The sequence below is a fragment of the Oncorhynchus kisutch genome, linkage group LG25 (assembly GCF_002021735.2).
Source record: "Oncorhynchus kisutch isolate 150728-3 linkage group LG25, Okis_V2, whole genome shotgun sequence".
Classification (NCBI taxonomy): Eukaryota; Metazoa; Chordata; class Actinopteri; order Salmoniformes; family Salmonidae; genus Oncorhynchus; species Oncorhynchus kisutch.
Window position 1 is genome coordinate 1,852,579 of NC_034198.2, and position 144,179 is coordinate 1,996,757.

Here is a 144,179-nt window from a genome sequence, read left to right on the forward strand (position 1 = left end):
GATCTTTTAGGTCATGCCATTTATTTCGTTGGAAAGGGGAGAAAGTGTGCTTTACAATGGTATTGACATTACAGTTGATATACAGTTGAACAGTTGAAATATTACGTTTTTGGGGCGCTAAAATAAGGTCAATTGTACGGACCAAGGCGATGTACAAAAGTGAGTGAGTTTACGTTAGCTACTGTAGCCCGAGGTAAAGACAGCTTCAGGTTGGATATTCGCCTGTAGTTTTCCTTACGTCCACCAACAGCAGTTAGGGACCTTCAACATTGTGACAAATCTAATTTTCACATTTCAGCAGCTCTTTAACTATCACTCCTAAAACTTTCAAAACTGGTTCTTGCTAACCCGATGGCATAGACACACATTGCACACACTTTTTTTTGGCGATTTACATCTCGCACTATTTTAAATTACTATTTTAAATTATTATAATTTTTCCGTAGCTCTTTGGTCATATGACCTACTGACTTCAAACACGGTTCAGAATGTCCACTCACTGGGCCTACACATTGCACCACCTTTAGTTTGTCCGTTTCCATCTCACAAGATTTTACATACATTTTTCAAACATTAAAATGTCAATAGCTCCTTGGTCATGTGACCTACTGAATTCAAACAAGATTCAGAATGTCCACTGACTACCCTTATATAGTCAGTGAACTATAGTTATCCCATTGTACTGGATGTAATACATATTAGTATTTCACATACATTCATAAGTGCAATACTATTTTTTGACATACTGTGAAAACGTCTCTTGGCTCTGTCACTTTCAGACATGCGCAGAGCAGACAAAGGGGAAGGGTAGCTCATGACTTGAACTACAGGGGTTCTCTGTAAAGAGAGAGTAATCCTAAAGGCACAGACACACCCCTTGACTTTCAATTGGCACCCTGGAATTGGTATTCTCTCCTGATTGGTCTCCGTGGTGCTTAGTCAATGGGAACTGTGTTGCCAGCCCCATCATGAAGTTGTTACACAGTCTGTCAGTCAGACTAAAGTGCCAGAGGTATGAGGAGAGACATCCTCCTCTGTATTTATGGGAACAAATATTTCCTAACACTTTGGATCCTATTCTTGGACAGTTAGAAGACACAATGCATCAATGCAAAAAATAAATAAATAAAAATAATTACTGTCCATGAGAAACCTCAACCTTGTGGGTCTGTGGGTGTTTGGGCCAATAAAGTGCCAACTCAATTCTACCACTGACTAGTCTCTCATGCCCCTATGAATGGGGACACAGGGCAAGTTTGTAATCTAAACCAGCCCTTCTTTACTGGAGTACACTAACCCCTAATCAGAGCTCTTTTCTTGACACACAGTAGCAGTTTACCAGATAAGAAGTCAAGAAGATCAAAAAGTAGATTGTAAGGGTGTAATACATCCTGTGCTGGCCCCATTGTCATATCCATTCTGGACTCTGAGTGGTAAAATCATAGCTGAAAAATACCTCTGTGTGTTTACTGTACGTGGGAATGTCTTATGTCCGTCCTACATGTAGTGTTGGTATATGGAATATTCCTCAACTGTATATATCATAAATTGCTATTGCAAATAGAAGTATTATGTTCAACAACTGACATTTTCAGATATTATTTTGAGAAACACACTTTAACACACTTTGGTGTTTACAATGAATTCTCTATTGTCATAGACTATGTGATAGGACTTTCTTTAAGCACGTACTGATGAAACTGTCACTTAATATTTTTTCTTAAAGTCTAAACGCTCTACATTTATTCACTCTGTGATAGGGTTGGATACTATATGCTACTTTTATATTTTTTATACAAAACGTGTCTGGTAATGACATTTAATTCAAAGTAAATGTAAATTCTTTATGTTGATGTAGTTGTGTGGGACAGCCATATGTTCAGTTCATGCCTATGATTTCAGAGGTCAACAAAGCCAACAACTGCTTCATTTTTGTCACTGATAAAGAACCTGGATGTGGCCCAAAGACTGACTGGGTTAGTAACTTTATTTAACATGTTTATAATCTTTTGACAACAGTGACGGCATGGAAGACAATTTATGATATAACACAATGGATGGCTAATTCGTCATACTGCATTGATATTTCATATTATATATAATGTGTTATGCTTTGTTTTGCTAACAGGGGTTCCATGTGCTGTGCCTAGGAATGAAGACAAGAGTTCAACAGAGTAAAGAACACAAACTGGAAGTGCACTCTTTGTTGTTGAAAATGTATGCTATACCCCATCCACACTGAAGAGGCTCTGACATGTACATCAACCAGGGATAAAGAGAAAGTTAACACGGTGAAATGTTGTGTCTGTTGACATGTTGGAAAAGATGAAAGGTCTACAATTTCTGTTTAATTTGTCAATATTCCATTTTTATTCATTGATTTACTGGCCACCATTACTATGGTTACATGTTCAGTATATGTATTGACCAGCAAACCCACTGCAGCCCACCTTACTAGCTCACTCTCCATCCCTGCTTTGGACAATTAATAGCATGACTCTCGCACTCTGCCCTTTTCCTGTTTGGTTGATATTAACGACGAAAGGAGATATTCTGTCTCTCTCCTATTGTGTACCGCTGTTAAAGAACGTGGAAAAATAAAAAACATGATAAATAAGTACTTAGAACTACCAATTATTGTAGATAAATATGAAAGAAAAAGGTAAACTGGACAAACTAAAGGACAAACTTAAGGATGTGCAATGTGTAGGCCCACTGATTGGACATTCTGGACCTTGTTTGAAGTCAGTAGGTCACACGACTAGGGAGCTATTGAAATGTTTAAGTTTGAAAAATTAATCTAAAAACATGTGAGATGAAAATGGACAAATTAAAGGGTGTGCCCTGTGTAGGTACAGTGACTGTACCTTCGGAACCTTGTTTGAGTCCTCCTTTTCTGCAGCAACCAGTGATCCGGGTCAACAGGATCAATGTAACAGTTTTGCTTCTGTCCCTCTCCTTGCCCCTACCTGGGCTCGAACCAGGGACCCTCTGCACACGTCAACAACTGACACCCTCGAAGCATCGTTACCTATCGCTCAACAAAAGCCACAGCCCTTGCAGCGCAAGGGGAACAACTACAGTACTTCAAGGTCTCAGAGCGAGTGACATCACCGATTGAAACTCGAAATAGCTGGCACCCCGCTAACTCGCTGGCCATTTCACACTGGTTACACTAGCATGTCAGTCCAACAATGATAATTTGAATATATTTTTAAATTGTTGATTGTTACTTAGAAATATTTGTTCAAATTTAGCAGCATATTACCTTGGATTTTCAACACATGAATTAAGTACTATATAAAAGAATGTGAAATAAAACCAGAAACCTTTTATTTGAAGTAAAAATCATTGATTTTCTTTTGCAATATTTACTAAGCCCGTGGGTCATTTTTTACAGTGATGATGGTCTTGTTAAGCTGCTGGAAATGTGACGGAATAAACAATGTAAGAACAAAATATCCAAGCCAGCATCATGGTCTGGGTAGGCACAGTGGTGTAAAAAGTTTTAGTGTGTGAATTAATATGAGGAGTAAATTTGAAGAATTCTTATACATCCCTTCAATGTCTGGTCTCTCAACGAGGAGTACTTTTGAAAGAGTGTATACACACACCCATGTTTTGCCGGGTATTGGGATACCTAAAACATAAGAGAAACATACACTATAACACGTAGACCAACAATTACTTTTGTAATAACAATGGCATTGATTATGGGTGTTGATTATCATCAATTAAAGTTGAGTATGTGCTGTGCAATCAGCTGCAGTGATAATAACGAGACAGTATGGAGGACAAAGAGGGTAACAGAACACCCAATAATCCCACTGTAAATTCACTATTCAGTTAGTATTGAAAGACAAAGAAATGGCACAGAACGCTATAATCACACTGCAATTACATCCAGAGACTTTATAGAGGCTAACCTTTTTGTAGATCCATAGAGAGCCTTACACATGGTCTTGATTTCGTCTGAAATACAGAGTACAGAACAGGCTGCCCCAATATACCAGCCTTAAATACATAAATTAGACACAAACACAACATAAAAAACATGAGCATTCACGACATTTGGTCATCTCTCTCGCTGTTTGTGTGTGCCTTACCTGTTTGTGGAGGTTGCTACATTTCTCTATTACAGCACCTAAACTCTTCACTTAACTGTCCAGGATAAGACAGGGACTAAAGGGAGAAAGATGGAAAGAGATGTTGAAAGAGTGTATCATGGGTTGAAATATTTTTGTCAGGTTTACAGCTAAACATAACTTAGATTAAGTATTCTGTGTGTGTTTTAGTTGGTTGATTTTCTCTATCAAAGCAGTCCGCCCCAACACATCAGCCTGAAAGACATAAATTAGACACATTCAACATGGGTAGTTGATAGAGGTAACATCTGAATGTTTTCATTTTTGCACGTTTAACATAACCTAGATTGCGTCCTCTCTCTGTGTGTGTCTTACCTTGTTTGTGGAGGCTGAGTTTCTCACAGCACCCAAACTATCTACAACTTAACTGGACAGGGGCAGGATAAACATTCAACGTTACTATGCTAAACAAAATAGTGGCAGGTAGCTAGCTAGCAGAGATGCAATGATGATGAGAGACAAGAACTTCAATAAATAATGATTGAATAAATATCCAATAGGCCTACATAGGCATAAACTATTATGGTTGGCGAGTCCGAGCTAACCAAGGTAGTTGGTGATGCTTAGTTATATAAAAGATAAGTACTTTTTTTTTTTTAAATAGTGGAGTTTCCGTTGATGGCACACGAGTGTAAGAACTGTCCATGGTCCTGACTCTGGTTGGCGACAGCTAGTGCTCGCGTTTTTTTTGCTGGCATGAGAGAGATCACATTTGTAAAATGATACACGCACTAGCGCCATTTACTCAGGAGCGCACTGCTGGTTCCAAAACCCCTCTTTTGAACAAGGTTATTCAAGGCATCCCTTATGTCTACAACGTTTAAAAAACGAACTGATAGCAGATTATGGGTTCTTAAATTAAATGTAAGGTTCCCTTAACCTTAATTATCCTAATGGATCCTACAGGAATCGTAAAGGTTGATTACTTTAAATTACCCTGAAGGATTTTCCAGGAAACGTTTATTTTTTAGGGTATACAGTATACTAGGCTATAGACCTATTCCTAAAACGCCCATTAAGCGTTTGGTCAGTTTAATGAATTGTCTTTCGTTTCAATATTGGATTTGGAAACGAACCTAATGCAGAAAGTGGTTATTGTCACTTAGATAGTTATGTACTCAAATAATGTATTTGTGATTCCATGGTGAAGCTCTTGCCCTTCAGCATACAGTGAGATTGACTCAATTTCTCAAGTCAGAAATAATTTATTTGGTCAACCACCTCATGTCAGATAATTATAAAATATTGTTTTATAAGATGTTTCGTTCATGTAACACATTTTATTTTGAGTGCACTCGCATTATGCATACACGGCGACATTTGATTGGAAATATTGATTTCTGACATACCTTCAAATGTGCACAACGACAATTCAGGAACGACATCAATAAAACAGAGAACCAACATTGAGAATATTGGTATTTCTCTCTCAATTCCTGCCACCCCACCTTCCGTTTTCTAAAAACCTCATCCAGTGTCAAAATGGATAGGCTATAATAGCCTAACGTTACGATTTTTAGTTGGGTATTTAGGGGTCCGGTGGGTTGTTAGGGTTTTGGTGAATTCAGTTGTGGTAAAGGACGTTAAGTTCCTCGTACACGGGCGTCCTGTCATGGTGCAATAAGTGCATGTCATGAAATGGCGGCGGCACGTTTTCAGAGTGCGCGGAACCGCTGCGCGCTCCCGATGTGCCGAACGCTAGTCCGTGGACTGCAGTGGCGCGCGAAGCAGACAGTCCAGAGTAGTGCATAGCATAGTGATAGTTCATGTCTCTGTCCGGCGACCCACACTCCTGTTGACTCACAGAAAAGTTGCCGTTGACGCACACAGGCGAGCTGTGATGGCCCCCATAGTCTGGGCTGTCGTACTCTGGGGAGATTGCCCCTGGGTAGACCGCGTCGCCGTAGCCGTAGTTATGGGTCCTCATATGCCGACTGGAGCCGGGTTGGCACTGAGGGCTAGACAGACGGGGACACTGGTAGGAGTAAGGGTGCACGGAGAAAGAGGAGTTGGGGACATGAAACCGGGCCCCGTCAGGACACTGCTCTGTCAAGAAGTTCCGAGAGTTGAGCTGCAGACAACCAGCTACGAGATTTGTGGTGGGCTGGGACAGGCCCTTGCACAGTGTCTGCACGTAGGATACGACATCTGGCCTTTTCCCATTGCGCAAGATCTCCCCGAGCGCCCAAATGTAATTCTTGGCCAGTCTCAGCGTCTCTATCTTTGAGAGTTTTTGCGTTTTGGAATAACAGGGGACTACTTTGCGCAAATTGTCCAGCGCAGAGTTCAAATCGTGCATACGCGTTCTCTCTCGTGCGTTGGCTTTTTGACGCCGCACCTTGGAGCGCTCAATTCGTGCTGGCGTCATCTTGCGTTTCTTTGGCCCGGGCTTTTCGGTTGTGTCTTCCCCCTCGTTCTCATCACCACAGTCCTCATCGTTGACGTCATCCCCAGCCATCTCGGACTGATCCCGGCTGCTTCCCTCTCTGGCGTCGCCGTCATCCAAGTCGTCGTCTTGCAGGGGACCCATGTCTTCCTCCTTGGTTTTGGAGTCCTCGCCCACGCTGTTCTCCACCCAACCCGAGAGCTTCTGGACATCCGGCAGAACCTCGCTGAATAGCCTTGTCAACATGGTGGCACTGGAAAACATCACAAGACAGATGAGAACTAGAAGCAGTTTCAGACAGTGCATGGTATTGGTGATAGGCTAGGTCTTATCCGAAATTAGATGTATACCTATGTGTGCACTTGAGCCAAGTTCCATAGGCCTCTAATAGAATAGGCTAATGTTCCTATAAGAACTTTAGACATCGTGTTAATTCATGAGTCTAAAATGACTTTGATTAGGCTATTCGTCAAAATAACAGGCTATTATTAAATATATGTTTTATATTAGTAGGGGGTTGCTACAGAGGGGCGACAGACGGGACCAACTAAGCGCTTCCCTCAATTCTCCGTGCACGTGCCTTGGCGTGCAGTCTCACAACAGGTTTTTCGGTGCTGGCCCTATCATAAGGTCCCATGGGGCACATTGTGCGGCGAGTAGACTCCCCCCCCCCCACACACACACCATTTCTGGCCACATTCCATCACAGGCATAATAAATTGTGGACTAATTTTAGAATATACCCTACCCATAAATTAAAATGATAATATTCACAATTTACTTTGTTAATTGCATCGAATAATAACCGATTCTACGCATGTGTGAATGGCCTAAATGGTTATGCCAATTTTACATGACAGATTTGCTGTAAAATAGCCTTAGCTTTCTTTTCCTCCCTTTCCCCTTCAACCATTAGCAGGCTGCCACAGCAGAACTAAGTCTTCAGTCTATATTTTTGTAGGTTATCTGGATTTGGAAAAAGAGGATAAAATCATCTCTGGACAACTATGTTTGTAACATAGTAACATGCTGACCAGAACGCTCTCGCGCAGTGCGTCATCATGCGCATGTTGATTGTGTCCTTCTACACCAGACACGATCAGGACACACAGGTTTAAATATCAAAACGAACTCTGAACCAACTATATTCATTTGGGGACAGGTCAAGAAGCAAACATTTATGGAAATTTAGCTCGCTATCTTGCTGTTGCTAGCTAATTTGTCCTGGAATATAAACATTAGGTTGTTATTTTACATGAAATGCACAAGGTCCTCTACTCCGCTCCGACAATTAATCCACAGATAAAAGGGTAAACAGAGTTTGTTTCTAGTAATCTCTCCTCCTTCAGGCTTCTTCATTGGACTTTATATGGCGGTGTTGTTTTCCTGGGGCCCAGAGTTTTTCCTGATCTGGTATCTTACCTAACCAACTTTGGACCCTAGTTGAGACATTTGATTTACTTCCATATAAACAGCTACTCCCGGTGTTATAACCTACCGACGTTTTCAGTCGCAATTACCACATGTAATGATTTGCATGATATTGTTCAAAATTAACCCTGGTTTGTTGTAATGTTGGCCTACTGTAGCTTACTTTAATATTGTATGACAGGGTTAATCTTTCATTTCGGATAGGCTAACGTTACTTAATGACATGCTGTTATAGCAAGTCTGTATTTGGTCTTGAAGCTAAAATGTAATGCGTGTAGCCTACAGACAAGAATATAAAACCAATAATTGTCTGCTTGTGAATTGTTGCATTATTCAAGAGTGTAATATGGTTCGGTTGCAATATACAAGAGTTTAATATGTTTATAAGAAACGTTTGTCATTGAATAGTTTGTGCTTACTGGCTAGTGGTATTTACTGTCATATTCATGGTCAATTTGAGCTACTGACCAAGAATGTCGCGTTGCCAGCCACAACGAAGGTAAGGATGTAATGTGAATTGAAAAGTAGAATTCTCTTCCGCTACCACTCACTCTCCTTCATATCTTGTAGGGCCATAATGCTCTGACACACAGACACATTTACCGTATCCCATGTGCTGCTTAGTATGATTTCCTTTTGATTTGATTGTAGGTTCTGTCAAATGAAGTCTGTCCCTTAAATGGCTCCATTTCAAACGGAGATACGATTTCAGGGACTTTTAAAATAAAGTCCTAACCCTCTCTCAAAGGAAACGACTAAGCTCCATCGATAAGCCTCCGATATGAATAGAATAATGCATGTAGATTTTTAGTGGACCTATAATGCATGTCAAATTGATCGTTAAAGGCTTTCTTATTAAATGTAGTTGTCCGCGCTGTGCATGGAATCAATCCCTTCCCGTGTTTGCGTTACATGATAGCGCGGATAAAGAGCGTGGAGCAGGATTAAATTATGTCTTTGACTCTGTCACTCTTGATATGCGATAAAACAACGAGGGTTGAACAATATCATTTCATTCATGCGCAAGATACGCGGTAGCCTAGTTTCTCTAAAGAGCAATCTTATGAAATAACACATTTCAACCTTTGTATAAATTCTATCGTTGGTGTTAGTTCCATAATTCGTTGAGGGCCATCCAAAAAATGTAAACCTACCGCCGTCTTGGAGCTGGGTGAGAGGCGAAAGCGCGTTTGTTTAGACCATCTCCGGGTGGCCAGTCCAAGTCCACACCGCTCCTGCATGGACACTTCAATTGGTGCGGCTGAAGTCAAGCTCGCTGCTTTTTCGCTGTGCTATCCCTACTCCAAATACGCAGATACAGTAGTGCGGTATACTCTACCAGGGCTGGGTGGGTTACATACAAGCTATGATGCAAGGCCATATGGCTGACACATCATTGGCAAGAGTCATGACATGAGCGCGGGTGATTGACATGCGCCCGCATTCACAGAGACTGCCTTCTGGAGGGAAGAGGGACTCGCCATCTGTCACAGCCAGTAAGAGAGAGAAAGAGAGTAACAAAAACGGAGAGAATGAAATGTTCTCGTTTGATGTCGTTTTTATGACAAATTTCACTCCTATCAGAGCATAGGCCTAACAATGGACACCCATTTATGAATCTATTTAGGCCTAGCTAGGTCATTCCTACTGTCGGGTGCTTTTTGGACCTCTTAACTTTTGAAAAAGAAAGTATGTTTTTTGTTTTTGTATTCTATCAGAAAAAGGACACGTTTGGTTTTCCGAAAAACAGTCAAGCTCAGGTGCATTTTCCAACCTGTTAGTGTATACTTCTAACAGGGTGGACATTTGGAGCCTAAATTAGCCATAGCGCTTGTGAGTGAGCCAGATTGAGCTAGAATAATGGGGACCACTTGAACAGGATTTTTACTTCTCTATCAAACATATTTGACCATTTAGTAATTGGGGTCATTTTCTTCATAATTTAGCCTAACAGGGTGGAAATGTATGAGTGGAGCACACAGACTACCATGAAACATTGTAAAATAGATACAACTGAGTGTATATATTTATGTTGCTTTGTACCGTTGTTTTCCCACCAAAGAAATTGTGACACTTCCTGAATGTGGTGTCATTGCAGGACGGTGTTGTTTTCTTAAAGGAGAATTACAACAAAAGACATTGGTGGAAAGTTATTTCAGGGGCACACAGAACATCTAAAATAAAATAATAATAATAAATACAATAATCGTGAAAAACATGTCATCGATGAGAATTTTAACTAGGACTATAAAATAATGGAGACAGATTTTAAATATTGTATTATGTTATGGCTTATATTTCTCATGGAAGTTGATGAATAACATCTGGGGACATGGCAAAAACACCTACATCCAGTGAATTGTTTTTTTGAAAATGTATTGACTTCCCTTTCTATATCCATATTTTTGTGGTTTTTTAAGGACACCTGACCTTATAATTAAAGCCTAATTTGCTATATAAGTGATATTTCCCGGGGACAGAAAATTCACATCACTATAGGAATGACCTAGCTATGTATTTAGGCTATATTAACATATATATGGTTTGGTCCCCCCGTTGCTGCTATAACAGCCTCCACTCTTCTGGGAAGTCTATACACTAGATGTTGCAACATTGCTGCGGGGACTTGCTTCCATTTAGGCACAAGAGCATTAGTGAGGTCAGGCACTGATGCTGGGCGTTTAGGCCTGGCTCACAGTCGGCGTTCCAATTCATCCCAAAGTTGTTCGATGAGGTTGGGGTCAGGGCTCTGTGCAGGCCAGTCAAGTTTTTCCACATCGATCTCAACAAACCATTTCTGTGTGGACTTCGCTTTGTGCATGGGGCATTGTCATGCTGAAATAGGAAATGGCCTTCCCCAAATTGTTGCCACAAAGTTGGAAGCACAGAATCATCTAGAATGTCATTGTGTGCTGTAGCATTAAGATTTCCCGTCACTGGAACTAAGGGGCCTAGCAAGAACCCGATCCTCGACTTCGGCGATGTCATTTACAAAATAGCCTCCAATACCCTGCTCAACAAATTGGATGCAGTCTATCACAGTGCAATCCGTTTTGTCACCAAAGCCCCATATACTACCCACCATTGCGACCTGTACGCTCTCGTTGGCTGGCCCTCGCTTCATACTCGTCGCCAAACCCACTGGCTCCATGTCATCTACAAGACCCTGCTAGGTAAAGTCCCCCCTTATCTCAGCTCGCTGGTCACCATAGCATCACCCACCTGTAACACGCGCTCCAGCAGGTAAATCTCTCTGGTCACCCCCAAAACCGATTCTTTCTTTGGCCGCCTCTCCTTCCAGTTCTCTGCTACCAATGACTGGAACGAACTACAAAAATCTCTGAAACTGGAAACACTTATCTCCCTCACTAGCTTTAAGCACCAACTGTCAGAGCAGCTCACAGATTACTGCACCTGTACATAGCCCACCTAATAATTTAGCCCAAACATCTACCTCTTTCCCTACTGTATTTATTTATTTAGCTCCTTTGCACCCCATTATTTTTATTTCTACTTTGCACATTCTTCCACTGCAAATCTACCATTCCAGTGTTTTACTTGCTATATTGTATTTACTTTGGCACCATGGCCTTTTTTTTTACCTTTACCTCCCTTATCTCACCTCACTTGCTCACATTGTATATAGACTTGTTTCTACTGTATTATTGACTGTATGTTTGTTTTACTCCATGTGTAACTCTGTGTTGTTTTATGTGTCGAACTGCTTTGCTTTATCTTGGCGAGGTCGCAATTGTAAATGAGAACTTGTTCTCAACTTGCCTACCTGGTTAAATAAAGATTAAATAAATAAATAAAAAATAAAAATAATGCGTTTCCACTGCTCCAGAGTCCAATGGAGGCGAGCTTTACACCACGCCAGCCGAAACCATGGAAACCCATTTCACGAAGCTCCCGACGAACAGTTATTGTGCTGACATTGCTTCCAGAAGCAGTTTGGAACTCGGAAGTGAGTGTTGCATTCGAGGACAGATTATTTTTACTCACTACGAGCTTCAGCACACAGCAGTCCCGTTCTGTGAGATTGTGTGGCCTACCACTTCGTGGCTGAGCCGTTGTTGTTCCTAGACGTTTCCATTTCAAAATAACAGCACTTATAGTTGACCGAATTTGACGAACTGACTTGTTGGAAAGGTGGCATCCTATGATGGTGCCACGTTAAAAATCTTTGAGCTCTTCAGTAAGGCTATTCGGCTACTGCCAATGTTTATCTATGGAGATTACATGGCTGATTTTATACAGTTGTCAGCAACGGGTGTGGCTGAAATAGCCAAATCCACTCATTTGAAGGGGTGTCCACATACTTTTGTATATATAGTGTATATCACTTTCTTGCAATTAGAGAAAATATATAATCAATGTGAATTCCACACCAAACTACAAAGCTAACCACAAAGACCACCAAGGTAAATTTGGCTAAATGAGTCATTTGAACAGAGATAATCAGGGCTGTGCTCTGAGAGAGCCTCCTAGCTTAGAGATGCCCACATGCCTGGCAGTGCTAGTGGGCAGGATACTGATGGGTGGTGGGACAATGTGGAATCAGAGGGGCAAAAGAAGAGATAGAGAGGCACATGTTAAGGAATATGTATTGCGAATAAGCTTCAATAGCCACATTCTTAATACTCGTCTAAACCCTGAATTTCGGCAGGATATCCATCTGGAAATGGGGAGACCCAGGTGCCCAATATGTGCCAGCATGCATATGGGTCGTGAGTTTGTCATGTCATTGAATATAATTGTCACAAGCTGAATAAAAATATATTTAGAATGTTAATTGTATTTATTTAAACTTGATTTGATTAGGCAAGTCAATTAAGAACAAATTCTTATTTTCAATGACAACCTAGGAACAGTGGGTTAACTGCCTTGTTCAGGGGCAGAACAACAGATTTGTACCTTGTCAGCTCGGGGGGTTCAATCTAGCAACCTTACAGCCACTAGGCTACCTATCGCCCTATATTTAGTTTAGAAAATAAGTATTTGGAAATTGACAAGTGATTAAAATATGCATTTGTTTAAGATATTAAGACCCATATTGGCGCATTCGTCCGTTGTCATGGATTTGCATAATGCATTTTTGCATCCAACCAATCTGTGACCGTCTAGGCGTCAGATCTCGCCAACTAGCTAGCTAAAAAGAGATCTGGGGCCTTGTACCTGCTGGTACACATTTCTGTAGCCTAATACAAGCTTCTGTTCATCATGGTAGAAACAATTTGCTTAAATCATTAGTAAACTATAATGAAAAGCAATATACTTTGTACATGTTCGACTTGAGAAAGCAGTTAGCGATTGCCCTTACTGATTAAGATTTTACGCACAGGAGGGGGGACCCATACTATGCTTCGCACCCATGGGGGTGAATACTAAGCTCTGCCCCTGGACGGAATGCAACAATAGCCATATTCCTTTAAATTGTTTAATATTAGCTGGACCATATGGTAATAGCCATGGCCTATATACCTTTGATGATAGCATGATACAGAGCATGAAACAGAAGAAGCGTCAGTGCAGGACACTCAGCTTATATTGATTGACATTAAACCTTTTCAAAGAAAATAATAAGAATGACAAAACTATCTGGCCTAAAGCAATTGACAGTCTCAGATACAGGGTTTCAGGTCCACAACATTGCTGTTTTTCAATCTTCTCCTCTATTCTGGGACTAATACAGGGCTAAATGGGGAAACCTGGGCTGCGTTCAGTACATTTTTACGTTCTGGAACCTTTAATTGAATGGAAACGGTGCTTTACTGAACGACCAGTTGAAAAACAGGGGTTGGGTTGTGGGTTGCGGAACGCTGTCAGCATGGCCACTGCCCTTTAAATATGTCACTCTTTGCTTCAAGAAACACCTCGCACACCCACCAAACGGTGGCAAACGTACCTCAAGGTCTGTTCAATAACCTTTTGGGGAAACGTGTTGTTCAGTACAAACCGTTCTGCAACTTAGCAAACGTTCAAGCGAACGGAACGCACCTCAGGTGAGTGGGCTCTCCCAGCCAATCAATGACATTCAATCAATAAAGAAAACCAGCAGTATTGCAGACCACAAGGCTCGCACGCAAAAAAGGAAGAGAAAAACCTGTGCACAGCAGTGTGTCTAGATCCCGTTGCTGGTTTTGGCATCATTATGAAATTATATTTGCTATACATTACAGACAAGATGGAAGCATTTTAGGTAGCCTTTAATTTAAGGCACTAGCATTAACAAAGTTGTGGGTTCAATTCCCACCCAGGCTATTTCTGCTGGTTGTTGTTGCGGGGGAAAAGTGGCTGCCCAAAAGCGGATTACTCTGCGGCTGCCGGCTATAGGATACTCTTTCTTGGAATAGATACTTTATTGTGCATTTGAGGAACAGAAATGTGTCTTCTCCCTAACTCATACACACATGGAATGGCAAAGGGTCAGCCATGGAGCACAGTGCCACAGGATGGAGAGCAGTTTTATAGGGCTTAAGTGTCTTGCTCTAGGCCACGACAGCAGGTACCTGGGATTAGAGACCAGCAGCCATCAGGTTCCCACAGTTCCCACAGTTCAGTTTTTATGCCCTGCCCGGGCTTGAAACAGCAACATTCCATCTACTAATCTGCCTTCTGAACCTCTTACCAAGTGGTTCTCAACCTTTTCCTTTCCAAGGTCCTTCTAAAATGCTTTCAGAAAATCTGGGGACCTCCTACATCAGAGATAACATGTATATGCAAATTGTGATTGATATTCATTGTCAACACTCAAAATATGAAAATTAACATTCTTAAATATTTTAATTCCTGATAAACAGTACTCTCCTATTAAATGTAATATATTTTGACCTTACTACAGCTATTTTCTATTTGTATGTTTTCTCCCTGCCTTCAGGGAGCACCTAAAAACTCTGAGGCCCTCCTGGGTTCCTAGCCCCCCTGGTTGAGAACCTCACCTGCTACCCCATTATCAACAACCCTAAAATAAGATACGTTGGCCTATGTGCCCTTATAGAGTATGGCCCTGTTTCTGTTCCCTCATAAGGGGTTGAAGTTGGTTAAATACATTAAAGTGTGTTTTACAAAGTGGAATGTGCCAGTGAGTCTACCAATCAGCACCTTTGAGCATTACTCTGTATATGATGCATGGCTGACATCTAGTGGTCGTGAATAGGTACTGTAGTAGAATGCCAACACCGAAATCATTTCGAGTCTCTTTTTTTCAATGCAATAAGACTGTTTGATGCGACCACCATTGGCAATTTTAGCTAATAAATCTTGGTGGGGCAAACTCCTCCAAAGTCTTTTTAGATGCATGCATCTAAACAATACATTAAATGCAATTAAACCACGAAAAACGGTGTCTACAAACTGTTAGGCCTCCATGAAGCTGTCCCGACAGCAGAGCTTTCCTTCCAGCACCATGGCGGGAATACTTACCACCTGGCTATCTGCGGAGCCTCCTATGGCAGCAAAACAGATCAATCAGCTTAATTTACTGCCTTTTAAAAAACCATTACTGATATGTCTGGGTCACGCCCTGATCTGTTTCACCTGTCCTTGTGATTGTCTCCACCCCCTCCCCAGTGTATTTATCCCTGTGTTTCCTGTCTCTCTGTGCCAGTTCGTCTTGTACGTTTCCAAGTCATACAGTGGTTTTCCCGTTCTGATTTTTACATTCTCCTTTTTCTAGTCCTCCTGATTTTGACCCTTGCCTGTTTCTGGACTTTGTATCCACCTGCCTGACCATTCTGCCACTCTGTACCTCCTGGACTCTGATCTGGTTTTGACCTTTTTTCCTGTCCACGACCATTCTCTTACCTACCCCTTTGGATTAATAAACATTGTAAGACTCCAATTATCTGCCTCCCGTGTCTGCATCTGGGTCTCGCCTTGTGCTTTGATAATAAGACTGAAAAGAGATGGTGGGTCACATATTAGCAGAACAGTATTCGTCCCCTTTCGCGGTTTTCCTATTTTGTTGCATTACAACATGTCATTTAAATGGATTTTTATTTGGATTTTCATGTGATGGACAGTCCAAATTGGTGTCGAAAAAAAACAAAAACAAAACGGTGCATATGTATTCACCCCTTTATCTCCTTTGCTAAGTCCCTAAATAAGATCTGGTGCATCCAATTACCTTCAGAAGTCACACAATAAGTTAAATAAAGTCCACCTGTGTGCAATCTAAGTGTCACATGATCTCAGTATATATACACCTGTTCTGAAAGGCCCCTGAGTCTGCAACACCACTAAGGGGCACCACCAAGCAAGTGGCACCATGAAGACCAAGGAGCTCTCCAAACAGGTCAGGGACAAAGTTGTGGAGAAGCACAGATCAGGGTTGCGTTCTAAAAAAATATCCATAACTTTGAACATCCCACAAAGCACAATTAAATCCATTATTTTTAAAAATGGAAAGAATATGGCACCACAACAAACCTACCAACATAGGGCTGCCCACCAAAACTCACTGACCAGGCAAGGAGGGCATTAATCAGAGAGGCAACAAAGAGACCAAAGATAACCCCGAAGGAGCTGCAAAGCTCCACAGTGGAGATTGGAGTATCTCTGTCCATAGGACCACTTTAAGCCGCACACTCCACAGAGCTGGGCTTTATGGAAGAGTGGCCAGAAAAAAAGTAATTGCTTAAAGAAAGAAATAAACAAACGCATTTGGTTTTTGCCTAAAGACATGTGGGAGACTCCCCAATCATATGGAAGAAGGTACTCTGGTCAGATTAGACTAAAATGTAGCTTTTTGGCCATCAAGGAAAAGGCTATGTCTGGCGCAAACCCAACACCTATCATCACCCTGAGAACATCATCCCCACAGTGAAGCATGGTGGTGGTGGCAGCATGCTGTGGGGATGTTTTTCATCGGCAGGAACTGGGAAACTGATCAGAATTGAAGGAATGATGGATGGCGCAGGGAAATTCCTGAGGGAAACCTGTTTCAGTCATTCAGAGATTTGAGACTGGGACAGAGGTTCACCTTCCAGCAGGAAAATGACCCTAAGCATACTGCTAAAGCAACACTTGAGTGGTTTAAAGGGTAACATTAAACATCTTGGAATGGCCGAGTCAAAGCCCAGACCTCAATCCAATTGAGAATCTGTGGTATGACTTAAAGATTGCTGTACACCTGCGGAACCCATTAGACTTGAAGGAGCTGAAGCAGTTTTTCCTTGAAGAATCGGCAAAAATCCCAGTGGCTAGATGTGCCAAGCTTAGAGAGACATATCCCAAGAGACTTGTAGCTGTAATTGCTGCAAAAGGTGTCTCTAGAAAGTATTGACTTTGGGGGGGTGAATAGTTATGCACGCTCAAGTAAAAAAACAATGGTCTTATTTCTTGTTTGTTTCACCCCCAAATTATTTTACATCTTCAAAGTGGTAGGCATGTTGTGTAAATCAAATGATACAAACCCCCCAAAATAAATTTTAATTCCAGATTGCAGGCAACAAATTAGGAAAAATGCCAAGGAGGGTGAATACTTTCGCAAGCCACTGTATGTAAAAGGCTGTTTATTCTACATAGACCTGTTACTACATTTGAAAGTTATCAAAACCCTTGTTTAGATTATCTACATAAATTCAGCAACTGCATTCTTCTGACCTATTCAAAGCTTCATCCATCATCTCACTTTTTTTATTTATCCATTATTTTACCAGTTAAGTTGACTGAGAACACATTCTCATTTACAGCTACAACCTGGGGTATAGTTACAGGGGAGAGGATGGGGATGAATGAGCCAATTTTAAACTGGGGATTATTAGGTGACCATAATGGTTTGAGGGCCAGATTGGGAATTTAGCCAGGACACTGGGGTTAACACCCCTACTCTTACGATAAGTGCCATGGGATCTTTAATGACCTCAGAGAGTCAGGACTTCCGTTTAACATCCCACCCAAAAGATGGCATCCTACACAGGGCAGAACCCCAATCACTGCCCTAGGGTATTGGGATATTTTTTAGAACGGAGGAAAGAGTGCCTCCTACTGGCCCTCCAACACCACTTCCAGCAGGATCTGGTCTCCCATCCAGGGACTGACCAGGACCAATGCTGCTCAGCTTCAGAAGCAAGCCAGCAGTGGTATGCAGGGTGGTATGCTGCTGGCTACATCTGCCTGTAGTTATTGAACTCAACCTGCAAGTTTTTGGTTTGTTTTTATTGAGTGGTGGGAAACAGCTGAGGGCAAGGTTCTGACAAATGGGTGTGTCTTGGTGGTGGCAAGGTCACACCCCAAAAAACTCCCATGTAAAACCACACCCCCAAGCCAACTCATGTTTTGCTTCTGTCATGGCTTCCAGCATTTGTTGAGGAGTAAGCCAAAAAACAAGGTTAAATAAGCGGGTGCGGTTCCCCTTTAAACCTAACAACTCACATCAAATCAAATTTTATTTGTCACATACACGTGTTTAGCAGATGTTATTGCGGGTGTAGCGAAATGCTTGTAAACTTGGCCTAATCCTGCTAGGGTCAGATGTTGCCCACACCAATATGGACATTTCACAACACTTACATGTTCGATGGACGCACAACACTTACATGTTCGATGGACGCACAACACTTACATGTTCGATGGACGACCAACACTTACATGTTCGATGGACGACCAACACTTACATGTTCGATGGACGCACAACACTTACATGTTCGATGGACGCACAACACTTACATGTTCGATGGACGCACAACACGTACATGTTCGATGGACGCACAACACGTACATGTTCGATGGACGCACAACACTTACATGTTCGATGGACGCACAACACTTACATGTTCGATGGACGCACAACACTTACATGTTCGATGGACGCACAACACTTACATGTTCGATGGACGCACAACACTTACATGTTCGATGGACGCACAACACTTACATGTTCGATGGACGCACAACACTTACATGTTCGATGGACGCACAACACTTACATGTTCGATGGACGCACAACACTTACATGTTCGATGGACGCACAACACTTACATGTTCGATGGACGCACAACACTTACATGTTCGATGGACGCACAACACTTACATGTTCGATGGACGACCAACACTTACATGTTCGATGGACGACCAACACTTACATGTTTGATGGACGCACAACACTTACATGTTCGATGGACGCACAACACTTACATGTTCGATGGACGCACAACACTTACATGTTCGATGGACGCACAACACTTACATGTTCGATGGACGCACAACACTTACATGTTCGATGGACGACCAACACTTACATGTTTGATGGACGCACAACACTTACATGTTCGATGGACGCACAACACTTACATGTTCGATGGACGCACAACACTTACATGTTCGATGGACGCACAACACTTACATGTTCGATGGACGCACAACACTTACATGTTCGATGGACGCACAACACTTACATGTTCGATGGACGCACAACACTTACATGTTTGATGGACGCACAACACTTACATGTTTGATTCATTTTCTCAAAACGGCATTCTTCTTTTTTGATGGGGTTTAACAGAGGTTGGCATCCAGTGTTTATGGTGCATTACCGCCGCCAGCAAGACAAAAGAAAATAGAAAACATGATACAAAATAAGACACGTCAACTAACAAAACCCATCCCAATTCTTCAATCACAGTCCACTCCAAAATACATCCCTAAACAGGCTCAGGGGCCTGTGATGGCGGGACATTCACAGACAGGATTTCTTGCACGTCCTAAGCTGTGAAATCACAAAGACACCAAAAAAACATTCAGCTGCCTTCACAATGAATCACTGCATTCACTTCTTCTCTGCTTGTGCTGTACAGTTAATGATTATTGCATTAAATAATACAAAGTTTACCTTGTTAACATGTAGCATTTCACTATCCCTCAGATGATGATGGGAAACCTTCACTGGTTGTGGTGGCTCTACTACCATTGTTTCTTCCCCGACACTCGTTCCTTCCAATCTCCTCACAGCCAGATAGGAGACATGCTGGACATTCCGTACCCTTGCCTCCTCGGTCTCCTTCACCCTAACATGGCACTCCAGGAATTCAAGCGCATGTTCGCTTCCACAATTGGAGCATTTCACTTCATCTGGCATATGATACTCTTCTCTCCTGCACACACTTGACACAAGACCAAATATTTTATATTTATGACACTGAAGGGGCTTGTGCACAACAGCTCTTACAGGGTATCTCATGAATCCTAACTTTATATGAGACGGGAGAGACTCTTCATCAAAGAACAGTAGCATGGATGCAGTAAAATTATACAGGTCAGTCTAGATACCACTCCATCTATGTCTTTAGTTATGTCCTCTGCCTTTACAGTACTTCTTGTGCCAACCCAGAAATAACCCCCTTTATAGGCGCCCTGCTACAAAAATCCATACAGGAAACATTCCACTTCGATATCTTTTTTAGTCTTAATACACGCTTCTTCTCCTCTGCAGAAGCACAGAAAATCTATATAAGACCACTTCTTGTGACTCTCACCAACACATTCCAGATTTCCCTCGAGACGTTAAATGGATTTCCCAGGTAGCATTAATCCAAAACCAACTACAAAGCCAACTAAAAATGAATCTAGTGGTTTCCTATTTTACACCACAGCTTTACTTCTCTTGTTTCCCTTTTTCTTTGACACTGTCATTCTCACTCTCTGTGTTATTATCTTCAACCGACTCACTAGCAGTTTGAAACAAAACCTCAGTTTCCGCCATCTTCCCGTTCCTCTCAGGACACAAAAAATTCCCCTTTCAGGTCTCTGATGGCTCGGAGCGGAAAGATGACGGTAGGTGAACATGCTTTGACTTGAAGTTTGCGTGGGCAGAGCCTTGGAGTGCGTCCAAGCGCCCTGATTGGTTGGAATTGAGATAGGCGATTGACAGGTCTGAAGGTCAGGTTAAGAGGGTCTGCCTTGATTTTTTTTTTAGATAAATCATTATTTAAATATGTAATCCCACTTTCATTCATTTACATTTTCTTAATTTATTTATGTATTTCTTCCTCAAATATGATAATGAGGGTTGTCAAGCAAACGTATGTGGGTGGTATCTAACACACCATTGTTTGATCAATGTCAAGGCACGTTGCACAATTTAATTTGCCTGGGCTGCATTCAGTACAACAGAACTTGTTCAACGTTTAATTAAACAGAAATGGTAATGTACTGAACAAACAGTTGAAAAACTGTGCAACTATGGTGGCCCAGAGGGCAATTGTCTATGGTGTGCTGATCTAGGTCTCTGTTATCACCTGCACTCTGGTGAAGTCGTAGGGCAAATTTCTTGAAATTGTTAAGAACTAACCAGGTCCACTTCTGTGTTCGTTATAGCAGCTAGCTGACCCATGTTATTGATAAATGGATCCACATGGAAAAGCAGGTGATCTGGAGAGACATCATTTCCAGCAGCTTTAGTCAGCACTGCCAAGTCTCCGGCAACCGTTCACCTGATTACAAGCCATACTACTCGCCAGAATAACTGGGCTACTGTAGCTATTTACTGGTTAGAAATCTCTCAAGTGATTGTTTACTTTCCAGGCCATCAAAGCAAAAAGCAATCGAGCAACGCACAGTGACATTCAAATCAAATGTATTTGTCACATGATTCATAAACAACAGGTGTAGACTAACAGTTAAACGCTTTCATTGATCAACCAATGGTGTGTTAGATACCACATTGATTGACACCCCCTCATTATCATATTAAGGAAATACAGAAATAAATAAAATGCATAAATATACTGAACAAAAAAAACCAAAAGCACAAAGTGTTGGTCCCCTGTTTCATGTGTTGAAATAAATGTTCCAGACATGTTTTACATTTGAGCCATTTAGCAGATGCTGTTATCCAGAGAGACTTCCAGGAGCCATTAGGGATACGTGCCTTGCTCAAGGGCACATCGACAGATTCATTTGAGTCATTTAGCAGATGCTGTTATCCAGAGAGACTTCCAGGAGCCATTAGGGATACGTGCCTTGCTCAAGGGCACATCGACAGATTCATTTGAGTCATTTAGCAGATGCTGTTATCCAGAGAGACTTCCAGGAGCCATTAGGGATACGTGCCTTGCTCAAGGGCACATCGACAGATTCATTTGAGTCATTTAGCAGATGCTGTTATCCAGAGAGACTTCCAGGAGCCATTAGGGATACGTGCCTTGCTCAAGGGCACATCGACAGATTCATTTGAGCCATTTAGCAGATGCTGTTATCCAGAGAGACTTCCAGGAGCCATTAGGGATACGTGCCTTGCTCAAGGGCACATCGACAGATTCATTTGAGCCATTTAGCAGATCCTGTTATCCAGAGAGACTTCCAGGAGCCATTAGGGATACGTGCCTTGCTCAAGGGCACAGACAGATTTTTCACCTAGTCGGCTTGAGGATTCAAAACAGCGACCTTTTGGTAACTCTCCCAACGCTCTTAACAACTAGGCTGCCACAAGAAGCTGACTTCTCAAACATGTTGTGCACAAATTTGATTACATCCCTGTTAGTTAGTATTTCTCCTTTGCCAAGATAATCCATCCACCTGACAGGTGTGGCATATCAAGAAGCTGATTAGTTAAACAGCATGATCATTATACTGGGGACAATAAAGGGCCACTCTAAAATGTGCAGTTTTGTCACACAACACAATACCGCAGATGTCTCAAGTTGAGGGAGCGTGCAATTAGCATTCTGACTGCAGGAATGTCCACCAGAGCTGTTGTGAGAGAATTGAATGTTAATTTCTCTACCATAAGCCGCCTCCAACATCATTTTAGAGAATTTGGCGGTACGTTCTACCGGCCTCACAACCGCAGACCATGTGTAACCATGCCAGTCCAGGACCTCCACATCCGGCTTCTTCACCTGTGGGATCGTCTGAGACCAGCCACCTGGACAGCTGATGAAACTGTGGGTTTGCACAACCGAAGAAGTTCTGCACAAACTGTCAGAGACCGTCTCCGGGAAGCTCATCTGCGTGTTTGAAGCTTGTGATCCTAACCAGGGTCTTGACCTGCCTGCTGTTCGGCATCGTAACCGACTTCAGTTGGCAAATGCTCACCTTCTATGGCCTCTGGCTCTCTGGAGAAGTGTGATCTTCACAGATGAATCCCAGTTTTATCTGTACCGGGCAGATGGCAGATAGTGTGTACGGCGTTGTGTGAGCGAGCTGATACTGGTGTCAACACTGTTAATAACAGAGTGCCCTAGGGTAGCGTTAGGGTTATGGTATGGGCAGGCATAAGCTACGGACAACAAACACAAGGCATTTTATTGATGGCAATTTGAATGCACAAATATCGTGATGAGGTACTGAGGCCCATTGTCGTGCCATTCATCCACCACCATCACCTCAAGTTTCAGCATGATAATTCACAGCCCCATGTTGCAAGGATCTGTACACCATTTCTGGAAGCTGAAAATGGCCCAGTTCTTCCATGGCCTGCATACTCACCAGACATGTCACCCATTGAGCACGTTTACGACGTGTACGACACCGAGTTCCAGTTCCCGCCAATATCCAGCAAGTTCGCACAGCCATTGAAGAGGAGTGGGAAAACATTTCAGAGGGCACAATCATCAGCCAAATCAACTCTATGCGAAGGAGATGTGTCGCGCTGCATGAGGCAAATGGTGGTCACACCAGATACTGACTGGTTTTCTGATCCACGCCCCTAACTTATTTTGTGACCAACATACGCATATCTGTATTCCCAGTCATGTGAAATACATAGATTATGGCCTTTTGAATTTATTTCAATTGACTGATTTCCTTATATGAACTATAACTCAGTAAAATCTCTGAAATTGTTGCATGTTGCATTTATATTTTTGTTCAGTGTATATAAATGAATAAAATGGACGAAAGTGTGAATAATTACATAATTAATTGAATACATAGTCGTGGCCAAAATATTTGAGAATGACACAAATATACATTTTCACAAAGTCTGCTGCCTCAGTGTCTTTAGATATTGTTGTCAGATGTTACTATGGAATACTGTGTCAATACTGTGTCAAAGGCTTTTATTGACAATTACATGAAGTTGATGGAAAGAGTCAATATTTGCAGTGTTGACCCTTCTTTTTCAAGACCTCTGCAATCTGCCCTGGCATGCTGCCAATTAACTTCTGGGCCACATCCTGACTTATGGCATCTCATTCTTGGATAATCAATGCTTTGAGTTTGTCAGAATTTGTGTGTTTTTGTTTGTCCACCTGCCTCTTGAGGATTGACTACAAGTTCCCAATGAGATTAAGGTCTGGGGAGTTTCCTGGCCATGGACCCAAAATATCTATGTTTTGTTCCCCGAGGCACTTAGTTATGACTTTTGCCTTATGGCAAGGTGCTCCATCATGCTGGAAAAGTCATTGTTCGTCACCAAACTGTTCTTGGATGGTTGGGAGAAGTTGCTCTCAGAGGATGTGTTGGTACCATTCTTTATTCATGGCTGTGTTAGGCAAAATTGTGAGTGAACGCACTCCCTTGGCTGAGAAGCAATCCCACACATGAATGGTCTCAGGATGCTTTACTGTTGGCATGACATAGGACTGATGGTAGCGCTCATCTTGTCTTCTCCGGAAAAGTTTTTTCCGGATGCCCCAAACAATTGAAAAGGGGATTCATCAGAGAAAATTACTTTACCCCAGTCCTCAGCAGTCCAATCCCTGTACCTTTTGCAGAATATCAGTCTGTCCCTGATGTTTTTCCTGGAGAGAAGTGGCTTCTTTGCTGCCTTTCTTGACACCAGGCCATCCTCCAAAAGTCTTCGCCTCACTGTGCGTGCAGATGCACTCACACCTGCCTGCTGCCATTCCTGAGCAAGCTCTGTACTGGTGGTGCCTCGATCCCGCAGCTGAATCAACTTTAGGAGACGGTCCTGGCTGTTGCTGGTCTTTCTTGGAAGCCTTCTTCACAACAATTGAACTGCTCTCCTTGAAGTTCTTGATGATCTGATAAATGGTTGATTTAGGTGCAGTCTTACTGGCAGCAATATCCTTACCTGTGAAGCCCTTTTTGTGCAAAGCAATGATGACGGCATGTGTTTCCTGGGAGGTAACCACGGTTGACAGAGGAGGAACAATGATTCCAAGCACCACCCTCCTTTTGAAGCTTCCAGTCTGTTATTGAAACTCAATCAGCATGACAGAGTGATCTCCAGCCTTGTCCTCATCAACACTCACACCTGTGTTAACGAGAGAATCACTGACATGATGTCAGCTGGTCATTTTGTGGCAGGGCTGAAATGCAGTGGAAATGTTTTTGGGGGATTCAGTTCATTTTCATGGCAAATAGGGACTTTGCAATTAATTGCAATTCATCTGATCACTCTTCATAACATTCTGGAATATATGCAAATTGCCATCATACAAACTCATCATACAGGCAGCAGACTTTGTGAAAAATAATATTTGTGTCATTCTCAAAACTATTGGCCACGACTGTACAGATATGATAAAAATAAATACATTTTGATCACTATTTTTGTATTTATTTATTTGTGTGGATGTCAGAAAATTAAATACACCTCAGCCAAATACATTTAAACTTTTTCACCATTCCTGACATTTAATCCTAGTAAGAATTCCCTGTCTTAGGTCAGTTAGGATCACCACTTTATTTTAAGAATGTGAAATGTCAGAATAATAGTAGAGAGAATGAATCATTTCAGCTTTTATTTCTTTCATCACATTCCCAGTGTGTCAGAAGTTTACATACACTCAATTAGTATTTGGTAGTATTGCCTTTAAATTCTTTAACTTGGGTCAAAAGTTTCAGGTAGCCTTCCACAAGCTTCCCACAATAAGTTGGGTGAATTCTGGCCCATTCCTCCTGACAGAGCTGGTGTAACTGAATCAGGTTTGCAGGCCTCCTTGCTCGTACACGCTTTTTAGTTCTGCCCTTAAAGTTTCTATAGGATTGAGGTCAGGGCTTTGTGATGGCCACTCCAATACCTTGACTTTGTTGTCCTTTAGCCATTTTGCCACAACTTTGGAAGTATTCTTGGGGTCATTGACCATTTGGAAGACCCATTTGCAACCAAGCTTTAACTTCCTGACTGATATCTTGATATGTTGCTTCAATATCTCTACATAATTTTCCTCCCTAAATGATGCCATCTATTTTGTGAAGTCCCCCAGTGCACCAGTCCCTCCTGCAGCAAAGCACCCCCATAACATGATTCTGCCACCTCCGTGCTTCACGGTTGGGATGGTGTTCTTCGGCTTGCAAGCATCCCCCTTTTTCCTCCAAACATAACAATGGTCATTATGGCCAAACAGTTCTATTTTTGTTTCATCAGACCAAAGGACATTTCTCCAAAAAGTACGATCTTTGTCCCCATACTGCATCTTGCCTATGTCGCTCTGTACCATCACTCATTCATATATCTTTATGTACATATTCTTTATCCCCTTACACTTGTGTGTATAAGACAGCAGTTTTGGAATTGTTAGTTAGATTACTTGTTGGTTATTACTGCATTGTCGGAACTAGAAGCACAAGCATTTCGCTACACTCGCATTAACATCTGCTAACCATGTGTATGTGACAAATAAAATTTGATTTGATTTAGTTGCAAACCGTTGTCAGGCTTTTTTATGGCGGTTTTGGAGCAGTGACTTCTTCCTTGCTGAGCGGCCTTTCGGGTTATTATTGGGGCGGCAGGGTAGCCTAGTGGTTAGAGCGTTGGACTATTAACTGGAAGGTTGCGAGTTCAAACCCCTGAGCTGACAAGGTACAAATATGTCGTTCTGTCCCTGAACAGGCAGTTAACCCACTGTTCCTAGGCTGTCTGACTGACTTGCCTGGTTAAAAAAAATATGTCGATATAGGACTCATTTTACTGTGGATATAGATACTTTTGTACCCGTTTCCTCCAGCATCTTCACAAGGTCCTTTGCTGTTGTTCTGGGATTGATTTGCACTTTTCGCACCAAAGTACGTTCATCTCTAGGAGACAGAACGCATCTCCTTCCTGAGTGGTATGACGGCTACGTGGTCCCATGGTGTTTAAACTTGCGTACTATTGTTTGTACAGATGAACATGGTACTTTCTGCCGTTTGGAAATTGCTCCCAAGGATGAACCACTTGTGGAGGTCAACTATTTTTTGCCTGATTTCTTTTGATTTTCCCATGTCAAGCAAAGAGGCACTGAGTTTGAAGTACATTCACAGGTACACCTCCAATTGACTCAAATGTCAATTAGCCTATCAGAAGCTTCTAAAGCTATGACATAATTTTCGGGAATTTTCCAAGCTGTTTAAAGGCACAGTCAATTTAGTGTATGTAAACTTCTGACCCACTGGAATTGTGATGCAGTGAATTACAAGTGAAATAATCTGTAAACAATTGTTGGAAAAATGACTTGTCATACACAGTGTAGATGTCCTAACCGACTTGCCAAAACTATAGTTTGTTAACAAGAAATGTGTGGAGTGGTTGAAAAACTATTTTTAATGACTCCAACCTAAGTGTATGAAAACTTCCGACTTCAACTGTAGCTAGAAATGGCAAACAAGTTAAGGTTCTAAAACATGTTCTTGGGTTTAAAATAACCCTACTGAAAATTTCAGATGAAGTTTGTGAGTGAATTAAACATGAGCTTATTCTCTCACCGAGTTTAATACAAGAGTTGAGCCATCTTGGAATTAAGAACAAATCCAATAACTTAATTTTCAAGAATCTAATTCCTTCCCAACTTCATGCTTAATGGGAAACATAAGAAATTGCACAATAACCTTTTTGAGTTATAAAACCTTCTTCATAAGACCGTTAAGAAATGTCTTCTTAAGGTTTTGATGAATCTCGGCCCTTTCATTTAATCCATATGTTGGTCACATCACATTTGTATTGCCTCATTAACCTACAGTATAGGTAAACATAAATCACTGACTTCTATGTGCACAAACATACATTGCCTTGTCTGACCAACATATTTTTCTGCATAACATCCTATTTGTCCCAAGTATGACAAACATATACACTGAGTGTAATAAACATTAAGGACACGTGCTCTTTCCATTACGTAAACTGACCAGGTGAATCCAGGTGAAAGATATGATCCCTCATTGACGTCACTTGTTAAATACATTTAAATCAGTGTAGATGAAGGGGAGGAGACTGGTTAAAGGATTTCTAAGCCTTGAGACAATTGCGATGTGGATTGTGTGCCCTTCAGAAGGGTGAATGGGCAAGACAAATGATTTAAATGACTTCGGACGGGGTTATGGTAGTAAGTGCCAGGCGCACCGTTGTGTCAAGAACTGCAACGCTGCTGGGTTTTTCACACGTGTGTCAAGAATGGTCCACCACCCAAAGGACATCCAGCCAACTTGACACAACTGTGGGAAGCATAGGAGTCAACATGGGCCAGCATCCATGTGGAACGCTTCGACACATTGTAGAGTCCAATCAAATTGTATTTGTCACATGCGCCGAATACAACAGGTGTAAACTTGACCATGAAATACTTACAAGCCCTTTATACAACAATGCAGTTAAGAAAATACAGTTAAGAAAATGCATTTACTGAATAAAGTTTAAAAAAGTAACAATTAAATAACGATAACGAGGCTAAATACAGGGGGTACCGGTACAATGTGCGGGGGTACAGGTCCATTACCTGACGATTTGAGTCTGTTCTGAGGGCAAAAGGGGGGCTGGGGGGGTTCAACTCAATATTAGGAAGTTGTTCCTAATGTTAGAAATACTCAGTGTATAGTTTGCCCTATAAAACTCACACACACACACAGACATTCATTCCTCAACCAATTTCATCTTCTGATTCACTGTCCTCTTTTACATCTGTGCTGACCGAGCCATCATCAGCCAACATTTGAAAATGCTTGCTGGAGCTTAAATATGTTCTGCATTTGACATGTTCTGCATCTTTAAAAAGCCCCAGCTCTTGCTGGCAATACAAAAGGCCATTGTGTAGGTCTTCCTGTATTGTGTACCTCTCCTCTCCTCTGCTGCCCTAAGGCACATGTTATGCATCTTTAAAAAGCCCCAGCTCTTGCTGGCAATACAAAAGGCCATTGTGTAGGTCTTCCTGTATTGTGTACCTCTCCTCTGCTGCCCTAAGGCACATGTTATGCATCTTTAGGCGTTGATCTGCGGTTTTATTCTCTCCGATGTCCGCTTGATTTTTCTGGAGAGCCACACAGCAATGGTTTGTCCATCTGAAAAACAATTTTAAGAAATGGTCATGAAAATCGTGAAGTTTGATAGAAATCTTTCATATAGTTCAAAGCACCTGGGTGAATGAGACGTAGATAACAGCAGTGATATGCCAGCCTGTGATGCAGTGTTCAACAACACTGAACTGCCTGTAGTACCTGCATACTTTCTGACCAGGCCACAAGAGGAAGAGCGCTACAGGACCAGTCTATGGATTGTAGCCAGCAGACAGAGAATCATCTTAGTCTGCAGACTTTCTGACCAGGCCACAATAGTCTGCAGACTTTCCATAATTGCTGCACAGTGTTGAAGAGACCAGCGTACAATCCGGTTTCTCTTCTCCATGGCCTGCAACCTTTTCTCCAGGCTGAAACGTGAACATTTATGTTAAAAGGTTTAAAACCTATATCGAGTAGCCCCAATACAGTGGGACAAATATAGAGACAACAAGCTTTTCAACAAGCTTTTCAAGCTGAGTAGTCAACTGAGCGTTCCTTTTCATCAGTGATTGCCGGGGACATCATGTCAGACCTTGAAAATATTATAAAGATATACAAGTGAAAATATAAACAGTATGAAAGCATCTCAACATACAACTAACCAGTTAGGAAGGCAACATCCTTTTGAGTGTAGAGTGGATTATGCAGAGTGAAGTGTTGGTACTTCATGTACAATAGATTAAAGCAGGGGGGGTACTCATGTTTCTGGGTTATGTAGTGGAAAGGGTCAGCTGAAAGCAGGAAGGGATGATACGTGTATAAAGTAACAGGAAGTAGCTATGCAGAGCCAAGAGATGGTGAGACTAGGACACAGGCTAAGCCAGACAGAAAGGGGTGTTTAGAGATGGTGAGACTAGGACACAGGCTAAGCCAGACAGAAAGGGGTGTTTAGAGATGGTGAGACTAGGACACAGGCTAAGCCAGACAGAAAGGGGTGTTTAGAGATGGTGAGACTAGGACACAGACTAAGCCAGACAGAAAGGGGTGTTTAGAGATGGTGAGACTAGGACACAGGCTAAGCCAGACAGAAAGGGGTGTTTAGAGATGGTGAGACTAGGACACAGGCTAAGCCAGACAGAAAGGGGTGTTTAGAGATGGTGAGACTAGGACACAGGCTAAGCCAGACAGAAAGGGGTGTTTAGAGATGGTGAGACTAGGACACAGACTAAGCCAGACAGAAAGGGGTGTTTAGAGATGGTGAGACTAGGACACAGGCTAAGCCAGACAGAAAGGGGTGTTTAGAGATGGTGAGACTAGGACACAGGCTAAGCCAGACAGAAAGGGGTGTTTAGAGACGGGATAAAACCTTAGGTCAGAGATGTAGCAACTGCTTATGTGACTTACTGTTGTTCTGCGAGAGTTTCCACGCATCTCTCCTGCCAAGTAAGGAACAACGTCCTCTTTTCTGTGAGGGTCTCCTTCATCTGACGGGTCCAAACTTCCACGTCCGACTGGGTGCTGCCTACGACATAATCAAGGGTTGCAGAACATAATAAACCACACTGGCAGTTGTGCTGAGTTCTACATGTGCAATGCTCACAGGTTAGAGAGAAATATCTTATGAACAATGTTAAGAATTTTACTCAAATATCAAATGGTCAGTGAAACCACAACAAGGATTTCATCATCAAATCAATCAAATGTATTTTATAAAGCCCTTTTTACATCAGCAGTTGTAAAACAGCATCACATAGTGCTTTACAGATACCCTGTCTAAAAACACCAAAGAGCAAGCAATGCAGAGTCAGAAGCACAATACAAGCAATACATGCTTGTCAGACAGATGGATAATCAGAACCGCATAGGGTACACAAACACACGTTCATACTGTAGATGACCAGCAGGGTCAGGCAAAGACTGCAATGGCTATAGAGGGTGCAAAACACTCTAGGGTCAGATGGCTTTCATGTTTTAGGATGTCAAGGTTTATGGGTGGGGTGTGTTGTGGGGGCTAGTACTTTTCCGTTCACCTTCCCACCCATGGGCAAGACGATACTCAATCATAGGACTGACAGACGAGAGAAGTCTTCAGTCTAGACTTGAAGATCTGACTCTTTCACATCGGCAAACCATTCCATAAAGATGAGCTCTGTGGGAGAAAGCCTTGTCTCATGATACTGAAGCCCTGCTGCCAATTAATCTGATTGAATCTGATATAAATAAACGCTATGAGCAAAACACATGGAATCTAACCTCAATACTTAACTGATTTCCAGTTATACAGTTATACCTTGCTTCTCCCTGACCCTGGATGCGTAGTAGAGGGCATCTTTGAGGGCGTCAACACGATGAGTTGGTGTCATCTCTTTTGTGATCTTCACAAATGTTCTAACGTAGGACCACAACCTCTCCATCTGTTCTCCGTCAGCAAGCCCACTACCAGTCACACACCTGGTACCATTAGTGACCTGAAATGTAAAGTACAATCAGAAAAAATAATGAGCATTACAATGGGTGATGATGAATTAAAGCACAAATTACAGGACTGCTTTGCTAGCACAGACTGGAATATGTTCTGGGATTATTCCGATGGTATTGAGGAGTACACCACATCAATCACTGCCTTTATCAATAAGTGCATCGAGGACGTCGTCCCCACGGTGACTGTACGTACATATCCCAACCAGAAGCCATGGATTACAGGCAACATTCACACTGAGCTAAAGGGCAGAGCTGCCGCTTTCAAGGAGCGGGACTAACCCGGAAGCTTATAATAAATCCTGCTATGTCCTCCGACAAACCAGCAAACAGGCAAACCGTCAATACAGGACTAAGACGGAATCGTACTACACCGGCTCCGACGCTCGTCAGATGTGGCAGGGCTTGCAAACCATTACAGACTACAAAAGGGAAGCAAAGCCGAGAGATGCACAGTAACACGAGCCTACAAGATGAGCTAAATAAATATGCTCGCTTCGAGGCAAGTAACACTGAAACATGCATGAGAGCATCATCTGTTACAGACGGCTGTGTGATCACGCTCTCCACAGCAGATGGGAACAAGACCTTCAAACAGGTCAACACTGACCAACTGGCAAGTGTCTTCACTGACATTTTCAACCTCTCCCTGTCTGAGTCTGTAATACCAACATGTTTCAATTAGACCACCATGGTCCCTGTGCCCAAGAACACTAAGGTAACCTGACTAAATGACTACCGACACGGAGCACTCACGTCTGTAGCCATGAAGTGCTTTGAAAGGCTGGTCATGGCTCACATCAACACCATTTTCCCAGAAACCCTAGACCCACCATCATTTGCATACCCCCCCAACAGATCCACAGATGATGCCATCTCTATTGCACTCCACATGGCCCTTTCCCACCTGGTCAAAAGGAACAACTCTGAGAATGCTGTTCGTTGACTACAGCTCAGCGTTCAACACCATAGTGCCCTCAAAGCTAATCGCTAAGCTAAGGACACTGGAACTAAACACCTCCCTCTGCAACTGGATCCTGGACTTCCTGAAGGGCCGCTCCCAGGTGGTGAGGGTAGGTAACAACACATCCACCATGCTGATCCTCAACACAGGTGCCCCTCAGGGGTGCGTGGTCAGTCCCCTTCTGTACTCCCTGTTCACTCATGACTGCACGGCCAGGCATGACTCCAACACCATCATTAAGTCGTGTAGTGCAAAGCCAACAACCTCTCCCTCAACGTGATCAAGACCAAGGAGATGATTGTGGAATAAAGGAGAAGGAGGACCGAGCACGCCCCCATTCTCGTCGATGAGGCTGTAGTGGAGCAGGTTGAGAGCTTCAAGTTCCTTGGCGTCCAGATCACCAACAAACTAAAAAGGTCCAAGCACAGCAAGACAGCCATGAAGAGGGCACGACAAAAGCTATTCCCCCTCAGGAGACAAACAATTTGGCATGGGTCCTCAGATCCTTAAAAGGTTCTACAGCTGCACCATCGGGAGCATCCTGACTGGTTGCATCACTGCCTGGTATGGCAACTGCTCGGCCATCCGACCATAAGGCACTACAGAGGGTAGTGCATACGGCCCAGTACATCACCGGGTCCAAGCTTCCTCCCATCCAGGACCTCTATACCAGGCGGTGTCAGAGGAAGGCCATAAAATTTGTCAAAGACTCCAGCCACCCTAGTCATAGACTGTTCTCTCTGCAACCACACAGCAAGCGGTACCGGAGCGCCAAGTCTAGGTTCAAGAGGCTTCTAAACAGCTTCTACCCTCAAGCCATAAGACTCCTGAACATCTAGTCAAATGGCTACCCAGACTATTTGCATTTCCCTCCCCTCCGGAACACCGCTGCTACTCTTGATTATTATCTATGCATAGTCACAAAGAACTTATTACCTCAATTACCTTGACACCGGTACCCGGTGGAATAGCCTTAATTTCTCAGAACAAGAATAGACTGACGAGTTTCAGAAGAAAGTGCTTTGTTTCTGGCCATTTTGAGCCTGTAATCGAACCCACAAATGCTGATGCTCCAGATACTAAACTAGTCTAAAGAAGCCCAGTTGTATTACTTCTTTAACCAGCACAACAGTTTTCATAATTGCAAAATGGTTTTCTAATGATCAATTCGCCTTTTAAAAAGATAAACTTGGATTAGCTGACACAACGTGCCATTGGAACACGGGAGTGATGGTTGCTGATAATGGGCCTCTGTACGCCTATGTAGATATTCCATAAAAAATCTGCCGTTTCTAGCTACAATAGTCATTTACATCATTAACAATGTCTACACTGTATTTCTTATCAACTTGATGTTATTTTAATGGACAAAAAGTGTTCTTTAAAAAAACAAGTACATTTCTAAGTGACCCCAAACTTTTGAATGGTAGCGTATATAAGAAAGACAACCGAGGTTGGATATATTTCCACCAAGGTGGCATAGCAGTTCAGACGTCTTTTGTCCTCGTCTTGTCGTGTCCTGTATATATATATATATATTTACAACTTTTTTCACATACATTTTATTTTTATTTTCCATCATCTCATCTTCAAAACACTCTCCTGCAACCCGCCTCACCAATTTATATTTATAAAAAAGTATTATTTACCTCAAATCTGTAATCCTCCAAGAAGCTAGCCAGAAACTCCAAGAAGCTAGCCTGAAACTAGCCAGAAGCTAGCCAGAAGCTAGCCAGAAGCTAATCCAGAAGCTAGTTCAGAAGCTAGTTAGCTCCTTTACTGGCAAATCGTTAGTATTCAGCTAACCACGGTTTGTGGTCATCAGCTATCCTTTAGCTCAAAAATCTATCGCCAGTTCTGTACGGCGCAGCACAGCGCGGCTCGGAACGGAACATACCGGACCAATTTTTCTCTCCATGTCCCTGGACTGCTCTCTGGACATTCATACCCGGATCTCACAGCTAGCTAGCTGCTATCCATGTGACTATCGGCCTTCGTCGATTCCGGAGCAAACATCAATTATTCCGGAGCTAGCCAGCTCCGTCAATCACTCCTGAGTTCCATCAATCCCTCCTGGGCTGCAGTCACCTATCCGGACCCGTTTTACTGCCTACGCGGAGCCCCACCGGGCCTTCACAACTGGACTGCCGACGTTATCTACCCGAAGGAGATCCGGCTGGCTCCTCCGTCGCGACGTTACCTGAACGCCCATCTGCGGCCTGCTAACCGTTAGCTGTCTTACCGGCTGCTATCTGAATAGACAATCGGACAATTTATTTATTTTTATTATTATTATGTTTTCTTCTTGGGCCTCTATAACTATATCTATTGTTTTTATTTTTGTTGTTGTTGTGTGATTTGGATTAATCCCCTCTACCACACGGAACCCCACTAATCTACTGACGGAACGCAAGAGGTGGCTAACAACAGACCTCCATCCTATGCTAGCTTGCTACCGATGGCCTGGCTAGCTGTCTAAAATCACCGTGACCCCCAACCAACCTCTCCACTCACTGGACCCTTTTGATCACTCGACTAAGCATGCCTCTCCTTAATGTCAATATGTCTTGTCCATTGCTGTTCTGGTTAGTGTTTATTGGCTTATTTCACTGTAGAGCCTCTAGTCCTGCTCACTATACCTTATCCAACCTATTAGTTCCACCACCCACACATGCAATGACATCTCCTGGTTTCAATGATGTTTCTAGATACAATATCTCTCTCTTCATCACTCAATACCTAGGTTTACCTCCACTGTATTCACATCCTACCATACCTTTGTCTGTACATTATACCTTGATGCTATTTTATCGCCCCCAGAAACCTCCTTTTACTCTATGTTCCAGACGTTCTAGACGACCAATTCTCATAGCTTTTAGCCGTACCCTTATTCTACTCCTCCTATGTTCCTCTGGCGATGTAGAGGTGAATCCAGGCCCTGCAGTGCCTAGCTCCACTCCTATTCCCCAGGCGCTCTCTTTTGACGACTTCTGTAACCGTAATAGCCTTGGTTTCATGCATGTTAACATTAGAAGCCTCCTCCCTAAGTTTGTTCTATTCACTGCTTTAGCACACTCTGCCAACCCGGATGTTCTAGCTGTGTCTGAATCCTGGCTTAGGAAGACCACCAAAAATTCAGAAATTTTAATTCCAAACTACAACATTTTCAGACAAGATAGAACTGCCAAAGGGGGCGGTGTTGCAATCTACTGCAAAGATAGCCTGTAGAGTTCTGTCCTACTATCCAGGTCTGTACCCAAACAATTTGAACTTCTACTTTTAAAAATCCACCTCTCTAAAAACAAGTCTCTCACCGTTGCCGCCTGCTATAGACCACCCTCTGCCCCCAGCTGTGCTCTGGACACCATATGTGAACTGATTGCCCCCCATCTATCTTCAGAGTTCGTGCTGCTAGGCGACCTAAACTGGAACATGCTTAACACCCCAGCCATCCTACAATCTAAACTTGATGCCCTCAATCTCACACAAATTATCAATGAACCTACCAGGTACCTCCCCAAAGCCTTAAACACGGGCACCCTCATAGATATCATCCTAACCAACTTCCCCTCTAAATACACCTCTGCTGTCTTCAACCAAGATCTCAGCGATCACTTGCCTGCATCCGTAATGGGTCAGCGGTCAAACGACCTCCACTCATCACTGTAAAACGCTCCCTGAAACACTTCTGCGAGCAGGCCTTTCTAATCGACCTGGCCGGGGTATCCTGGAAGGATATTGATCTCATCCCGTCAGTAGAGGATGCCTGGATATTTTTTTTAAATGCCTTCCTAACCATCTTAAATAAACATGCCCCATTCAAGAAATTTAGAACCAGGAACAGATATAGCCCTTGGTTCTCCCCAGACCTGACTGCCCTTAACCAACACAAAAACATCCTATGGCGTTCTGCATTAGCATCGAACAGCCCCCGTGATATGCAGCTGTTCAGGGAAGCTAGAAACCATTATACACAGGCAGTTAGAAAAGCCAAGGCTAGCTTTTTCAAGCAGAAATTTGCTTCCTGCAACACTAACTCAAAAAAGTTCTGGGACACTGTAAAGTCCATGGAGAATAAGAACACCTCCTCCCAGCTGCCCACTGCACTGAAGATAGGAAACACTGTCACCACTGATAAATCAACCATAATTGAGAATTTCAATAAGCATTTTTCTACGGCTGGCCATGCTTTCCACAGCAGCTGCAGAAAGCAGCTGCGGTCATCCCCCTCTTCAAAGGGGGGGACACTCTTGACCCAAACTGCTACAGACCTATATCTATCCTACCGTGCCTTTCTAAGGTCTTCGAAAGCCAAGTCAACAAACAGATTACCGACCATTTCGAATCTCACCATACCTTCTCTGCTATGCAATCTGGTTTCAGAGCTGGTCATGGGTGCACCTCAGCCACGCTCAAGGTCCTAAACGATATCTTAACCGCCATCGATAAGAAACATTACTGTGCAGCCGTATTCATTGATCTGGCCAAGGCTTTCGACTCTGTCAATCACCACATCCTCATCGGCAGACTCAACGGCCTTGGTTTCTCAAATTATTGCCTCGCCTGGTTCACCAACTACTTCTCTGATAGAGTTCAGTGTGTCAAATCGGAGGGTCTGCTGTCCGGACCTCTGGCAGTCTCTATGGGGGTGCCACAGGGTTCAATTCTTGGACCGACTCTCTTCTCTGTATACATCAATGAGGTCGCTCTTGCTGCTGGTGAGTCCCTGATCCACCTCTACGCAGACGACACCATTCTGTATACTTCCGGCCCTTCTTTGGACATTGTGTTAACAACCCTCCAGGCAAGCTTCAATGCCATACAACTCTCCTTCCGTGGCCTCCAATTGCTCTTAAATACAAGTAAAACTAAATGCATGCTCTTCAACCGATCGCTACCTGCACCTACCCGCCTGTCCAACATCACTACTCTGGACGGCTCTGACTTAGAATACGTGGACAACTACAAATACTTAGGTGTCTGGTTAGACTGTAAACTCTCCTTCCAGACCCATATCAAACATCTCCAATCCAAAGTTAAATCTAGAATTGGCTTCCTATTTCGCAACAAAGCATCCTTCACTCATGCTGCCAAACATACCCTTGTAAAACTGACCATCCTACCAATCCTCGACTTTGGCGATGTCATTTACAAAATAGCCTCCAATACCCTAGTCAACAAATTGGATGCAGTCTATCACAGTGCAATCCGTTTTGTCACCAAAGCCCCATATACTACCCACCATTGCGACCTGTACGCTCTCGTTGGCTGGCCCTCGCTTCATACTCGTCGCCAAACCCACTGGCTCCATGTCATCTACAAGACCCTGCTAGGTAAAGTCCCCCCTTATCTCAGCTCGCTGGTCACCATAGCATCTCCCACCTGTAGCACACGCTCCAGCAGGTATCTCTCTAGTCACCCCCAAAACCAATTCTTTCTTTGGCCGCCTCTCCTTCCAGTTCTCTGCTGCCAATGACTGGAACGAACTACAAAAATCTCTGAAACTGGAAACACTTATCTCCCTCACTAGCTTTAAGCACCAACTGTCAGAGCAGCTCACAGATTACTGCACCTGTACATAGCCCACCTATAATTTAGCCCAAACAACTACCTCTTTCCCAACTGTATTTAATTTTAATTTATTTATTTATTTTGCTCCTTTGCACCCCATTATTTTTATTTCTACTTTTCACATTCTTCCATTGCAAAACTACCATTCCAGTGTTTTACTTGCTATATTGTATTTACTTTGCCACCATGGCCTTTTTTGCCTTTACCTCCCTTCTCACCTCATTTGCTCACATTGTATATAGACTTGTTTATACTGTATTATTGACTGTATGTTTGTTTTACTCCATGTGTAACTCTGTGTCGTTGTATCTGTCGAACTGCTTTGCTTTATCTTGGCCAGGTCGCAATTGTAAATGAGAACTTGTTCTCAACTTGCCTACCTGGTTAAATAAAGGTAAAATAAATCAAATTAAAAAATTAAAAATGAACAACACTGAATGAAAATAAGAATCCTAGCTTAATGAGACTCCATAGTTGTCCATTCATTGTTATCATTGACATACCTATGGACCGAGAAGGCACTTTGTTCCATCCGAGGTCAGTGGCGCCAAATCCCTGACAGTCTCTCGTTCAAACTGCCAGTGTTAGAACTCCTCAAATGACTCATTTGTGAGTTTCCGGTAGAGCTCAATTGTCTGGAGATAGAAAAATAATACTCCTCATATTAAAGAACACTTACATATATGGTTTGATTTCCAATCTAAAATACAATAACTACCTTCCAGTATGTATTGGAGTTATGGAAAGTTAATCCCCCTCAAAGAGACTCCTCACTCCAGCTGCGGGGCTGCAAACTGGCGCAGGAGGTCCACTGAAATTACTGTTTGCGGCATTTGGGGGGTGGCAGGCCAGTCTGTGGAGGATCAGAGTGACAGGTTCCAGCTCACAGTTGGGGGGTGGCAGGCCAGTCTGTGGAGGATCAGAGTGACAGGTTCCAGCTCACAGCTGGGGGGTGGCAGGCCAGTCTGTGGAGGATCAGAGTGACAGGTTCCAGCTCACAGCTGGGGGGTGGCAGGCCAGTCTGTGGAGGATCAGAGTGACAGGTTCCAGCTCACAGCTGGGGGGTGGCAGGCCAGTCTGTGGAGGATCAGAGTGACAGGTTCCAGCTCACAGTTGGGGGGGTGGCAGGCCAGTCTGTGGAGGATCAGAGTGACAGGTTCCAGCTCACAGTTGGGGGGGTGGCAGGCCAGTCTGTGGAGGATCAGAGTGACAGGTTCCAGCTCACAGCTGGGGGTGGCAGGCCAGTCTGTGGAGGATCAGAGTGACAGGTTCCAGCTCACAGCTAGGGGGTGGCAGGCCAGTCTGTGGAGGAACAGAGTGACAGGTTCCAGCTCACAGCTGGGGGGTGGCAGGCCAGTCTGTGGAGGATCAGAGTGACAGGTTCCAGCTCACAGCTGGGGGGTGGCAGGCCAGTCTGTGGAGGATCAGAGTGACAGGTTCCAGCTCACAGCTGGGGGGTGGCAGGCCAGTCTGTGGAGGATCAGAGTGACAGGTTCCAGCTCACAGTTGGGGGGTGGCAGGCCAGTCTGTGGAGGATCAGAGTGACAGGTTCCAGCTCACAGCTGGGGGGTGGCAGGCCAGTCTGTGGAGGATCAGAGTGACAGGTTCCAGCTCACAGCTGGGGGGTGGCAGGCCAGTCTGTGAAGGATCAGAGTGACAGGTTCCAGCTCACAGCTGGGGGTGGCAGGCCAGTCTGTGGAGGATCAGAGTGACAGGTTCCAGCTCACAGCTAGGGGGTGGCAGGCCAGTCTGTGGAGGAACAGAGTGACAGGTTCCAGCTCACAGCTGGGGGGTGGCAGGCCAGTCTGTGGAGGATCAGAGTGACAGGTTCCAGCTCACAGCTGGGGGGTGGCAGGCCAGTCTGTGGAGGATCAGAGTGACAGGTTCCAGCTCACAGCTGGGGGGTGGCAGGCCAGTCTGTGGAGGATCAGAGTGACAGGTTCCAGCTCACAGTTGGGGGGTGGCAGGCCAGTCTGTGGAGGATCAGAGTGACAGGTTCCAGCTCACAGCTGGGGGGTGGCAGGCCAGTCTGTGGAGGATCAGAGTGACAGGTTCCAGCTCACAGCTGGGGGGTGGCAGGCCAGTCTGTGAAGGATCAGAGTGACAGGTTCCAGCTCACAGTTGGGGGGTGGCAGGCCAGTCTGTGGAGGATCAGAGTGACAGGTTCCAGCTCACAGTTGGGGGGTGGCAGGCCAGTCTGTGGAGGATCAGAGTGACAGGTTCCAGCTCACAGTTGCAAAACTGCAGCCAGACATCATGAGCTCTTCCAGAAATGAGGACATTGCGTTACATTGCTAAAACATTACATCCGATGTTGGTGAGATGCATGTCTCCTAAGAACTTTCAAAATGACTCCATATTTTCATCAAAACTACAGAGTGAACAGGGTTATGGTAAACTAGATCAAATTAAATCAAAATTGTTATTTGCGCAGGAATACAGCATAGTGTGCACAATACAATGAAATAAGTAGATTACAGTATATTAAGTACAGTAGTTGCCATAGCAGCAAAGAGTTCGTTCAGTTTTCATCAACAGTCTTATGACTCGAGGGAGAAACTGTCTCTGAGCATGGTGCTGCTACACTTGACTTGAGGGAGAAACGGTCTCTGAACATGGTGCTGCTACACTTGACTTGAGGGAGAAACTGTCTCTGAACATGGTGCTGCTACACTTGACTTGAGGGAGAAACTGTCTCTGAGCATGGTGCTGCTACACTTGACTTGAGGGAGAAACTGTCTCTGAGCATGGTGCTGCTACACTTGACTTGAGGGAGAAACGGTCTCTGAACATGGTGCTGCTACACTTGACTTGAGGGAGAAACGGTCTCTGAACATGGTGCTGCTACACTTGACTTGAGGGAGAAACGGTCTCTGAACATGGTGCTGCTACACTTGACTTGAGGGAGAAACTGTCTCTGAGCATGGTGCTGCTACACTTGACTTGAGGGAGAAACGGTCTCTGAACATGGTGCTGCTACACTTGACTTGAGGGAGAAACGGTCTCTGAACATGGTGCTGCTACACTTGACTTGAGGGAGAAACGGTCTCTGAACATGGTGCTGCTACACTTGACTTGAGGGAGAAACTGTCTCTGAGCATGGTGCTGCTACACTTGACTTGAGGGAGAAACTGTCTCTGAGCATGGTGCTGCTACACTTGACTTGAGGGAGAAACTGTCTCTGAGCATGGTGCTGCTACACTTGACTTGAGGGAGAAACTGTCTCTGAGCATGGTGCTGCTACACTTGACTTGAGGGAGAAACTGTCTCTGAGCATGGTGCTGCTACACTTGATGCTCTGATACTCTTTGTCTTATGACTTGAGGGAGAAACTGTCTCTGAGCATGGTGCTGCTACACTTGATGCTCTGATACTCTTTGCAAAATGGTGAAGGACACAGACGTCTTAGTTTCCAAATGTAATATAAGTCCTACCTCTAATGTTAACAGTCAGAATACGGTTGTACTGGCTGTGACAGTCATGGTCATCTTGTCTCCTGCACTTCCATCGTAGGGCCACAGGAACACATGGGTTGAACTGCCCTGACTAAGACAGACAGGCAGACACAAAGTTGTTGTAGAACAGACGACAGTAGCTGCAGATTAGAAACTACACTATCAGGGGGATATTTCATTGCACAAGTTATTAGAAAACTCCAAATCAACTCTGTGCTTGGCACGAGAGATTTTGTCACATTTACCTTACCACTGCAGAGAACTGTAACTTTTATAGAAAGTGAACTGTATGTACATGATTAGGGGTGTTGCGGTGACCGTACTACCGCCACACCGGAGGTCACGAGTCATGAAGGCAGTCAAATTCCACGTGACCGTTTAGTCACGGTAATTAGGCTTCTCCAAGCTCTGATGCTGCTGATGGTCATTAGTATCCTACCAAACTTGCCTGGTACCCAGCACTCCATTGTCCCTCTAATCACTTTGACATCTATGCAAATGTATCAAAAATCAAATCAAACACTTAATGAGATCCCATGAGTTCATGTTGTGCAAAATTTCTATAGGCAACTGCTTGAGAAAACAGAGTGATGGCCTTTATTAAAAAGAGGAGGATCCCATCAGCTTTCTATAGGCCTACTATATTTATTTCTCAACTTTCCTAATGTTAAGCACATTGCTTATATTTACAACGAGAGTATAGCCTACATGGCTGGCATGACAACGAACCACGGGAAAAGCGTCCTCCATTCGCTATTTTAGCGCATAGATTACATCAATTTTTTCCCCCACTGTCCATTTCGATACATGTGCATGAAAACGGTCCATTCTAAAAACACATTTCACACACATATTATTTACTATATGTAAAGACAAGATTAAATCAAGAATAGTCTGATGGGTGACAATATTATCCTCTCACTATATATGATATATTATCACTTTTGAATGATGCCCAGCATAAGAAACAATGCCTTTCTCAAATCATAGACGCACACATCCGTGTAGCCTAGCCCATAGGCCTATATGTTCTGATCAAGGTTTGGATCACGACTAAAGTGTCCAAATACTTTATTAAAATTAAGCCTCATTAATCCGCATTACAAGGGGTGTAGAGCCTAACTGGTATACATAAGCAGCGTGTGAGTTTCAAGTTTGGGGAAGATCATTTTCACCATAAAAATGCACCTTTATAATAAACGCATTACCTGCATAATCACATTTGTGGTCACTTTTGATAATGGTGTTTTCCGCTAATGACACATTCATGCTTATTGCCTACTGCCGTGTGCGCATTGCTGCGCTTTTAATGTGAAGAAATAGCCTATTAGTTTACCAACATTTTAACCTAAATATTCTGATCTGTTGTGTCAGGCTCATTGCATATAAAAGTTTAGTTGATGCTGGTGGTTGTATTAATTTTGGATCTATCGCATCCCACAACTGTCCCAGACTATGTTTGGAATATTTATTTCCCACACAGGATAGGTCAACTTTTGTACTTTGTCAATCTACTGTCCCCCATAGGCTAGTGCTTTTGCTGTTCGTTAGGCCTACACATCTTGTTGGCTGATGAAGAGTAAATGTGGACAGTCTTGTGTCTGTCTTCATGTGTGGCCACGTGATGGAGAGCCATGTGAGTGAGAGGTGATTCGGAGCGCACGGCACTCAGGGAGAAGGCATGGTGTTTTTGGGGGGTGCATTACAGCGACACAAAGGGGATGCCGACTTGAAATTCAAGGCATTATCAAGTGGTTGTCAAATTGTGAATGAGACACTGATGTAGTGTCTACACGCCTTTCAAGCAACTTTTTTCAAATCATCATTAGAGTTGCATCATGCAGCCTAACAATGTATTAAACATGAAACATATCGCCCAACGTTTGTATCACAACTTCTAATGTTCTATTAATACCTCTACATTAAGCATATAGCAGTACCTATCCCTAACCGCTCAACACAGAATAGAGAAAATATGATTTACATTTGACTCAATTCTATTCTTCATACTATAAAATAATGCCACGGAATTCTAAGCAAATCTTGGCTGCTAAATGAACTAGTGTAGCCCACAGCCATTTGGCATAGCCACATCAGGACCTAACATGAGGACAACTCAGAGTATGCTATTCTGTTCAGGGCCTAACATCAGGACAACTCAGAGTATGCCACAGCCAGTTCAGGGCCTAACATCAGGACAACTCAGAGTATGCTATTCTGTTCAGGGCCTAACATCAGGACAACTCAGAGTATGCTATTCTGTTCAGGGCCTAACATCAGGACAACTCAGAGTATGCTATTCTGTTCAGGGCCTAACATCAGGACAACTCAGAGTATGCTATTCTGTTCAGGGCCTAACATCAGGACAACTCAGAGTATGTCACAGCCAGTTCAGGACCTAACATCAGGACAACTCAGAGTATGCCACAGCCAGTTCAGGGCCTAACATCAGGACAACTCAGAGTATGCCACAGCCAGTTCAGGACCTAACATGAGGACAACTCAGAGTATGCCACAGCCAGTTCAGGGCCTAACATCAGGACAACTCAGAGTATGCCACAGCCAGTTCAGGGCCTAACATGAGGACAACTCATAGTATGTCACAGCCAGTTCAGGACCTAACATCAGGACAACTCAGAGTATGCCACAGCCAGTTCAGGGCCTAACATCAGGACAACTCAGAGTATGCCACAGCCAGTTCAGGACCTAACATCAGGACAACTCAGAGTATGCCACAGCCAGTTCAGGGCCTAACATCAGGACAACTCAGAGTATGCTATTCTGTTCAGGGCCTAACATCAGGACAACTCAGAGTATGTCACAGCCAGTTCAGGGCCTAACATCAGGACAACTCAGAGTATGCTATTCTGTTCAGGGCCTAACATGAGGACAACTCAGAGTATGCCACAGCCAGTTCAGGGCCTAACATCAGGACAACTCATAGTATGTCACAGCCAGTTCAGGACCTAACATGAGGACAACTCAGAGTATGCCACAGCCAGTTCAGGACCTAACATCAGGACAACTCAGAGTATGCCACAGCCAGTTCAGGGCCTAACATCAGGACAACTCAGAGTATGCCACAGCCAGTTCAGGACCTAACATGAGGACAACTCAGAGTATGCCACAGCCAGTTCAGGGCCTAACATCAGGACAACTCAGAGTATGCCACAGCCAGTTCAGGGCCTAACATGAGGACAACTCATAGTATGTCACAGCCAGTTCAGGACCTAACATCAGGACAACTCAGAGTATGCCACAGCCAGTTCAGGGCCTAACATCAGGACAACTCAGAGTATGCCACAGCCAGTTCAGGACCTAACATCAGGACAACTCAGAGTATGCCACAGCCAGTTCAGGGCCTAACATCAGGACAACTCAGAGTATGCTATTCTGTTCAGGGCCTAACATCAGGACAACTCAGAGTATGTCACAGCCAGTTCAGGGCCTAACATCAGGACAACTCAGAGTATGCTATTCTGTTCAGGGCCTAACATGAGGACAACTCAGAGTATGCCACAGCCAGTTCAGGGCCTAACATCAGGACAACTCATAGTATGTCACAGCCAGTTCAGGACCTAACATGAGGACAACTCAGAGTATGCCACAGCCAGTTCAGGACCTAACATCAGGACAACTCAGAGTATGCTATTCTGTTCTTCTGAAATATACATTTTCCTTATGTCATGCTTCTTTAGACTGGAAGCTGGGAGATGCTAAATGTGTTTGTTAATTAGCGGGCAATTACCATGAGAGCGACAGCCATTTGCTTCATAAACACTGGCTGACAAAATATTGTGAGTGCCACAGCCCTATACATGATCAACATTTTTGACTGGGAAGCAATTGTTTAAAGCCAGAAGTTGACAGGTTTCTTTGACATAAGATAAAATTCATTACCTTCCATAACTCCAACTGGTGAACAACGTTCTCACAGCACAGGTGGCACAGAAATATTTATCTGAGCCACAATCACAATATCTGCTGCCTTTCTTTTTTCTTTTATGATAGAGGTGCATCACTGCAGCTGGGCACAACTTCTGCTGCAGAGGGAACCAGCTCTGTTCTCCCAGTACTCGCTAAAGAGTAGTAACACTTGTTACTGAGTTGACTATCCTGGTTAAATTATGTGAACAGAGCAACTTTCTCACCGATCCAAGTTGATGCAGGGGTGTCGGCACTATCACGCCTCTAGTCAGGTCTCTGTAAACCAGCCTGGCTCTTTTTCTTCTCAAAGATGGCATCTAAAGAAAAACTGTTTGATTTATTCTAAATTAAGATATAATATGAATGACATTTACATGATCTGATACATAGGACACAATAATCTACTGTATCAATGCATGACTAGTGGAGTTACTTTGCTTACACAATTATTTTCTTATAGGGAATCTAAAGACCGTTATGGGTTGGAAGTTGTGCTTCGCATGGACATTAGTAGTCTACAATGCCTTTAGAGACAGGTAATGATTCAACTTTTGGCTTCAACAAGCATGGGACAGGGATATTTTGGGCATCTTGGCTAATGGATGATCATTGTTGGGATTGTTAATGTACCATCTAATACTTGCCTAGTCCAGTGGTTCTCAACCTTTTTGGTCATTGTCGGCCCAATCACATCTTGCTCTGCCCATGGTGCCCCCTCATATGCAGTAATGGGTCTTTCTAAGTACCCACTTTGGATATTGGTTCCTGGATATATGAATGAAGAAAGCATTGGCTAGAGAGTTCAAATCCATGCGAGAAAGTGTACTACTACAACAACAAGTATGGAGATTTAAGACCGAGACAGGAGACGCAGTCAAAGAAATTAGACCCAGCCTAGCACCAAAAACAGGAGAGGACACCATGCTGCTGCTGCTGCTTCTTCAGTGGGGTTTCCTGTATCCCCTTCTCCCTCATACTAGATCTCAGCCTCTCTCTTTCCCCACACTGTGGCAATACTGTACATGTTCCACGGTCTCGGTTTCCTGGCAATACTCGCACTTTCCTGTTGGATGCTTTCCTATCACATTTAAGGACCTATTCAACTGGCTGTGTTCCATCCTTAATCTTGTAAAAATAGCCTCTTCTCTTCTGTCTCTTCCTGCCGTCCTCCCCTCCACAACTTCTCTCTGTACTTGAAATAAATGCCCACCTTCAGAATCTCTATTCCACTGCTCCTGCCATCTCAGCACCATCACTGTCCATATCAGGCTTTTTGCCTCTGCCTTGCTCATTGAAACCACAACCTCAACATCCCCACTACTAAGTGACTGTTTAGCCAGTACATCAACTGTCTCATTCCCCTCCACCCCCACATGGACTGGGACCCAAGTAAATCTTATCTGTATACCCATTTGTCTAATCCTGCAATGGGTTTGTAGCACCTCATAAAGCAGGTCTTATATGCTATGTGATATAAAGGACTGGAGACTCATTAACACGGCAGATGAATCAGAGCAAATAACTACTCTGTCTGGCTCGACTTCACCCACTGCAAGGTCAGCAGTATGGCCACCATCTCAGCCGTATATACAGCCATATGATCTGTAATACGTTTCCTGATTGCGAACCCACGTTCCTGCACTTCAAATACTGACCCAGTACGTCCTGTCCTTGCATCTTTAAAACCATCTGTGTAAAAGGCCATAAAATCCTGATGCACAGTATCCAGACGTATCTTAAACCAATCAGATGGATCAACACCCTCCCTATCTTTCTGTAGTCTCTCCAGATGGATCAACACCCTCCCTATCTTTCTGTAGTCTCTCAGGATGGATCAACGCCCTCCCTATCTTTCTGTAGTCTCTCCAGATGGATCAACGCCCTCCCTATCTTTCTGTAGTCTCTCCAGATGGATCAACACCCTTCCTATCTTTCTGGAGTCTCTCCAGATGGATCAACACCCTCCATATCAATTCAATTCAATTGACTTTATTGACATGGCAAGTTCATTATTACTTACATTGTCAAAGTATATATATTGGGGAAAAAAAGAAGGAAAAAAATGTATATATATGTATATATATATTGTATATAAATCAGTAATAATAACAGTTGTAGTGGACATGGGATTACCATTAACAACAACTACAACAACAATATTAATGAGAACAACAATACCTTAAAGCAATGGTAGTGGACCAGTGTCAACATGACTGAGAAGACACATGAAGTTGTATGAAAGACAAAACAAAACGGGAAATATTATCGACATTACTTTGCACTTTTCACTGGCTGTCCCTCAGGTTGTGGCAGGACACATATTTGGCTGCCAAAACTGCACATTTTGGCTTTTCACCCAATAAATATTGGATTTTTTCTTAATCTTTTATAGTTTCAAATTCTTTGTATTGAATTATAATTTTGGGAAATAAATATTCTCTTAATATTCTCTGAGTATTTGTCACAGTGTAATAGGAAATGCAGCTCTGTCTCTACCTCTCCCCTGGAGCAGAGTGAGCACAGCCTATCCTCTCTGGGCAGCCAGGTATGTCTGTCACAACCGGTCTCTATACCCAGACTGTGCTCACTGAGTCTGTACCTAGTCAATGTTTTCCTCAGTTTTCTATCATTCACTGTGGTCAGATAGTCTGCCACCCGTACTGTCTGTTTAGAGCCAAATAGCATTGAAGTTTACTTTGATTTTTTTGTGGTGTCTTTCCAATAGGTGACATATTTTTCTTTTTGTTTTGTGATGAATTGGTTGGATTGATTTTCTGAGTGCTGTCCTGAGGCTCTATGGGGTTGGTTTGGGTTGGTGAACTGAGCCTCAGAACCAGCTGGCTGAGGGGACTCTTCTCTTTTTTCATCTCTTGGCATTGTAGAGCTGTGTGATGGAATGTTTTGGGGTCACTTGTTTTTAGGTGGTTGTAAAATTTGATGGCTCTTTTTTCTATTCGAATGAGGGGGTATTGGCCCAATTCTGCTCTTTGTGCGTTATTTTGAGGTTTTTTTTGCACTTGCAATGCAGTCTTGCAAAACTCTGCATGCGGTATTTTGATTGGATGTTTGTCCCATTTGGTAAATTCATTATTAGAGATTGGACCCCATACTTCACTGCCGTATAGAGCAATTGGTTCTATAACTGATTTTAAAAGTTTGAGCCAGATTCTAATTGGAATTTCGATTTTGATGTTCCTTTTAAATGCATAGAATGCTCTTCTTGCTTTGTCTCTCAGCTCATTCACAGCCATGTGAAAGCTACCTGTGTTGCTGATATTTAGTTCTAGATATGTGTAGCTTCGCGTGTAGCTTCGCGTTTCTAGGAATCTATGCAGTTTTTTGTTTTTTTACGTGTTATTTCTTACACTAGTACCCCAGGTCATCTTAGGTTTCATTACATACAGCCGAGAAGAACTACTGAATATAAGATCAGCGTCAACTCACCATCAGTACGACCAAGAATATGTTTTTCGCGATGCGGATCCTGTGTTATGCCTTACAACCAGTGCAACGGAGTGGATTACATGCAGCGACCCAAAAAAACGAAGCGGTCCAAAAAAACGAAGCGGTCTTCTGGTCAGACTCCGGAGACGGGCACACCGTGCACCACTCCCTAGCATTCTTCTTGCCAATGTCCAGTCTCTTGACAACAAGGTTGATGAAATCCGAGCAAGGGTAGCATTCCAGAGGGACATCAGAGACTGTAACGTTCTCTGCTTCACGGAAACATGGCTAACTGGAGAGACGCTATCCGAAGCGGTGCAGCCAGCGGGTTTCTCCACGCATCGCGCCGACAGAAACAAACATCTTTCTGGTAAGAAGAGGGGCGGGGGCGTATGCCTTATGACCAACGTGACATGGTGTGATGAAAGAAACATACAGGAACTCAAATCCTTCTGTTCACCTGATTTAGAATTCCTCACAATCAAATTTAGACCGCATTATCTACCAAGAGAATTCTCTTCGATTATAATCACAGCCGTATATACCCCCCCCCAAGCAGACACATCGATGGCTCTGAACGAACTTTATTTAACTCTCTGCAAACTGGAAACGATTTATCCGGAGGCTGCATTCATTGTAGCTGGGGATTTTAACAAGGCTAATCTGAAAACAAGACTCCCTAAATTTTATCAGCATATCGATTGCGCAACCAGGGGTGGAAAGACCCTGGATCATTGTTACTCTAACTTCCGCGACGCATATAAGGCCCTGCCCCACCCCCCTTTCGGAAAAGCTGACCACGACTCCATTTTGTTGATCCCTGCCTACAGACAGAAACTAAAACAAGAAGCTCCCACGCTGAGGTCTGTCCAACGCTGGTCTGACCAAGCTGACTCCACACTCCAAGACTGCTTCCATCACGTGGACTGGGAGATGTTTCGTATTGCGTCAGACAACAACATTGACGAATACGCTGATTCGGTGTGCGAGTTCATTAGAACGTGCGTTGAAGATGTCGTTCCCATAGCAACGATTAAAACATTCCCTAACCAGAAACCGTGGATTGATGGCAGCATTCGTGTGAAACTGAAGGCGCGAACCACTGCTTTTAATCAGGGCAAGGTGTCTGGTAACATGACTGAATACAAACAGTGCAGCTATTCTCTCCGCAAGGCTATCAAACAAGCTAAGCGCCAGTACAGAGACAAAGTAGAATCTCAATTCAACGGCTCAGACACAAGAGGCATGTGGCAGGGTCTACAGTCAATCACGGACTACAGGAAGAAACCCAGCCCAGTCACGGACCAGGATGTCTTGCTCCCAGGCAGACTAAATAACTTTTTTGCCCGCTTTGAGGACAATACAGTGCCACTGACACGGCCTGCAACGAAAACATGCGGTCTCTCCTTCACTGCAGCCGAAGTGAGTAAGACATTTAAACGTGTTAACCCTCGCAAGGCTGCAGGCCCAGACGGCATCCCCAGCCGCGCCCTCAGAGCATGCGCAGACCAGCTGGCCGGTGTGTTTACGGACATATTCAATCAATCCCTATACCAGTCTGCTGTTCCCACATGCTTCAAGAGGGCCACCATTGTTCCTGTTCCCAAGAAAGCGAAGGTAACTGAGCTAAACGACTACCGCCCCGTAGCACTCACATCCGTCATCATGAAGTGCTTTGAGAGACTAGTCAAGGGCCATATCACCTCCACCCTACCTGACACCCTAGACCCACTCCAATTTGCTTACCGCCCAAATAGGTCCACAGACGATGCAATCTCAACCACACTGCACACTGCCCTAACCCATCTGGACAAGAGGAATACCTATGTGAGAATGCTGTTCATCGACTACAGCTCGGCATTCAACACCATAGTACCCTCCAAGCTCGTCATCAAGCTCGAGACCCTGGGTCTCGACCCCGCCCTGTGCAACTGGGTACTGGACTTCCTGACGGGCCGCCCCCAGGTGGTGAGGGTAGGCAACAACATCTCCTCCCCGCTGATCCTCAACACTGGGGCCCCACAAGGGTGCGTTCTGAGCCCTCTCCTGTACTCCCTGTTCACCCACGACTGCGTGGCCACGCACGCCTCCAACTCAATCATCAAGTTTGCGGACGACACAACAGTGGTAGGCTTGATTACCAACAACGACGAGACGGCCTACAGGGAGGAGGTGAGGGCCCTCGGAGTGTGGTGTCAGGAAAATAACCTCACACTCAACGTCAACAAAACTAAGGAGATGATTGTGGACTTCAGGAAACAGCAGAGGGAACACCCCCCCATCCACATCGACAGAACAGTAGTGGAGAGGGTAGCAAGTTTTAAGTTCCTCGGCATACACATCACAGACAAACTGAATTGGTCCACTCACACAGACAGCATCGTGAGGAAGGCGCAGCAGCGCCTCTTCAACCTCTACAGATGCACAATCGAGAGCATCATGGCGGGCTGTATCACCGCCTGGTATGGCAACTGCACCGCCCTCAACCGTAAGGCTCTCCAGAGGGTAGTGAGGTCTGCACAACGCATCACCGGGGGCAAACTACCTGCCCTCCAGGACACCTACACCACCCGATGCTACAGGAAGGCCATAAAGATCATCAAGGACATCAACCACCCGAGCCACTGCCTGTTCACCCCGCTGTCATCCAGAAGGCGAGGTCAGTACAGGTGCATCAAAGCTGGGACCGAGAGACTGAAAAACAGCTTCTATCTCAAGGCCATCAGACTGTTAAACAGCCACCACTAACATTGAGTGGCTACTGCCAACACACTGTCAATGACACTGACTCTACTCCAGCCACTTTAATAATGGGAATTGATGGGAAATGATGTAAATATATCACTAGCCACTTTAAACAATGCTACCTTATATGTTACTTACCCTACATTATTCATCTCATATGCATACGTAGATACTGTACTCTATATCATCGACTGCATCCTTATGTAATACATGTATCACTAGCCACTTTAACTATGCCACTTGGTTTACATACTCATCTCATATTATATACTGTACTCGATATCATCTACTGTATCTTGCCTATGCTGCTCAACCATGCTTCATGGTTGGGTTCTGCTCTTCTCAGATACATTGTGATTTTACTGTGGTCTGAGAGAGGTGTTAGTGGGCTGACTGTGAAGGCTCTGAGAGACTCTGGGTTTAGGTTGGTGAGGAAGTAGTCTGTTTGATTCCTTTTAATTTAGTGGATGGTATGATTATCTCCCTATAACCTAGTGGACAGCCAGTGGAAACATCACCTCTGCACCATGTTTCCTGTAGTACTACAATATCAACATCATCAATTTCTTTCAGGAAGTCTGGGTTTCTGCTCTTTAGTCCAAAAGCAGAGGACTTCAATCCTTGTAAATTCCAACATGCAACGTAAAAAGATTTCATAACTTATTTTTTTTTCCTTTACCTTCAAAATGAGACAAACACTCACAATCCAACAATAACTATTAAAATAAGATTTTTCAATTAAAGTAAACTCTTATTGTGCAAATGTGATTTGTTTATCATTGAATTTGTGTCATGCCACTTGGGTGGGTGTAGTGTGAGGATGGTGGAGTTCTTGTGCTCATCTTACCATGAGCATAGTAGACTCAGCATTTGTTTAATGTCACTCATTTGGTTGGTGGGGGCTGGGCCAGTTGCTCCTCTCACAGCCTGTGCCTGCTGGGCTGTGGCTCCTCCAAGTGTGGGTCTGCGGTGGGGGGTAGGGGGGTGGGAGGCCTCATCTGGGTGGCTGTGAAGCTGGGCTGGGGTGGTCTGTGCTGCGCTGGCTGTGGTAGGCATTGAGGTTGGTGGTTTTGTGGTCGTGGCTGGGAGTTCCAGGGTGCTGGTCCGGGGTATTGTCCCGGTGATCTTTTTCGGGGTGGAGATTGTTCTGCTGTTCCTGGGTGGAGAGGTCGGACTGTGGTTTAAAGCGACGTCCTTGAGAGTCTTGGCAAGGATGGGGACTGTCTCCCTGTACAGATGAACATGGTCATAGAGACAGTCCAGATCGATGGTGGGCCAGGTGTACATTGGGTCGCAGGGCACAGTCCCTATCTTTCTGTAGTCTCTCCAGGTGGATCAACACCCTCCCTATCTTTCTGTAGTCTCTCCAGATGGATCAACACCCTCTCTATCTTTCTGTAGTCTCCCACTCCCTTCTGACCCGACTCATCCTCTTGAACATCCCCCATACATCTCCCACAGGTGTCGCCCTTCCAATGGTGTTACAGAACCAACGCCAACATGACCAATTCGCCTGACGGATAGTTCTTCTCACCAGGGCCTGCTGATACTGAATCAGACTGAGGGATAGTTCTCCTCACCAGGGCCTGCTGATACTGATTAAGACTGAGGGATAGTTCTCCTCACCAGGGCCTGCTGATACTGAATCAGACTGAGGGAGAGTTCTCCTCACCAGGGCCTGCTGATACTGATTAAGACTGAGGGATAGTTCTCCTCACCAGGGCCTGCTGATACTGAATCAGACTGAGGGAGAGTTCTCCTCACCAGGGCCTGCTGATACTGAATCAGACTGAGGGATAGTTCTCCTCACCAGGGCCTGCTGATACTGAATCAGACTGAGGGATAGTTCTCCTCACCAGGGCCTGCTGATACTGAATCAGACTGAGGGAGAGTTCTCCTCACCAGGGCCTGCTGATACTGAATCAGACTGAGGGATAGTTCTCCTCATCAGGGCCTGCTGATACTGAATCAGACTGAGGGATAGTTCTCCTCACCAGGGCCTGCTAATACTGAATCAGATGTTGGAAGTTATAAGTCCTTTTCAGTACTCTAAATGTCTTGTTTCTATTCCTCACAACTGCCCCACACTCCTTCGTCCACCACGGGACTGCTTTCCTCCTCCTCCCTGAACTCTTAGGTATCGCCTCAGTAGCTGCCCCCACTAACGCTGTTCTCACCCAGTTATTCATACTGTCCACATCCCCTCTCATATCCACCCGAGCCATCACCTGCTCACTCAGCTCCTGAAACGGATCCCACTTTGCCCTTCTAAACACCCACCTGCCTACTCCATCCACTGGAACCTCCTCCCTCCGGCCTACTGTGCATAGTAGTGATCACTCCCTACTCCTCCCTTACCTCCCACTCAGATTCCTGCCATCACACTAGATACCAGAGTGACGTCCAAGGCAGACTCTCTCCCTGTGGCCCTCCACTCTCTCCAGCACTTCCAGGTCTAATATCTGACACGGATTATAGTGGTTTACTACCACCCCTCCTCTACTACATATTCCTGTTCAATACCTCTGCCTAGCATCCTATAAGAAAGTCCTTGCTTTATGAAAGTGGCACCCCCCACCCCTGTCCCTCGTCCCTACGAGCAATGTTTCCTGCACACAAATCACATCAGGCTAAGGAGACCTTATTGCTATTATAAACTGGTTACCAATGTAATCAGAGCAGTAAAACTAAATGTTTTGTCAGACCAGTGGTATACAGTCTGATATACTATGGCCTTCAGCCAATCAGAATTCAGGGCTCAAACCACCCAGTTTATAATAACTCATGTATCCTATGGTTACTTTATTTGGCAGTACCCGGTCCTTGAAGTGTAACAGAATAAACGGGCCATCTACCCTAACTCCACCACTTGTTTCTTGCTATATTTGATCATTTACTAGAATAACTAATCTCAAGTTGTCCCTTACCTCTTTAGTGCCAACACTCACAGGCACTCCTGTTTTCACCCCTTTAATCCACAGTTTTCCTGCATGATCAGTCCAGCTGCTCGACACCACCTTACACTTCCCTATTTGCTTCACTCAAGAGCTTTTTCCCCTCTGCGCATTGTCCTTACAGAACACAAACAAGCTCCCATCTAGTAACACTTTAGCGTTGTCAATTTCCCCAATCAACTACTTTATCACAGCCGTCAACCTTATCGGACTCGTCGCCCCAACTCCCCCTTCCTCCCTTAAAGTTCATAATCACTTTATGCTCCTCCTCACCTCGCGATGCATCTTGCCCTTCCTCTGCACTCTCGACCCCCGAACTGCCGCTGGAAACTGTTGCTCTCTTCAAACGTCCTTTGCTGCCTCCATACTTCTCTCTCCCCTTCAAACCCCTACTCACATTCTCTCCCCCTTTATTTGTACCACCATGCCCCAAACTTTGTTCTCCATCGCCTAACATCCCCGACCCAGTCACAGCGCAGCCGTGCCGAAGCGAGTCAAGTTGTTTATCAGCGACGGATCGCTAGCCACCGCTTTCAGCCTCTCCCTCACCTCTGTCACGACACCATGCCACGGGCTCCCCGGAAATGTACGCTGAAAAAACCCACATACATCTCATAAAGTTAATGCACATCTTTTTAAATTGACGATATATTCTAATCGAATTGTACTCAAGAAATGTTCTTCCCTACTTATATATTCAGATCGAATTGTTCTCAGGAAATGTCCTTCCCTACTATGGGTCATATTAGCGGGCTATCACGGGGTAAAATCACTTTTTAAAATCCATTGCATTAGCTTTGTAAATCACAGTAAAAAAAATACGCGAATACGTACCTTCGGCGAAGGGAAAGGACGCCAGATCTTCTAGTTTTAGTTACTGCACAATAAAAACGGTCTTTACCGCCGCCAACGTAAACGGGGTGTAATAACAGTTGTGGTTGACGCTGCTCGGAAATGATGACATAAAACGATGATTGGAACCTTCTGACCAACGAGTCACTGTCTGATTCACATCGCGTGATTTATGATGTCCATTATATCGACGGATTGGTTCTGTATGGAGTGTTATGTAAGAGCCCAAAGCATTATATATACATATATGTAATATATGTTACAACACTAGAATTATACTATTACTGCAGATATATGACATTATAATGCAACAACTCGACATAATGCTTCTTGAACACAGGCTTAGGAGATCTGATAATAGCAGTCAGTTTACATTAACTTTATGAGATTGATTTGGTTTTTATTATTACCAAAAAACTTCCAACGTGAACTAAAAGTGACGTTAGATAATGAAGATGATCTAATAGAACAAATAAGATATCCTATATCTGTGTTTCCCACAGACCTTATTTTCGGCGTTTATCCAAAACCCTACAAATACGCCATTCATTTTCCTCATAGGCTTTGTCCAACGAACATGGCGGAGTTAGGGCCTACAAAAAGACTCCATTAATATTTATCTCTATAGCAACGGCAGAGATCTATTTATGATGGTCTGAAAAATACTGTAGTGCAATATCTGTCGGCCGAAAACCCGAGGAGGAGGGGGCAGAAAGGAAATGCTCCAATGGGGGAGAGGGAACTTAGAGGGTGACCAACGAATATAAATGATATCCCTTTAAGAGCAACTGGGACATAGCGGTGCAAGAAAAGGAGAGGAGGGGGAGAAGAAAGAGGATTTAAAAAGAAAAGGAAGAAAGATACATGGAGGGAGGAGGGAGAGCGAGCAATAAAAAAAGAAAGATGACATCCTCGCAATTGAACAGCCGAGGTGGAGCGATAGGCTGCGTCCCGGCGCGAGTGCTCTTAGCTTAGGGTCAGGGCTTGAATCCAACAACGAGGCTTCGACAAAACAAGCGATTGGCCTGTTGGGGGAAATCGGAAGAATAGATTCATAAATTAAAATAATGAACTGCTACTCTTTCGAATGCGTTTATTGTAACACTGATAGTAGTTGTCATTGTGCGTAATGCATTACTTTTAATTTTAAGATCAACCTATTATATGACTACTGCTATATAAATAACATTGATTTTGTGCGCACAGATATTTGGTTTCAAAGTCATCAATGCCAAGAGATATGCATTCCTTATGCTTTGATAAAATTAAAGTTTGAAACCAAAGTCAAAGATAAATAGGCCACTATTGGAGCTGGCAATTCCACTCAGGCAGTCAGCCTAGACGAAACGCCTGCGTGAATTTGAATAGCTTGAATACGCCTGTTAGATAAATATTTTTACAATGTACATTTTTGATAGTTGCATGTCCCTTTCGGATGATCAATAGCATACTTTTCTTGTTGAATTTGAATACTGTCAACATAGATCTTCTCGCCACAATCATCAACAGTGCGATTAAATATTATGTCAACGGTTTACTGTCGAATCGCCATCAGGATTACTTAGCTGATTTTATACTCTTCATCGCTTTGGTGCAAAATGGATGCTGCTTGGAGCAATTTTCTCTTCCAGGTACGTTTTAATTGACCTTCTTTCTATTCGTGTGTGCGCTTTTCTGAAGAATGGCTGTTGAATATTTTTTTGTCTGCAGCCCCAGGGGCCTGGCCATTTAGGTAAACGAAGTAGCATTTACTCTAAACCAGTGGTTCCCAAACTTTTTATCGTCCCGTTACCCCTTCAAACATTCAACCTCCAGCTGCGTACCCCCTCTAGCACCAGGGTCAGCGCACTCTCAAATAATGTATTTTGCCATCATTGTAAGCCTGCCACACACACTACGTGTGAAGCGTCTTTCTTTTCCCACACCGCAGTTAAGCCAAAACCACGCCCCGTTAGTCAGAGAGGCGTTCCTCGACGCTTTGGACGCTCTCCAAGTCCGGAAGTGAATACCACGGAGCGCCAAATTTCAGTCACTGATTAATAACGTTTGCCCTTGTATTTCAAGATTGAAAAATATAACAACGTAATGTGGACAGAGCTATCCATTAACGTCCTTTAACGCGCAAAGACAGATTCAATGGCTGTAGCATAGCGCAATTCGACTGAATGATTAGCTAAAATATTAGAGAAATTATGAATAATAAACATATGCTTTAACCTGATGATATATTATCATTAGTAGTGTAACTTCAAATACCGACCTAGTAACGTTAAGTAGCCCATTTTAACTTAGCTGACCTTCAATTGAGGGAATTCTGCAAAGTTCTGAAACTAAAAAATAAATACATGGGCAAATGTTACCAGACATGATGATAATAGGCCTGCATTATGGTAGGCAGCTAATTGTTAAATGACACTTCCCATCCTTACCTTGGAAGGCCACTGTGTCTGCGCTCATTGCCTGTGAGCGAGACAACGTTAGCTAGCCAATGGGAGCGTAGTAGAACGCCCCTCTAAATAATGGGGGGAAGTTTTGGTTGAACTGCATTGGGAAAAAGACACATACCATACATTTATTAAACATAAGAATGAGTGTGAGTTTTTGTCACAACCAGGCTCGTGGGAAGTGACAAAGAGCTCTTCTAGGACAAGGGCACAAATAATAATATAATAATAATCAATATTTTTTCTCTTTATTTAACCATCTTACATGTACAACTTTTTGTTCATCTTAAATTGTGAATAACTCACCACAGGTTAATGAGAAGGGTGTGCTGGAAAGGATGCACATAACTGCAATGTTGGGTTGTATTGGAGAGAGTCTCAGTTTTAAATAATTTTCCACACACAGTCTGTGCCTGTATGTAGTTTTCATGCTAGTGCGGGCCGAGGTCTGTGGTTGGAAAGGGCGTCCGTGTCTTAACAGCGCGATTTGCCAAGACAGGATACTCTGAGCGCAGCCCAATCCAGAAATGTGGCAGTGGCTTCTGATTAAATTAAATTTTCACAGAACTGCTTGTTGCAATTTCAATGAGGCTCTCTTGTTCAGATATTGGCAAGTGGACTGGAGGCAGGGCATGAAAGGGACAACGAATCCAGTTGTTTGTGCCATCCGTTTTGGGAAAGTACCTGCCTAATTTGCACCAAACTCACTCAGGTTCTTCACTATATCTCATATGACATTGTCCGTTAGCTTGAGTTCATTTGCACACAAAAAAACATACAATGATGGAAAGACCTGTGTGTTGTCCTTGTTAGTGCAGAGAGAGAGAGAAGAGCTCCAACTGCTTAATCATAGCCTCAATTTTGTCCGGTGCATTGAATATAGTTGCGGAGAGTCCCCTGTAATCCTAGATTCAGATCATTCAGGTGAGAAAAACATCACCCAGGTAGGCCAGTCTTGTGAGGAACTCGTCATCATTAGAGTGGTCAGACAAGTGAAAATGATGGTCAGTGAAGAAAACTAAGCTTGTCTCTCAATTTTATATAAAAAAAAACGTGTCAATACTTTGCCCCTGGATAATCAGCGCACTCCTGTATGTTGTATAAGCGTAACATGGTCGCTGCCCATATCATCGCATATCGCAGAAAATACACGAGAGTTCAGGGACTTTGCTTTAACAAAGTTAATCATTTTCACTGTAGTGTCCAAAACGTCTTTCAAGCTGTCAGGCATTCCTTTGGCAGTAAGAGTCTCTCGATGGATGCTGCAGTGTACCCAAGTGGTATCAGGAGCAACTGCTTGCACGCGCGTTACCACTCCACTGTGTCCCCTTGTCATGGCTTTTGTGCAACCAGTACAGATACCAACACATCTTGACCAAGTCCATTTGATGTCACAAAGCTGTCCAGTACATTAAAAATATCCTCTCCTTTTGCCCTGGTTTTCAGTAGAGGATGTCTTCCTTAATTGACCCCCCATAAATGTGATGGACATATACCAGGAGCTGTGCCAGGCCCGCCACGTGTGTTGATTCATCAAGCTGTAGCGCATAGAATTCATTGGCTTGTATACAAAGCAGTAATTCTTTCAGAACATCTCCTGCCATGTCACTGATGCGTTGTGAAACTGTGTTATTTGTCTGTATAGTTATTTTGTGCCTTTTCCCCCAGCATTATCCCAGCTATATTTTAATTTTTTTATTTTACTAGGCAAGTCAGTTAAGAACAAATTCTTATTTTCAACGACGGCCTAGGAACAGTGGGTTAACTGCCTGTTCGGGGGCAGAACGACAGATTTGTACCTTGTCAGCTCGGGGATTCGAACTTGCAACCTTTCGGTTACTAGTCCAACGCTCTAACCACTAGGCTACCCTGCCGCCCCATATCCGCGACAGCAGGAAGAATGAAGTCCTCCACAATAGTATGGGGCTTGCCTATGCTAGCCACTTGGTAGCTCACCATATAAGACGCTTCTAGCTCCTTATTAATGGCATCTGTTGCTTTTATACATGTCTTACTACTCAAAAGTTGTTTTAATTCTCGCTCAAAAAACTCCCGACGCTTATTTTTCAAATTGGTCTGTTTTGTTTCTAAATGTCTGCGCAAGAGTGAAGGTTTCATCGAGTTGTGAGATAGTACTTTTGAACATATAACACACAGTGGCTGAGGAAAGGCACTACTCCCAATATAAGTGAACCCCAATCAATGTAGTTCTCATCATATTTGCGTCTTCGATGGTCCAATGTCCCTGTCTGTTGTTCGGTGCTTTCCTGGGTAAGGGGGCAGTAGCTCTTCGGCTGCATCAGATTCACAACTGTCAGTGTCCATGTTAGCTGGACTAACACCGAATGTAGAATTACTGATGCTAGCATTGGATGTGCTCGTGGAAGCAGAACAACTTGTGTCGTCGATAGGTGCAGGTGTAGTACTGCTGCTGTAGTAGCAGTATTACCAGTAGAGCTGTTATGCGTCTCTATGGCCGTACTTTTTTTTTAACCACTTATCAATTATTTAGCAAATGGAATGAGCAGCAGCTACGTACTGACCGTTAGTGGAATTCCCACAAGAGTAACGGTTAATGTGATTGGATGTGAATTATTTGACTAGGCTACCTGTATTTGACATTATGTTGTTGTTTCGCTGAACACTAGATGGTTGAATTGTATTTTTGCAGTGAAACGAGGCTACTCAGGCGAGAAAGACCTCACCTAAATGTATTGCCCCGTTGGAAAATATAAATGTTTAATGTTTTTTTATATATATGTATAGATTTTTTAAATGATAAAATAAAATAAAATGCGAATCACATTTTTATTTGGTGAACCCTGAAGGCATTGCGCTACTCCTGGGGGTACCCCAGTTTGGGAATACCTGCCCTAGACAATGCAGTGACTTTCTGCTGATGGCTGTGTTTATTTCTCCAGACTACTCCCACCCAAAACCAAGTGGAGGGGACCCTCCAATCAGAACTCTTACCAGTCCATATGGCCTCTCCTCAGACCCCTCCCACAGAGCACATAGTCCATCCTCCTTCCACGGTGGACACTGCTGCCCTCAATGAAGAACCCTTACCTGGTGAGAGAATCATGGGTTGTGAAATACCATTGCTTCTTCAGCCGTTATCAGCAATTAAGTTGAAAAGGAAGTCATGTAGATTGCCAAACAAATGGTCTGTTATCCTGTTATAAGCATAATGTGTTAGTCTTCATACTATTATATGTTGAATTGACAGGGATATTATTATTAATGTGCATTTCCTCTCCCTGTCTTCCTCTTTCATTCCCTCTCTTCTTCCTCTCTTCCTTCCTACAGTGAAGACGGTGTCCCGGCCTGCCCGTGTGCCCCACATCTGTGCCATATGCAGCAAGCAGTTCAAGAACAACTACAACCTGCGGCGGCACCAGTCGGTCCACACCGGGGTACGCATGAAGCGAGCAGGGGAGCAGGAGGAGGGGGCAAAGGAGGGTGGCAATGGTGCCGGCCCAGCGCAGGTGGTGTCGGGAGGTAGGACGGAGAGGTACACGGTCCCCCTCACCCTGCTCCACCTCTCCGTTCCTCCCCCTCTCCCCCCTCCCAGCCTGCTGGCGTCCCAGCAGCCAGCTGTGGGTAGTCAGGATGGCGAAGAGGTTGCCATGGCAAGCGTAGTGGCTAGCGTTAACCCCCATGCTCCTCCTGCAGCTGTTGACATGGGGGCGGGGGCGACAGCACAGGTGGGTCAGGGTGCTTCTGGAGGTTGTTGTTGTCGTCGTCCGTGAAAAGGAAAACTAGACCTTAGGTTTCTCTTGCATGGTCTTTATGGAGATTGTGGAAAAGCCTTATTTTCAATAGAGGGAATTCAGCACTTTATGCAAACGGTCCAAAGAAATGATCTAGGTGTAGCGAGCCATGTTTGTCTGCGTCATTCGGAAAGACACAGAGACTCGACAATATGATATGTAAATAATCAACAAGGCATGTGTAATAGACATGTCCGACAATGCATAAAAAACTTTTTGTATTCCTCACAAACAATGTTAGTTCTCCTCACCCCCTCCCTCCCAGCGGCCATCGAACCCAAACCCTGTGCGGAAGAATCACGCTTGTGAAACGTGCGGGAAGGCCTTCCGAGACGTGTACCACCTTAACCGACACCGTCTCTCCCACTCGGATGAGAAACCCTTCTCCTGCCCCATCTGCCAGCAGAGGTTCAAGAGGAAGGACCGCATGAGCCACCACGTGCGCTCTCACCAAGGTGGTGTGGAGAAACCCTACGTGTGCCCCCACTGTGCCAAGGCTTTCTCCAGGTGAGAATGGCACGCTATAGGCCAGAGAGCAGTGTTGTGTTAATTTGGGCAGGCAAAGAAAATGTTTTCATATATTGCCTCTCCCTCTCTCTGTATTTCAAGCCGCTTTCTTACGCTTTGTGTCTGTGATACACTCCAATGAGTTTGTCAGATGTTTTAGACCTCAAAAGTAGTCAAGAAGAGTCCACATCCCATGCCATGAGTTGTGTAGATGCAGCTGTAAGGCTCAACCCAAAATGAATGGAAAATTTAAGCACCACAAATTTTGTGTCTTTTTCATTCATATTGGGTTGTGGCATTTAGCTGTATCTACACAAAGCACGCCCTGGGACTTTAACTTATCTTAAGACATCTGACAAAGTTTGAATTTGGAAGTTCACATTTTCAGCTGGAGAAAGTGTATAACAAGGTATTGTGGTCTCAACTCTTCCTGTCTCACTTCTTTCAGGCCCGACCATCTCAACAGTCACGTCAGACAAGTCCACTCTTCTGAACGACCCTTCAAGTGTCCGGTACTTGATGTTTGTGCTATTTTATATCCTTTTACACCTCTCAAATCTCAATACAGTCATTGTTAACCATCAATTTGCTTCTCTGTACCTTAAATCCTTCGTACCATAACTATCCATTGTAATAGAATTGGGGTTGGGATCAATTCCATTTCAATTCAGTCAATTCAGGAAGTGAACTGAAATTCAAATTTTCTTTGGAATTGGAATTTTAGTTTACTTCCTTAATTGACTGAATTGAAATGGAATTGACTCCAACCCTGAATTCAATAAAATGAAAGATAATTTTGCTATTAACCCTGAGCCTACAATTTCCGCTTCCCCGCGGAAATGTAATTAACATCATACAAAAATCCCAATCAAAATCCATCTGTTTAAGCTAAAAAAAAAATGTTTTGCATGGGCTGTGCATCCGCTGATTTTGCCCTTCCGCATCTGTGGTGGTGGCAGAGCTAGAGCAGTGTTTGTCAGACCATGAGACATCCCGAAAATTGCTGTTCTCATAAAATGTCTGTAGCGTCCGACCGGTTTGGCCTACAAAGTATTAAGACCAATTTGTTGAAAGATGACTCTCACGAACGTGGTGGTGTTCTCTGTCATTATGGGGTATAGGTTGATGCTGGGGGAAAAAATATTGTATACATTTTAGAATAAGGCTGTAACATAACAAAATGTGGAAAAGGTAGAGGGGTCTGAATACTTTCTGAATGCACTGTTTATCTTGAGATAGTTTAGTGCCTAAAATAAGGGGTTAAATATATGTAAAAAAGTTTCCTGATCTTCCTTATCTCTCAGATATAGGAGAGGCACTTCAGAACAAACTTCTTTTAGATTTTTTTGTGGGGACTATCTGTTGATTCCAGTGAATCTGTTATTCAATGCTAATAGCAATGTTTTTTTATACATCTCTTGGATCGATTAAGCAGTCTTAAAATGAATCAAAACCTGCCCGTCTATAGGGTTAAACTACTGCTTCCTCTGCATCTTTATGGATAACCAGTCATTCCTCATATCTCTTGATGTGTTTAGACGTGCGAATCCAGCTTCGCCACGAGGGACCGGCTACGTGCCCATATGATCCGCCACGAGGAGAAGGTCCCGTGCCACATATGCGGCAAGCTCCTGTCTGCTGCCTACATCACCGATCACATGAGGGTCCACAACCAATCGCAGCACCACGCCTGCCATCTCTGTAACCGCAGTGAGTGTCTGTCAACACCCCAGATTGATTGATGGGTGAAGATGTTAAGAAACGTTTCGAGTTTATAAGTGGTTTATCTGATCTTAATAAACATTCAAAGTTTATAAATGGTTTATTTAGAGGTAATAAACATTTGTCTTGTCCTGGCATGGAAAAAGGTCCATACACAAAAAGCTTTTTTTCTCTCAATTTGTACACTAATTTGTTTATATCCCTGTTAGTAAGCATTTCTCCTTTGCCAAGATAATCCATCCACCTAACAGGTGTGGCATATCAAGAAGCTGATTAAACACCATGATCATTACACAGATGGACCATGTGCGGGGGACAATAAAAGGCCACTTTAAAGTGTGTGTGTGTGTGGAGGGGAGGGGGGGTGCTGAGGAGTAGTTATGTCTGTAATGAAGCCCTTTTGTGGGGGAAAAACTCATTCTGATTGGCTGGGCCTGACTCACCAGTGGATGGGTCTATGTCCTCCCAGGCCCACCCATGGCTGCACCCCTGCCCAGTCATGAAATCCATAGATTAGGGCCTAATTGATTTATTTCAATTGACTGATTTCCGTATATGAACTATAACTCAGTAAAATCTTTAAAGTTGTTGCATGTTTCATTTATATTTTATATATATTATATTTTTGGTTCAGTGCAAATTAATGACATATAAACTCAGCAAAAATAGAAACTTCTCTTTTTTTCAGGACCCAGTCTTTCAAAGATAATTCGTAAAAATCCAAGTAACTTCATAGATCTTCATTGTAAAGGGTTTAAACACTGTTTCCCATGCTTGTTCAAAGAACCATAAACAATTCATTAACATGCACCTGTGGAACGGTCGTTAACTTCTCTAGGGGGCAGCATTCGGAATTTTGGATGAAAAGCGTGCCCAAAATAAGCTGCCTGCTACTCAGGCCCAGAATATAGGATATGCATATAATTGGTAGATTTGGATAGAAAACACTCTACAGTTTTCAAAACTGTTAAAATAGTGTATGTGAGTATAACAGAACCGATGCGGCAGGCGAAAACCTGAGAAAAATCCATTCAGAAAGTAGGATTTGTTTTCGTTTTGTAGTTTTCTATTCAATGCCATTACAGTATCCATTGACTTAGGACTCAAATTGTAGTTCCTATGCCTTCCACTAGATGTCAAAAGTCTTTAGAAATGGCTTCAGACTTGTATTCTCAGTGACACAGAGCTTTTTCATGCACACGACCGAGAGAGTGCCTTTCTTGTTTACCTTTTATATTGACAACGTTATTGTCCGGTTGAAATTATTATCGATTATTTGGGCTAAAAACAACCTGTCGATTGAATATAAACATCGTTGGTCATGTTTCTATGAACTTTACGGATACAATTTGGATTTTTTTGTCTGCCTGTTGTGACTGCGTTTGAGCCTGTGGATTACTGGATAAAACGTGCGAACAAAACAGGTTTTTGGATATAAAGAGAGACTTTATCGAACAAAACAAACATTTATTGAGTAAATTAATGTCTTCTGAGTGCAACCATATGAAGATCATCAAAGGTAAGTGATTAATTTTATCTCTATTTCTGACTTGTGTAACTCTTCTACTTGGCTGGTTACTGTTTGTAATGATTTGTTGGGCGATGTTCTTAAATAATCGTAAGGTATGCTTTCACCGTAAAGCCTTTTTGAAATCTGACACTGGTTGGATTCACAATAAGTTTATCTTTAAACCTACTGTATGTAAAATACTTGTATGTTTTCAATTTTTATAATGAGTATTTCTGTATTTGAATTTGGCGCTCTGCAATTTCACTGGATGTTGGCCAGGTGGGACACTAGCGTCCCACATACCCTAGTGAGGTTAAGACACTAACAGCTTACAGACGGTAGGCAATTAAGGTCACAGTTATGAAAGCTTAGGACACAAAAGAGACCTTTCTACTGACTCTGAAAAACACCAAAAGAAAGATGCCCAGGGTCCTTGCTCATCTGAGTGAATGTGCCTTAGGCATGCTGCAAGGAGGCATGAGGACTGCAGATGTGGCCAGGGCAATAAATTGCAATGTCCGTAGTGTGAGACGCCTAAGACAGCGCTACAGGGAGACAGGACGGACAGCTGCCCGAGTTGCAGCAGGAATGCACAATCCCTCCATCAGTGCTCAGACTGTCCGCAATAAGCAGAGAGAGGCTATACTGAGGGCTTGTAGGCCTGTTGTAAGGCAGGTCCTCACCAGACATCACCGGCAACAACGTCGCCTATGGGCACAAACCCACTGTCGCTGGACCAGACAGGACTAGCAAAAAGTGCTCTCACTGACGAATCGCGGTTTTGTCTCACCATGGGTGATGGTCGGATTTGAGTTTATCGTCGAAGGAATGAGCATTACACTGAGGCCTGTACTCTGGATCGGGATCGCCCCACACCGCCCCAGACCATCGGACTGAGCTTGTTGTCATTGCAAGCAATCTCAACGCTGTGTGTTACAGAGAAGACATCCTCCTCCCTCATGTGGTACCCTTCCTGCAGGCTCATCCTGACATGACCCTCCAGCATGACAATGCCATCAGCCATACTGCTTGTTCTGTGCATGATTTCCTGCAAGACAGGAATGTCAGTGTTCTGCCATGGCCAGCGACGAGCCCGGATCTCAATCCCATTGACCACATCTGGGACCTTTTGGACCGGAGTGTGAAGGCTAGGGCCATTCCCCCCAGAAATGTCTGGGAACTTGCAGATGCCTTGGTGGGGTAACATCTCACAGCAAAAAAATGGAAAATCTGGTGCAGTCCATAAGGAGATGCACTGCAGTACTTTTAATGCAGCTGGATACTGACTGTTACTTTAGATTTTACCGCCCCCCCCCCCCTTTGCTCAGGAACACTTCTGTTAGTCACATGTCTGTGGAAGTTGTTCAGTTTATGTCTCAGTTATTGATTCTTGTTATGGTCATACAAATATTTACACGTTAAGTTTGAGGAAAATAAACGCAGTTGACAGTGAAAGGACGTTTATTTTTCGGCTGAATATATATATATATAAAATTCTTGAAGAACATAACGTAAAAATGCCTCATGAGCTTAATTCAGCTGTCACACCCTTTTGGAAGCCAAACTATAAACTTATTTTACTCCAATGTTCATAAACAAACACTGTATAGCCTCATAACATGGTTAAAACAATATGTTTGATATCATGGATAGTCAGTCCTTTTATCCATATTCATGTCTATGAATTAGAGAGTGGTTACATTCAGCTTTTTACCAAAACACAGAGGGGTTGGACAGTTTCTTTTTTTTGACTGCGGATTGGCCCTTTTATTAAAGGAACACATTTTCATTCTAGCCCACCTACCCTACTTTATAAAGCAGGGATCATCAACTAGATTCAGCCGCTGGCCGATTTATTTCTTGAGTGGATGGTCAGGTGGCCGAAACATAATTACAAATCATTTGAAGACTGCAAAATGACAGCAAGAAGCCCACACCGATATAATATTTGAATAAAACATCATTTCAAACCTTACTTGAGGTTACAACAAACGTAATACTCAAAGTACAAGTCTGTCAGAAGCTCTGAAAGGATGCACAAACTAGGCATCTCTGCTCTTCTAGGCGTTGGGCCAAAGTAACAATATTTCTGTTCTTCTGTTAGTCCTTTCCTTGAGAGTGAAGTCACAGAACATCCTAACACAATAACAAGAAACAATATGCAAAAATCCATTATATTTGATCCTTTTTTTGTACATTATAAGGTTGCTGTCATTTAACAACCTAACTTAAAACCTTCAGGTACTTAATCAAACATGGATACTAACTCATTCTTGCATATTATCATCCATTATAGGGGGAAAGAGAAGTTCCTGGTAAGACAGCAAGTTATTTGACCAGACAAAAGGTAGTCAAGTGCCTCCCTGTTTTGCAGGGTCACCTTGTGGCGTGCTTTCACTCCTCATTCAGAGTAACCAAGGCATCTCTAGTAGTTTTTCCCATTTTCTCAACTTTAATACCCAAATCTCTCATTTGATCTAAGGCACATGCAACTCCATATTGGGGCAGCAAAACACCAGCGAATCGGGAGAAGAATGTCTACACCTGAGTGACATCTGCAAGGGATCACTTATTAAAACGAGGGGTCGACTGATGATGGTCACTGAACAGAACCCTCCATTCTGTTTCAGTGTTTCCAAGGACTCTCATGGCCAGCACCACAAACGCAACAGCACACGTCCCTCCCCAATTAGGTGGTAAACTATAATAAGCAAATAGGCCACACAACCAATAGGTACAATTTGTGGCTCCTTCAGTGCGATGTACTTGTTGTAGACAGAAATTGTATAACTCATATTACCTGGTGCTCCTGTAACAGAATCATGTACTACAAGAGAGCAGTTATTGCTACCATTAACCAACGTACAGTTACAAACATTTTCAACAAAATGGTTACTCCCATTTCCTCTAATACACCAGGGGGCTACCAGCAATCCTACTAGAGAGATGGGTGGGTCACTGCAATTGTTATCTAGGATATTTTACCTTTATTTTATTAGGCAAGTCAGTTAAGAACAAATTCTTATTTTCAATGACGGCCTAGGAACAGTGGGTTAACTGCCTGTTCAGGGGCAGAATGACAGATTTGTACCTTGTCAGCTCAGGGATTTGAACTTGCAACGTTTCGGTTACTAGTCCAACGCTCTAACCACTAGGCTACCCTGCCAGCCCATATATATAAATGCTAGGCTAGGCTGACTGTAACATTGTACATTGCAAAATAAGTAATGGGGTCGGGATTTCTGGGGGGGGGAAATTGGCCAATGACAGTATTGAGGACAGTTGAATAGTAAAGTTCACCCCCAAGGGAATCCCTACATATGGGAGACCATTACCTACTCCCACAGGACCCAACCCACATACCCAACAAGATGTCTTATATGAGATGCCATTTGTCACCATTCCAGCTGGAGAGAGGAACAGACTCTCTCCCTCATCTTGACCTTTTACTTCTCTTTTCCTTTCTCCTTCTGGACCACTACTCCGGGTCTGCAGTGGTTCCTTTGGCTCAGGACTTTCATCTTCACCTGAACAGACACCCACTGGAGGGCAACCTACTGTTCCAATCAATACAATGGTGTAGATCCAGACAGACAGACCACACAGCCTAAGGGATGGGACTCCCGCCATCCTTCTCAGGGGCAGGAACTTGTCAGCAGCGCGACACTTGAATCCAGGTGTCCCTCTCAGCTACCTTTACTGCGGTCATCAAAACCTGATATGGTCCTCTCCAATGAGAATCATTCCAGTTCTTCCTTCTGTAGTCTTTTACCAACATGAAGTTGCCAGAGCACAGATAATGCTCAGTTCCTCCTGATAGGTTGGGCAGAGAAGCCTTCACCTGGGGGAACAGAGTCTTAAGAATATTGTTAAGTGAGATGCAGTATGCTACCTTGTCTTCCATTCCCTGCAACGTCAACCTGTTTTGAGGAAAGGGTGGGTTAGTCATTCTCATAGATAGCCCTGTCAACACCTCATGGGGGAGCTAGACCAGTCACTGTGTGGGATCTGCCTCTCATACTCATGAGTGCAAATGGAAGCACCTTCACCCATGGCACCTTCACCGATCAGTTTTAATACATTTAGTTTTTAGGGTTTGGCTGTTCTACCACACCCCCAGACTGAGGATGATGGGCACAATGGGTTCTCAAATCAATATGTAAAGCCTCTGACAGGGACTGAACAATCTCATTCACAAAATTACGACCATTGTCGGAGAAGACGTTTGACGGCAGACCCACCTTGGTATGATCTCTCACAGAAGAGCCTATGCCCCCAGCTGCTGCTGTAGCTCTCCTGCAGGGAAAAGTTTCAATACATTTTGAAAATATGTAAACAATCACCAAACAATACTTGTTCCTCTCATAAGGGGTCAACTCAATGAAGTACATCATTAAGTTCTCAGAGACCCTCTGGTCTAGAATGGGACACGGGGACACAGTAAATCCTACTGTGCTCCAATATTTATTTACAAGATCCACCATCCATCTTTTTGAAAAATGGCCTTGACAATTTAGCAAGGTATTGGGAAATACAACAAGGCATGGCAGGTCTATTAGAATCATCAAGCCATGTACCCGAGGTATCCTTGCGACAGTGTTCAGCCTACCGCCTTTTCTCAGTCGCATCAGCTGCTGCCTGCAAAACAACATCATTAGGAGAGAAGGGGTTAGTGGGAACAGGAACTGCTGCCATCTGTAGAAGGGAAACACTGTCCGTTGTGTGTGCTTGGCACTTTAACCACTCCAAAAGATGAGGAAAGCTGAATGGCCGTCAGCAAAGAGGAGACAAGATCGGTGTGAGCAATAGTTTTTCCAGACTAAGTAAAAAATGGTCTATTCCACAACATGCCAAAATCGCGCACAACACCAAATGCAAATCGACTATCGGTGTAGATATTAAGAGAGCAATCCTTTGCCAAAATTCATGCTCTGTTTAAACCAAATAACTCTGCTGCCTGAACAGACAAGTGAGAGGGAAGTCTAGCACTTTCCACAGTTTGAACAGAGGTGACAACAGCATAGCCTACTAAATGTTCACCCTTGTCGTCTCGCTGGGCTGAGCCATCCACAAAAAATAAAAGTCAGAATCTCAATGGTCAATTCAGCCATGCTCTTCACCAGCATCAACTGTAGGGAAGAGAGTGGAGGGGTTAAGTATAGTACATCCCTTCAGTGTAACATGAGACATTGTCAAAAGGATGTTCTAATAATCTAGCAATCTGGCAGGTGTAAAATGGGCAGTTTTTAGTCTGTAATAATGGCATGGGGAACATGCACCGTCAGCTCAGTCATTGCTACAATATCGGAACATGTCAAATCCGAGTTGCAACAGAGCGGAGGCAGGATACCATGCCTCGGATAAGTGTCTAAACGCTTAGAGTAGTACCCCTCTTCCTACAGCCAACTCTGTGGTACTGTGTCAACACAACATTAGAGCCTGCTTTAACTTCACCACTTCAGACATTTCCATCTTTCTTCCATAATTTCAGAGGCTGTACTGTCTCCGCACAGTCTTTCAAGCATCGGCGAAAGTAGCAAGCCACTCCCAACAGCGACATTGTGCTGCTTAGGAACAGGTTTAGGCAGAGACTTTATCGCCTCAAGCTTATCTTTAGAGAGGGCCCTGCCCTCAGAAGTAATGTCATGACCCAAATATTTAACATAACTTCTACACAACTGCATCTTAGAGAGGGAAGCTTTATGACCATTTTCAGCTAAGAACATCAACAATGTATCTTTGTGATAGATTTCCTCAGATGTGGAACAGACCAACAGGTCATCAACATATTGAACCACAGTACTACCTCCAGGGGGAATAAAACCTTCCAGGTTTTCGCCATTCTCTAGGCAAATATGGAAGGTTATTACCATCACCAGGACAGTCCCTTGCAAAATGTCCTGGCTTGAAACAGTTGTAGCAGCTCCAGTCTCTCTTTCCAGAGGTGCCTTGCTCTCCTCACCATCTGCCTCTTCCCCTTCCTCTACCGAGGCCATCTGCCACATCCTTGACCTCCACCTCCACAGTATCCTCTTCCTCCAGCAAATAACATCAACTGTGCAGCTTGTAGTTAAGCACCAGTCTTGGAGTTCTTAGACCTGATCTGTCTTTCTGCATGGGGATGTGAGGTTTGACATCAGCAAGGGTCTTTGTCTCCCACCCAATGCATGTAGTGGTCACAGCTGTCTTCTGGTCTTGTCGCAGGCCAGTAACCACTGCATGACACAGCAGACTGCCGTATGAGTCTTTGTCAGGGGTCAGACCAGAGTGCTGGAGGAAGATCTCCATTCGTTCCTGATAGTCGTTAAAAGCCCGGCCTTCATCATGTTGGAATGTATTTTCTGTTAGTCTGTGTGCTTTGGGTTTGTTGTCGTTACATTATTTAACACAGCAGTGAGTTGGTCAGCACAGTTGGCGTCACTGTTCCAACCTCCTTTACACTGGTTCCACTTGAACTTCAAACACAGACGGAGTATTTCCTCAATTTCACAATTTCAAAGTTAAATGAACAGATCTTTATTATCATGGCCGGAGAGTATTCTACTTTGGGTATACATGGCAAGGATTGCTCTCACCTCTTCTTCAAACTTCACAGCATATTTCGCAGGATCATGCTGTCCAATATTCTGCCTGGCAATATTGCCATCACTTTACTGGGTCCCTTTGGTACCAAATCTGGGTCTTCATATCTACTTTTACTGTTCCCTTTCCCCATTATTACTTTTAATGATACCTTATCAACTTACTTTACTCTAACATTTATCACACTCATACCTCAATCATTCTGGGAACTAATTTCCCTTTTCCAGTAAATGAGTCAATCATACAAAAATCATTCCACTGCATCACTTACTATTCTCTAAATCCTAAAATGGAGTTCACAGAACTTCCATGGTTCCCAGAACTACACATTCCCTGAATACCTACAGACAACATTGCCGACGGGGTCTCTCTACCCCCGCCTAGTTCCCTCTTAGGACTCTGGATCCTTTTTCTAAGCTTATGAAAACAGTTATTGTTCAAAATTCATTTAAATTGACTTACTGAAATTCAGTTGTCAGTCCTTCCAGGGTTCGTAGATTGTGTGTTCTCCTGGGCAGCCCACAGAGAGTCCTCTGTGGTCAGACGGGTATGAACCTTGCACGCCTTCACATGGAATGCACCACCGGTGCTTCCTCACTGCCGAGCTCCACAGGTAGACTCAATCATCCTGTTTCGTCATGCCAAATTTTAGTGGAAATTACCACTAAGGACTCAAAGTTAAATCAACAGATCTTTATTATCATGGCCGGAGAGGTTACAACAAACGTAATACTCAAAGTACAAGTCTGTCAGAATCTCTGAAGGGATGCTCTCTCTTCAGCACTCTTTTTACTCAAGCACAAACTAGGTGTCCCTACTCTTAGGGTTCAATAGGCTGATCATGACCTTGCACACATAATTTATAGGTGTTGGGCCAAAGTAACAATGTGTTCCCTTCTTTCCCTTCTTCTATCAAGCAAAGTCACAGAACATCCTAACACAATAACAAGAAACAATACGCTACATGTAGTCACGCATTTGCAGAGACACAGAGGACACAACGATGTTCACTACAATACGATCACATGCAGTACCGCATGCAGTACCAGTCAAAAATTTGGACACAACTACTCTCTCAAGGGTTTTTATTTATTTAGACTATTTTCAGACATTAAAACTAGGAAGTAACATGTAGTAACCAATTAAAATGATAAACAAATCAAAATATATTTTATATTTGAAATTCTTCAAAGTAGCCACAATTTGCCTTGATGACAGTTTTGCACACTCTTGGCATTCTCTCAACCAGCTTCATGAGGTAGTCACCTGGAATGCATTTAAATTAACAGGTGTGTCTTGTTAAGTTAATTTATAGAATTTCTTTCCTTCATAATGCCTTTGAGCCAATCAGTTGTGTTGTGACAAGGTAGGGGTGGTATACAGAAGATGGCTCCATTTGGTAAAAGACCAAGGCCATATTATGGCAATTACAGGTCAAACAAGCAACGAGAAATTTAAGACATGAAGGTCAGTCACAATTAACATCAAGCACTATGAAACTATGAAACTGGCTCTCATAAGGACCACAACAGGAAAGGAAGACCCAGAGTTACCTCTGCTGCAGAGGATACGTTCATTAGAATTACCAGCCTCAGAAATTGCAGTCCAAATATATGCTTCACAGAGTTCAAATAACAGACATCTCAACATCAACTGTTCAGAGGAGACTGCATGAATCAGGCCTTCATTTTCCAACCGTCGTGTTTTTGTGAGACACAGAATAGGTGATCTCTGCTTGTGTGTTTCCTACCGTGAAGCATGGAGGAAGAGGTGTGATGGTGTGGGGGTGCTTTGCTGGTGACACTGTCAGTGATTTATTTAGAATTCAAGGCACACTTAACCAGCATGGCTTCCACAGCATTCTGCAGCAAAACACCTTCCCATCTGGTTTTCACTTAGTGGGATGATCATTTGTTTTTCAACAGAACAATAACCCAACACACTTCCAGGCTGTGTAAGTGCTATTTGACCAAGAAGGAGAGTGATGCAGTGCTGCATCAGATGACCTGGCCTCCACAATCACCCGACCTCAACCCAATTGAGATGGTTTGGGATGAGTTGGACCGCAGAGTGCCAAAAGTGTGCAAAGCTGTCATTAAGGCAAAGGATGGCTATTTTGAAGAATCTAAAATATATTTGGATTTTTTTAACACTTTTTTGGTTACTACATGATTACATGTTATTTCATAGTTTTGATAGTTTTGATGTCTTCAATATTATTCTACAATGTAGAAAATAGTTTTAAAAAATAAAGAAAAACCCTTGAATGAAAAGGTGTGTCCAAACTTTTGACTGGTACCTTATATCTCTTTATCATGCGTGGGAATCATTTGGAACGGATTTCTAAAATCAAAATCACTTGCAGCAGATTTGCTGTTGTTTTTACAGTCTTAGTCCAACAATGGTTTTTTTTGCTCAGAAAGTTGGGGAGCCCAAAAAAATCACCTGCCTTTTGGGGAGCCACGCTATAAAGCATTACTTGTACAGCCTTGAAATGATACTAACCGCTAACTCTCTGCGTCTCCTCCAGGCTTCACCACTCTGACCTACCTGCGCGTCCACGCCCAGAAGCACCACGGCCAGGAGTGGAAGGAGAGCGCTGGCGTCTTCGGCGGCACAGGCTCCGGCGGTGTCCTTGTGTGCCAGCTGTGCGGGGTGCACTGCAAGACCCCCACCCAGCTGCAGGGCCACATGGGCACCCACAGCACAGGGGGCCAAGGGGGATCTCCCAGCCCTGTCACCTCTAGTGGGGCATCCAGCTCCTCCATGTCCCTTGGCAACATGGTGTCCGCCCCAAACTTCTACATCAGCGGCAACACGGTGGTGGACCTGCTAGTGTCGGATTGCTCCAGCATCCAGCCTCAGTCCCACAGTTAGCAGAGTGGAGCCTCATTTGAACCACAGCCCCTTGAGTCCCTAAGTCCTATAGTGAGAGGTTAGGAGGACAAAGGGGGCTTGCTTAGGGGAGAGCCACAGTAAAGAATGTGGCTACTCAAAGTCCCATAGCTAGTGGAAAAGGGGGAAAGGGACAGAGCGGGCTGGCTTAGGGAAGACAGAGAGAAAGTATGCGAGAACAGTTAGGAGAATGTGGCGAGAGGGGGGGACATATGTCGCGAGAAGGGGGGGGACATATGTCCCGTACGCTGCTGATTCGATGACCCGAGACAACGACAAATACGAAAGTGAGTTTCCCCAACGTGGCTGAACTTTCTTGCACTTTCAGGACTCTTATGACTCCTATATGTGGTCTTGTGTGTGTCTACTCTATCCCTCTCCCTCCCTGCTTCCACCCTTGGTCTCCCTCAGTCCCAGCAACTACTCCCCTCTGCTAGTAATGTGTATGTCAGAAACATTTTCCTTTTGTCTCCTTTTTGTCGCTTTCTTTTCCGAGCCTTCAAAAGAAAAGCTTGTAGTAAGAAGGTGGGGGATGATATAAAAGAGTAACAGGGAAATTATCTTACAAAAGGTTGCGTATATTAGTAGGACATTCTGAAAGAGAATGAAAAGTTGAGGGGGAGAATAGCACATAAGTCAGGGGCTGCTACCTTCCAGAAATGGACAGGAGTAGACACTGTGTATAAATTGTGTTATCACAGAGTATGTCTGTTTTAAATAGGGCCAACGATGTATCTGGAGGTTAGCCCATACTGTAATGGTGATTATGAACAGTGTACTTCATCTATTTGTTTCAGGTACAGTAGAGAGAGAGAAAAACATTGGCAAAGTTGAGTTAAGGAGTATCAAGCACCTTACAAATGTTGATGTTTAATTTCGCCGAAGGTTCAGACAGGTATTTGCTCTTCGTCTTCCTCTCTGGGCACGGCCACATTTTAATACACAATATGCCCATGACTGCTACTGTACAGCCAGGCTCATGACACAGTTCACTTGCACCTAAAACACAATTTGCATGAAAGTGAAACTAAGACAACTTTTTGCTTTTAGGAAAAGTAAAGTTATCATGCTACAAGAACGTTAGCAGCAGTCCCCCTTACACTACAGATCAAGTGGCCATTGATTCAGTCAAATTAATTGTACCCATGTCTGACATTTTCTTTGTTTGTAACTGTCATTGCCATAGTCTCCTATGTTTTGTTCCTTGTACGAGTTCACATGATTAAAACTCATTCATTCGAATTCTAGACATCACCATGTACAGTGGGGCAAAAAAGTAATTAGTCAGCCACCAATTGTGCAAGTTCTCCCACTTAAAAAGATGAGAGAGGCCTGTCATTTTCATCATAGGTACACTTCAACTATGACAGACAAAATGAGAAACAAACATCCAGAAAATCACATTGTAGGATTCTTAATGAATTTATTTGCATCTTTTTAAGTGGGAGAACTTGCACAATTGGTGGCTGACTAAATACTTTTTTGCCCCACTGTATATGCACACAGCATTCTGATCACAACTCATATTATGACTTACTGCTCCCCATGAATCTGAGAAAGATCACTTTTCCTCAGATAATTTTGGTTGTTAGACTTTTTCAGTGGTTAAGGTGTGATGTCATGGAAGGGCTTTAAAGGTCAAAGGTCAGGTTGAGATAAGTATATCCAGGTACTACTTGTGTTCTGTGCCCCACCCCTGGTATGCTTTCAACAAGTCCTGGTTTTGTACTGAAGTGCTTCATTTCATCTGTTTAGTGTTGGTATGTTAGCTTGAAAAAAAATTGAGACTTGTTCTTCCTGTTGAGAAAAGTAGTGATTTAATCAAAGTTATTTTAGGGTTCCCGCATTAAGCAAAACAAATTATATTTTTAAACTATATTCTATGAACCTGTACAGCTCTTGCGATACATCTTAATGCCTTATTGTACTCAACTGCGTTTGAATGATTTTATTCTGAACTATTTAAAATCTTAGTCATGGATTTATTAAGGACATTAATGGGCTATATTTATATTTCAACAGTATGCTTGTTTATGAACAGTTGTTGGAGCCAAACCATTTTTGACGCTTACCACGATCATGAATATTAAGTTATTATTTTGTAGATGGAGTAGAGATCATGTTATTTTGTAATGTTTACTATTAAAAGTAAAACGACTAAACAGATGAGGTGAGGGGTGTCCATTATTTATTTGGTGTTTGTGTGTGTCACATGCTTGAGATAGAAAGTGTAAGGATTTTTTGTCAATGTCAGATCAGGTGTAATGAGAATGGTGGGTGGTGGCATGCAACTGGTAACAACATTTGTGGTATCTCTGACAAGTGAAATATATTACGTGTGAGATGAGCATTTTTTTATTTGAGTAAACTGATGAAAGTACATAATGGGCTCACATTAATCTCGTAATTAGACAAGATATTGAGTTTCTTAAACAAAGGTTCAGATGGAGCCAGGTAATTAGAGGAGGCTAGTCTTGCAAATGACTTTTGTATAATGTGTAATTTGTGTAGGTAGGAGGCATACAGTATACACTGGCCCAGACAATATTACAGTGAATGAGATATGGGTCAATTCAGCTTTAGTATAGAGTTAGGAAGCAAGCTTGATAAACCAAACCACTAAACTGTCTTTTGATACGGCAGGGTAGCCTAGTGGTTAGAGTGTTGGACTAGTAACCGAAAGGTTGCAAGTTCGAATCCCTGAGCTGACTAGGTACAAATCTGTCGTTCTTCCCCTGAACAGGCAGTTAACCCACTGTTCCTAGGCCGTCATTGAAAATAAGAAATTGTTCTTAACTGACTTGCCTAGTAAAATAAAGGTTATTTTTTTATTTTTTTTATTTAAAAAAATACCAACAGATTTCATCACTATGCTGCAGGCAAATTAAGTATGCTGTTTCCAGGATAACTTTTCATTAATTAGAACTCAGAGGAATTTACTGGATGTTCCATTTCATTCCCACCAATTAAGATACATTTTTTTAACAATGCTTATTTTTATTAATGATTAATACAGTGAAGTTACATTTGTTAACATTTAAAGATAATTGTTTATCTGGAACCATTCAGATAATTTGGCCATGCCTGAGTTGGCTTCATTAATTAGTGAATACAAATTACCGTGTGATAAAATCAAATTGGTGTCATCAGCAAAGAGAATGGCAAGTATGGTAGAATACACAGCAGCAAGGTCAATGACATAGATTAGGAATAAAAAAGGTTCAATTATCGAACCCTGTGGCAGGATATCTTGGCCCTGGTAGGTGCACAGATGTTTGTATAAACAAATTGTTCTCTTATCATAAACATAAAGTTATAGCCAATTATATGTATAATCATGAAAACGTAATAATGCAATTCAATAAATAATATTTAATGATCAACCGTGTCAAACACTTTGGATACATCTAAAAAACGCCAAGTGCGTATTCGTTGTTGTACAGGGCTGTAAAGATTTTATCCACAAGTTGCAAAAGAGACATATCTGTGGAGTCGTTTTTACAAAAACCATATTGGTGCTCATATAGAATAAAGTGTTGATTTTGTATGTTTCAACATTCTCTTATGCACCATTTTTTCTAGGATTTCAGTAAAACGTGTTAGTACAGATATTATGTGATAATGTGTAAAAGATCTGGAATCCCCAGATTTGTAGAGGGGATAACTTTGGCAATTTTCAAACCTTTAGGAACAATACCAGTTTGCATTGATTTGGTGAAGATTAACAGGACCAGTCAAAAGTTTGGACACACCTACTCATTCAAGGGTTTTCCTTAATTTTTACTATTTTCTACATTGAATGATAATAGTGAAGACATCAGAAATAACACATATGGAATCATGTAGTAACCAAAAAAGTGTTTAAAAAATATATATTTTAAATTTGAGATTCTTCAAAGTAGCCACCCTTTGCCTTGATGACAGCTTTGCACACTCTTGGCAATCTCTTAACCAGCTTCATGAGGTAGTCACCTGGAATGCATTACAATTAACAGGTGTGCCTTGTTAAAAGTTCATTTGTGGAATTTCTTTCCTTAATGCATTTGAGTCAATCAGAAGATAGCCCTATTTGGTCAAATAACATGTGGCAAGAACAGCTCAAACAAGCAAAGAGAAACGACAGTCCATCATTAATTAAGAACATGATGGTCAGTCAATCAGAAAAATTTCAAGAACTTTGAAAGTTTCTTCAAAGTTACCTCTGCTGCAGAGGATAAGTTCATTAGAGTTACCAGCCTCAGAAACTGCAGCCCTAATAAATGCTTCACAGAGTTCAAGTAGCAGACACATCTCAACATCTACTGTTTAGAGGAGACTGCGTGAATTAGGCCTTCGTGGTTGAATTGATGTAAAAAAACACTACTAAAGGACACCAATAAGAATATGAAACTTGCTTGGACCAAGAAACACGAGCAATGGACATTAGACAGGTGGAAATCTGTCCTTTGGTCTGATGAGTCCAAATTTGAGATTTTTGCTTCCAACCTCCGTGTCTTTGTGAGACAGAGAGTAGGTGAACGGATGATCTCCAGATGTGTGGTTCCCACTGTGAAGCATGGAGGAGGAAGTGTGATGGTGTGGGTGTACTTTTCTGGTGACACACAGTGATTTATTTAGAATTCAAGGCACACTTAACAAGCATAGCTACCACAGCATTCTGCAGCAATACGCCATCCCATCTGGTTTGCGCTTAGTGGGGTTATCATTTATTTTTCAAAAGGACAATGACTCAAGGGCTATTTTACCAAGGAGAGTGATGGAGTGCTGCATCAGATGACCTGGCCTCCACAATCACACGGCCTCAACCCAATTGAGATGGTTTGGGATGAGTTGGACCGCAGGGTGCCAAAAGTGTGCAAAGCTGTCATTAAGGCAAAGGATGGCTACTTTGAAGAATCTAAAATATATTTGGATTTTTTAAACACTTTTTTGGTTACTACATGATTCCATATGAAAGGAAAAGCAGCCAACAAGTGCTCAGCAAATGTGGAAACTCCTTTAATGGTGTTGGAAAACATTCCTCATGAAGCTGGTTGAGGGAAGCCAAGAGTGTGCAATCTCTATTGCACTCCACACTGCCCTAACCCACCTGGACAAACTAAGGACCCTGGGACTAAACACCTCCCTCTGCAACTGGATCCTGGCCTTCCTGATGGGCAGGTAAGGGTAGGTAACAAAACATCCGCCACTCTGCTCCTCACACGGGAGCCCCTCAGAGGTGCCTGCTCAGTCCCCTCCTGTACTCCCTGCTAATGCAATTTGGTTGTGCTTATGAAGGTGTTAGGTAACATTAGAATAACAAATGTAAATATTTGAAAGAACATAATAACATTTTCATTAATTTATGTTACTGTAGGCGTGGAGTGCCTTTGTTCCAACCAAACTCAGCAAAAAAAGAAATATCCCATTTTCAGGACCCTGTCTTTCAAAGATAATTCTTAAAAATCCAAATAACTTCACAGATTCACATGCTTGTTCAATGAATCATAAACAATGAATGAACATGCGCCTGTGGAACGGTCGTTAAGACACTAACAGCTTACAGATGGTAAGCAATTAAGGTCACAGTTATGAAAACTTAGGACACTAAAGAGGCCTTTCTACTGACTCTGAAAAACACCAAAAGAAAGATGCCCAGGGTCCCTGCTCATCTGCGTGAACGTGCCTTAGGCATGCTGCAAGGAGGCATGAGGACTGCAGATGGGGCCAGGGCAATAAATTGCAATGTCCGTACTGTGAGACACCAAAGACAGCGCTACAGGGAGACAAGACAGACAGCTGATCGTCCTCGCAGTGACAGACCACGTGTAACAACACCTGCACAGGATCTGTACATCTGAACATCACACCTGCGGGACAGGTACAGGATGGCAACAACAACTGCCCGAGTTACACAGGGAAAACACAATCCCTCCATCAGTGCTCAGACTGTCCGCAATAGGCTGAGAGAGGCTGGACTGAGGGCTTGTAGGCCTGTTGTAAGGCAGGTCCTCACCAGACATCACCGGCAACAACGTCGCCTAAGGGCACGAGCGTGATTGATTTGGAGGTGGAGGGTCCGTCATGGTCTGGGGCAGTGTGTCACAGCATCATCGGACTGAGCACGTCTGGGACCTGTTCGATCAGCGGGTGAGGGCTAGGGCCATTCCCCCAGGAATGTCCGGGAACTTGTAGGTGCCTTGGTGGAAGAGTGGGGTAACATCTGACAGCAAGTACTGGAAAATCTGGTGCAGTCCATGAGGAGGAGATGCACTGCAGTACTTAATATAGCTAGTGGCCACACTAGATACTGACTGTTACTTTTGTAAGAGGTGCGAACCGGTGGCAGGGAAGTCAGTCGCAGGAGAGCAGAACTTGGTAATAGCCGGAGCAGTTTAATAGCAAAACCAACGGCATAAAAAAAACAAGATATTAAGTACAAAAACCCGTCACGCACCAATAAACACGTGCACTTACAATAAACAATCCCACACAAAGACATGGGGGGAACAGAGGGTTAAATACACAACAAATGATTGAGGGAATTGAAACCAGGTGTGAGGAAAAACAAGACAAAACACATGGAAAATGAAAAGTGGATCGATGATGGCTAGAAGACCGTTATCAGTTATCCCTTGTCCTAACATTCACCACAGATCTTCGGCAATTAAACTTGATTGCAACACCTCCCACAAACAAATCGCTTGCAGCAGAAACAGGTGTCCGGGTTCTGTTCTGAGTGCATCTGCCCACCTTGCAGCTTCCCCTCCCTGGGAGAAATTTGCCGTGCTCAATGGCTCGCATGGAATCTTTGCTGCTGCTTCGGCTCTCATATGTTTCTCTCATAGCCCATGTGCCAGACTCACGATGAAGTCTCTTCTGCTCATGCAGAAGGGTGTTGTTCATGCACTGTTTAAACAACACGTGTTGATAGCAGCCAAGTCAAGCATGTTGTAGAACACAGCAACAGGCCAACGAGTTCCTCCTTTCACCTAGTACAGCCGTGCCATCTGATTCAAACCATTATCCGACACTCGCTTACCTGCAGCCCGATATGGATCCTTTCTCAGATATGAAAAACCATTAAGCATGAATCAGAATAATAATCAGAGATGTCATGATCCACTTATTCCATCTGAGTTGTTTTCATTCACATCTTGTAGCAACACTAATGCACCATGTGCATCCATTCATCTTGGTCTTGCCATTGTAAAATGCACACTCTCACTGTGTAGCCTACTCCAAGTAGGCCTAGAGTAGGCTAATAAAACTGCTTGGATTCGGTGGACTGATATGGTGTACACCATTGTGAGATTATAATTAGAATAGATGAATACAATAGAATGGCCCTTCTTGTTCTTTATTCACAAATGGTGATTACCTAATTATCAAATCACATTTATTTATAAAGCCCTTTTTACATCAGCTCATGTCTCAAAGTGCTGTACAGAAACCCAGCCTAAAACCCCAAACAGCAAGCAATGCAGGTGTTGAAGCAGAGTAGCTTGGAGAAACTCCCTAGAAAGGCCAGAACCTAGGAAGAAACCTAGAGAGGATCCAGGCTCTGAGGGGTGGTCAGTCCTCTCCTGCAGAGAAATTAAACATTTACATTTATTTAGGAAGGTCATAAAAAAATATGATACAAGGCAATTTATTTCAAAACAACTTAATATCTGTGCTTAGTAATCAAGGCTATGAATGCGCCATGCCAATGAAATGAACTTGTTCGTTTAGCAGACATCACAGGCCCTACCACAGTCAACAGACATATTTTACAGTAAGAATATAATGGAATATCCCAAATGGCTATTGCTGATTGTCACCAGTAGCCCACTGACATGAGAAATTCTAGGAAAAAGTAATATTTTGAAACAGAGACCTTCCGCACAATTTGTACAGTTGTTTTGCAAAAATAGGTTCATTAGAAACGTTGGAATTTGCTATTTCTGATAGGGCATAGCAATCAAAAGAACTGGCCTATTGTGCTATTTGTCAATGCAAGCTGTCAATGTACTCTGCACAGGTCATTAGTCTCTTCATTCTCTATTCGACAATTGATAATTGTCACGAATCCCGTTTCCTGAGTCTGTTTTTTGCCAGTGTTCTGTCCTGGAGTGTTTTTTCCGGCGTCCTGGAACTGGTTGCCGGGCAATGTAGCCAGTTGGGAGTTCTGATTACCCGCACCTGTATCCCATCAGCTATCTGCACACCTGGTCCTGATCATCATCTCTCCTCTTCATAAGCCCGGACCTGACAACCATTCCCTGCCGGATCGTGTGCCATAGTATCAGCCTCAAGTTGGATAGAATTTGTTTTGTTGTTTTGTACGTCTTGCTTGCCTTCAACTTACCTCCGTTTGTTCTGTCTTCAGTTACTCACCCGGATCATTTACCCCATTCCCGCCTGGTCGTCGGAGGATTCCGCTTCCCCATTGGATCCACCTATTTACTCCCATCAACTCACCACCGCTGCCCGCTACGCCACCTGGATATATCTACCCACTCACATTCACTTGTAAATAAATACTCACCTTCTTCCTACTCTCCTTGTCCTGGTCTGCTTCTGGGTTCGATTTTGAAGAAACGTGACAATAATATCGTCAGACTATTCTCGATTTAATATCGTCTTTAGGCCACATATATTATTATGATTGTGATATTAGTTTCAATATATTGTATGGACGAATGGACATCTAGTCAAAGCTCAAACCAAGTTTATTCACCCACTGGGTCGTACAGCTGAAAAGACAAAGACATTGTTACACAAGCACATATATGTAAACCCTCCTTGGCGGAGGCTCCTCCTTGCACATCTGGACAGCCAATACATCTCTGTTGCTAGGCAGGAACTCAAGTGGTGACTGTTCCTTCTCACTTCATCTGACATGACCTCGGCCCCCATTCCTCACTGCTCCCTAACTCACGGCTGTTCTACCTTATCAGTGACAGAAACCAGACTGTTGCCCTTCTCCTCTCCATAGGATACATGAGATTTACTGACAGAATGTAAACTTTCTGTACCCCCATTCTCAATCAGTAGATTTCCATACACTCAGTTATAATATGGTAACACGAATAAGGATATTCTCATGGCTGTTCTACCTTAACAGTAACTCCATGCAATTTAAAATCATATTAACTTGGAAATGACTTAAATTAAACCTGATTAACATTCACAGTTGATTTGTATATTTACACCTCTGAGACTTATGGTCTCTGATCTATAACCACACTATGTACACTCTTATTCCCCTCTCTCGTCGTACAACGGATAATGACATTTCAGCTGGAGCTCTTGACTTCCTCCCTTTCAGCTGGAGCTCTTGACTTCTTCCATTTCAGCTGGAGCTCTTGACTTCCTCCATTTCAGCTGGAGCTCTTGACTTCCTCCATTTCAACTGGAGCTCTTGACTTCCTCCATTTCAGTTGGAGCTCTTGACTTCCTCCATTTCAACTGGAGCTCTTGACTATCTCCATTTCCTCCAGTAGATGTATTTCAAGGCCTACCTTCAAACTCAGTGCCTCTTTGCTTGACATCATATGAAAATCAAAAGAAATCAGCCAAGACCTCAGAAAAAAACATTGTAGACCTCCGCAAGATTCATCCTTGGGAGCAATTTCCAAACGCCTGAAGGTACCACGTTCATGTGTATAAACAATAGTATGCAAGTATAAACATGGGACCACGCAGCAGTCATACCGCTCAGGAAGGAGACGCGTTCTGTCTCCTAGAGATGAACGTACTTTGGTGCGAAAAGTGCAATCAATCCCAGAACAACAGCAAAGGACCTTGTGAAGATGCTGGAGGAAACGGGTACAAAAGTATCTATATCCACAGTAAAACGAGTCCTATATCGACATAACCTATATCGACATAAAGGCCGCTCAGCAAGGAAGAATCCACTGCTCCAAAACCGCCATAAAAAAGCCAGACTATGGTTTGCAACTGGACATGGGGACAAAGATTGTACTTTTTGGAGAAATGTCCTCTGGTCTGATGAATCAAAAATAGAACTGTTTGGCCATAATGACCATCATTATGTTTGGAGAAAAAAGGTGGAGGCTTGCAAGCCGAAAAACACCATCCCAACCCTGAAGCACGGGGGTAGCAGCATCATGTTGTGGGGGTGATTTGCTGCAGGAGGGACTGGTGCACTTCACAAAATAGATGGCATCATGAAAAATGAAAATTATGTGGATATATTGTAGCAACATCTTAATACATCAGTGTCACACCCTGACCTTGGAGATCCTTTTTATGTCTCTATTTTGGTTTGGTCAGGGTGTGAGTTGGGGTGGGCATTTCTATGTGTTGTGTTTCTATGATTTTCTATCTCTATGTTTTGGCCAGGTATGGTTCTCAATCAGGGACAGCTGTTTATCGTTGTCTCTGATTGGGAACCATACTTAGGTGCCTTTTTTCCCACCTGTCTTGGTGGGAAGTTGACTTTCTTTATGGCACTTTGCCTTTGAGCTTCACGGTTTGTTTTTGTATTGTTTTGTCGGCGTCATTTTGATCATTAAAAGATAATGTACGCTTACCACGCTGCACCTTGGTCCTCTCCTTCAAACAGCCGTGACAGTATCCTATAGAACATTTGTGGGCAGAACTGAAAAAGTGTGTGCGAGCAAGGAGGCCTACAAACCTGACTCATTTACACTAGCTCTGTCAGAAAGAGTAGGCCAAAATTCGCCCAACTTATTGTGGGAAGCTTGTGGAAGGCTACCTGAAACGTTTGACCGACGTTAAACAATTTAAAGGCAATGCTACCCAATACTAATTGAGTGTATGTAAACTTCTGACCCACTGGCAATGTGATGAAAGAAAAAAAGCTGAAATAAATCATTCTCTTTAATATTATTCTGACATTTCACATTCTTAAAATAAAGTGGTGATCCTAACAGACCTAAGACAGGGAATTGTTACTAGGATTAAATGTCAGGAATTGTGAAAAACTGAGTTGAAATATATTTGGCTAAGGTGTATGTAAACTTCTGACTTCAGCTGTAAATCATTCCTTTTAAAACCATAACACATTAGTGAGGTCAGGGCTTTGTGATGGCCACTCCAATACCTTGACTTTGTTGTCCTTAAGCCATTGTGCCACAACTTTGGAAGTATGCTTGGGGTCATTGTCCATTTGGAAGACCCATTTGCGACCAAGTTTTAACTTCCTGTAACGGGTGTCGTCTTCTGAAGAGGAATCGGACCAAAGCTCAGCGTGGTAAGTGTTCATGACTTTTTATTTACACTGAACACTAAACAAAAATAACAAGAGAATAACCGAAACAGTCCTATAAGGTGCAAAATACTAATCAGAAACTAACTACCCACAAAAACCATGTGGAAAAAGCTACCTAAGTATGGTTCTCAATCAGAGACAACGATAGACAGCTGTCCCTGATTGAGAACCATACCTGGCTAAAACAAAGAAATACAAAAACATAGAAAAAATAACATAGAATGCCCACCCAAATCACACCCTGACCAAACCAAAATAGAGACATATAAAGCTCTAAGGTCAGGGCGTGACAGTACCCCTCCCCTCAAGGTGCGGACTCCGGTCGCAAAACCTGAACCTATAGGGGAGGGTCTGGGTGGGCATTTCTCTGCGGTGGCGGCTCTGGTGAGGGACGTAGACCCCGCTCCACCTCTGGCTTGGCCCACTTAGGTGGCGTCTCTAGAGCGGGGACCCTCGCATTTCTAAGTGACCCCAAACTTTTGAACGCTAGTGTATATTTTAATAAGTTAGCTGGTGGCCAAACTTGTTATACCAGCTATGTGAATGGTCAAGATCTTTGTTTGTAGATATAGCTACATCTGCAAAATTTTCGATTTGAGGAAATTAATGAAAATCTTAAAGAATCAGAGTTGATTTCAACCATGTGCGTGTTGAGTTCACAAGGCCAATTAATTGGGGTGTGACCTAGTGTGATCAATTTGAGCCTTGTTTGGTGCAGCATGTAGCTAGCCAGGAAGTAACGGTAACAACATGGCTAATATCTACAAATTTGTTCTTCAAAACGCATATATTTGTCTGGCCTAAAATTGTTAGATAGATAGCTATATAGCTAGCTACAACACTGAACTCAACATCTTGTAATTTAGCTCTAACGTTAGCTAGCTAGGGCACGTGGCCAGACGTGATAGGGTTGTCCTCGGTCATCTTAGATTAACATGTCTGGTGTGTGCTTGTTGTTGATCACAGATCAGGCATTGTGTTCAAGCCTGTACGGCTTGAAATGTATTTCCCAATTTCTTTCCTATGGATTTGAGTGGTTGTGGTAACTGTTTGTAGCTAGTCAGATAGCTAGCTAGATAGGTTGGTTGATTTCACTGGAATATTGCGTTGCCAAGCTCCAGATCCGCAGGCAGGCGGACACCTTTTACATCATTAAAGTGGAATTTGAAACGAATGGTTGATCCACTGCAGGGAAGACAAAGGGGAGAGGGTATAAAGGGGAATCTTGTATGATGTACAGCTACACCATAACTTCAATATGACATTGTGTGTAATTGCATTTTGCAGGAGTGCAGTGTAACATGTTGGTGAAGGTCCAATACCAAAAATGCAAGAAGTTCATGAAGTTGCAACCTTCTCTTATGGAGATCAAGGTGAAAATATGAACTGTCTGATGTATTTTCTTTATTGAACCCTTGGGCTTGATTTGTGTCAGACCCATTCTGTTTCCCCCTGTGTAGCTTATGTGTTCTGATTAGTCTCTCTTTTTTTGTAGCACAAATACACATTTTTGATGATTCCCAATTGTGAATTGTGACCCTCTTTCCTTCGTTGAGAGATCCGTTTTCCCCCAAAGGCTATGTAAGTAGAGCTTGCTTGCTTGCTTTCATATTTTGCCACTTGTTCTGTGGACTGAGCGGGACACCAAACAGTCATAGAATCAAGTCTAAAAATACTAACCATTTGACTACCATGTTGGTAATCTTTTCCCACATCTAAGGAACCCTTCTATGATCCTGACACGGGCAAAGGATATCTGAATTATCACCTGAAGACGGCATCAAGGAAGACTCATCAAGAAGAGTATTTCACCCCAGTCGGGAGGCCCAACCCATAGGAGGAAGACTGACCTGGACCACCAGCTTGTTGGTGATGCATGCAAGGAGGCCCTTTCCTTCCTTGTCCACTCGGCCATTGAAAAACACATTTAGCAGATGATGAAGGAGGTGTTCCAGGATCGCCAGGAGCCAGTTTATAGTCCAGACAGAAGCACAGATGTCCTCACAGTCTTTCCCAGGTTTCTGGACATCAAATGATTGGTGAGTGATGTAGTATGTAGTATGTAGTATGCCTTGGAATTAGAACTACAGGCTATTTGTCTGATTGATAACATGATTTGTCATTTTGGTCATGAAGTTCAGTTGATCCACTTTGTTTTGGGTGAATCAGGACTTTTTGCCGACGATGAAACATCCTCTAAGCTCCTTGAAAAGTGGGACGCAATATTGAAGCCTAAAAGTCATCAAACTGGCAAAATCCCTGACTACAACCACCGATTTGCGTCGCCTCCTGAAGTCTGCAGAAAAACCACAAGAGAATGACTGCGAAACCAGTAAGTGGATTCTCTCGTGGATAGTGCAATATTATGATATTATTTTTTGTGATTTGGGGTGTTTTGCCTTTTCTTGCCCTCAGACTGGGACAATGATATGTCCTCCCTGCTGCTGCTGCATCTCCCACCACCAGCAGGAGGGAAGAGGACCAAGATCAGTGCCAGTGATGTTGTGGGTAGACTAGTGCACTTTCATAAGGTAAGATGATACAGTAATTGTTGTGTCATTTATTTTTTGGATTGTTTCTTCATTGTCTTAACATGTGGAAAGGGACTTAGAAAGACCCTTTGTGTGTTGCAGTCATGCTGCAGCATTGAAGAACATCATGATGAGAGCCATGGTCGACAGCCGTACCTCCTTGCCGTTGGTAGAAGACAGAGTCAGATTGACAACATCGTGGTGCCAGGCAACTAGTAGTCTGCGTGTGTTTGATTAACTACTGTTCAAAGCCCACTTTAACTTGACATATGATGATGCTCTTGTCAACTTCTACAGAAGAACCTCTGCAGACAACCATCTACAACATTGATATATGCAAAACAAGAGGCATCTAGCATGATAGAGTTCAGGACAAAACTTCTTAACCAGATAAATGTATCTTGCGGTGCTTTTGTTGTCAAGTGTTGCACAGAAACAGCCAGTCATTGATATCGAATTTGAGAATTAATCACAGCTTCTATTCCGCCACCAAGTTTAGATTGGTCTGTGCTCCAGATGTTTGAAGACCGCAGTTTTCAACATACTCAGGTTTCAGAAAACATTTCAATAGTATTCATAAGGATATTGGTCAAGTCGTTAATGCATTAAGCTTAGATGGGCCCTCTCATGTTGCTGATTCTCCAGTCCAGTCAGAAGCTCCACAAATGTCCCACATGATAACACTCAAAGTGATTGTTTTGGGTAGAATGGACAGAGTCTTGCTAAAGATATCTGTGCCTCCATTAGTGCCAAGTTACAGGCCAGTATTGTTGCAGATAGTGTTGTGTCAACAGTAGTGTGTGATTTAGAAGAGCTTACTAGTGGGCTACACTCCCAAATTAAACATGTTCGGTCAGTTATGCCTATGGATAACCCCTCGACATCTGCTGTAAAGGATAGTTTTTGAAAACCCATTTGCCAGTTTTAACACAGAAACCAAGAGAACAAAGTACTTCAACCAAAGATGGGGTTTTGTGGAGCCAGTAGAAGTAGTGTTGGGAGTTGGATATGATAGTAGGCGGGGAAAAAAGCAGGCATATATGATCAAGTCCTAGTGAAAGACACTTTTGTATATATTCCTATACTGGAAACATTAACATTCATGTGTCGCAATTCTGAAATCTGTAAGTTATTGGAAAATGCACCTAGGGATACATCTGTGGAAGACACTTATTAAGACTTTTGTGATGGAAGTTACTTTAAGACTCATCTCTTGTTCCCAAAACATATAAATGCTTTACAGATCCAATTGTACTATGATGACTTTGAAACTGCCAATCCACTTGGATCCAAGTGTGGTGTTCACAAGATAGGTGCCGTTTAGTTTGTACTCAGTACAAACATGCACCTCTCCTTTGTTTTTTATGAGTCAAAGTTATTTAACAGTATATTTAGTGAATTGCTAACCTAAGGATGTTGAAATAAGTCATGATATTAGGAAAAGTGTTTATTTCCAGTGAGTGTATTTAATGGGTTTTGTTTCTGTAGCTATCTTGGCTGGCCAGCCACTTCGGTAGCTACTGGCTGGCTAGTTTAGACCGAAGAGATGAGAGAACGATTTTCAGACTGAAGCACATACTGTGGGTTCTGACAGTGACACAATGCCCACCTGTAGACTGAAGGTGAACTTTACTACAACATTACATCTGACCCTATTTAAAATGGTCAATGTTGAGGTGGTAGAACTGACTAAATGACATAAATCATGGAGGTCTTATAAACTATTTCATTCTCCAGGTAAACATGCTTAGCTCATGTTTCTTATTTTCATATACAGTACCAGTCAAAAGTTTGGACACAGCTACTCATTCAAGGGTTTTTCTTTATTTTGTACTAATTTCTTAATTGTTAAACAAATCTAAATATATTTTATATTTTATATTCTTCAAAGTAGCCACCCTTTGCCTTGATAACAGCTTTGCACATCCTTGGCATTCTCTCAACCAGCTTCATGAGGAAAGCTTTTCCAACAGTCTTGAAAGAGTTCACACATATGCTAAGCACGGTCCTCATGAGAGCCAGTTTCATCATAGCACTTGATGGGGTTTTTACGACTGCACTTGAAGAAACTTTCAAAGTTCTTGAAATGTTGTCTTAAAGTAAGGATGGACTGTTGTTTCTCTTTTCTTATTTGAGCTGTTCTATCCATAATATGGACTGATTGGCTTAAATGCATTAAGAAGGAAATTCCACAAATTAACTTTTAACAAGGCATGCCTGTTACTTGAAATGCATTCCAGGTGACTACCTCATGAAGCTGGTTGAGAGCATGCCAAGAGTGTGCAAAGCGGTCATGGAGGTAAAGGGTAGCTACTTCGAAGAATCTAAAATATATTTTGATTTGTTTAACACTTTTTGGTTACTACATGATTCCATATGTGTTATTTCAAAGTTTTGATGTCTTCACTAGTATTCTACAATGTAGAAAATAGTCAAACTAAAGAAAAACCCTTGAATGAGTAGGCGTGTCCAAAAACAAGCACACATAAAACTTGAAAAAGCCATACATGCACATGAGTAAAATCATTGAGGACAAAACAGAGTAAAGTCTGGGACTTATTTCAATTGTTGTCTTCTTGAAACAAGATGGCTAGACAAGATCAAACACAGTTGAACAAAGTAATAAAACATACAAACAAAGAAGAAGAAAATGTATCTCATCATTTTTTTCATCATAGGGTACATTCATATGGGCACAGAAAGACATCAAACAGTTTTTTACTTCAGTTTTACTTTAGCTCTAGTATACAAGAAAGTACATTTCCCAGCATTACTCCTGAACCCTGTATAAGCACATATTAGCAACACCTGATCTGGTGCTGTAATTGGTGCATCCCTAATATGTTGCATATCTAATCTGGGACACCCTAGCCTCAACAGGCAGCCAATGGAGTTCCTGAAAGCAGTTCCTGCCTATGTGAGTATGTGGACTCACCTTCAATACTACCCTGATCAGCGTATTCTGGGCTATCAAGAGCTTCTCCTTCATAAGCTTAGATAAGGATGCATCCCGGGTAGCTAACAGAGGTTTTAGTAGTCAGCACCTCACACTCCACTCTGATTTCAGAGGACCTACACAATGTAGGTCTGGACCCCAAAATAATGGCCTCAGTTTTACCTAAATACAGAGATAGCTTATTATCTCCTCGCCATTTGCTACTATTAGTAAGCTCTGTCCTAAGTATCTCACTTTTGTGAGACACTAGAAGTGTAGTCATCCACAAAAAGGAAAAGACGGCAAGAACAATCATCTTTCATATCGTTTATATTCAATAAAACAGTAGAGGCCCAAGCACGCTCCCCTGCGGAACACCACAACTCATTGGTTTTGCCTGAGACAGTGAACCCTTAACCTCTACTGCTTGCTCCCTACCTGAGAAATAGGACTTTACCCAGCCTAGAGGGAGACTGCTTAACCTCTCCAGTTTGGAGATTAGGAGACAGTGGTTAACTGTATCAAAGGCCTTCTATAGGTCAAGCAGTACCATTCCATAGAAATGAACCTCATCAGTCTCTTTCCTGATGAAGTCAGTCAAGTAAAGTAGACATGAATCAATGGAGTATGTTTTTCTAAAACCCGACTGAAAATCATACATTAGACTTTGTTTGTTGACACATTCATAAATGTGCTCATGTAAAACTCTCTCCAGGAACTTTGATGCTATACTGAGGATAGATGCAGGCCTATAATTCCCAGGGTCAGACTTTATACCCTTCTTATACAGAGATATAACTTTAGCGTGTTTCATGTCCCTGGGAAAGGTGCATTGTTCAGGGGAGAGATTAACAACATGCATAATACAAGGGGCAATTTGCTCATTAGAATCTCTAAGAAACCTTGCAGGAATATTATCCAGGCCTGTGGCTTTGGAGCATTTAAGCTCCACTAGCATACTGGCTCTTTTGGCTGTTGCTACTTTTGCAAAAGAAAAAGAGTTTGCCTGAACCTCTAACTCGGCGTAATACTTCTTGACTTGGTCGTTTCCATACAAACCAGAACTGGTGAGCAGCTTGCTGGCAACAGAAGTAAAAAAAGAGTTGAATTCATTGGCAACCTTCGCTTTTTCATATGCCATCTCCCCCTGATGTTCAGTCCTATACTGTTGAGTTTGTTTATGGTAGTACTACTACAGCCTAGTTCCTTAAATGATTTCCAAAGCTCTTTAGGGTAGTCTTTTGTTCTCAATGATTTTATCAGCAAATTTGATCATCATCTATTTTGCTCTGTGTTTCATTTCTGTGACGTTTACCGTGCATTCTGAAAGTATTCAGACCTCTTGACTTTTCCACATTTTAGTTACGTTACAGCCTTATTCTAAAATTGATTAAATTGTTTTTTTCTCATCAAACTACACACAATATCCCATAATGATAAAGCAAAAAACAGATTTTTAGAAATTGTTGCAAATGTATGTTCAGACCCTTTACTCAGTACTTTGGTGAAGCCCCTTTGGCAGCTGTTACAGCCTCAAGTCTTCTTGGGTATGACGCTACAAGCTTGGCACACCTGTTTTGGGGAGTTTCTACCATTCTTCTCTGCAGATCCTCTCAAGCTCTGTCAGGTTGGATGGGGAGCGTCGCTGTACAGCTATTTTCAGGTCTCTCCAGAGATGTCAAATCTTATTCAAGTCTGGGATCTGGCTGGTCCACTCAAGGACATTCAGAGACGTGTCTCAAAGCCACTCATGCGTTGTCTTGGCTGTGTGCTTAGGGTCGTTGTCCAGTTGGCAGGTGAACCTTCACCCCAGTCTGAGGTCCTGAGCACTCTGGAGCAGGTTTTCATCAAGGATCTCTCTGTACTTTGCTCCGTTCATCATTCCCTAGATCCTGATTAGACTCCCAGTCCCTGCCGCTGAAAAACATCCCCACAGCATGATGCTGCCAACACCATGCTTCACCGTACGGATGGTGCCAGGTTCCCTCTAGACGTGAAGTTTGGCATTCAAGCGAAAGAGTTTAATTTAATTAATTAATCTAATTAATCTAATCTAATCTATTTAATGTACAGTTTAATCTTGGTTTCATCAGACCAGAGAATCTGTCTGATGGTCTAAGAGTCTTTAGGCGCCTTTTGTCAAACTCCAAGTGGGCCTTCAGTTGCCTTTTACTGAGGAGTGGCTTCCGTTTGGCAACTTTACCATAAAGGCCTGATTGATGGAGTGCTGCAGGGATGCTTGTCCTTCTGGAAGGTGTTCCCATCTCCACATAGGAGCTCTGTCAGAGTGACCATCGGGTTCTTGGTCACCCCTTGACCAAGGCCCTTCTCCCCCATTTGCTCAGTTTGCCCGGGTGGCCAGCTCTAGGAAAAGTCTTGGTTGTTCCAAACTTCTTACATTTAAGAATGATGGAGGCCACTGTGTTCTTGGGGACCTTCAATGCTGCAGAAATGTTTTGGTACCCATCCTAAGATCTGTACCTCAACACAATCCTGTCTTTGTCTCCTGACCCCTCCTGTCTCAGCCTCCAGTATTTATGCTGCAGTAGTTTATGTGTCGGGGGCTGGGGTCAGTTTGTTATATCTGGAGTACTTCTCCTGTCCTATTCGGTGTCCTGTGTGAATCTAAGTGTGCGTTCTCTAATTCTCTCCTTCTCTCTCTTTCTTTCTCTCTCTCGGAGGACCTGAGCCCTAGGACCATGCCCCAGGACTACCTGACATGATGACTCCTTGCTGTCCCCAGTCCACCTGGCCATGCTGCTGTTCCAGTTTCAACTGACCTGAGCCCTAGGACCATGCCCCAGGACTACCTGACATGATGACTCCTTGCTGTCCCCAGTCCACCTGGCCATGCTGCTGCTCCAGTTTCAACTTCCACCTGACTGTGCTGCTGCTCCAGTTTCAACTGTTCTGCCTTATTATTATTCGACCATGCTGGTCATTTATGAACATTTGAACATCTTGGCCATGTTCTGTTATAATCTCCACCCGGCACAGCCAGAAGAGGACTGGCCACCCCACATAGCCTGGTTCCTCTCTAGGTTTCTTCCTAGGTATTGGCCTTTCTAGGGAGTTTTTCCTAGCCACCGTGCTTCTACACCTGCATTGCTTGCTGTTTGGGGTTTTAGGCTGGGTTTCTGTACAGCACTTTGAGATATCAGCTGATGTACGAAGGGCTATATAAATAAATGTGATTTGATTTGATTTGATTTGAGCTCTATGGACAATTTCTTCGACCTCGTGGCTTGGTTTTTGCATTGACATGCACTGTCAACTGTGGGACCTTATATAGACAGGTGTGTGCCTTCCTCAATAGTGTCCAATCAATTGAATTTACCACAGGTCGTCTCCAATCAAGTTGTAAAAACATCTCAAGGATGATAAATGGAAACAGGATGCACCTGAGCTCAATTTCGAGTCTAATAGCAAAGGATCTGAATACTTACGTAAATATGATATTTCTGGGGGGTTTTCTTCAGAAATGCCTTAAAACCTGTTTCCTATCTGTCATTATGGGGTATTGTGTCTTGATTGATGAGGAAACCATTTTAGAATAAGGCTGTAACGTAACAAAATGTGGAAAAAGTAAAGGGGTCTGAATTCTTTCTGAAAGCACTGTCGGACAAAATCAGACTGCTCTTGAGAGTTCTTACATTTCTTAATTATGGCTGGGGGGCAGTATTGAGTAGCTTGGATGAATAAGGTGCCCAAAGTAAACGGCCTGCTCCTCAGTCTCAGTTGCTATTATATGCATAGTATTATTAGTATTGGATAGAAAACACTCTGAAGTTTCTAAAACTGTTTGAATGATGTCTGTGAGTATAACAGAACTCATATGACAGGCAAAAACCTGAGGAGAAATCAAAACTGGAAGTGAGAAATCTGAAGCTGGTATGTATGCAACACAGTTCCCATTGAAATCCCCTTGAGATATTAATGATTTTGCACTTCCTAGTGCTTCCACTAGATGTCAACCGTCTATAGAAATTTGAATGAGGCTTCTACTGTGTTGTGGGACTGAATGACAGCAGAATGAATCGGGTGTCTGGCAGTCAGCCATTTTCTGGTCATGCGCATTCCACATGATAGCGACCTGCGTTCCTTGAAGACACAGAGGAATACTCCAGTTGGAACTTTATTGAAGATTAAGGTTAAAAACATCCTAATGATTGATTCTGTACTTAGTTTGAAATGTTTCTTCGACCTGTAATATAACTTTTTGAAGTTTTTGTCCGACATAACGCTGACCAGAACGAGCATTTGGATATGTATACCAAACTCGCTAACAAAAGTAGCTAATTGGACATAAATAATGGACGTTATCGAACAAATCAAGCATTTATTGTGGACCTGGGATTCCTTGGAGTGCTTTCTGATGAAGATCATCAAAGGTAAGGGAATATTTAGCATGACATTTATGGTTTATGTTGACTACAACATGGCAGCTATTTTGACTTGATTGTTCTGAGCGCCGTCTCAGATTATTGCATGGTTTGCTTTTCCCGTAAAGTTTTTAAAAAATCTGACACAGCGGTTGCAGGTATATTTACAATTCCATGTGTATAACTTATATTATCATCTACATTTATGATGAGTATTTCTGTTGAATCGATGTGGCTATGCAAAATCACTGGATGTTATTGGAACTAGTGAATGTAACTCGCCAATGTAAAGTCAGATTTTTTATATAAATATGAACTTTATCAAACAAAACATACATGTATTGTGTAACATGAAGTCCTACGAGTGCCATCTGATGAAGATCATCAAAGGTTAGTGATTAATTTTATCTCTATTTGTGCTTTTTGTGACTCCTCTCTTTGGCTGGGAAAATGGCTGTGTTTTTCTGTGGCTTGGTGGTGACCTAACATAATCATTTGTGGTGCTTTCGCCGTAAATCCTATTTGAAATCTGACACTGTGGTGGGATTAACAACAAGATTACCTTTAAAACGGTATAAGATGTTTGAGGAATTTTAATTATGAGATTTCTGTTGTTTTGAATTCTGCACTTTCACTGGCTGTTGTCATATCATCCCGTCATCGGGATTGCAGCCCAAAGAGGATTTAATACAGGGAAAAGATTGAATCATACTACACCGGCTCTGACGCTCGTCTTATGTGGCAGGGTTTGCAAACTATTACAGACTACAAAGGAAAGCACAGCCACAAGCTGCCCAGTGACACGAGCCTACCAGATGAGCTAAATCACTTCTATGTTCGCTTCGAGGCAAGCAACACTGAGGCATGCATGAGAGCATCAGCTGTGTAATCAGACTGCTCTTGAGAGTTTTTACATTTCTTAAAGGCCTATGCCTTGCTTGGATATATTCTAGAATCTCTTGATTAAACCAAGGGCTAGATATCTGCTTTACTCTGACTTGTCTAATGGGAGCTATCACATTCACCACATCAAGGAATCTACATTTAAAGGCTTCCCAAGCACTGTCTATCCCTATACTATCCAGCACAAATGATCAGTCAATTTTACCCACTTCCTCCCTAAACATTTCAACACAGTATTTTTTGAGTCCTCTGATTCTAACAGTTTTGTGTCACTTAAATATATTTATTTATATAGCCCTTCGTACATCAGATCATATCTCAAATTGCTGTACAGAAACCCAGCCTAAAACCCCAAACAGCAAGCAATGCAGGTGTAGAAGCACGGTGGCTAGGAAAAACTCACTAGAAAGGCCAAAACCTGGGAATAAACCTAGAGAGGAACCAGGCTATGAGGGGTGGCCAGTCCTCTTCTGGCTGTGCCGGGTGGAGATTATAACAGAACATGGCCAAGATGTTCAAATGTTCATAAATGACCAGCATGGTCATGGCATGGCATTGTGCCAGCCCTACACTATTGTACTGATATCGGCCCTATTGTATTGTCGAGGGTGCAGTAAATCAGCACCACAGAAGTAAATGTCAGTTGGCTTTTCATAGCCGATCATTAAGAGTATCTCTACCACTCCAGCTGTCTCTAGAGAGTTGAAAACAGCAGATCTGGGACAGGTAGTACGTCCGGTGAACAGGTCAGGATTCCATAGCCACAGGCAGAACAGTTGAAACTGGAGCAGCAGCACTGCCAGGTGGACTGGGGACAGCAAGGAGTCATCATGCCAGGTGGTCCTGAGGCATGGTCCTAGGGCTCAGGTCCCCCGAGAGAAAGAAAGAAAAAGAGAATTAAAGAGAGCATACTTAAATTCATACAGGACACCAGATAAGACAGGAGAAGTACTCCAGATATTGCAAACTGACCCTAGCCCCCCGACATATGAACTACTGCAGCATAAATACTGGAGGCTGAGACAGGAGGGGTCAGGAGACACTGTGGCCCCATCCGATGATACCCAGCCCCTGTAATAGGGTTAGAGGCAGAGAATCCCAGTGGAGAGAGGGGAACCGGCCAGGCAGAGACAGCAAGGGCGGTTCGTTGCTCCAGAGCCTTTCCGTTCACCTTCACACTCCTGGGCCAGACTACACTCAATCATATGACCCACTGAAGAGATGAGTCTTCAGTAAAGATTTAAAGGTTGAAACCAAGTCTGCATCTCTCACATGCGTAGGCAGACCATTTCATAAAAATGGAGCTCTCTTGGAGAAAGTCCTGCCTCCAGCTGTTTGCTTAGAAATTCTAGGGATAATTAGGAGGCCTGCGTCTTGTGACCGTATCGTACGTGTAGGTATGTGCGGCAGGACCAAATCAGAAAGATAGGTAGGAGCAAGCCCATGTAATGCTTTGTAGGTTTGCAGTAAGACCTTGAAATCAGACCTTGCCTTAACAGGAAGCCAGTGTAGGGAGGCTAGCACTGGAGTAATATGATCACATTTTTGGTTCTAGTCAGGATTCTGGCAGCCGTATTTAGCACTAACTGAAGTTTATTTAGTGCTTTATCCGGGTAGCCGGAAAGTAGAGCATTGCAGTAGTCTAACCTAAAAGTAACAAAAGCATGGATTCATTTTCTGCATCATTTTTGGACAGATTTAAATTTAAAGAGATTTAAAGAGGAGTCCATAATTTGCTTTCTAATAATCATGATATTTTCCTCAAAGAAGTTCATTAATTTATTACTGCTGAAGTGAAAGCCACCCTCACTTGGGGAATGCTGCTTTTTAGTTAGCTTTGCAACAGTATCAAAAATACATTTCGGGTTGTTCTTATTTTCCTCAATTAAGTTGGAAAAATAGGTTGATCTTCGATACTGCACGGTACTGTCTTTCCAAGCTCGTCGGAAGACCCAGTTTGGTGTGGCACTATTTCCGTTCTAATTTTCTGGAAGCTTGCTTCAGAGCCTGGGTATTTTCTGTATACCAGGGAGCTAGTTTCTTATGGCATATGTTTTTAGCTTTTAGGGGTACAACTGCATCTAGGGTATTGCGCAAGGTGAAATTGAATTCCTCAGTTAGGTGCTTAACTGATTTTTGTCCTCTGACATCCTTGGGTAGGCAGAGGGAGTCTGGAAGGGCATCAAGGAATCTTTGTGTTGTCTGAGGATTTATAGCACGACATTTGATGCTCCTTGGTTGGGGTCTGAGCAGATTATGTGTTGCAATTGCAAACATAATAAAATGGTTATCCGATAGTCCAGGATTATGAGGAAAAACATTAAGATCCACAACATTTATTCCATGGGACAAAACTAGGTCCAGAGTATGACTGTGACAGTGAGTATGTCCAGAGACATGTTGGACAAAACCCACTGAGTCGATGATGGCTCCGAAAGCCTTTTGGAGTGGGTCTGTGGACTTTTCCATGTGAATATTAAAGTCACCAAAAATTAGAATATTATCTGCTATGACTACAAGGTCCGATAGGAATTCAGGGAACTCAATGAGGAACGCTGTATATGGCCCAGGAAGCCAGTAAACAGTAGCTATAAAAAGTGATTGAGTAGGCTGTATAGATTTCATGACTAGATGCTCAAAAGATGAAAACGTCATTTTTTTTTGTAAATTGAAATTTTCTATCGTAAATGTTAGCAACACCTCCGCCTTTGCGGAATGCACGGGAGATATGATCACTAGTGTGACCAGGAGGCGAGGCCTCATTTAACAAAGGTAAATTCATCAGGCTTAAGCCATGTTTCAGTCAGGCCAATCACATTATGATTATGATTATGATTAGTTTATTGACTATAACTGCCTTTGAAGTAAGGGATCTAACATTAAGTAGCCCTATTTTGAGATGTGAGGTATCACGATTTGGTTTTGGCCTTTCTAGGGAGTTTTTCCTAGCCACCGTGCTTCTACACCTGCATTGCTTGCTGTTTGGGGTTTTAGGCTGGGTTTCTTTACAGCACTTTGAGATATCAGCTGATGTACGAAGGGCTATATAAATAAATTTGATTTGATTTCAGTTTCTGCTTGTAAACAGGAAACAAGAGTACGGAGTCGTGATCTGATTTTCTGAATCACGGACGAGGGAGTGCCTTGTATGCTTGCTTGTGGGTAGAATAGCAGTGGTCTAGGACTTTATTGCCCCTAGTGGCATTGGAGACGTGTTGATGGAAGTTGGGCAATTGAAATGGTCGGGAATCAGAAAGGCAGCCTCTGGGTGTAGGGTTTCCTGCTTGTTCATGCCTTGTACAGTTCTTTAAGCCCCAGCTTATTATTTTTATTGTCCTGAGGTGGAATGTATACAGCAGTCACTATAGCAGCTGACAACTCCCTCGGGAGGTAGAAGGGCCGACATTTGACCATAAAGTATTCCAAGACGTGAACACTGGGTTGGCACTTCCACCTCGCTGGAATTAGCACACCAGTTGGAGTTGATGAGGAGGCAAACCCCTCTCCCCCTCGATTTCCACAACTCAATTGTCCTGTCTGCCCGGTGATTGGAGAATCCATTGAGTTGGATAGCCATGAGGGGTTCTTGTCTAAGAGTCATGTTTCTGAAAGCAAATAATATTGCAATTCCGAGAGTCCCGTTGGTAGCGAATCCCCGATCGGAGGTCATCCATCTAATTACCAAGTGACTGTCCATTTGCCAGTAGAATGGAGGGAAGAGGTGGGCGGTTTTCCCTTCGCCTTAATCTCACCAGGATGCCCCTTCTCTTGCCTCTGTAATACCAGCGTTTCCTCTTGGATAGCCCGACAATTGGCTTGGAATTACAGGAGAGCTCTGGGCAGATGAGTCAAAGTAGAAGCCGACCTGATGTTCAAGAGTTCTTGTGGGTTGCAAGAAATAATAGCGGTACATTATGTGAAAATAGACAAAAAAGAAACAACAAAATGGTCACAAAATAGCAAAGTTGGGTCGGAGCTTGCAAAACGGTGGCCATCCAGTACGGCGCCATCTTAAGTTTAATGGCTGTGATCAGAGGAAACTGTCGATCGATCAACAATATTGTAGTTACTCCACAATAGTAACCAAAATGACAGACTGAAAAGGAAGCCTGTACAGAATAAAAAATATTCCAAAACATGCATCCTGTTTGCAATGAAGCACTAAAGTAAAACTGCAAAAATTGTGGCAAAGAAATGTACTTTTTGTCCCGAATACAAAGTGTTATGTTTGGGGCAAATCCAACACAACACATCACTGTGTACCACACTTCATATTTTCATGCATGATGGTTGCTGCATCATGTTATGGGTGTGCTTGTCATCGGCAGGGACTAGGACGTTTTTTAGGATACAAATAAATGGAATAGAGCTAAGCACTGTATCACTTAAAGCTACTCTATGGATTCTAATTACTGCACAGTTTGTGTGTGATGTGTGTGTGTGTGAGAGAGAGGGCTGGTTGGGTACTGTGAGATTCTTTAAGCAGCTTGGCTCATTGGACAGGTCAGCTACATTACAGAATAATAGTGAAGACATCAAAACTATGGAATAACACATATGAAGTCATGTAGTAACCACAAACGTCTTAATTAAACAAATCAAAATATATTTCATATTTGAGATTCTTTAAAGTAGCCACCCTTCGCCTTGATGAAAGCTTTGCCAACTCTTGGCATTCTCTCAACCAGAGAGGGGCAGTGCGGAAGGTAGCCTAGTGGTGAGAGCATTGGGCCAGTGACTTGAAAGTTGCTGGATCGAATCCCCAAGCTGACAAGATAGAAATCTGTCTTTCTGCCCCTGAACAAGGCAGTTAACCCACTGTTGCCCGGTAGGTTGTCATTGTAAATAAGAATTAGTTCTTAACTGACTTGCCTAGTTAAATAAAGGTGAAAATAATTTTTTTAAAACAGCTTTACCTGGACATCTTTTTCCAACAGTCTTGAAGGAGTTCCCACATATGCTGAGCACTTATTGGCTGCTTTTCCTCCAACTCATCCCAAACCATCTCAATTGGGATGAGGTAGGATGATTGTGGGTTCCAAGTCATCTGATGCAGCACTCCATCACTCTCCTTCTTGGTCAAATAGCCCTTACACAGCCTGGAGGTGTGTTGGGTCATTGTCCTGTTGAAAAGGAAATGATAGTCCCACTAAGCACAAACCAGATGGGATGGGATAGCCATGCTGGTTAAGTGTGCCTTGAATTCTAAATAAATCACTGACAGTGTCACCAGCAAAGCACCCCCACACAATCACTCCTCCATGCTTCAAGGTGGGAACCACACATGCGGAGATCATCCGTTCACCTACTCTGCGTCTCACAAAGACACGGCGGTTGGAACTAAAAATCTAAAATTTGGACTCATCAGACCAAAGGACAGATTTCCACCGGTCTGTCTATTGCTTGTGTTTCTTGGCCCAAGCAAGTCTCTTCATCTTATTGGTATCCTTTAGTAGTGGTTCCTTTGCAGCAATTCAACCACGAAAGCCTGATTCACACAGACTGTTGATGTTGAGATGTGTCTGTTACTTGAACTCTGTGAAGCATTTATTTGGGCTGCAATCTGAGGTGAAGTTAAGTCTAATGAACGTGTCCTCTAGAGCAGAGGTAATTCTGGGTCTTCCTTTCCTGTGGCAGTCCTCATGAGAGCCAGTTTCATCATAATGCTTGATGGGTTTTGCAACTGCACTTGAAGAAACTTTCACATTTCTTGAAATGTTCCATATTGACTGACCTTCATGTCTGATCCCCCCCCCCTCCCCCCCACCCCCCCCCCACACACACACACGGGACGGTTGAGCTAACGTGTGCTAATGTGATTAGCATGAGGTTGTAAGTAACAAGAAGATTTCCCAGGACATAGACGTATCTGACATGGGCAGAAATCTTAAATTCTTGTAAATCTAACTGCACTGTCCAATTTACAGTAGCTATTGCAGTGCAAGAATACCATGCTATTGTTTGAGGATAGTGCACAGTTAATAAACCAATTAGGCACATTTGGGCAGACTTGATACAACAGTTTGAACAGAAATGCAATGGTTCATTGGATCAGTATAAATTGTGCACATACACTGCTGCCATCTAGTGATCAAAATGTAAATTGCGCTTAAACAGGAATAATACATTTTGGCCTTTCTCTTGAGTTTCAAAGATGATAAAAATAAAACAAAAATGTAAAAAACATTTTCTTTGTATTATCTTTCATCAGATCTAATGTGTTGTATTATTCTACTTTAATTTTACATTTCCACAAACTTCAGTGTTTCCTTTCAAATGGTATCAGGAATATGCATATCCTTGCTTCAGGTCCTAAGCTTCAGGCAGTTCGATTTGGGTATGTCATTTTAGGTGAAAATTGAAAAAAAGGCTCAGAAGTAATGATGGACTGTAATTTCTCTTTGCTTATTTGAGTTGTTCTTGCTATAATAAGGACTTGGTCTTTTACCAAATAGGGCTATCTTCTGTATACTACCCCTACCCTGTCACAACACAACCGATTGGCTCAAACACATTAAGAAGGAAAGAAATTCCACAAATTAACTTTTAACAAGGCACAGCTGTTAATTGAAATACATTCCAGGTGACTACCTCATGAAGCTGGTTGAGAGAATACCAAGAGTGTGCAAAGCTGTCAAGGGAAAGGTTGGCTACTTTGAAGAATCTCAAATTTAAAATATATGTTGCTTTGTTTAACATTTTTGGGGTTACTACATGATTCCACATGTGTTATTTCATAGTTCTGATGTCTTCACTATTATTCTGCAATGTAGAAAGTAGTAAAAATAAAGAAAACCCTGGAATGAGTAGTTGTGTCCAAACTTTTGACTGGTACTGTATGTGTTCCAGAGTAGAGAGTAGAGTGCAGGTTGTTGGTGGCACCTTAATTGTGGAGGACAGACTCATAGTAATGGCTAGAACGGAATAAATGGAATGGTATCAAACTCAGGGTAGCCTAGTGGTTAGCGCGTTGGACTAGTCACCGAAAGGTTGCAAATTCAAATCCACAAGGTACAAATCTGTCGTTTTGCCCCTGAACAGGCAGTTAACCCACAGTTCCTAGGCCGTCATTGAAAATAAGAATTTGTTCTTAACTGACTTGCCTAGTTAAATAAAGGTAAATCAAACACAGATAACATTCCAATAACTCCTTTCCAGACATTATTATGAGCTGTCCTCCCCTCAGCAGCCTCCTGTGGAGTAGTGTTCCAGAGTAGAGAGACCCACAGTAGGAACTGTAATTGAGTACTAGCAGTGTCTGCTGTGGCATGTGGGAAGGTGCAAGTTACATGAAAAAGATCTAATCTCTCAATGTTTGAATTGCTCAATGGTCATTTCAAAGTGCACCAAATTCATATATTTATCTGTTGAAATCATTTTCTTCATTTTTTTGCCTTGGGTGAATGTACACGAGAGTGGCTTTGGGCTAAGCCCACAGTGTCTTCAAATCTTATAAACGCCCCTGATTGTTTTAGGTGGATTTTAAGATATTTGCATGAAAATCTGTGCCAATTGCATGGAATCCTAGTTATTGAGAAAGAGGTCAAATTATGTAAAAAATTGCAATAAAAGGTTTTCTATTGATTAGAATTGGAGGCAGCTGACAGCAGCAAGAACTAAACTAAATCTTGAAGAAACTCGCCATATTAAACAAATATTGCTGGTTTACTACTCTCCTCAAATAACAGCCAAACTAAGTACACGTATGTCCTTGTGCACTGCTTGGACTTGGCTTGAACAAACTTTTGTTTCTCAGTCTGTAGCATGGTACAATATTCAACATATCTGTTTCTGGCATAGCTTCTCCAAATAGATAAGGTATTGCAAAAAGGACAGAAATGGAGCATACACTTACTTTTAACATTATTAGCAAAATTTCAGTTGCGTTTTACTGTGCTATACCTCCAGTACAGCCGGTGTCAGTAATTATCCCATGTTAATTGTAGAACATTTAATGAAGAAGAGGTTCGTCTGTCGGAAGTACCCCTTCATCCAACGGAAGTTTAGAATTTCAAGATGGCGCTGGAAGGAATGGACCATAATGTAAGTGATTTCGATGTCTTTATTATGACTATCACACTTTTGAGAAATTATTGTAGATACGGCATTGATTAGACACTGAACAGTGTGTTCTGTAAAGTTGGTGCTCTTCAGAAGACGGTTGAACTGTTTTGAATGGACCAAAACGGTCTGTCAAAAATAGAGAATCCTGCCAGTTTGCTGTCTCATTGTAAGCTACTTTTAGCTAGCTAGCTAACTGTTAGCTTTCTAGCTAGTTAATCGAATTAATTATGTTTGTTTCAGTGACATTCCTTATTTTTGTGACTATGCATAACTTGGCATAAGTTAAGTATAATGGACAACAAAAAAATATAGCTAGTTAAGTAACGTTAGCTAGCTAATTTAGTTACCCGCTAGTATGACATTTTTGTCAGTAAACTGGTAAACATCTTATCTTAAGCTAGTCGTCTTTCTAGATAGCTAGTTAGGCCTATATATACACGTTAGTCACCTTGATGTTAATTATCTATCTAACGTTATATACATTGTGTACTTGACAACTGTCCAACAACTATCTCAGTTATTGAACATGGATCGGTGTATTTGCAGATGGAGATGGAGGACAGTAAAGGTGGTTCTGGTCTCAGGCAATACTACCAGTCCAAGATAGAAGAGTTACAGGTAAGCAAACACAAGTTTTAATCCAAATGTACTAGCTAACGTTACATGTTGTCTGTTGACACCGTAGTGACACTACTAATACAACTGTCAAGTAACTGGTCTCTCTGCCTCCAGTTGACAGTGAATGACAAGAGTCAGAATCTCAGACGTCTACAGGCTCAGAGGAATGAACTCAATGCAAAAGGTAGGAATTATGGTTGTCTATCCAGAACAACAACAGCTAAACTTCTCTTCTAAAAAGCAGTGTAGCTAACTAGATAGTAGTTAATTCATTGTGACAAAGCCTAAAGTTCAAGCCCCTGAGCTGACAAGGTACAAATCTGTCATTCTGCCCCTGAACAGGGGGTTAACCCACTGTTCCTAGGCTGTCATTGAAATAAGAATTTGTTCTTAACTGACTTGCCTAGTTAAATAAAGGTTTTAAATTAAAAATAAATATTGTAGCAATAATTGTGTCGATTATAAATTGTCAGTGCTGTGTCGGACTACTGTAATTTGATTGCACTCAGGAAAATGCACATTATGAATTGTTCAAATCTATTTGCTTTGTCCCCAGTGCGTCTCCTTCGTGAGGAGCTGCAGTTGCTACAGGAGCAAGGTTCCTATGTTGGAGAGGTGGTGAGGGCCATGGACAAAAAGAAAGTGCTGGTCAAGGTGTGTATGAAGCTTTTTTTTGTTGCTGAAATGTAACACAAACTTTTTCGGTGGTAAACTGTAGTTGCTCTTAGATGACATTGGCAGTCTACTGTACTATTGTGTCCAGGTCCATCCAGAGGGAAAATTTGTGGTGGATGTGGATAAGAATATTGACATCAATGATGTAAGTATGGAAACATTGTTGTTGATATTTCACCACATTGTGGAGAGAACTTAATGTTTCTATGTACAAAGGTAGATGTATCTGTGTACAGTTCAGATGATCAACACACGGGAACCATATTTTAACCACATTCATTTGTTTTTGTCAAATTGGATTAAGTGTTAACAAAATTCAGTTGAAAAGCAAAAAATATCCAGATCCTATCCAGATGGCTGGACAGAAGATTATTATTCATGAATGTATGCACTGATTAACCCCGTTGCCCATTCCAACAGGTGACTCCAAATTGCCGCGTGGCACTGCGCAATGACAGCTACACCCTTCACAAGATCCTGCCCAACAAGGTGGACCCGCTGGTCTCCCTCATGATGGTGGAGAAAGTGCCTGACTCCACCTACGAGATGATTGGCGGCCTGGACAAGCAGATTAAGGAGATCAAGGAAGTGATTGAGCTGCCAGTCAAGCACCCAGAGCTCTTCGAGGCTCTCGGCATTGCGCAGCCCAAGGTGGGTAGCCCAAATGGAATAAATCCCTTATTGTGTTCTTTCTTAATTCAGATGTTGTATCATCTGTATATGTTAACCACTCTAACAATGTAAAGTCAAACAATTACCTTTTGCATTTGAGTTTACTTTATAAGCATATAGAGTAGGCAATGTCTGAAAGGGATGCAACACTCCAAAATCAACCTTTTGTCAGACCTTTTCATACGTTGTTGGCAGTGCCCTAAGGTCTTGTTCTGGTCATGTCTCATAGCATTCATCACATAAACCTCAACAGTCTTGATTGCCAGAAAGAACAGAAAGTGGCACCAGTTAATTCCAGCATAATCATCCTAAAATACATAATGAAATTTGAGATGTGTCATGTCTCTTAGGTTGTCTAACCCCCCTTGTTGTGTGTCTCTCCACCAGGGTGTGCTGCTGTACGGACCCCCAGGTACAGGGAAGACCCTGCTGGCCAGAGCTGTGGCCCACCACACTGACTGCACCTTTATCAGGGTGTCCGGCTCGGAGCTGGTGCAGAAGTTCATTGGAGAGGGTGAGTCATCAACGGTCAGCCATTTCAGTTACCATTCGACAGGGTTCGCAACCGTGAAGTAATTCCGGCAATAACAAGGAATTCAATTTAGGGAATTCCAGAATCAAGGAGATGTGTTTTGCTGCTTCCATTCTCCAAATAGCTGCTGTTTAGCTCAAGCATGTTTAAGTGCATTTCACTACTTTTTCATGGAGAACCGCAATGAGTGAAAAACAGAAGCTGTTATTATAAGTATTTCACTCGCATCACGCTGCTGGCTGAAACCCTGCTCTCTTCCCCATCCCAGGTGCCCGTATGGTGCGCGAGCTGTTCGTCATGGCCCGCGAGCACGCACCCTCCATCATCTTCATGGACGAGATTGACTCGATCGGCTCGTCACGTCTGGAGGGTGGCAGTGGGGGCGACAGCGAGGTGCAGAGGACCATGCTGGAGCTGCTGAACCAGTTGGATGGCTTCGAGGCCACCAAGAACATCAAGGTGGGTGACTCATACCACACTGTCATCTTTATAATGCTTTATAAATTCTACTCTACAATAAAACTCACACTTATATAACACCACACACACACACAGTCTAAACCCTTACTTCATTTGTATGCTATTACTCTGCTACACCACTCTCTTGACACCACTTTCTCTGCGGCTTTTCTCCACTGATTTCAATCTGCAGCGCTCCTGTCACTACTGTCTGACAACACTTTCTTTCCACTGCTCACCAATCAATCACACGCTAGATCTTCTATTCACTGTCCTCCCACCCAGTCTAGCACTCAACAACCTCTCAATCTGTATTTGCATGTTCTCTGTGATGGTACAAATAGACAAAACAACCAGTATTTTTTTTAAATAAATGCAGATTACAAGTATTTCATTGTCTAAATGTGATAAGTCAAATAGTAGTACAGTTTAAAAAAAAAATTTTTAAAAAGAAAATACCAATGTGTTTAAAATCGATACATTTAATGTTTAAAGACTAAAAGCAGCTATGTCCATGTTGAGCAGTTCAGTGCTTGGTCCTCCATCTCTGAGGCTGCCTCAGATTCCAAGCTGATGTCCACGTCTATCTAGGGAAGCTTAATCCTGCTGCTCAGGTCCAGCCTGTAGCGGTGGGGCTGGCCAGAGGCATTGGCCAGCACGGAGTCCACCGTTGAGTGGTAGATCTTCTGGGACGCTGTGACCTTTGATCCTCAGGGCCTTAGAACTGCCAGTTGGACTCTCTGGGGATGCTGAATGGTGGGGGTGGACCGAAAGTCTGAGAGAACGGCAGCGTTTTTGACGAACCTGACCTCCAAGGGCTCCGCGAGCTCCTGCAGGCTCTCTTCCTGCTCCACCTCCCTCTTCCTCCTCTCCTGATGCTAGAGGGAAGGAGGGATGAATGGACAGAGAAAGAAAGAGTAGGTCAACACCACACAGTATAACAATCAGACCCTAAACACTATCAAAGGGGAAATTGTGTTGCTCTGTAGCAGTACAGTACTCCGTGTACAAAACATTCAGGACAGCCTCAATTCATCAGGGCATAGACTCTACAAGGTGTCAAGTGTTCCACAGTGATGCTGGCCCATGTTGACTTAATGCTTCCCACAGTTGTGTTAAGTTGGCTGGATGTTTTTTGAGGGGTATTCTTTATACACCCGGGCAACTGTTAAACGTGAACAATCCAGCAGCGTTGCGGTTCTTGACACACTCAAAACGGTGAGCATGGCACCAAACCCCGTTTAAAGCCTGTTGTCTTTCCCACTCTGAATGGCACACACAGACAATCCACGTCTCAAGGCTTACGTAACTTTCTTTAACCTGTCTCCCCTTCATTTACACTGAAAGTGGATGACATCAATAAGGGGACATGGCTTTCACCTGGATTCACCTGGTCAGTCTATGGCATGAAAAGAGCTGGTGTTCCTACTGTTTTTGTACACTCAGTGTATATATAATACAGTGACATGCCTCTACCTCTGCCATGAGAGAAAAGTCGTTCAGTGAAGAACGTGACTGAGCTGGGCCTGGGGACAATAGAATTAGGAATTAAAATGAATCTTCTTATGGTGGTCGGCAATGTTAGTCAGGGAGTTGGTTAACAATGGTTTGCCAGTGCTTTGAAAAGATGGTGTTAAACTATGAATGTGAAGAATGTATATGGACTGTATGTGTGTTAGCTAGCCAGACAGTTTTAGAGGCATGATTCCATGAATTCTTCAAATTATCTGCCAACATTCCATTCAAACAATGCAGTCAATCCACAGCTACACTGGTTCAAATCAGTTGATGCTAGGACAAGTAGAACATGCAACAAATACTGATATTGTATCATATAATAGCACTCACTGCTTTCCAAGAAAACATTTATGGTCTGTTTACATATACTGAACAATAATATAAATGCAACAATTTCAACGATTTTACTGAGTTACAGTTCAAAAGGAAATCGGTCAATTGAAAAAAAATAAATTGGTCCCAGATCTATGGATTTCACATCATTGGGCAGGGGTGCAGCCTTGGGAGGGCATAGGCCCACCCACTGTGGAGCCAGGCCTAGACAATCAATAGTTTTCCCCCACAAAAGGGCTTTATTACAGACAAATAGTCCACAGTTTCATCAGCTGTCCGGATGCCGGATGTGGAGGTCCTGGGCTGGCGTGGTTGGACATATTGCCAAATTCTATAAAATGATGTTGGTTGAAATGAGCATTCAATCCTCTGGAAACGGCTCTGGTGTACATTCCTGCTGTCAGCATGCCAATTGCACGCTCTCTCTAAACTTGAGATATCTGTGGCATTGTGTTGTGACAAAACTGCCCATTTTTAAATTCAGAATGTAGTATGCTTATTGGTCATAGTATGGATATAGTTAGAATGCCAAAGGTTCCCAGATGTCGTACTAAATTCACCAAGATACGAAGTATATAAGCAGTGGACACTTTCTGTGCTTTTAGGGCCCATAATGCAGTTCTTCAGGAAATGGGTGTGGCTTCTCAACGTTTTCAGATTTGAAGAAAACGGAGGACAATATGCAGTGGAAGTACAACGAGCGGATACAAATTCATTGCTTTAACCTATTATAAGAAATGTTGAGCAATCTAATAAATTAATGACTTTTCACGAGTTACATTACACGTTATGTTGGCTGACGACGTTAGTTGGCTACTAATACATCGAACTTGCCAGTATATTAACTATATGCTATCTAACTAACTACCCAACGTTTATTAACTTGATTATTCACGTCATTCTTAGCTAAGTTTCTATCGTCGTTATGCGTTCTCAATGGACATTGTTTATTCTGGCTATCTACTCCGATTTCAGAGCACTTTCATCTGAGTGTGCCAGAGCACAGAATAATTGTTGACTTTACAAACGCTCAACACCTGTAGAATATGGCCGGTGTCAGTAAATGTTGGCAATAAAAAGTTTAATTAAATTGTTGCCAGAAGCACAGTTAGTCACCAACGCTCTGGATAACATGAAAACAGTCTAACCAGCTCTGCCATGGCTAGTAAAATGGTCAGAGTGAGCTGTTCTTTCATTTGTATATGAAAGAAACTATCAAGCTAGCCAACATTAGCCTGTTAGCTTGGGTTTAGGAAATTGCCATTGTTTGTTTTATTTTTTTATTTAACCTTTATTTAATGATGCAAGTTAGTTAAGAACAAATTATGACGGACGACGCTGGGCCAATTATGTGCCACCCTATGGGACTCCCAATACCGGCCGGTTGTGATACAGCCTGGATTCGAACCAGGGTGTTTGTAGTGACGCTTCTAGCGCTGAGATTCAGTGCCATAGATCGTTGCGCCACTCGGAACGCTCAACCTCGGCCAGAGCGTCCAGTGTGCGCTCTGAACACTCCGAGAGCGAAACGCTCTGGATTTACGAAGTCCCAGAGCTCTTTCTACTGCTTTGTATAATGCCCACATGTACCTGGATTTGAAATGTGTCCATTTCTTGAGCAAATCTCTAAACAAAATGCACAGAAATTGGCACAGTTGTAAAAGCAAGACCACTCAAGACTATAGTATAACGTTAGGATTCATCTTCCTATCATATGTTTCTAATTCTGTTCAATTTACAGAACAAATGTTGTGTGGAGTAGCTGGGAGTCATTTGTGTTCAGATGTGTTAATTCCCTAAACCCTTTGTCTTAATGTTCTTGCAATCTACAACCTACTTTTCCCACCCTGCAGTCTTTAGTCTTCAGAAAGTATTCATACCCCATGACATATTCCACATTTTGTTGTTACAGCCTGAATTCAACATGGATTAAATTTCTCACCCATCTACACACTACCCCCCATAATGACAAAGTGAGAACATGTTTTTAGAAATGTTTGCTAATTTATTAAAATTGGAGAAATATCTAAATTACATAAGTTTTTCACACCTAAGTCAATACTTTGTAGAAGCACCTTTTGGCGGGGATTACAGCTGTGCAATATTTGCCCATATTATTTTTTTAATTCTTCAAACTGTCAAGTTGATTGTTGCTAGAAAGCCATTTCCATGTCTTGCTATAAGATTGAAGTCTAAACTGTAACTAGGCCACTCAAGAACATTCAATGCTGTCTTGGTAAGCAACTCCAGTGTAGATTTGGTCTTGTGTTTTACGTTATTGTCCTGCTGAAAGGGGAATTAATCTCCATGTCTGTTGGAAAGCAAACTATACCAGGTTTTCCTCTAGGATTTTTCCTGTGCTTATAGCTGTATCCGTTTTTTTTTTTTCATCCTAAAACAAACTCCATGGTCCTTGCCGATGACAAGCATACCCATGCAGCCGCCACCCTGCTTGAAAATATTAGGATTTGCACGCCGTTATGTGTTGTTGAATTTGCTCCAAACATGACACTTGGTATCCAGGACAAAAAGGTTTTAAGTGTCTTATTGCAAACAGGGTGCATGTTTTGGAATGTTTTTATTATTATTCTCTCCTTTTCACTCTGTCATTTAGGTTAGTATTGTGGAGTAACTACAATGTTGTTGATCCATCCTCAGTTTTCTCCTATGACACTAATCCCTGAGCAGTTTCATTCCTCTCTGGCAACTGAGTTAGGAAGGACACCTGTATCTTTTGTGGTTACTGGGTGTATTGATACACAATCCAAAGTGTAATTATTAACTTCACCATGCTCAAAGGGATATTCAGTATCTGCTTTTTATTATTTTTACTCATCTACCAATCGGTGCCCTTTGCGAGGCATTGAAAAACCTCCTTGGTCTTTGTGGTTTAATCTGTGATAGAAATTCACTGCTTGACTGAGGGACCATGCAGATAATTGTTATGTGTGGGGTACGCAGAAGTCATAAAAAAATGTTAGCCACTATTACTCAACACTGAATGAGTCCATGCAACTTATGATATTTGTTAGGCACATGTTTACTCCTGAACTTTAGGCTTGCCATAACAAAGGGGTTGAATACTTATTGACTCGAGACATTTCAGTTTTTAGTTAATACAAATAAATAAAATACACAATTCCACTTTGACATTATGGGGTATTGTGTGTAGATCAGTGACACAGTATTGATTTAATACATAAATTCAGACCATAACACAATTGTGGAAAAAACTGAGTTTTCAGCCCCTTTATTCGGTGCTTTGTGGCAGTGATTACAGCCTAGAGTCTTCTTTGGTATGACGCTACAAGCTTGGCACACCTGTATTTTGGGAGTTTCTCAGATTCTTCTCTGCAGATTCTCTGTCAGGTTGGATGGTGGAGCATCACTGCACAGCTAATTACAGGTCTCTCCAGGGATGCTCGATCGGGCTCTGCCTGGGCCACTCAAGGACATTCAGAGACTTGTCCTGAAGCCCTCCTGAGTTGTCTTGGCTGTTTACTTAGGGTTGTTGTCCTGTTGGGAGGTGAGCCTTCTCGCCATTCTGAGGGCTCTGGAGCAGGTTTTCATCAAGGATATCTCTCTGTACTTTGCTCTGTTCATCTTTGCCTCAATCCTGACTAGTTCCCCAGTCCCTGCCGCTGAAAAACATCCCCACCGCATGATGCTGCCACCACCATGCGTCACCGTAGGGATGGTGCCAGGTTTCGTCCAGACGTGACGCTTGGCATTTAGGCCAAAGAGTTGATTCTTGGTTTCATCAGACCAGAGAATCTTGTTTCTCATGGTCAGAGTCCTTCAGGTGCATTTTGGCAATTTCCAAGTGGGCTGTCGTGCCTTCTGAGTGGTTTCCGTCTGGCCACTCAACCATAAAGGCATAATTGGTGGAGTGCTGCAGAGATGGTTGTCCTTCTAGAAGGTTCTCCCATCTCTACAGAGGAACTCAGGTTCTTGGCCACCTCCCTGACCAAGGTCCTTCTCCCCCGATTGCTTAGGTTGGCTGGACGGCAAGCTCTAGAAAAGTCTTGGTGGTTCCAAACTTCTTTAATTTAAGAATTACGTGGGACCTTTATAAAGACGGTTGTGCCTTTCCAAATCATGTTCAATTGAAAAACCTGTTTTGCTTTGTCATTATAGGGTATTGTGTGTGGATTGAGGATTTTTATATTTAACATTTTGTATTTAATCCATTTTAGAATAAGGCTGTAATGTAACAAAATGTGGAAAAAGTCAAGTGGTCTGGATACTTTTCAAATGTACCGTATATAGATAAGGGCATACCAAAGAAGCCAATAGGGAGAAGGTGAATAAATACACCTCTGCCGTCTTCAACCAGGATCTCAACGATCACTGCCTCATTGCCTGCGTCCGTAATGGGTCCGCGGTCAAACAACCACCCCTCATTACTCTCAAACGCTCCCTAAAACACTTCAATGAGCAGGCCTTTCTAATCGACCTGGCCCGGGTATCCTGGAAGGATATTGACCTCATTCCGTCAGTACGGGATGACTGGTTGCTCTTTTAAAAGTGCTTTCCTCACCATCTTAAATAAACATGCCCTGTTCAAAAAATATAGAACTAAGATCAGATATAGCCCTTGGTTCACCCCAGACTTGACTGCCCTTGACCAGCACAAAAACATCCTGTGGCATACTGCATTAGCATCGAATAGCCCCCGCGATATGCAACTTTTCAGGGAAGTCAGGAACCAATATACTCGGCCAGTTAGGAAAGCAAAGGCGGCTAGCTTTTTCAAACAGAAATTTACATCCTGTAGCACTAATTCCCAAAAGTTTTGGGACAATGTAAAGTCCATGGAGAATAAGAGCACCTCCCCCCAGCTTCCCACTGCACTGAGACTAGGAAACACTGTCACCACTGGTAAATCCACGATATTTGAGATTTTCAATAAGCATTTTCTACGGCTGGCCATGCTCTCCACCTGGCTACCCCTACCGGCCAACAGCTCTGCAAGGCCCCCCCCCCCCCCTTTTCTCCTTCACCCAAATTCAGACCGCTAATGTTCTGAAAGAGCTGCAAAATCTGGATCCCTACAAATCAGCTGGGCCAGACCATCTGGACCTTCTCTTTCTAAAATTATCTGCAGAAATCGTTGCAACCCCTATTACTAGCCTATTCAACCTCGCTTTCGTATCATATGAGATCCCCCAAAGATTGGAAAGCTGCCGCGGTCACCCCCCTTGCAGTCATCCCCCTCTAGACCAAACTGTTATAGACCTATATTCATCCTGCCCTGCCTTTTCTAAAATCTTTGAAAGCCAGGTTAACTTCTTACGGGCACATCCCACCTGGCCAACATCCGGTGAAATTGCAGGATGCAAAATTCAAACTACAGAATTATAAATGTTTAACTTTCATAAAATCACAAGTGTAATACATCAAAATAAAGCTAACTTCTTGTTAATCCAGCCGCTGTGTCAGATTTCAAAAAGGCTTTACGGCGATAGCACACCATGCAATTATCTGAGGACAGCATACAAAAGCATGAAAAACATATTTCAACCAGGCAGGTGCGCCACGAAAGTCAGAAATAGCGATGTATAAATGCCTTTTTTGATCTTCTTCTGTTGGCACTCCAAAAGGTCCCAGATACATCACAAATGGTCCTTTTGTTCGATAATGTCCTTCTTATATATCCATAGAAACTCAGTTTAGCTGGCGCGCTTCAGTCAACAATCCACTCAGTTACCCTCCATCAAAATGCATACAAAATGATTCCCAAACGTTACTAATAAACTTTTCCAAACAAGTCAAACAGCGTTTATAATCAAACCTTAAGTACCCTAATACGTAAATAAACGATCAAATTTAAGAAGGAGAATCATTATTGTCTTTACAGGAGAAAAATACCAAAGAACGCGCTCTCTTCCACTTGCTTGGAAACACTACAGCCAAAATGGGAGCCACCTAGAAAAAACGACAATTTCTGGCTCATTTTCCCCAAAAAATTAGACATCTAAGAACTGCAATTTGGGACGATTTCGCCTTATAATAAAAGTGACAGCCATTGAAAACAGTGGTAGGCTGAATATTTTGTGGGGGGGGATGGTTTGTCCTTGGAGTTTTGCCTGCCATATAAGTTCTGTTACACTCACAGACATTAGTCTAACAGTTTTTTTAGAAACTGTAGAGTGTTGTTTATCCAAATTTACCAATTAGATGCATATCCTAGCATCCGGATGTGAAAATACTGCCCCCTACCCAAGAGAGGTTAACAGAGATCACCAGCCATTTCGAATCCCACCGTACCTTCCCCACTATGCAATCTGGTCTCCGAGCTGGTCATGGGTGCGCGTCAGCCACGCTCAAGGTCCTAGACGATACCACCATCAACAAAAGAAAATACTGTGCAGCCGTCTTCACCGACCTGGCCAAGGGTTTTGACTCTGTCAATCACTGCATACTTATCGGCAGACTCAACAGCCTTGGTTTCTCAAATGACTGCCTCACCTGGTTCACCAACTACTTCTCAGACAGAGTTCGGTGTGTCAAATCGGAGGTCCTGTTTTCCGGACCTCTGGCGGTCTCTATGGGGATACCAAAGGGTTCAAAACCTCGGGCCAACTCTTTTCTCTGTATAAATCAATGATGTTGCTCTTGCTGCTGGTGAGTCTGATCGACACCATTCTGTATGCTTCTGGCACTGTGTTAACAAACCTCCAAACGAGCTTCAATTCCATACGACACTCCTTCCGTGGTCCCCAACTGATTTTAAATGCTAGTAAAACTAAATGGATGCTCTTCAACCAATTGCTGCCCGCCCACCTAGCGTCACTACTCTGGAAGCTAGGCAGAATATTTGGACAACTACAAATACCTAGGTGTCTGGTTAGACTAAAAACTCTCCTTCCAGACTCACATTAAGCATCTCCAATCCAAAATTATACCTAGAATCTGCTTCCTATTTCGCAACGAAGCCTTCTTCACTCATGCTGCCAAACATACCCTCGTAAAACTAACCATCCTACTGATCCTCGACTTCGGCGACGTCATTTACAAAATAGCTTCCAATACTCTACTCAGCTACTCTACTCACTATCACAGTGCCATCCGTTTTGTCACCAAAGCCCCATATACTACCCACCACTGTGACCTGTATGCTCTCGTTGGCTGGCCCTCGCTACATATTCATTGCCAAACCCACTGGCTCCAGGTCATCTATAAGTCTTTGCTAGGTAAAGTACCGCCTTACCTCAGCTCACTGGTCACCATAGCAACACCCACCCGTAGCACGGGTATATTTCACTGGTCATCCCCAGAGCCAACACCTGCTTTGGCCACCTTTCCTTCTAGTTATCTGCTGCCAATGACTGGAACCAATTGCAAAAATCACTGAAGCGGGAGACTCATATCTCCCTCTCTAACTTTAAGAATCAGCTGTCAGAGCAGCTTACCGATCACTGTGCACAGCCCATCTGTAAATAGCAAACCCATCTACCTCATCCCCATATTGTTAATTATCTTCTTGCTCTTTTGCACATCTGTATCTCAACTTGCACATCATCATCTGCACATCTATCACTCCTGTTGTGTCATTGACAGTACTTTTGTTTGTGTAAGTGTTTTTGTCGCACTGCTTTGCTTTATCTTGGCCAGGTCGCAGATGTAAATGAGAACTTCTTCTCAACTGGCCTACCTGGTGAAATAAATAAAATAAAGCTGAATAAGACCCAAAGGACTAATATTGTATGTTAAATGTGTTTTTACTCCCTCAGGTCATCATGGCCACCAACCGTATTGACATCCTAGACTCTGCCTTGCTCCGACCCGGCCGCATCGACAGGAAGATCGAGTTCCCCCCTCCCAATGAAGAGGTCAGTACAGCCCCATATTTATTTTTTTTGCACCTAAAACATTCTGTGTTTATCAATATATGAGTCATATGTTTATTTGAGTGTCAATCTCGTCATAAACACATTTGATTTTTTTAAATTCAGCCCACAACTGGCATCAAAGTAATCATCAATTCTGAGCGCAGCACCACGAGACCTAGTCGTAATGCCCATGGTCAATTTGGTTTGACATTCGATATCCCTATGGGGCTAGCTAGGGGCCATCAATAAATTACACTATGTACATGGGTCAATATTTTTAACTGTCAACTCCAAATTTCAATGGCTTAACCTCAAACCAACTATAAATTGTAGAAATGTATCTACAAATATTGAAAGCATTTGAGACAACTAAAAGATGTGCAACATGAAAATATTATTAACGGACCCTAATTAGCCCCAGAGATAGACTATCCAATGTCAAACCAATTTTGCCACTGTCGCACACCAGCCAGCTGAAGCTAATTGAAGAAGTTGACTAGCACTAGCTATACTAGGTGACTTCAAGACGTAAGACCTGGTTAGACTGTTTCAAGTTATCTAGAAGGGTAAGTGACTATAACTGCGTACTGTTTTGTCAGGGTGGCTGTACAAAAGCTTGCCACATGTGAACACACAAGACAACCACATTAACCCCCCCCTCTTTCACAGTAAAAGCTGCATATGTCGGCTCAGTTGGAAATTAACTTTAAATGTCAAGCACACTATAATGCTGATTGAATTGAATCCCCGCCTCGGTATGGCAAGACAGCACAGTGCAACATATTTAGACTGTTGGTAGTAATGATTACATCTGTTGGTGTTCTGTACCATTTGTATGGCAAGACAGCACAGTGCAACATATTTAGACTGTTGGTAGTAATGATTACATCTGTTGGTGTTCTGTACCATTTGTTAATTTAAAAAATAAATGATTTAAATGAAGGATTAGTCTAGTCTAGTCCAACATCTTTACGGTCTCCTCACACAGATATTTTTGTATTTGTGTTGACACTTATTCAGCTTCATGTAAGCAGCTTGCTACTACAGTGTATGCTCCTCCTTAGGCCCGTTTGGACATCCTGAAGATCCACTCAAGGAAGATGAACCTGACGCGTGGAATTAACCTGAGGAAGATTGCAGAACTGATGCCTGGAGCCTCTGGGGCTGAAGTTAAGGTAATAGACTGAGACACACAGTTTGGTATGGGGCCCACCAAATGAAGGCTAGCATAGACAGTTCAGTGTATGAGGGGTTCAGTGTATGATGTGTAGTAGAGAACTTTGGCCCCGTCCAGAGATGACCCCTACCCCACAGTTGTGTAGATCTGTTTGTTTCACCATTGTACATTTTACATTTTGTAATGGTTCATTGTAGTGGATACATGTCCAACTGGGCTTGACATTTACGGTGTATGTAGAATATCAGGAGAGAATAACCACAGACTTGATACTCCACAAGTTATGGAATGGGGCCCACCACATTAGGGCTAGCACATGCACAAGGGAAGAACATGTACAACTAGGGCTGTGGCGGTGACCATATTATCAGTCATGACCGCAGTCAAATTCATGATAATATCCTCTCATGCACTCTGGACATGTGTACCCAACTCGCTAAAGATCTTCAAGTTGCTAATGGATGGTACTTAGGGCTATATTGTCACTCTAACCACTCTAACTCACAAACACTTATCATCAAACCAGTATGTGCTTTTAAAACTCACCTCACCGTGATTGATCAATATGAAGAAAAGTTCGACAACAGGTTGAAACTGAGTGGAAAACATAGTTGTTGAGGATGTTGTTTCAAAGCCTAACAATGAAATGGACAGTGCTTTCTAAGTTGATAATTAGTGAATCTCAACCATATACATATTAGATCTTATGCAAACACATAGGCCTATATACTGTATGAGCTCAAGCCCGAAAAAAAACCATGAATTAAAATAATGGTTGTGCTGTTTTAGCCTACCACATATTAAACACAGCAAATACAAAAACCTGATTAAAGATCACCTACATGACCAAAAGTAGTGAACAACTCATGGTCGTTAATATGGAGTTGGTTCCTCTTTGCTGCTATAACAGCCTCCACTCCTCTGGAAAGGCTTTCCACTAGATGTTGGAACATTGCTGTGGGGGCTTGCTTCCATTCAGCCATGAGCATTAGTGAGGTCGGGCACTAATAGTCAGTGTTCCAATTGATCAAAGGTGTTCAATACGGTTGACGTCAGGAGGCCTGGAGATTCAAAACGTGTTTATGTTAATTGACTGTAAATTTACCATGAGACCGGCATTCTTTTGCATGACAAATAAACGTCTGACAAATGTCATGACCGCCACAGCTCTATGTACAACGAGCCATCCTGAAACATCCCCTAGTCCAGGGATTGGTAACCATGTTCCTGGAGTGCCTTAGTGTTTGACCACTGTCGGTCTTACTTACTTTTTCTTATTTCACCATGGATAAACCTTTGTTTCTGTTCCATCTTATTCCTCAGGGTGTGTGCACCGAGTCAGGGATGTACGCCCTCAGGGAGAGGAGAGTGCATGTCAACCAGGAGGACTTTGAGATGGCTGTCGCCAAGGTAAGTCTTCTATCAATGTTACTGTCTTAACACTCCAAGAGACAGTTTGTCTCTATTTTACCTCGAGCTCCCCTTTGTCCATATTATCCCGAATGTAATCAATACTACACTGAACAAAAATATAAATGCAACATGCAAAGTGTTGGTCCCATGTTTTGTGAACTGAAATAAAATATTTCAGAAAGGTCCCATATGCACAAAAGGCTTATTTCGCTCAAATGTTGTGCACAAATGTTTATATCCCTGTTAGTGACCATTTCTCCTTTGCCAAACCACCTGACAGGTGTGGCATATCAAGAAGCGGCACATTACACAGGTGCACCTTGTGCTGGGGGGCAATAATATACAACTCTAAAATGTTCCGTTTTTATTCACAACACAATGCCACAGATGTCTAAAGTTGAGGGAGCATGCAATTATTAACTGACTGCAGGAATGTCCATCAGAGCTCTTTCCAGATAAGTGAATGTTCATTTCTCTACTATAAGCTGCCTCCGGCGTCATTTCTTTTTGAGAATTTTAGCAATATGTCCAACCAGCCTCGCAACCGCAGACCATGTGTAACCACGCCAGCCCAAGACCTCCACATCCGGCTTCTTCCCCTGCAGGATCATCTGAGACCAGCCACCTGGACAGCTGATGAAACTGTGGGTTTACACAAGAATTTCTGCACAAACTGTCAGAAACCGTCTCCGGGAAGCTCTTCTGCGTGCTCTGTGTGCTCGTGGTCCTCACCAGGGTCTTGACCTGACTACAGTTTGATGTCGTAACCGACTTCAGTGGCCAAATGCTCATCTTCGATGGCCACTGGAAAAGTGTGCCCTTCACGGATTAATTCCAGTTTCAACTGTACCGGGCAGATGCGGAGCATAGCGTGTGTGGAGTCGTGTTGCCGAGCGGCTTTCTGATGTCAACAGAGTGGTCCATGGTGGTCATAAGCTACGGAAAATGAACATAATTGCATTTTATCGATAGCTATTTGAATGCACAGAGATGCCGTGACGCGATCCTGAGGCCCATTGTTGTGCCATTCATCTGCTGCCATCACCTCATGTTTCAGCATGATAATGCACGGCCCCATGTCGCAAGGATCTGTACACAATTCCTGGAAGCTGAAAATGTCCCAGTTCTTCCATGGCCTGCATGTCACCCATTTGAGCATGTTTAGGATACTCTCGATCAACGTGTACGACATCGTGTTCCAGTTTCCGCCAACATTCATTAACTTCGCACAGGCATTGAAGAGGAGAGGGACAATATTCCACAAGCCACCATCAATCAGCCTGATCAACTCTATGTGAAGGACATGTCGCCCTGCATGAGGCAAATGGTGATCACACCAGATACTGACTGGTTTTCTGATCCATGCCCCTACTTTATTTTATTTTTAAATCACCTGTGATCAACACATGCATATCTGTTTACCCAATCATATGACATCCATATATTAGGGGATAAGGACACATGCATATCTGTTTACCCAATCATTTCAATTTCCTTATATGAACTGTACCTCAGTAAAGTCTTTGCAATTGTTGTATGTTGCGTTTATTTTTGTACAGTGTAGTTACTCTTGATCAGAGATTTTGTATAAAATAAAAATGATCTATACTGGTCCCAGATCGGTTTGTAGTCTTTCCAACTACTATTGTCATTGTCATGCCACTATACAAAGCTCAAACAGATTTTGGACCGTCTTGTCAGCGTGTCATTGTCATGCCAAACAGTTTGACACGTGACTATACAAAGCTCAAACAGATTTTGGACCGTCTTGTCAGCGTGTCAATTGCATTAATATAATACAAAATCCCCATAAAAATCAGTGTTTAAGTTGGATTTATTTTAGTTTGAGTTTTTATTTTTACAGGGACAGTGCACATTAATCAACGTTTCAGTAAAATTGCCAGTTTTAGCCAGCCGGCTAATTTTCAACCGCAGTCCCTGGGCAGGTTATTAAAAACAATTATGCTGCGTCTCAATCCACTGCACATATGTCAGCCTTACCACGTCTGCGATGGTAGGTGGCAGAGCTACAGCTCTGTTTGTCAGATCAGGAGACATCCCAAAAATCTGTCTTTAGTGTTTTGCTCTACGACGCCCACGGGACTCGTCTGAAGTCAGTACCAACTACTTCTGTCTGTAGCGACTGTTGTTGAGACACCAGATGTTTTAGTTGGATACCAGGTTTAGTATCATAATACTCAATATCTTAACGATACTCAATATCAAAACGATACCACAATAACCAAATAAGAACTGCGGGGCTTTAAAAAACATATTTTTTTACATTGAGCAATATGTTGGTAACTGGACGAACAAGTAGAATATCTACTCTGTATTACACTTCTTACAAAAATACAACACCATATTAAATAACAGAAGAATACCATCAATTTTCCTTATGCAAAACCATTCAGAGCAGACAAAATAATGGAACAATTACATTATCAGGGTTAATTTGTTCATCTGTGGCCATAATAATTGGTCAAATGGCATTCATTACAGCTCATTCATTTAATGTATTCAATTAAGTTTAGTTCCAAAACGACAAACACTTTGAAGCTGATTTCTGAAGCTTCTATATTGCAATAGACATGTAGTCTAAATGCCATAGAAATACAATGCCATTTACACAGAATACTACGATTCCCAGAGTGCATTTCACTTCCAAGAGTGAAATGCGCCTTCCAGGGCTGGCTACTGCTAGCAAGCCCAAACAAACACAAAGTAGTTCAAATATATTGCTGTGAAGTTGAGTGCATTTCACATTACTTTTGGGTTGTGTAATCATAATGCTCACATGAATGTCATGCAGAATATATGTTCATGTCATTGTCACTCAAATGATTCACATTTAGTGGAATAATGACAACGTTGTAATGTGTGAAATCATTTTGGAACTGAACCTCCCTTGCACTGCTTTGTTACACCTTTTTGTTGTTTCTGTGGTTTGGCCCTCATCTGCTCTGTAATCAACGTATTCCCATAGTTTGCTTCCTTAGCCAGTTTTGTAAACAAGCTGCGGGCATGGTGGTAAGGTGTTTTCGTTAGAAGAGAGTGAAAGGAGGATACCTAGTCAATTGTACAACACTGCGTTCAACTGAAATATGTCTCTTACTTTTAACCCAGTCATGCTGCCTGCATTTTCTCTCTGGCTTGCTTCTCACTGTGTTAGCTGCATGTGCAAGCGCATCCTTGTAGCTACTGCCCCCTTGAAGATTCAGAAAATTACTAGACTCGATCCTCTCAATCCGTATATGATGTGAGACACATGACATAAGTACCAAACGTTTTTTCATGTTTTGGTATCGGAAAAAGTACAGATGTTTCGGTATACATTGCAACACTATGGAAACGGGAGACTCACAAACACAGTGGTGTTCTCTCCGTGTTGCCCCCTACAAGTGTCACAGGACTCGTCTGAAGGTAACCCGATACCAGTTTAAAAAAGATTGGAAGTATGGAAGTAGTTTTGTGCCAACAAAAAGGGGTTAAATGTGTCAAAATATATATTTCCTGAGCTTTCTTGTATCTCCTAGATATAGGACAGACATTTCAAAACCTTATTTTTTGACTGTCTGTTTTACCATGTATCAATGTGTTATTCCATTCATTTCTATGGGCTATAGCCAGTGGTATAAAGTACGACCAATTTGTTCACATATGCAACAAATTTGGTCTCATATGCAACAAAATATTTTGCTGTGTGACCAGGAAAAAAATCTCCCAGATAATTGTTGTAATGATAATTCTCCGCTGTACCGTTGTTTCTGATTGTCCTAGAGGGAAAAAGTCAGTGCAAATTCGATGGCACCATTATAGAGCGGAAACAGCTTGCTTCTAGCACATGCCCGTGTAGTTTTAATCTGGGCTGTTAAAACGACTCGGGAGCTGTTAACGACTCGGGTGTCGTTAACCCTTTGTTTAAAAACGTTTCAGTCATTACATCATTGGCTTGCTAGCTAATTTGACCACATTGTTACAGCCTTAAATCCCTCAGTAATCTACACAAAATGCCCCATAAGCAAAAACAGGTTTAGAAAATTTTGCTAATGTTTTAAAAATAAAAAGTATTCAGACCCTTTCCTATGAGATTTGAAATAAAGCTCAGGTGCATCCTGTTTCCATTGATCATCCTTGATGTTTCTACAACTTGATTGGAGTCCACCTGTGGTAAATTCAAATAATTGAACATCATTTGGAAAGGCACACACCTGTCTGTATAAGGTCTCACAGTTGACAGTGCATGTCAGAGCAAACACCAAGTCATGAGGTCGAAGGAATTGTCCGTAGAGCTCCTGGACAGGATTGTGTTGAGGCACAGATCTGGGGAAGGGTACCAAAACATTTCTGCAGCATTGAAGGTCCCAAAGAACACAGTGGCCTCCATCAATTTTAAACGGAAGAAGTTTGTAACCACCAAGACTCTTCCTAGAGCTGGCCGCCCGGCCAAATTAAGCAATCGGGGTAGAAGGGCCTTGGTCAGGGAGGTGACCAAGAACCCGATGGTCACTCTGACAGAGCTCTAGAGTTCCTCTGTGGAGATGGGAGAACCTTCCAGAAGGAAAACCATCTCTGCAGCGCACCACCAATCAGGCGGAAGCCACTCCTCAGTAAAAAGGCACATGACAGACTGCTTGGAGTTTGCTAAAAGGCACCTGAAGACACTCAGACCATGAGAAACCAGATTGAACACTTTGGCCTGAATGCCAAGTGCCACGTCTGGCACCATCCCCACGGTGAAGCAAGCATGCTGTGGGGATGTTTTTCAGCGGCAAGGACTGGGAGACTAGTCAGGAGCAAAGTACAGAGAGATCCTTGATGAAAACCTGCTCGGGACCTCAGACTGGGGCGAAGGTTGACCATCCAACTGGACAACGACCCTAAGCACACAGCCTTGAGTGACCTTGAACCCGATCGAACATATTTTCAGGAAAGACCTGAAAATAGCTGTGCCGCAATTCTCCATTCCATCCTGACAGAGCTTGAGAGGATCTGCAGAGATGAATGTGAGAAACTCCCCAAATACAGGTGTGCTCGTAGTTCCATACCCTTGAAGAATCAATGCTGTAATTGCTGCCAAGTGTGCTTCAATAAAGTGCTAAGGCCCTGAATACTTATGTAAATGTAATATTTCAGTTGTATTTTTTATAAATTGGCACAACTTTCTAAAAAACGGTTTTTGCTTTGTCATTATGGGGTATTGTGTAGATTGAAGGTGGGGGAGGGGGGCAATTTAATATATTTTAGAATAAGGCTGTAACGTAAAACAAAATGTGTAAAAAGTGAATACTTTCCGAAGGCACTAGGTCTACAGGATAGCAATGAGTGTACCATTTTTTAATGTAATTTATCTCTATGAAAATAGTGCTTTTACACAGTAAAGAAACTCAATATTCCACAAATGACTTTAATTTCAATGACTGGTATTTGTATCAGCATTTCAGCTTTTATAATAAACTAATGTCTTTACATTGTAATAAACTAAAGGTTTATACTTTTAGGGATTGAAATGGACAGACCCTTTTCCCCAGAGTTTGTTGTTTTGTTGATCACTGATTTTAATTTGGCTCCTTATGATGAGGTCCATTATCACTGGCTAACGACCCCTGCCCTGTGTCTTTCCAGGTGATGCAGAAGGACAGCGAGAAGAACATGTCCATCAAGAAACTCTGGAAGTAGACCTTTGGGATTTTTTGGGACCTGAACGCAGATATTTACCTGCAAGGTCAAACATGTATATTTTTACTCTTTTGTTTTAAGATTGGTTTATAATTGTTACCCAAAATTAAGTCTAAAATAAAATGGTGTCTCCCCACTGAGAAACAAGTCCCCCATTTCCATTTTTTCCCCCACCCTCTTCTCCTGTAGCCTGATCCAAGGTCTGTTTGTGCTTGGTAGCCTACACAACTATAGGAGTTGGCTCTACAGGCTCTCTCCCCCCGCATTCAAGGTAAATACTGCAGATGTTGGCTCAATTGGAAATGACCTTTTTAAAAGTCACGCGCCATATATAGCCTGGTTTCTGATTGAATCCCGGCCTGAATAAGGAATAGTCCTCTTAGCAGAATTCCAGGCGTTTTTATCTTTTCTTTCCTCGATTCCTTGTGTCCCATCTTCTCACCACTCTCATCCAATAGATCTCATCCATTGGTTTGTGCAGGGCCTAGTAGAGCCCTATGCTGTAACAACAAGTCGTGAACCACTTTTGACACGCCCACAACCCAATCATCAGATTACGAAAACCACATCTTAATGCAAGGTATAACCGGGGCTAGAAGGTCAATGACAAGTGAGGCCAAATAAACAGGGTCACCTTGTATATTTATGGAAGACATTTTCTTGGATTGTTTGGTTAAATTTGAGATCTCACAATCAGTCAGTGTTATTTTTCTTACTATTAAGAATTGATCATTTACTAATCAATATCTTCATCTTGTCGACATGTTTCATTTAAATCAATACTGATACTTACTAGATTAATCTACATATTATAGATTATTATAGAGGGTATAGCTCTGTTAAATAATATATATGAATAGTATATACACTAGGTTTTCAAGACCATTGTCCAACATGCTTTTTCATGGTCGTCACATTGCCAATTAGGATTAGGCCTATTATGCACTACAAGCCCAGCCAGTATCCACAACTCTCAAATTGCACAGAGAGACAAAATAAATTCAGTAAACTGGACAAGCTCATGCAATGAGAAAGAATGAGCAGTACAATTTTTTTTAAACGGTCCACAATGCAAAATAATTGATTGAGGTAACAACATCCAATATTTCTGATCCAACTTGAAATGGCAACGACAAGTCTCACAAACAGACATCCATTGTCAAGAGCTAAGCAAACCCACGCAGTTGAAATTGATTCCTCTGTATTCACTTGAGTCACCACCGATAGCTGTTCACCTTGTGGAAAGGTCTCATTCCCAAGTTCCCTCTTTATTCTCCACTCATCTTAATGTCCGTTTGCCACCATCAACACCATCACTCTGGCAGTGGTGGTCTCTCGTGATTTAGCGTAAATGCATGTGATTTTGTTCTGGTTTCTGAGATTATGGCAGAGAAACACTTCAGTCCAAATCCATTCCTATTATCTCAGCCACCAGCTAGTTTCCATGGTTTACAGTAATGGAGCTTTATTGTATTATAATAGCGCCTCTGTAGCTCCAGGGATTGTATGCTAGGTGGTTTGGACCCAGTGGACCTCAATCTCAACCCTCTGCAGTATGTCCCGGAGTTCTAAACGTCCTCCCACTGTCAACTGCATTTATTATCGGGGGGAGGTCAAAATCAAAAGTAACAGTCAGTATCTGGTGTGGCCACCAGCTGCATTAAGTACTGCAGTGCATCTCCTCATGGGCTGCACCAGATTTGGCAGTTCTTGCTGTGAGATGTTACCCCGCTCTTCCACCAAGGCACCTGCAAGTTCCCAGACATTTCTGGGGGGAATGGCCCTAGCCCTCACCCTCCGATCCAACAGGTCCCAGACATGCTCAATGGGATTGAGATCCTGGCTCTTCGCTGGCCATGGCAGACACTGACATTCTGTCTTGCAGGAAATCACGCACAGAACGAGCAGTATGGCTGGTGACATTGTCATGCTGGAGGGTCATGTCAGGATGAGCCTGCAGGAAGGGTACCACATGAGGCAGGATGTCTTCCCTGTAACGCACAGCGTTGAGATTGCCTGCAATGACAACAAGCTTAGTCCGATGATGCTGTGACACACCGCCCCAGACCATGACAGACCCTCCACCTCCAAATCGATCCCGCTCCAGAGTACAGGCCTCAATGTAACGCTCATTCCTTCGACGATAAATGCAAATCCGACCATCACCTCTGGTGAGACAACCGCGACTCGTCAGTGAAGAGCACTTTTTGCCAGTCCTGTCTGGTCCAGCGATGGTGTGTTTGTGCCCATAGGCAACGCTGCCTTACAACAGGCCTACAAGCCCTAAGTCCAGCCTCAGCCTAGTATGGACAGTCTGAGCACTGATGGAAGGATTGTGCGTTCCTGGTGTAACTCTGGCAGTTGTTGTTGCCATCCTGTACCTGTCCCGCAGGTGTGATGTTCGGATGTACCGATCCTGTGCAGGTGTTACACGTGGTCTGCAACTGCGAGGACAATCAGCTGTCTGTCTTGTCTCCCTGTAGCGTTGTCTTAGGCGTCTCACAGTATGGACGTTGCAATTTATTGCCCTGGCCACATCTGCAGTCCTCATGCCTCATTGCACCATGCCTAAGGCACGTTCATGCAGATATGCAGAGACCCTGGGAATCTTTATTTTGGTGTTTTTCAGAGTCAGTAGAAAGGCCTCTCTAGTGTCCTAAGTTTTCATAACTGTGACCTTAATTGCCTACCGTCTGTAAGCTGTTAGTGTCACAGGTGCATGTTTATTGTTTTTGGTGCATGGGAAACAGGGTTTAAACCCTTTACAATTAAAATCTGAAGTTATTTGGGTTTTTACGAATTATCTTTGAAAGACAGGGTCCCTAAAAAGGAATGTTTCTTTTTTTTGCTGAGTTTACATGGGCGCTGTCTAAGTCCTCCTTTACTAGAACCCGGTCGATTAGGTGGCCATAACCCTCGACCGACTGCCTCATCTCCTGAAGGTCCTCCTAGCCATGGAACAGTGAGTGAGCGGAGAGCAAGAGATTCAGGTGTTTTAAAAGTATTGTTTTTACTGTAGCTACTGGAAACACTTGAGTAACTGAGGATTACGAAGTGTATTGAAACTAGGGGCTTCCACACAGGTGTGGTTCCTGGGTTAGTTCATCAATTAACATCCCATCATGCTTAGGTTCATGTATACTGAACAAAAATAAATGTAACATGTAAAATGTTGGTTTCATGAGTTGAAATAAAAGATCCCATGAATGTTCCTTGTGCACAAAAAGCTTATTTCTCTGAACTGTTTTGCACAAATTTGTTTGGATCCCTCTTAATGAGAATGTCTCCCTTGCCATGATAATCCATCCACTTGACAGGTGTGGCATATCAAGAAGCTGATTAAACAGCATGATCATTGCACCTTATTGCTGGGGACAATAAAATGCCAGTAAAATGTGCAGTTTTGTCACACAACACAATGCCACAGATATCTTAAGTTTTGAGGGAGTGTGCAATTGGTATGCTGACCACCAGAGCTGTTGCCAGAGAACTGAATGTTAATTTCTCTACCATAAGCCACCTCCAACGTAGTTAGAGAATGTGGCAGTACATCCAACCGACCTCACAACCGCAGAACACGTGTAACCACGCCAAACTAATGTCAAACTAATTGCTTCAAAAAGTAGGCTATCTGCGCAGTTTGATCCACGATAGCAATTCCATAATTAATTTTGATCATACTCTATATTTAAGCAATAAGACCCAAGGAGGTGTGGTATATAGCCAATATACCATGGATAAGGGCTGTTCTTAAGCACGGCGCAAAGCGGAGTGCCTGGACACCAGCCTTAGCCGTTGTATATTAGCCATATATCACAAACCCCCAGTGGTGCCTTATTGCTATTATAAACTGGTTACCAATGTAATTAGAGCAGTACAAATGCATGTTTTGTCATACCCGTGGTATAAGGTCTGATATCAGGGCTGTCAGCCAATCAGCATTCAGGGCTCGAACCACCCAGTTTATAATGGACCGTATAGCCTACTGGCTACTTTTACCCCTAATTTAGACAAGTTTCGGCTTATAATTTCATAACTTGTTGCCCTAGTAGACTAAATAAAGGAGTAGACACCAGAATAATGTCTTACATTGAGAGAATTAATGCATTAGTAATCTAGGTAACATCGTTAAAGTTGTCTGTTTTGTTTAGGGACCGGAGAGAAAACCACTCAAACAGAAATATTGGTCCTGTGCAAAATGTCATCAGTTTGACCGGTTTTAAGGAAATGAAAAGCTGAGAAAACAATTAAACATGTTTCTGTTAAGACTTCAGTTCGTGTTGGGTGCATATTTTATGTGGTTGAAATACTGTCTGCTTGCATGTCAGTGTCAAAGATGAACTACGCGCGCATTCCCATTTTCTCAAGAGATTCTATGCTGAATGAAATCCATCAAATTTCTCTGCTCCTGTTCCTGAGATAAAATGAACATTTGTTCTATAATTTTACTGCAAGAAATGCATAATGCAAAAATAAAATTTCGCTACCTGTGAGAGGTTATAGGCCTACAGTCAGTGTCCAGATTTCAGTTTCCATTTAACCCATGACAGATGTCATACCTTCGTGTGTAGTATACAGTGCCTTCAGAAAGTATTCAGACCCTTAGACTTTTTCCATATTGTATTGTGTTACAGACAGAATTTACAATTCCATTTCTGTTTTGTGTCACTGGCCTACACACAATAATACCCCATAATTTTAAAACGGAATTATGTTTTTAAAATGTTTGATTCATGAATAAAAAAATTAAAAGCTGAAATGTTCTTGAGTCAATAAGTATTCCACCCCATTTATGGCAAGCATAAATGAGTAAAAATATGCTTAAGTCACACATTTCATGGACTAATAAATTATGCATAGGTAAATAAGATTTCAGTTTTAATTTTCAATACATTTGTCATTATGGGATATTGTGTCAATTTAATCCATTTGGAAATCAGGCTGTAACACAAAATGTGGTTTAAGTCTAGGGGTATGAATACTTTTAAGGCACTGCAACAGGAGTTCCCTCATCGTGTTGCAGAATAAACAGGGTTCTCAGTCACATCCCATATTGACTGATACCATTCAATGCAGTAATGAAAAGGAAATAGATTATAAGTAAAAGTTGTGTCAAGTAAAATTGTAATACCGAGTGCTGTTTAGAGACATCAGTATCAAGCCCATCTGTCAAGTCTGCAAGTCTCCATATGTTGGCTCCATACATGTTTCTGTGAGTACATACACACACAGTCACTGGTCTATTACCAATGGCAATTACTGTAGGATAGGCAGACTGAACCAGTATTTTTGGGGTGTGTCTCCATAACCTTGGCACATCTAGCCACTGGGATTTTGCCCGTTCTTCAAGGCAAAACTGCTCCAGGGCCTTCAAGTTGGATGGGTTCCGCTGACGTACAGCAATCTTTAAGTCATACCACAGATTCTCAATTGGAATGAGGTCTGGGCTTTGACTAGACCATTCCAAGACATTTAAATGTTTCCCCTTAAACCACTCGAGTGTTGCTTTAGCAGTATGATTAGTGTCATTGTCCTGCTGGAAGGTGAACCTCCATCCCAGTCTCAAATCTCTGGCAGACTGAACCAGGTTTCCCTCGAGAATTTCCCTGTATTTAGCTCCATCCATCATTCCTTCAATTCTGACCAGTTTCCCAGTCCCTGCCGATGAAAAACATCCCCACAGCATGATGCTGTTCTCGTGTTGGGTTTGCGCCAGACGTAGCGTTTTCCTTGATGACCAAAAAGCGCGATTTTAGTCTCATCTGACCAGAGTACCTTGTTCCATATGTTTTGGGAGTCAACAACATGCCTTTCGGCGAACACCAGCCGTGTTTGCTTATTTTTCTCTTTGATCTCTTCGTTGCCGCTCTGATTATTGCCCTCCTTGCCTGGTCTGTGAGTTTTGGTGGGCGGCAGGTTTCTCTTGGCAGGTTTGTTGTGGTGCCATATTCTTTCAATGTTTTTAATAATGGATTTAATGGTGCTCCTTGGGATGTTCAAAGTTTTGGATATTTTTTTAATAACAAAACCCTGATTATTTTATAACCCAACCCTGATCTGTACTTCTCCACAACGTTGTCCCTGACCTGTTTGGAGAGCTCCTTTGTCTTCATGGTGCTGCTTGCTTGGTGGTGCCCCTTGCTTAGTGGTGTTGTAGACTCTAGGGCCTTTCAGAACAGCTGTATATATACTGAGATCATGTGACAGGTCATGTGACACTTAGATTGCATACAGGTGGACTTTATTTAACTAATTATGTGACTTCTGAAGGTAATTGGTTGCACCAGATCTTATTTAGGGGCTTCATAGCAAAGTGGGTGAATACATATGCACAAACCACTTTTCTTATTTTTATTTTTCAAGCAAGCAATCTTTTTCACTTCACAAATTTGGACTATATTGTCCGAAATAAAAATCTATTTAAATTACAGGATGTAATGCAACAAAATAGGAAAAACGCCAAGGGGGTGTCCTTGCCTAAACCTTCCTAATTCTGGTCTCCCCATCGACAACAATTGGTAAGCAAGCAAGAGACGAGACTGGAGCTGAGGTCTTTGCCAGCGCCCCATTGATGGGCATAGCCGGTAGATCAGCTCCTGGCCCCTCATCAAAGATACTGGTCTTACACACACACACACACACTGATTGCATTATCGATGTAATTATGATATCTGATGTGAAATAGAAAAGTGAATGCAGCAATCAGGCTGATTCCACCATGCTAATCATAACCACCATCGATAATGTAATCGACCATGCCCGGGTAGAATGTTAAACACAGCAATCAGGCTGATTCCACCAGGCTAATCATAACCACCATCGATAATGTAATCGACCATGCCCGGGTAGAATGGTAAACACAGCAATCAGGCTGATTCCACCAGGCTAATCATAACCACCATCGATAATGTAATCGACCATGCCCGGGTAGAATGGTAAACACAGCAATCAGGCTGATTCCACCAGGCTAGGTTATGAAAGGGAATTGGGACAAAACTCTAAACTGTCACCAACCTGATTCAAGTGTCTTCCCTGTTCCATTTACAGGAATGTTCACAGCGAGGGCATGTCTGCGTGATCCTGAGGGTCCCCTTGCTGGTCTTCTCTATGTTGCATGTTCGGCTGCAAACTCTCGAACAGCTGCAGCAGGCACTCCTCATAAACATTGTACTTCCTCGTCTTATGAGGTGGTGTTGACTGGGAGGGGCTGTGACAGGGCGATACAATATACAGCCAAGTAGCAAATTGCATTTTGTTATAAAGAAGGGACAAAGCTTTTTGATAAATGCTCTTCACAACCAAAATGACTGCTACTTGTTTGTATCTGCTTGGCTGGGGAATTTAGCTATTAGTTCATCAAACCGGATATTTTTAATACAACTTTTCTTGTAACAGTAAAAAATAGATAATAATAATTAAAGAGCAGCAGTAAAATAACAGTAGTGAGGCTATATACAGGGTATTACGGTACAGAGTCAATGTGGAGGCTATATACAGGGTGTTACGGTACAGAGTCAATGTGGAGGCTATATACAGGGTGTTACGGTACAGAGTCAATGTGGAGGCTATATACAGGGTATTACGGTACAGAGTCAATGTGGAGGCTATATACAGGGTGTTACGGTACAGAGTCAATGTGGAGGCTATATACAGGGTATTACGGTACAGAGTCAATGTGGAGGCTATATACAGGGTGTTACGGTACAGAGTCAATGTGGAGGCTATATACAGGGGGTACTGGTACAGAGGCAATGTGGAGGCTATATACAGGAGGTACCGGTACAGAGTCAATGTGGAGGTTATATACAGGGTGTTACGGTACAGAGTCAATGTGGAGACTATATACAGGGTATTACGGTACAGAGTCAATGTGGAGGCTATATACAGGGTGTTATGGTACAGAGTCAATGTGGAGACTATATACAGGGTGTTACGGTACAGAGTCAATGTGGAGACTATATACAGGGTATTACGGTACAGAGTCAATGTGGAGACTATATACAGGGTGTTACGGTACAGAGACAATGTGGAGGCTATATACAGGGTGTTACGGTACAGAGTCAATGTGGAGACTATATACAGGGTGTTACGGTACAGAGTCAATGTGGAGGCTATATACAGGGGGTACCGGTACAGAGGCAATGTGGAGGCTATATACAGGAGGTACCGGTACAGAGTCAATGTGGAGGTTATATACAGGGTGTTACGGTACAGAGTCAATGTGGAGACTATACACAGGGTGTTACGGTACAGAGTCAATGTGGAGACTATATACAGGGTATTACGGTACAGAGTCAATGTGGAGGCTATATACAGGGTGTTATGGTACAGAGTCAATGTGGAGACTATATACAGGGTGTTATGGTACAGAGTCAATGTGGAGACTATATACAGGGTGTTACGGTACAGAGTCAATGTGGAGACTATATACAGGGTGTTACGGTACAGAGTCAATGTGGAGGCTATATACAGGGTGTTACGGTACAGAGTCAATGTGGAGGCTATATACAGGGGGTACCGGTACAGAGTCAATGTGGAGGCTATATACAGGGGGTACCGGTACAGAGTCAATGTGGAGGCTATATACAGGGTATTACGGTACAGAGTCAATGTGGAGGCTATATACAGGGGGTACCGGTACAGAGTCAATGTGGAGACTATATACAGGGTGTTACGGTACAGAGTCAATGTGGAGGCTATATACAGGGGGTACCAGTACAGAGTCAATGTGGAGGCTATATACAGGGGGTACCGGTACAGAGTCAATGTGGAGGCTATATACAGGGTATTACGGTACAGAGTCAATGTGGAGGCTATATACAGGGTGTTACGGTACAGAGTCAATGTGGAGACTATATACAGGGTGTTACGGTACAGAGTCAATGTGGAGGCTATATACAGGGTGTTATGGTACAGAGTCAATGTGGAGGCTATATACAGGGTGTTACGGTACAGAGTCAATGTGGAGACTATATACAGGGTGTTACGGTACAGAGTCAATGTGGAGGCTATATACAGGGGGAACCGGTACAGAGTCAATGTGGAGGCTATATACAGGGTATTACGGTACAGAGTCAATGTGGAGACTATATACAGGGTGTTACGGTACAGAGTCAATGTGGAGGCTATATACAGGGGGTACTGGTACAGAGGCAATGTGGAGGCTATATACAGGAGGTACCGGTACAGAGTCAATGTGGAGGTTATATACAGGGTGTTACGGTACAGAGTCAATGTGGAGACTATATACAGGGTGTTATGGTACAGAGTCAATGTGGAGACTATATACAGGGTGTTACGGTACAGAGTCAATGTGGAGACTATATACAGGGTATTACGGTACAGAGTCAATGTTGAGACTATATACAGGGTGTTACGGTACAGAGACAATGTGGAGGCTATATACAGGGTGTTACGGTACAGAGTCAATGTGGAGACTATATACAGGGTGTTACGGTACAGAGTCAATGTGGAGGCTATATACAGGGTGTTACGGTACAGAGTCAATGTGGAGGCTATATACAGGGGGTACCGGTACAGAGTCAATGTGGAGGCTATATACAGGGGGTACCGGTACAGAGTCAATGTGGAGGCTATATACAGGGTATTACGGTACAGAGTCAATGTGGAGGCTATATACAGGGGGTACCGGTACAGAGTCAATGTGGAGACTATATACAGGGTGTTACGGTACAGAGTCAATGTGGAGGCTATATACAGGGGGTACCAGTACAGAGTCAATGTGGAGGCTATATACAGGGTATTACGGTACAGAGTCAATGTGGAGGCTATATACAGGGTGTTATGGTACAGAGTCAATGTGGAGGCTATATACAGGGTGTTACGGTACAGAGTCAATGTGGAGACTATATACAGGGTGTTACGGTACAGAGTCAATGTGGAGGCTATATACAGGGGGAACCGGTACAGAGTCAATGTGGAGGCTATATACAGGGTATTACGGTACAGAGTCAATGTGGAGGCTATATACAGGGTATTACGGTACAGAGTCAATGTGGAGGCTATATACAGGGTGTTACGGTACAGAGTCAATGTGGAGGCTCTATACAGGGTATTACGGTACAGAGTCAATGTGGAGGCTATATACAGGGTGTTACGGTACAGAGTCAATGTGGAGGCTATATACAGGGTATTACGGTACAGAGTCAATGTGGAGGCTATATACAGGGTGTTACGGTACAGAGTCAATGTGGAGGCTATATACAGGGTGTTACGGTACAGAGTCAATGTGGAGGCTATATACAGGGTGTTACGGTACAGAGTCAATGTGGAGGCTATATACAGGGTATTACGGTACAGAGACAATGTGGAGGCTATATACAGGGTATTACGGTACAGAGTCAATGTGGAGGCTATATACAGGGTATTACGGTACAGAGTCAATGTGGAGGCTATATACAGGGTGTTACGGTACAGAGTCAATGTGGAGGCTATATACAGGGTATTACGGTACAGAGACAATGTGGAGGCTATATACAGGGTATTACGGTACAGAGTCAATGTGGAGGCTATATACAGGGTATTACGGTACAGAGTCAATGTGGAGGCTATATACAGGGTGTTACGGTACAGAGTCAATGTGGAGGCTATATACAGGGTGTTACGGTACAGAGTCAATGTGGAGACTATATACAGGGTGTTACGGTACAGAGTCAATGTGGAGACTATATACAGGGTATTACGGTACAGAGTCAATGTGGAGGCTATATACAGGGTGTTATGGTACAGAGTCAATGTGGAGACTATATACAGGGTGTTATGGTACAGAGTCAATGTGGAGACTATATACAGGGTGTTACGGTACAGAGTCAATGTGGAGACTATATACAGGGTGTTACGGTACAGAGACAATGTGGAGGCTATATACAGGGTGTTACGGTACAGAGACAATGTGGAGGCTATATACAGGGTGTTACGGTACAGAGTCAATGTGGAGACTATATACAGGGTGTTACGGTACAGAGTCAATGTGGAGGCTATATACAGGGTGTTACGGTACAGAGTCAATGTGGAGGCTATATACAGGGGGTACCGGTACAGAGTCAATGTGGAGGCTATATACAGGGGGTACCGGTACAGAGTCAATGTGGAGGCTATATACAGGGTATTACGGTACAGAGTCAATGTGGAGGCTATATACAGGGGGTACCGGTACAGAGTCAATGTGGAGACTATATACAGGGTGTTACGGTACAGAGTCAATGTGGAGGCTATATACAGGGGGTACCAGTACAGAGTCAATGTGGAGGCTATATACAGGGGGTACCGGTACAGAGTCAATGTGGAGGCTATATACAGGGGGTACCGGTACAGAGTCAATGTGGAGGCTATATACAGGGTATTACGGTACAGAGTCAATGTGGAGGCTATATACAGGGTGTTACGGTACAGAGTCAATGTGGAGACTATATACAGGGTGTTACGGTACAGAGTCAATGTGGAGGCTATATACAGGGGGTACCAGTACAGAGTCAATGTGGAGACTATATACAGGGTGTTATGGTACAGAGTCAATGTGGAGGCTATATACAGGGTGTTACGGTACAGAGTCAATGTGGAGACTATATACAGGGTGTTACGGTACAGAGTCAATGTGGAGGCTATATACAGGGGGAACCGGTACAGAGTCAATGTGGAGGCTATATACAGGGTATTACGGTACAGAGTCAATGTGTAGGCTATATACAGGGTATTACGGTACAGAGTCAATGTGGAGGCTATATACAGGGTGTTACGGTACAGAGTCAATGTGGAGGCTCTATACAGGGTATTACGGTACAGAGTCAATGTGGAGGCTATATACAGGGTGTTACGGTACAGAGTCAATGTGGAGGCTATATACAGGGTATTACGGTACAGAGTCAATGTGGAGGCTATATACAGGGTGTTACGGTACAGAGTCAATGTGGAGGCTATATACAGGGTGTTACGGTACAGAGTCAATGTGGAGGCTATATACAGGGTATTACGGTACAGAGACAATGTGGAGGCTATATACAGGGTATTACGGTACAGAGTCAATGTGGAGGCTATATACAGGGTGTTACGGTACAGAGTCAATGTGGAGGCTATATACAGGGTATTACGGTACAGAGACAATGTGGAGGCTATATACAGGGTATTACGGTACAGAGTCAATGTGGAGGCTATATACAGGGTATTACGGTACAGAGTCAATGTGGAGGCTATATACAGGGTGTTACGGTACAGAGTCAATGTGGAGGCTATATACAGGGTGTTACGGTACAGAGTCAATGTGGAGGCTATATACAGGGTATTACGGTACAGAGTCAATGTGGAGGGTATATACAGGGTATTACGGTACAGAGTCAATGTGGAGGCTATATACAGGGTGTTACAGTACAGAGTCAATGTGGAGGCTATATACAGGGTATTACGGTACAGAGTCAATGTGGAGGCTATATACAGGGTATTACGGTACAGAGTCAATGTGGAGGCTATATACAGGGTGTTACGGTACAGAGTCAATGTGGAGGCTATATACAGGGTGTTACGGTACAGAGTCAATGTGGAGGCTCTATACAGGGTATTACGGTACAGAGTCAATGTGGAGGCTATATACAGGGTATTACGGTACAGAGTCAATGTGGAGACTATATACAGGGGGTACCAGTACAGAGTCAATGTGGAGGCTATATACAGGGTGTTACGGTACAGAGTCAATGTGGAGGCTATATACAGGGTATTACGGTACAGAGTCAATGTGGAGGCTATATACAGGGTATTACGGTACAGAGTCAATGTGGAGGCTATATACAGGGTGTTACGGTACAGAGTCAATGTGGAGGCTATATACAGGGGGTACCAGTACAGAGTCAATGTGGAGGCTATATGCAGGGTATTACGGTACAGAGTCAATGTGGAGGCTATATACAGGGTATTACGGTACAGAGTCAATGTGGAGGCTATATACAGGGTATTACGGTACAGAGTCAATGTGGAGGCTATATACAGGGTATTACGGTACAGAGTCAATGTGGAGGCTATATACAGGGGGTACCGGTACAGAGTCAATGTGGAGACTATATACAGGGTGTTACGGTACAGAGTCAATGTGGAGGCTATATACAGGGGGTACCAGTACAGAGTCAATGTGGAGGCTATATACAGGGTATTACGGTACAGAGTCAATGTGGAGGCTATATACAGGGTGTTATGGTACAGAGTCAATGTGGAGGCTATATACAGGGTGTTACGGTACAGAGTCAATGTGGAGACTATATACAGGGTGTTACGGTACAAGGGAAAGGTCCAGAATGTGGAGGCTATATACAGGGGGAACCGGTACAGAGTCAATGTGGAGGCTATATACAGGGTATTACGGTACAGAGTCAATGTGGAGGCTATATACAGGGTATTACGGTACAGAGTCAATGTGGAGGCTATATACAGGGTGTTACGGTACAGAGTCAATGTGGAGGCTCTATACAGGGTATTACGGTACAGAGTCAATGTGGAGGCTATATACAGGGTGTTACGGTACAGAGTCAATGTGGAGGCTATATACAGGGTATTACGGTACAGAGTCAATGTGGAGGCTATATACAGGGTGTTACGGTACAGAGTCAATGTGGAGGCTATATACAGGGTGTTACGGTACAGAGTCAATGTGGAGGCTATATACAGGGTGTTACGGTACAGAGTCAATGTGGAGGCTATATACAGGGTATTACGGTACAGAGACAATGTGGAGGCTATATACAGGGTATTACGGTACAGAGTCAATGTGGAGGCTATATACAGGGTATTACGGTACAGAGTCAATGTGGAGGCTATATACAGGGTGTTACGGTACAGAGTCAATGTGGAGGCTATATACAGGGTATTACGGTACAGAGACAATGTGGAGGCTATATACAGGGTATTACGGTACAGAGTCAATGTGGAGGCTATATACAGGGTATTACGGTACAGAGTCAATGTGGAGGCTATATACAGGGTGTTACGGTACAGAGTCAATGTGGAGGCTATATACAGGGTGTTACGGTACAGAGTCAATGTGGAGACTATATACAGGGTGTTACGGTACAGAGTCAATGTGGAGACTATATACAGGGTATTACGGTACAGAGTCAATGTGGAGGCTATATACAGGGTGTTATGGTACAGAGTCAATGTGGAGACTATATACAGGGTGTTACGGTACAGAGTCAATGTGGAGACTATGTACAGAGTCAATGTGGAGACTATATACAGGGTGTTACGGTACAGAGACAATGTGGAGGCTATATACAGGGTGTTACGGTACAGAGTCAATGTGGAGACTATATACAGGGTGTTACGGTACAGAGTCAATGTGGAGGCTATATACAGGGTGTTACGGTACAGAGTCATGTGGAGGCTATATACAGGGGGTACCGGTACAGAGTCAATGTGGAGGCTATATACAGGGGGTACCGGTACAGAGTCAATGTGGAGGCTATATACAGGGTATTACGGTACAGAGTCAATGTGGAGGCTATATACAGGGGGTACCGGTACAGAGTCAATGTGGAGACTATATACAGGGTGTTACGGTACAGAGTCAATGTGGAGGCTATATACAGGGGGTACCAGTACAGAGTCAATGTCGAGGCTATATACAGGGGGGTACCGGTACAGAGTCAATGTGGAGGCTATATACAGGGGGTACCGGTACAGAGTCAATGTGGAGGCTATATACAGGGTATTACGGTACAGAGTCAATGTGGAGGCTATAACAGGTGTTACGGTACAGAGTCAATGTGGAGACTATATACAGGGTGTTACGGTACAGAGTCAATGTGGAGGCTATATACAGGGGGTACCAGTACAGAGTCAATGTGGAGACTATATACAGGGTGTTATGGTACAGAGTCAATGTGGAGGCTATATACAGGGTGTTACGGTACAAGAGTCAATGTGGAGACTATATACAGGGTGTTACGGTACAGAGTCAATGTGGAGGCTATATACAGGGGGAAACCGGTACAGAGTCAATGTGGAGGCTATATACAGGGTATTAACGGTACAGAGTCAATGTGTAGGCTATATACAGGGTATTACGGTACAGAGTCAATGTGGAGGCTATATACAGGTGTTACGGTACAGAGTCAATGTGGAGGCTCTATACAGGGTATTACGGTACAGAGTCAATGTGGAGGCTATATACAAGGGTGTTACGGTACAAGAGTCATGTGGAGGCTATATACAGGGTGTTACGGGTACAGAGTCAATGTGGAGGCTATATACAGGGTGTTACGGTACAGAGTCAATGTGGAGGCTATATACAGGGTGTTACGGTACAGAGACAATGTGGAGGCTATATACAAGGGTATTACGGTACAGAGTCAATGTGGAGGCTATATACAGGGTATTACGGTACAGAGTCAATGTGGAGGCTATATACAGGGGTTACGGTACAGAGTCAATGTGGAGGCTATATACAGGGTGTACGTACAGAGTCAATGTGGAGGCTATATACAGGGTATTACGGTACAGAGTCAATGTGGAGGCTATATACAGGGTATTACGGTACAGAGTCAATGTGGAGGCTATATACAGGGTATTCGTACAGAGTCAATGTGGAGGCTATATACAGGTGTTACGGTACAGAGTCAATGTGGAGGCTATATACAGGGGTTACGGTACAGAGTCAATGGGGAGGGCTATATACATGGTATTACGGTACAGAGTCATGTGGAGGCTATATACAGGGTATTACGGTACAGAGTCAATGTGGAGGCTATATACAGGGTGTTACGAGTACAGAGTCAATGTGGAGGCTATATACAGGGTATTACGGTACAGAGTCAATGTGGAGGCTATATACAGGGGTTTACGGTACAGAGTCAATGTGGAGGCTATATACAGGGTGTTACGGTACAGAGTCAATGTGGAGGCTATATACAGGGTGTTACGGTACAGAGTCAATGTGGAGGCTATATACAGGGTATTACGGTACAGAGTCAATGTGGAGGCTATATTACATGGTGTTACGGTACAGAGTCAATGTGGAGCTAATATACAGGGGGTACCAGTACAGAGTCAATGTGGAGGCTATATGCAGGTATTACGGTACAGAGTCATGTGGAGGCTATATACAGGGTATTACACGGTTACAGAGTCAAATGTGGAGGCTATATACAGGGTATTACGGTACAGAGTCAATGTGGAGGCTATATACAGGGGTGTTACGGTACAGAGTCAATGTGGAGGCTATATACAGGGGTACCGGTACAGAGTCAATGTGGAGGCTATATACAGGGTGTTACGGTACAGAGTCAATGTGGAGGCTATATACAGGGTATACGGTACAGAGTCAATGTGGAGGCTATATACAGGGTGTACGGTACAGAGTCAATGTGGAGGCTATATACAGGGTATACGGTACAGAGTCAATGTGGAGGCTATATACAGGGGGTACGGTACAGAGTCAATGTGGAGGCTATATACAGGGGTATTACGGTACAGAGTCAATGTGGAGGCTATATACAGGGGGTACTGGTACAGAGTCAATGTGGAGGCTATATACAGGGGGTTACGGTACAGAGTCAATGTGGAGGCTATATACAGGGGTTACGGTACAGAGTCAATGTGGAGGCTATATACAGGGTATTACGGTACAGAGTCAATGTGGAGGCTATATACAGGGGGTACGGTACAGAGTCAATGTGGAGGCTATATACAGGGTGGTACGGTACAGAGTCAATGTGGAGGCTATATACAGGGTGTACGGTACAGAGTCAATGTGGAGGCTATATACAGGGTATTACGGTACAGAGTCAATGTGGAGGCTATATACAGGGTGTACGGTACAGAGTCAATGTGGAGGCTATATACAGGGGGTACCGTACAGAGTCAATGTGGAGGCTATATACAGGGTGTACGGTACAGAGTCAATGTGGAGGCTATATACAGGGGTACCAGTACAGAGTCAATGTGGAGGCTATATACAGGGGGTACCGTACAGAGTCAATGTGGAGGCTATATACAGGGTATTACGGTACAGAGTCAATGTGGAGGCTATATACAGGGGTTACGGTACAGAGTCAATGTGGAGGCTATATACAGGGTGTTACGGTACAGAGTCAATGTGGAGGCTATATACAGGGGGTTACGGTACAGAGTCAATGTGGAGGCTATATACAGGGTGTTACGGTACAGAGTCAATGTGGAGGCTATATACAGGGTGTACGGTACAGAGTCAATGTGGAGGCTATATACAGGGGTACCGGTACAGAGTCAATGTGGAGGCTATATACAGGGTATTACGGTACAGAGTCAATGTGGAGGCTATATACAGGGTGTTACGGTACAGAGTCAATGTGGAGGCTATATACAGGGGTTACGGTACAGAGTCAATGTGGAGGCTATATACAGGGGTTACCGTACAGAGTCAATGTGGAGGCTATATACAGGGTGTTACGGTACAGAGTCAATGTGGAGGCTATATACAGGGGGTTACGGTACAGAGTCAATGTGGAGGCTATATACAGGGGGTACGGTACAGAGTCAATGTGGAGGCTATATACAGGGTATTACGGTACAGAGTCAATGTGGAGGCTATATACAGGGTGTTACGGTACAGAGTCAATGTGGAGGCTATATACAGGGTGTTACGGTACAGAGTCAATGTGGAGGCTATATACAGGGTGTTACGGTACAGAGTCAATGTGGAGGCTATATACAGGGGTTACGGTACAGAGTCAATGTGGAGGCTATATACAGGGGTACCGTACAGAGTCAATGTGGAGGCTATATACAGGGGTACCGTACAGAGTCAATGTGGAGGCTATATACAGGGTGTACGGGTACAGAGTCAATGTGGAGGCTATATACAGGGGTACCGGTACAGAGTCAATGTGGAGGCTATATACAGGGGTACGGTACAGAGTCAATGTGGAGGCTATATACAGGGGGTACCAGTACAGAGTCAATGTGGAGGCTATATACAGGGTTTACGGTACAGAGTCAATGTGGAGGCTATATACAGGGTGTTACCGGTACAGAGTCAATGTGGAGGCTATATACAGGGGTTACGGTACAGAGTCATGTGGAGGCTATATACAGGGGTTACGGTACAGAGTCAATGTGGAGGCTATATACAGGGTTACCGGTACAGAGTCAATGTGGAGGCTATATACAGGGTATTACGGTACAGAGTCAATGTGGAGGCTATATACAGGTATTACGGTACAGAGTCAATGTGGAGGCTATATACAGGGTGTTACGGTACAGAGTCAATGTGGAGGCTATATACAGGGTATTACGGTACAGAGTCAATGTGGAGGCTATATACAGGGTGTTACGGTACAGAGTCAATGTGGAGGCTATATACAGGGTATACGG

At 43.0% G+C, this 144,179-nt stretch overlaps 4 protein-coding genes and 1 long non-coding RNA gene across 23 annotated transcripts; 3 read left to right on the forward strand and 2 right to left on the reverse strand.

Annotated features, from left to right (window-relative positions):
- Nucleotides 1-1,707: 1,707 nt before the first annotated feature.
- LOC109882259 (neurogenic differentiation factor 2-like) lies at nt 1,708-25,109 on the reverse strand. 6 transcript variants are annotated; one of them, XR_004205501.1, is made up of 5 exons: nt 9,117-9,435; nt 5,495-6,784; nt 4,107-4,182; nt 3,927-3,972; nt 1,708-3,640 (listed from the first exon to the last, which is right to left on the reverse strand). XR_004205501.1 is itself a non-coding variant. In XM_020474368.2 (4 exons), exon 4 carries the CDS (start codon nt 6,775-6,777, stop codon nt 5,710-5,712), a length of 1,068 nt encoding a protein of 355 aa, XP_020329957.1. In that variant the 5' UTR covers nt 6,778-6,784; nt 19,414-19,672; nt 19,796-20,066; nt 24,941-25,109; the 3' UTR covers nt 3,887-5,709. The 6 variants fall into 6 exon arrangements, 3 of the variants coding, with proteins under 3 accessions (XP_020329957.1, XP_031661047.1, XP_020329956.1); XR_004205500.1 differs by having other exon boundaries at nt 3,927-4,014; XM_020474368.2 differs by lacking the exons at nt 1,708-3,640; nt 9,117-9,435 and adding exons at nt 19,414-19,672; nt 19,796-20,066; nt 24,941-25,109 and having other exon boundaries at nt 3,887-6,784.
- Nucleotides 25,110-27,379: 2,270 nt separating this feature from the next.
- LOC109882256 (uncharacterized) lies at nt 27,380-56,112 on the reverse strand. 10 transcript variants are annotated; one of them, XR_004205504.1, is made up of 11 exons: nt 55,431-56,112; nt 54,870-55,187; nt 52,490-52,870; nt 45,678-46,218; nt 41,506-41,617; nt 38,790-40,268; nt 38,575-38,706; nt 31,349-31,526; nt 30,463-30,580; nt 29,278-29,486; nt 27,380-29,121 (listed from the first exon to the last, which is right to left on the reverse strand). XR_004205504.1 is itself a non-coding variant. In XM_031805189.1 (5 exons), the coding sequence occupies exons 2-5, from the start codon at nt 45,768-45,770 to the stop codon at nt 28,929-28,931; spliced, it is 582 nt and encodes a 193-aa protein (XP_031661049.1). In that variant the 5' UTR covers nt 45,771-46,218; nt 52,490-53,444; the 3' UTR covers nt 27,380-28,928. The 10 variants fall into 10 exon arrangements, 2 of the variants coding, with proteins under 2 accessions (XP_031661049.1, XP_031661050.1); XR_004205508.1 differs by lacking the exons at nt 54,870-55,187; nt 55,431-56,112 and adding an exon at nt 31,089-31,207 and having other exon boundaries at nt 28,352-29,121; nt 52,490-53,444; XR_004205506.1 differs by lacking the exons at nt 54,870-55,187; nt 55,431-56,112 and adding an exon at nt 31,077-31,207 and having other exon boundaries at nt 28,352-29,121; nt 52,490-53,444.
- A 118-nt stretch (nt 56,113-56,230) lies between these two features.
- LOC109882255 (myc-associated zinc finger protein) lies at nt 56,231-77,047 on the forward strand. 4 transcript variants are annotated; one of them, XM_020474350.2, is made up of 7 exons: nt 56,231-57,079; nt 60,814-60,964; nt 61,202-61,599; nt 61,931-62,172; nt 62,621-62,693; nt 63,711-63,882; nt 74,517-77,047. In XM_020474350.2, the coding sequence occupies exons 1-7, from the start codon at nt 57,047-57,049 to the stop codon at nt 74,861-74,863; spliced, it is 1,416 nt and encodes a 471-aa protein (XP_020329939.1). In that variant the 5' UTR covers nt 56,231-57,046; the 3' UTR covers nt 74,864-77,047. The 4 variants fall into 4 exon arrangements, with proteins under 4 accessions (XP_020329939.1, XP_020329940.1, XP_020329941.1 ...); XM_020474351.2 differs by having other exon boundaries at nt 56,235-57,079; nt 62,621-62,684; XM_020474352.2 differs by having other exon boundaries at nt 56,244-57,079; nt 61,202-61,308.
- Nucleotides 77,048-86,487: 9,440 nt separating this feature from the next.
- Nucleotides 86,488-90,244, forward strand: LOC116357473 (uncharacterized). Its single transcript, XR_004205474.1, has 7 exons — nt 86,488-86,844; nt 87,390-87,475; nt 87,598-87,683; nt 87,823-88,141; nt 88,272-88,434; nt 88,518-88,633; nt 88,736-90,244. It is a non-coding gene; the product is annotated as an uncharacterized LOC116357473 (long non-coding RNA).
- Nucleotides 90,245-104,782: 14,538 nt separating this feature from the next.
- Nucleotides 104,783-125,972, forward strand: LOC109882257 (26S proteasome regulatory subunit 8-like). Of its 2 annotated transcripts, none has more exons than XM_020474361.2 (12): nt 104,783-104,896; nt 105,464-105,535; nt 105,650-105,719; nt 106,092-106,189; nt 106,299-106,355; nt 106,631-106,861; nt 107,270-107,396; nt 107,683-107,873; nt 117,461-117,559; nt 118,624-118,734; nt 120,060-120,146; nt 125,775-125,972. In XM_020474361.2, exons 1-12 carry the CDS (start codon nt 104,870-104,872, stop codon nt 125,826-125,828), a joined length of 1,224 nt encoding a protein of 407 aa, XP_020329950.1. In that variant the 5' UTR covers nt 104,783-104,869; the 3' UTR covers nt 125,829-125,972. The 2 variants fall into 2 exon arrangements, with proteins under 2 accessions (XP_020329950.1, XP_031660793.1); XM_031804933.1 differs by lacking the exon at nt 104,783-104,896 and adding an exon at nt 104,928-105,083.
- The last annotated feature ends 18,207 nt before the right edge of the window (nt 125,973-144,179 follow it).

Bases quoted from the DNA above. Each gene is read 5' to 3' on its own strand.
- LOC109882259 (XM_020474368.2), bottom strand. From the start codon at position 6,777: ATGTTGACAAGGCTATTCAGCGAGGTTCTGCCGGATGTCCAGAAGCTC.
- LOC109882256 (XM_031805189.1), bottom strand. From the start codon at position 45,770: ATGCCATCTTTGAGAAGAAAAAGAGCCAGGCTGGTTTACAGAGACCTG. The intron at 30,581-31,348 runs GTATAACTGTAT...ATTATGTCGTAG, and splicing joins CAGGGTCAGGGAGAAGCAAG to GCAGCACCCAGTCGGACGTG. The intron at 29,122-30,462 runs GTAAGTCACATA...ATTGTTTTTCAG, and splicing joins GAAACTCTCGCAGAACAACA to ATGGACAAACCATTGCTGTG.
- LOC109882255 (XM_020474350.2), top strand. From the start codon at position 57,047: ATGGATGCTGCTTGGAGCAATTTTCTCTTCCAG. The intron at 57,080-60,813 runs GTACGTTTTAAT...TTATTTCTCCAG, and splicing joins GGAGCAATTTTCTCTTCCAG to ACTACTCCCACCCAAAACCA. The intron at 63,883-74,516 runs GTGAGTGTCTGT...CGTCTCCTCCAG, and splicing joins CTGCCATCTCTGTAACCGCA to GCTTCACCACTCTGACCTAC.
- LOC109882257 (XM_020474361.2), top strand. From the start codon at position 104,870: ATGGCGCTGGAAGGAATGGACCATAAT. The intron at 104,897-105,463 runs GTAAGTGATTTC...GTGTATTTGCAG, and splicing joins TGGAAGGAATGGACCATAAT to ATGGAGATGGAGGACAGTAA. The intron at 107,397-107,682 runs GTGAGTCATCAA...TCCCCATCCCAG, and splicing joins GCAGAAGTTCATTGGAGAGG to GTGCCCGTATGGTGCGCGAG.